The 131,828-nt window shown below is 34.7% G+C and overlaps 5 protein-coding genes, 1 long non-coding RNA gene and 1 pseudogene across 6 annotated transcripts; 2 read left to right on the top strand and 5 right to left on the bottom strand.

The window, feature by feature from the left end:
- Positions 1-6,266: 6,266 nt before the first annotated feature.
- LOC147556360 (uncharacterized) lies at positions 6,267-9,134 on the bottom strand. Its single transcript, XR_015235326.1, has 3 exons — positions 8,264-9,134; positions 6,776-6,824; positions 6,267-6,596 (listed from the first exon to the last, which is right to left on the bottom strand). It is a non-coding gene; the product is annotated as an uncharacterized LOC147556360 (long non-coding RNA).
- Positions 9,135-15,329: 6,195 nt separating this feature from the next.
- On the top strand, positions 15,330-15,683 carry LOC147556359 (glucan endo-1,3-beta-D-glucosidase-like). The gene has a single exon (XM_086658616.1). The coding sequence runs from the start codon at positions 15,330-15,332 to the stop codon at positions 15,681-15,683; it is 354 nt and encodes a 117-aa protein (XP_086514742.1).
- Positions 15,684-23,028: 7,345 nt separating this feature from the next.
- Positions 23,029-29,155, top strand: LOC147556358 (pentatricopeptide repeat-containing protein At3g05340 pseudogene; annotated as a pseudogene).
- A 25,946-nt stretch (positions 29,156-55,101) lies between these two features.
- LOC147556357 (uncharacterized) lies at positions 55,102-55,797 on the bottom strand. The gene has a single exon (XM_086664255.1). The coding sequence runs from the start codon at positions 55,590-55,592 to the stop codon at positions 55,389-55,391; it is 204 nt and encodes a 67-aa protein (XP_086520381.1). The 5' UTR covers positions 55,593-55,797; the 3' UTR covers positions 55,102-55,388.
- A 36,490-nt stretch (positions 55,798-92,287) lies between these two features.
- Positions 92,288-97,228, bottom strand: LOC147556356 (protein SMAX1-LIKE 5-like). The gene is made up of 3 exons (XM_086664239.1): positions 95,281-97,228; positions 94,515-94,779; positions 92,288-93,998 (listed from the first exon to the last, which is right to left on the bottom strand). Exons 1-3 carry the CDS (start codon positions 96,603-96,605, stop codon positions 92,433-92,435), a joined length of 3,156 nt encoding a protein of 1,051 aa, XP_086520365.1. The 5' UTR covers positions 96,606-97,228; the 3' UTR covers positions 92,288-92,432.
- Positions 97,229-97,833: 605 nt separating this feature from the next.
- On the bottom strand, positions 97,834-98,526 carry LOC147556355 (uncharacterized). Its single transcript, XM_086658615.1, has 2 exons — positions 98,457-98,526; positions 97,834-98,360 (listed from the first exon to the last, which is right to left on the bottom strand). Exons 1-2 carry the CDS (start codon positions 98,524-98,526, stop codon positions 97,834-97,836), a joined length of 597 nt encoding a protein of 198 aa, XP_086514741.1.
- Positions 98,527-129,791: 31,265 nt separating this feature from the next.
- On the bottom strand, positions 129,792-130,895 carry LOC147556354 (uncharacterized). The gene has a single exon (XM_086658614.1). The coding sequence runs from the start codon at positions 130,893-130,895 to the stop codon at positions 129,792-129,794; it is 1,104 nt and encodes a 367-aa protein (XP_086514740.1).
- Between the last annotated feature and the right edge of the window lie 933 nt (positions 130,896-131,828).

Raw genomic sequence — 131,828 nt, 5'->3', positions numbered from 1 at the left:
AAGTGAATGTTGAAATCTCTATTAATTCAATATTTTTTTCATAAAAAGGTTTTATAAAGTGAAATCGTGTTTGCTATATTTTCTGTATTCTACTAGCATTTTCTACATTCTATTAGCATCTGTTATGAATTTGTTACAATAGGTTAAAAAGCAAATACTATTTTGTTAGCATCTTATTGATTCTAATAACATTTTTTACATTCCATTAGCATCTGTTGAATGTATTTATTGCAGTAGGTTAAAATGCAAATACTATTTTTCTAGCATCCTATTGATTCTACTAGCATATTCTACATTCTATCAGTATCTGTTGAATGAATTTGTTACAGTAGGTTAACAAATACTTTTTAGTAATTAAAATGTATAAGGTGAAATTGTTTTTGTTACATTTTCAGTATTCTACTAGCATTTTATCGATTCTAGTGACATCTACTAGCATTTTCTACATTCGTATTCTACTCTGTCAATCTCATTGATCTCACATGTAGTTGCGGTAGGTGGTCAATAGATGGTATCCCTTGTCAACATGCCATGTTGTGCATCAAGAATTATGATGGTGATACGACAAGTTTTTTTTTATCATTTTCACCAAACAAGCGTTCGTCAACACTTATCAATGTTATGTCTACTCAATACCAAATTATGATGAGCCAATGGCGTACATCGATGAAACAAGAACACTACCTCCGTTAACAAAGAGAAATCCGGGAAGACCAAGGACAGTAAGAAGAAGGAGCTCAGGAAACATACCCAAAAAAAATGAGGGTTTGCGGTCGGTGTAAAAAACCGGCTTATCACAATAGTGCCTCATGCACGGCAGCTATATAATAACTAACTTAAATTTTGATTATGCAGGTTTACTTATTCTGCTAGAAACATAAATATTCTAATTATGTTTTTTATATGTTTAGAGAATTTGATCAATGTTACCAGATTATCGTATTTAAACAAGAGGATTTTTCTATTTCCTATTAAATTTTATCAATGGTTACGATATTATCGTAGTTATACTCATACGTATTTGGCTAGAGTAAGTTACAAAATGTCGAAAAACTGAAAAATGCTGGTAGTGTTGGAGAAATTTTGTCAACATCTTACTGGCATCTTTATACCCATTGGACCATGCTAGAAAAATTTGTTTGATGTTTCTAGCAATTTAGCAATTTCCAATACAATCAAAGCAGGTTGGTTTTAGCCTTTGTTATATTTTAATCAAAATGTCCAGATTTTTGATATATTTTTGTACGAACTATTTGTTTCCTTGATTATATATGTTATCAATGGATTCAGCATTAAGTGTTTGAGTTCATCATGCCTTTGCCCTACCACGTATTATAATTGTATAGTTTCAGTAGTGTCCAAGAAATTTGAGTAACATCTTTATCGTATCTATAAACCTGTTGAACGACATCCAAAATATAATATAATTGTGGTATTATAGAACATTGATAAATAATCCCATAACTGCTCAAGATGTTATTCAAACTTAAAACATAAACATGTTTGCTACGTTTTATCACATAGTCCGTTACAAAATACAAGTTAAAGTACTTAAACATTTTTTTCCGTATATCCTTCGATTCATTCAGCAACAACCAAGTTAGTTCACCCCTCTTCCTTTGCGCTAGTTTTGTCCAATCATCTTTGGGCATCTCGTTAGGAAAATGTTTATAGTTCGATTCAATATAAAGTTCTTCCATGTACAAAATCACATACAACCTACAGTCAGGCCTGTCAAAGTTCAAACAACAAACCAATTCAACATCTTTGGGTTGTAACCAGTTATGCGTTTCTATAAGAAACTAAAAAATGCTAGTCAAACAAGTTATTTTTCTTATAAAACCAGTTTTGAACAGTACCATTTCAAGCTTCAATGATAAACTTCAAAAATGCTAGACAAAAAAATGACATTGTTTTTACAATCCAATTTATTCTCTCATTTTTTTTTCCATATTACACCATGTAATGTTCTATGGTTGTCAAAAAATCAGGTTTGACAGGTAACCATTGTGGACGGTAGAAAATCACACAATTAATAGATCGTCGATTGGTGGGCCACCGACAACCTGGGCTTTAGACCTCGAGACGGACGAAGTTCCGGTTGGACCTGTAGACAGACAAAAACAAGTAAAACCGTGAAGTCTTGGGGACACCGGGATGGTGTCTTGCCAAGGGCACTCCGACGATCAAGTCAGCAAACTATAAAAGATAAGTATTTAAACGATAGAATGCTGAGGGTGTCACCGTGTTGTATCGTCGGAGGGTGGCTAGACTCGTAGAGTGGCCGGAGCTTCGACTCTACGGGATAGTTGGTCAGATTGATCTCCTGGAGCAGGTGGAGAGGTCGTCTCGAAGGGACTTTAGAAGGACTTCGAGGGTGATGGAGCTTGAAGATGTAATATCGTCGTCTAGAGTGATCCCCTAGAAGATTACCCTTCAAGTCTTCTGGAATTCGAAGGTCGATTATCGTCGTCTAAAGCACTGATCAGAAGATACTAAATGCGAGAGAGAGAGAGAGAGAGAGAGAAAGAAGAATGTTCTGTAGTTTTCTAGTCGGTCTCCGATGCCTTTGGAGTCTGAGTCTCTTTCTATTTATAGGCGACTGATGGACTCGTGGAGTCTGTCAGATCCGAGATAATTGGGGTCGAGGGTGACCTCAAACCCTAAGGGAGACTCGTTCTTGGCCGTCGATCTGTCGTCTGGAGTAACTCGATCGTACGATTACGCTGCCTCGACTTTAGACTCTTCGTAGTCTGAGATCGCCTAACGGTACTTAAGGCGACGTGGGGTTTTAGAGGGACTTCGTCAAATGAATACGTGGCGAGGTCTCCGGAGTTGAGGTTGACTAGGTAACCGGCAGGCTCGGTTGAGGGCAACCAAGGGGTGCTTGGAGTATTGTTACTTTTTACTGGTTTATTGTTTGTCTAGATGGACGCTCACATAGGCTTGGAGCCTTCAGGCTTCTAATGGGTCGAATTCCTAGTTGGAGAGTGTCCAACCAGTAGACGAGTGGGCTAGGCCCAAGTGACATTTACTCGATGTAGGTTGGGTCTAGGCGACATTTAGACGAAGTGGGCCTAGTACGATTTTTGGCCACTACAACCATTGATAAAGTTTTATAAGAAACTTAATAATGCTAGACAAAATATTAAGTTTTTATTGAAAGTAACTATATTCTAGATCTAACACTATGCTTGAAAGTCTACCATACAAAATCCTAAATTAGATAGAACCCTAAATTGTCGGTCTAAAATAAAAAATTTAAGCAGAAACCATTTCTTCAAAGAAATTACACAACAACAGAGACAGGTAACAATACAAATTTTTTGTTGTATGCAAAAAAGAAACATACTCTTCACTTTGAACTGATTTAGGGTTTTGAAATAACTTCCATTAAACTACTTCGAAACAACTAAACCCTAGAAATTTCTTATTAACTAATGAATTTCAGAAAAATAAATCATAGTTAAAGTTGTAAAAATCAAAACCTAATTCGTTTTATGTTATAGAAATCAATCTAAATCATAAACAAAGTTGAAGGAACAACAAAAATGATGAAAACTAAAATAACTTACTCTTTACTGTTGATGATGATGAACGAAACCAACAATGGATTCTCCCTGTCTCCTACTCGATGCTCTCTCTCTCTGTTAGGTTTATTTTGGGCGTGTTTAAGATAAGAGGTTCCCTCTCTCTCTCTCTTTGGTTTGATATTTGAGGAAAAGGCAACTTTTTTTTTGGTTATTTTTTTGAAACAGAAAAGGCTACTTTTTTTGTTATGCTAAACGAAAAAGGCAAATTTTTCCGGGGAAAGAAAGTTTGTTTTTGAAGAAATAAATGTAATGAATCTCTATATATTATGGTATCTTTTATTTTGGGTTGTTTTTTTTTTTAACTTAGGATAGGTTAGGCAATAAAAGAGAATAAGAGGATAGACATGTAATTTACTTTGAGTGGATTTATTTTCTATTTCAGATTATCTTTGGTCTCTAGACTCGTTGATCATGCGATTTTGGACTTAAATCTCATCCCCGTTTATCAACATAGTCCAAACCAACTTACAACCCTTGTCTAATAAAGATAAGTGGACTAAATAGTCTTAATGAAATTAAAAAAAGGGTTTTTTGAGCTTACTCCCTCAAAATTAATTGGTAATTGAGTTTACCCCCTTCTAATTGGTAATTGAGCTTACCCCCTCAAATTTAATTTTTTTGTCAAAATTGCTAAGGATATGTTTGGGATGTGATAATAAAATAATAAAGTAAATAATATATAAAAAAAAAACAATCTTTACTAATCATATTCCCAACTAAATCAAACAATAAAATGAGGTAGAATCTCTACTAGGAATCATATTGAAGAATAGTTGTTCTTGGTAGTCGCAATTATTTCACGTACGCCAAACATAACCTTTGTATTTTTGTCACTAATAATAAGTCTAAGGGGGTAAGCTCAATTACCAATTACTGAAGGGGTAAACTCAATTACCAATTAAGTTTGAGGGGGTAAGCTCAAAAAACCCTAAAAAAAAAGAACAAACGGAATCTCGGAGTTTGTGTGTAAAGTAGATTACCAAGGTTATGAGAGACACTCTGATGACAAGACAAAGATAGTGGCGAGGCTAGAAAATTTTATGAGTAGGGGCACTTTTTTGTTATGGTTGGTGAAAGAATTTCATAGTATACGATCAGGCTAGAATAAAAAAACAAATTTTCAACAAAATTTTATTTATAGTTTAGATATTCCATGGTAATTTTAATTTACAGCAAGTAATCTCTAATTTTCTCATCATTATGGTTTTGGAATATTTCCCCCAACTACATTCTCAAAAAATATTAAAATAAAAAATAAAAGAAGGGATGAAGAGATAGTGGTGAAGATTAAGAAAACGATGGTGGAGATGATGAAGAGCAAGTGATCGTAATGGAAAAAAAATAAAGATAAACTTTTCTTTCTACTAACACGTTTACTATAACAAACGTGTAAAAAAACAATCTAATCAAAATTAAGGGAGTTATCTATTATATTAAAACAGGTCAGTCGGTTATCCAAGGGATAAGTCTGACCGTCCATTTTATTTCAGAGATTTGGTTGGGAACATATCCGACGGATGATATAATTTTTTTTTATGTAAATAGACTATAAAAAGAAGGGTATCTATGTAAATCAACTAAAATTGGTTAGAGTAACTACTACCCATATATTTCTCTCCTTTTTTTTCTATTCAGTAGAAAAACGTGGGAGGATGAGAAATTAGTGGGGAGAAAATCTCTCTTCCACATTCTTGATCGGTTTTTTTATGAAAAACTTCCCAAAGTAACTACTTCGAAAAATATATAAATAGAACCCTTGCCAGACTGATATCTTTTAACTGTAAGAAAAAAAATAATCTCTCACATCTATTTTATAGTTCAGGCTTCAATGAAATATTATTTTTCTTTTTTAAATGTAATTTTCTTTTTTTAAATGTACAATGAAATGTTATTTTTCATTTTTAAATGTAATTCTCTTTTTTTTTAAATGTAAATAGCTTAATATTTGATTGCTCCTCTTGGTTGTTTAATGTATAATTATTGTTTTCTCTTAATGTAAACACGACGGCGCAGCCAAAAGGGATCTACCGCGTCCGTAGGACGCGGTGGGAACCTAATTTAGAAAATTCATCATCTCTACGGAGTCATTTTATTAAGTTCGTCACTTTGAGGTGGCCAAAATTGAATTAGTTCAATTAATAAGAACCAATTTTCAATAAGCAGTCATCTTAAACCAAACAATACTTTCAACTAACGTAAATAGTAGACATTCTAGGAAAGAAGTGTAAGTAGTGGAAGTTCAAGAAAAAAATGTGTTGTGTGTAGGTCGATCCCAAGAACTCAACAATGTAATCCAAGCGTTTCACCACTTGAGCTAGAGAAGAATTTTGTGTAAAAAGTGGAACTATAGATACATAATATAGTGGCAAGTGTAATTTAATACATACGAGTCACATTAGGGTCGTGGGGGCACGTGCCCCCGCGAACCCCTATGTGGACTCGCCCCTGTTTAAAGATATATAGAGTAAAGTTAAAGGGCTACGTCTTTCTGTCGAAAATCCGAACTCGATAATCTTTAAATGGAGAACTTCAAAATTTATCTAAAACTTTTTAGTTTCCTAAACTCTAATATAGAAGAGAAAATAGATATAATTGAAGAAGATGAAAGAGATTAAAGATTAAATAGATTGACTTCAAGAAGAATTTATTACCTCACTAGGTTATAGCCCGTGCTTCTGGTGCGGAACTATTTTGAATATATAATCAGATATGTATTTCAGAGGGAGTAACCATGTCAAAGGTGAGGACGACGATAACAATGCAGAGGAGGGTGGACCAGGGGATGGTGATGAAGCAACTGATGTCAAAGGTGAGGACGACCGATTAACAGACGGTAAAGACGCGACATTTGTCTCAAAGTCAAATGCTTTCCTCTTTCCATGGGGCGCGTCGCCTTCTTCTGCGCTAAAGTGTGGCTTGTTTGAAATATTTTTTTGTTCATTTGAAATCATTGTGGGCGTGCTAATTAATCAGTTGTCGGAGACGCCAAATGTAGCAATACCTCTACACCGAACATGAAGAGGGTTTGTAAGAAGAAGCATAGACATTTTTTTGGGAAAAAAAAGTAAGAAGAACACATCAACGGATTGTAGGTTGTTACATCATATAAATCTTTAAAAAGAAGAAATATTGACTAATTCAAAGCAAATAATGGTAAAAAAAGGTAGTAACGAAGAACTCACCGACTGTAGTTGAAATGAAACAACTAAGATTTCAAAGGTTGATCGAGACCTGTTTCAATGTAAGAATTAATAACTAGTAAACCAAAAGTTGCATGCTATATTAAGCTAAGACAAGTCTGTAAACCATTTCTCTATATATATGACATTGAAAGAATGTTGAAAATTATTTCTTTCTGTTGAGAGAACTATTATTATTTAGGGTTATTTCCCTAATAGCCCCCAACTTTGTGACCGGTTTCCTGCCTAGCCCCCCACTTTATCAAAAATACCCAGATGGCCCCCTCTTTGAGATTCTGTTATAACACCGTTAATTAGTCATCACCTCTCTCTCATCCAACTCATCGCCTCTCTCTGCCACCTCACCTTCTTGCCACATCATCATCTTCTCCGGCGAAGGTCGCCGGTCGGCGACCTTCAAACATTAAAAAAAAATTAATGGTGTGTTTGGTTGCAGGATTCCTAAGTAGGATTCCTATCAAAAGTGGGATTTGGTAGGAATCATGAATCCTTGGTCTGTTTGGCTACCAAGAATCCTAGGACTCTTGAATCCTAAGGATTCCTAATTCCAAAATTTGTATTGGACCAAAATCCCACCCTACCCCCTAGGATTTTGGATTAATAAACCTAAATTTCAAACTTAAAATCAACAAAAATTTATTTCCCTTCTACAAAATAATAAAAATCATTATTCTTTTAAAAAATCATTACTTTTTTCAAAAATTATTATTTTTTCCAAAAATCATTATTTTTTTTAAAAATCATTATTTTTTCCAAAAATCATTATTTTTCTAAAAAATCCATTATTTTTTTTTTAAAAAACCATTATTTTTTTTAAATCATTATTTTTTTCAAAAATCATTTTTTTTCAAAATCACATTTTTTTTCCAAAAATCATTTTTTTCCCAAAAATCATAATTTTTTCAAAAATCACTATTTTTGAAAAATAATTATTTTGTAGAAGGAATAATTTTTTTTGAAAAAAAAATGTTTTTAAAAAATAATGATTTTTGTAAAAAATAATGATTTTTGAAAAAATGATGATTTTGAAAAAAATAATAATTTGGGAAAAATAATGATTTAAAAAAAAATAATATTTTTAAAATAATTATTTTGTAGAAAGAAATTACTATTTTTGAAATTTTTTTGAAAAAAAATAGGTTTTATGAAATTTCAGTTACCGGAGAAAAATAGGTTTAATGAAATTTCAGTTACCTAGAGACAATATTTGGATGAGATTTTGTTTTTGGGATATTATTAATAAATTTGAAGGATATTATTTTAATTAAAATCTTATTTTATAAGAATCCAAGTATAATAGACAAACAAAACGGATTCATGAATCCTGCAACCAAACGCACCATAACTTCTTTTTTTCTCTCTCCTCTCCTCTCTCTCTCTAAAAAAAATAAAAAAAAGATTTCTTCTCTCTCTTTAAACAGGAACAGATCTCTCTGTAAACAAAAAAAAATCTTTCTCTCTCACTCTAACCTCTTTCTCCATCTCACTAGCTGAAAACGATCACTTTCGAAAGTGAATAATCCCCAATCTGTTTTTTATGGGATTATCCCCAATCTGGTTGGTCATTAAGCCAATAAACCGATTCTTTCTTAAATTAGTTGCTCTCGACTTGCAGGCCCCAAACGACACAGATAAGATCATCTTCTTCTTCATCTTCGATGGGTTCCAATCACTGGACATCTCGACTTGCTACCGCCAAACGAAAATACGCTTTGCATTCTTAAATTAATTGCTCTCGACTTGCTTGCTGCCGCCAAACGACAGAGATAAGATCATCTTCTTCTTCATCTCTTCATCTTCGATGGATTTCAATCGCTGGACATAAAAAAAAAATATCTCTCCTCTTCTTCCTCTCTCACACTTCCACTTTCATCACTGCCTAACCTCTCTTCCTTTGTATTGTCATTACCAGAGAAAGTTATAGTCTGAGAGAGATAAAGTAGTGAGAGAAAATACTCTCTCAATTTTTTTTATAGAGAGAATGTGTTTGTGAGACTATCCGCCATTAATGTTTCTCAAGAAACAAGCGTGATGAGCTCTTTGATTTTCACGGATTCTGTCTCGTAAACAGCCCAGCCAACACTTATCTTAACTCTAAATATCTCTTTGAATCAATCACCAAATCAAGAAGAACGATTAAATTTTAGTGGGAGAGAAGTGATTTTTAGAGAGAGAAAGTGATGGATCTTGATAAGATAACACTAGATATCTTCAGCAAACTTGAACACAAATGGTTCTCACATTTTGAAGGTAAGAAAACTAGAATTTTAAGCATAGATGGAGGTGGAAGCAAAGGATTCATTTCAGGATCATCATTAATTCATCTTGAAGATCAGATCCAATCTAGAACTGGAAATTCTAACTCACGAATCTCTTATTTCTTCGATTTAATCGTCGGTACTGGCATTGGTGCTATTTACGCTTCATTGTTAACTTCCAATGACGGTAATGGCCGTCCATTATTCTCTGCTAAAGACGTTGTCAGATTCCTAACTGAAAAACAACCGGAAATGACTGTCGGTGTTATGAATAACTCAACTGCTGCGGCCCTTACTCACGTTTTACAAAGAGATAGGATGATTTGTTTTTGTTTATAGAGAGAGATCTGTTCCTATTTATAAAGGGAGAGGAAATCTTTTTTATTTTTGTTGAGAGAGAGAGAAGAAAGAGAGGAAAAAAAGTTATTTTTTTTTAATGTTCGAAGGTTGCCGGCCGGAAAATTGGCCGACCGGCGACCTTTGCCGGAGAAGATGATGAGGTGGCGGGAAGATGAGGTGGCAGAGAGAGGCGATGAGTTGGATGAGAGAGAGGTCAAGATTAATTAACGGTGTTATAACGGAATCTCAAAAAGGGGGCCATCTGGGTATTTTTGATAAAATTTGGGGCTAGGCAGGAAAACGATCACAAAGTTGGGGGCTATTAGGAAAATAACCCTATTATTTAAGTCTACATTCACTACAAAGAGTATTATAAAACTTTAATTAAAATGAAGAGTAATATAGAATAAAAAACTTTTCTTCGAAATAAAAGAAAAAGAAAGGAAGAAGTAATTCTACAAGAGTATTATAGAACTTAGTCTTCAAATAAATAATGTGGAACGAATTAGAACATCAAGGTGGGCAAAAATTTCTTTGCAGTTCTTTTCAATGGGTATGCTTTTAGTTTCTTCTAAACTTTGATAGCCGACTCATATAATTTTTTTTATTTTTTACTTTGTCTAGAACATATTAAATTCAGTCCATGGATTTTAAATGCAACATTGGAGTAACTAATCGAGACATTACATTCAGGCCATGGACTTCAACGTTTATTAGTTTTTTTTTTATGAAATAAAGTTTATTAGTTAGTAAACATAAACGTCAATGAAGATACTTACAATAACAAATTCAATAGTTACTTTCTCTGGTAGCTTGTATTTTTTCACCAACATAAATACCAATCAAAAGAACAGTCTATAGTAAACATAAACGTCAAACAAACATGCACACACAATGACTACATGCTGGAAGTTGGAACATTATGTGACCAATCAACTTCTGGAACATTATGTCATCAAATAGAAGATGATGAACATCAGATCGGTAAATTAAACCCATAGATTAGAATATGATGGTAACAATCAAAGCAAAAGTTAAATCAGTCTCGAGGGAATGATTTTAACCCAAGATCCTCGAATTTTTCCTTCGGATCTTAAAATTCAAAGAACCACAAAGTAAAACACAAAAGATGTACTTGAAACTAAAGATGATTCATTTCACGATGGAATATAAGAATTTCATAACAAAAAAGATAGAACCAAAGTAGAATACTGCTTGTTTACATTCATAAAACATAATTATAAAAAATGATGCAGAGAAACACAAATCGATTCATAACAAAAAAGACATGGAAACTTTGGTGTTGTTATCTTTTTGAGGAAGTGCTTATGAAAGGTTAATACTTACTTCATAGATATTCTTAGTAGAGAATGTAGAAGGCTATTCTAAGATACATATATTATGTTCATTTTACTGAATATACTGAATGATACATATTATATACTATGAATCAATATCTTCGGAAATCAAACAAACATGCACATACAAGTGATTACCTGCACATGAAGATGAATTTGATCATTACAATGTCTTCGGAAATCAAACAAACATGCACATACAAGTGATTACCTGTTCGAAGTTGGAACATTATGTGACCAATCAAATATAATATCTTGAATGATACATATTATATACCATGAATCAGGATGAATATTTATTAATTTGATCACTATAAGTTTTTACTATATGTAAGATTAGGTTTGTGATACTGTTGAATATGACAAACAATGGCTAAATCTCAAAAACAGAAGTACTTGACCAACATTTCGATAAGTTCGAACCATAAATAATTTTCTTATACCGCGGAAGAAACAAAGAATACCACGACTCCGAGGGCTTATACGGAACAACACACTAATTGTGACACATAATCTAACTAAAGTAAAGCTAACCTAACTTTTAACGAAACAAAAAATCAACTTAAGGCTCATTTCTTTCTTCTTTTGAAGATAACGAAATATCTAAGACCTAATCCCGTAATAGGTAAATATTTCACACAAGTTATTGCACAAACATTTCATCATGTATTAAATGAAACTGAAGCAAAATTTACTCTACTTGCAAAAGAAAAACATAATTGAAAATTGATCGACTGAAATTAAAGAAAATTCAGAGATCATCAAACTGAAATATAAAAAATTACATAAGAATGATTCAGACAAACCAATATCGATTGAGAAGAAAAAGTATTAACCTTCCCGGCGTCGACTAAATCCCCAAACGAAGAAATTGTGAGAATTGATTGACTGAAACTGTCAGAGAACAAAAAACTGAAACACATGAATGATTCAAAGAACATAAGAATGATTCAGAGAACATACGAATGATTGAGAAGAAAAAACACCAACCTTGCCGCTGTAGAGTACCAAACGAATGAAAGAAAAAAAATTTCGGAAGCAAACTTGATCGTTTTAACGGAGTTTTAAAGTGGAGTGAAGTGAGAAGGCATGATATCCGTGAGGAGAGATGTGTCTCTCCAGTGTGAAAAGAAACGGTGAAAAGAGACTTCGCTACAGGCGTCCGGGTGAAGTGACTAAATCTAATGGTGGATAGGAATGCTGAAGTGGGACGGACGACTGGATTTATTCAGGAGTTTGTCCCAGTCAGCACCCATCAACCTGTTTTATTATATAGATTGTACATATAAGTGAGGACGGTATTGAAGCATACACCGTAATCATCATTAATGTCGTAGCTTAAATAAATTCAACTTTATTGAGTTTATTAAAAAATAGCTATTAAAATCTCATTTACTAAAAGAATATTAAACTTGACTTAATAAATCCACAAAGTATAATTGAGTTTGATGTATAAACAAACTTTCATATTACTTAACAAGACATGTAGTCATCTCGGACGACCCCTAAAATAGCATCAAATCTTCCAACTTTAACACACTATTTGTTTCGGATAATATATGTACCGCAATATTTTATAAGGCCGCAACCCTACCTACATAAACGAGATCGACAAAGGTCAAGCTTCATTTATAATGTAAAGGAGAGATAAAAACTAGCTTGTGAGCAAATCGAAGAGGTGGAATCTAGGGGTGATACTGAAAGACGTGACTTCAGGAGTGGATTTCAGAAGGAAAGACTTTGTTTACTTCCTACAAATTGCTTATGTAAGAACTAGTGGAAAGAAAAGAATTTAGAACAAAATAAGGAAGCATTGATAGACCGTTGAATGAGAATGCTTGAATTGGAATTGTCTTAGCGACTGAAGACCGCGAAGACCGAAAGATCGGTGAAAGCCGAACCAGGCCGGGCCACAAAAAATCGGACTAAAAAAATCCGGTTTATAATGGTTGGTCTTTTTTTGTTTGAATTGGTGTTTAGGTCCGCTTCGGTCCTTTTCCTAACAAGTCTGTGGGGCTCGAACCGGACCTCACTAAATGTCATGTATATTATCTATACAATGAATGGTAAAATATTAATGGACAATTAAGTGTTATATCTTATAATGAAATTGCTTTTATTCTCAATTTTGTTTCGATGCGCTATTGATTGAAAGAAAAATACGCGAAATTGTTGTCATTGTTAGATTATATTCATTTAATCTCTTGCTTATGGTATTAGCCTCAATATAACTTTTTGATTGTTATAATGCGTGAAATAAAGTTTAAATTAGGTTTAAACTGAAAAACCAGACCGAAAGACCGATTTTTAAATGGCCTGTCTATTTTATTTTGAACGGCCTTTTGGTCGAGGTTTTTACATATAAAAACCAGACCGTTATAATAGGTACCCGTTCAAGTATGTCAAAAAACCAGTCCACCCGGACCGGTTTCACCCGTAGTTGAATCCAACCAAGTCTTCCATAACTAAAAGGAACAACCACTCTTTTACCAAGTCTGCTGAAAAGTGAAAATAAGTTGGATTACGCAATAAAAAAACATTGATAAAAACAACAATTTAATAGACTAACTTCATAGACGAGAATGTCTTGTTAATAAATCAATACATTCTCATTGAGTTTAATGTTATAAATAAACTTTCATACTACTTAAATTAAATTTTTAAATAAAGATATTTTATATATTAAATAAAATTTATTACTTAAAGAAAAGTTTTTTAAAATAATTTAATAGACCAAAATGTTTATTAATAAACATAACTTAATTAATTAATAAATTTAAATGTAGTTCCGTTGAGTCTGACGGTATTGATAACCTAATTTCATTAACCAATACACAAAAACTTTAAGACTCAATGGAATCATATTTAATTTATTAGTTATTTTTTTTTTACAATAATTTATTGGTTAATTAAGTTAAGTTTATCAATAAACATTTTTGATCTATTTAAATTAGGAAGAGTTGATATCGAATTAACTCATGGAACTTTTACTGTTCTAGTGCCAATCAGGAATGCCTCTGATGCTACTCATAATAACTTCATGTTGTTATTTTCAAATATAGACATCTTATAATTTACTTCCTTCTGCCTTCTCAAACGTAGCTTCTTAAAAGTGATTTTAATAAATTTTTCTTTTAGTAATAAATTTTATTGAATATAGAAAATATATTTATTTAAAACTTTGCAGTATGAAAATATATTTATAACATTAAACCCAATGAGAATGTATATACAAACTATCAATATTACTTAAAGAAAGTTTGTAAATAAAATTTTTATATAACTTTGTTATAAACAAAAAAGTTTATTAAAAACAATTTAATAGACTAAAAAAAGTTTATTACTAAACTTAATTAATGAATAAATTAAAATGTAGTTCCATTGAAGGTATCGATAAACTAATTTCGTTATTTAATAAATGAAAACTTTCATCATTGATGGAAGATATAAAAATTATAAAATATATTTATTAAGAAAATTTTATTTATGTAATTTCTTAAATAAAACTTATTACAAAAATTTACTAAAATATAGTTAATTAAGATACTGATAATAATTCACATAGATGCCCACCACCCTTTAGAGTCCAGTTAAAAAAAATCCACATAGATAATAACTAACTTTTTCTTAATAATTTTTTTAAATAAAAACCAAATTACAAACTTCTTTTATAATAAGGTTTTTTTATTAGTTCTTTTAGGTTAGTTGAATTGTGATTTGGTATCGTTTAAAACAAAAACAAATAAGTATCCTCTAAGCCTTCGAAGTCGAATGTTACATTTACTTTTCCAAATAAATGGCAGTGGAATACTTTCAAACTTCTCATATGTTGAATCGAAACAATATATCTTTCAACAATTTTGGAAAAGAGAAAATGACTATTTAGGTTTACAAAATTATCTTAATAACTAAAAACACTTAGATATTTTCCTATTAAGTAAAAGTTACCAAAATATTATGGTTAGTGGTACATTGAGTTTGAAATAATACGAGAAATTACTAATCGGGTCATTTCTAATTCTTTTTGTTCCCAGAATACCCTCTTACTAAAATTAATTTTCTCTCCCAAAAAATCTCAAATCTTTTTTAGGTTTTTCTCATTGTTCTTCTTCATTGTTGCTGAATCAGTGTAGTTCTATGGCGAAATTTCTCTTAAACACCGGAGAGATGTGGGTGTTTTTCCGAGGGTTGTTGCCCCTCTCCGGTGATCTCCATGGTTTTCTATATTTGAGAACCAGAGCCGATGATTTCTCTTCCATTTTTAAACGAAACAACCCCTCCCCTCTCTCGCTTTCAACAAAAAATACTCTTTTTTTTTTCTCTCTCTCTCTCTCTTTCTCTATCTAAACTTGTCGATGCTGTTGTTCTTGTTGTTGTTGATGATGATGATGATAATAATAATCCTTCTTTCTTTCTCTCTTTCTTTTGTTATATCAATGAGGCTATGATGATCAAATCTGAAAACCTAATTAGGATTTTTAGACTTGAAGTGAAAGATCTCTTTCTATTATAAATCTATTATAAATCATGGCGAGGTATCTTGGATGGTAATTTGAAGATAGACACATCTCATTAGCAGCAATGGAGATTCTATCAACACAGACATGGTGGCATGTGACAGAAAATGAAATTTTTTATGAAAATGATTTCAGTAAAGAGAATAGAATAGTGGGTGTTTTATGGAATAACAAAAGAGATAGTGGACTTTGGTTTGCTCCAGCTGAATGGATGGAGTGCATATTAGGAATCCAAATGTTGCCATTACTGCCCATCACTAAAATCCTGTTTTCTGATCTTAACTTTGCTAGAGAATTGGTGAATTGGACGGTTCCGACATTGGCAAGAGAAGGAGTTGGAGAAGGGTGGAAAGAATTTCTTTATGCCATGAAAGATTGGAAGGATTATATGATAAAAATGGAGCTTTGGACAAGATAAGAAGCTTGAAAGGATTTGATAATGGAAATTCTATGACGAATTTGTTGTGGTGAGTTCATAGTAGAGGTTAGCAAGAAGATGGGCATGGATATGGTGATGCAGAAAGATGTTGCTGGTGATCTCGCCATTATTTTTTTTGTTTGTGATACTTGACAATGGTATGGTTATTTGAATGATATCTGGTTCTTACAGTTTTACTTTTAAGTTATTGAATAGAGTTTCAGTTCTTGAAACGTTGATACATATATAATTTCTGAAGTTACTAAATGAAAATATCGCAATGAACTTCTCTTTTTTCAGTTCTCAATCCTAGAATATATATGATATACTAGTCTTTATGCACTTAAAAGATTTAGTCTGTTGATCTTGTTCTTGTTAGAGTTATGGCTAGCTAGTTGGTTGCTTGATTGTTGAGAATGCCGAGTAGTTCATGATAGGTTCATAATCTTCGGCGGTGTACTCCTATCGGACTAAATGACTACTAGTTCATGATAAGTTCATAATATATTACTAGAAGGCACAACAAATATTACTAGAAAGTAGAAACAAATGCAATTGGAAACCGAGTTAGAAAGCTTCTCGCTTCTCAGGAGGCATAAGTACTGATTATACTGAGACCCACTTGATAATACTAAATGCTTTTGTATTTGTATGCGACATTATGAGCTCAAAACTCTTTCGAAATAAATTCAATTGGTTGTGTTGGAAAGATAGAATAGGTATAATCTTCTACCTTAGAGGTCAAGGGTTCGAGACACACGCTGAACAATTCAAAAAAAAGATAGACACATTTGTGGTAACCCTTTTCTTTCTTCATTTTGGCAACCATTGATGCAGCCATGCAAGGAGATAGAGAGAGAGAAACACTTGTATTGTCTGAATAAAGGCGAATTTGAGCTTCCATTTTTTACTTCTCAAATTTTAAAATCCAGTTAGGGCAAAAACTTAGTACGATTTGTTCCCTTTGTAAGCATAAATTCTCTGCCTTGATGATTCTTCTCAAGTTAACACTCCTAATTAACCTGAAATTGACTGCAGAAATAAGCATTTCTGGATTAGAAAAATCATTGGGTTTGTTTTCGGAGACTTCAAGCTAGCTTGATCTTTGGTGGTACTTGAAGCCTAACTCAATTTACCAACGCCACTGGCTTTGAGTTTGAAGATTGGACATGACAAGAGAAGCCGCCAAAACACAACGATACAGCTTAAAAGTAAAGGCAGTGGCTAAGTAAGGTTTATTCGCTTTTGGATGGGTAATTATTTTTCTTTCGAGATGGAAGTTTCTCGGTTATGACGAACGCTATATGGTTTTTTTTTGAAGGTACCACGAAGATTATGTATTATCTCTACCATTATGTAATCTTAAGTTATATCAAAGATCTATAGAACTTCTTAGTTTCCTCATTTCATCTCTCAATTACTATACAACATCAAGAGTTCCTCTCTCTCCACTAAAACTTATGCAAACACGTTTGCATAACAGATTGTCGCAAACACGTTTGTAACAGATTGTTGCAAACACGTTTGCAGAAAAACGTAAAGGAAAAAAAACGTCGTTTTTTCTGAGTTTTTTTTTTTGAAAAAAGGTATTGAAAGTGGATCTTGTTAGAAAGCTAATGAAAAGTCAATTCTAAATATATAATTTTGTAGAAATCCGACATCTCAAACAAAAGTTATATCGATTTAAAGTTTAAATAAAAATAAAAGAATTTAGTTACACAAAATGACAAAAAATGGTATTTTAGTACTTGCACACTTTTTGACCTAAATAATAATTTTCAAATGTTTTATGTTTTTTTTCACTTATTTTCAATATTATTTTGACCTATATAGAAATTACCCCTTTTGAAAAGATAACACCATCTGCTACAGCTGTGCAATAAATTGAAGAAGGTGTTTCTCCTACATTTCTCCATACTTTATCATCACCTAGAGTGTATACTAGGGTCGAGCTATGTTGTGTTGGTTTATGAAACATACTTCTTTTATTTGTATAAGTGACTGTAACAACTTTGTGTTAATTAGTCGAATGATTAAATCCAAAACAAATGACAAAGCTCTGGATGGAACCAATATTTTTAGGTAATGGTGGAAGAATAAGGTGTTCTTTTGTCATGGGACTATATATATACATAAATATAGGTCTTACGCTTGACTACAGGATCGTATGTATATCCACAAACTCAGGGGGGTCCAAGGGTGTGCGAGGGTGTGCGGCTGCACCCCCTTGATCAATAAATAGTAGCGGCTATTTAAAAACAATATATCTAATCATGTGAAAACCTAACATTAGCTAACGCCCTAACTTAGTGTTAGTGGTGTGGGTTATTAAGGTGGAGGTAGCTTGAGCTCAAGGGTTCAACTCCCTTAATAAACATTCACAGTATATCTTTTTTTTTTTTTTATGTTTCGAAATCACTCAATTCAACTACCTAAACCTTATAAGATTCAATTCAACTTTCTAAACTCTATAATGACAAGTTGATTATGCGAACATCTTAAAACATGATCTCTCGTAGAGGTCAATTGCGTTTGTAATCGTTGATTTATTAATATACTTAATGATTATAAGTATTGCTGATGTTAAAAAATGGCTTTCCGTTAATCAGTCAAGAAATAGGAACTTGATGCATGACAACGTCCGTTATGAAAAGGATATTCCCTCTGGTTGATTGAGATTCCTTCTTCTTCTCGCTCCCGCTCCTTAGCAACCTAGGGGGAAACCTGCAAAGGGTTCGAAAATCGCCCTGACGCTTAAGACAGTCAAATTGCTCTTTGCAGTAAAAGATTGAATATTGATTGAACCTTTTGGGGGATGTTATTATATTACTCAGGGTAAGTGATGGTGTCTTATGAAAGATGATGGGGGCCCTTTTATAGGCTGAATTGGACCGAGTGTGATAGACGGCGTAGATGAGGCAGTTTTGATCCACCGTTTAGGGAAGTTTCTCTTTTGGGTTTATCTCGTATCTAAGATAAATAGAAGTTCCTATGTTCAAGGACACTTCGTAGATATCCTGCCGAGGTGATAAATCTTCTAGGAGATGTTCTCTCTTTTGAGACTCTTGAAGTCTAAGCTTGCTTAAACACTTAAGATCTTTGACCAACTAAGATCTTTAGGAAGATATCAGAATTAAGTCGATAGGTGTGCGGCGCGCTTTTGCCTTCTCAGTTTAGGGCGTAAGACATCAGGCTTGCTTACGTGGACCCCCTTACTTCTTTATAGAATCTCATGACTGACCTGACTGTGTTGTGGGCAAAACAAGGGTGGAACCCCTTAGCTGATCCTGCCCGACCTCCCAGTTCTGGGCGTAGGTGGCAGAGCATTGAAGGTCCAGTAGTCCTGTTGCCTTAAGCCGGGTTGACCCGTTGGGCTTCTGGTCTATTCTTGAATTCTTGACGCCAGTCAACGTCTGGACATTTTGTGCATCATCAAGTATTTTTCTAGTTATTGTGTTTGAAAAAAAAATTATTTCGGTATATAATTTTGCACCCAGTACTTGAAAATTCTGGATCCGTCCGTGCACAAACTAAACCCTTGCATGAACTATCTAAGACCCAAGGTATTTCTCGGGTAAAAATTATCGGGGTTTCTCTCCACCATTCCTATTATCTGATTTGTCGACCAAAATTACAAACTTATGCCTTCTCCCATTTTTTAGTCCATGCGATTAACTCCTCTCGAGTTTGAAAAATATCTTCGGTCAAAAAATATTTATCGAGATCAACAAGCATTGGGCATCCATCATTTGAAGGTAGATTATCTTCTTTGACACGATACTCATCTTAAGTAGGCGGGTTTCAAAGATCAATATGAGAATATTAAGGTATGAAATTTGTCAAAAGGAGAAAAAGCATCAGAATTTAGAAAAACTATCTGAACAGACTTGTCAGTCTAACGCTTATAAGGGGGTTTCCCAATATCCACCCCTCTATATCAAGATCTCAGACGAAGAAGGTCCTGTTCGTCTAGTATTTCTAGACCAAGAGGTTCCCTCTTCGTCTTAGATCCAGATGAAGATTCGGCGAAGGGTTCGCCGGATCAAGAGAAAAAGGGAGGTAGAAAGGAAGGGAGAAGGAGAGAGATGGAAAATGGAAGATAGAGATAGAATGAAGGAGATAATGATGGACTTTGTGGAAGAAGTAAAAAAAAAATCATCGGGAAAAAGTGGTCGGTCGATGACTTTTTTTCCAGCGCCCACCTTGGGTAGACGAAGATGAGGTGGAGGAGATAAGAGGATGAGGTGGAGGAAACAGATGGATAAGAAATAAGTATGAGTTGGATAATTAATAGAAGAATTTTAATTATAGAAATGTCATAAGTCTAAAACTGGAAGAGTAGACAAATTTTGGTGGCCAAACAAAAAACCCATACATTTATGGGGGCCGAATAAGAAAACCAGACACCTATGGGGGCCAAATCTGCTAGTTGGTCATAAACTAGGGCAAAAATGAAATTATGCATTGGAGACAATTTTCTATCTCCAAAAATCCTAGGTTGCACTTAAAATTTTCAAACTGAGTCATTCATTAGAGATGATCTTAAACTAAAATCTGAAGTGAAAGTTTAAGACTTGAAAAACCCTTGAATTGGTAGAAGTTTTGGGGAACAATATATGATTTTGAAGCTTTCAAAATTGTTAGAGTGAAAAAAAAATTGTTTGCCCCAAATTCCGACAACCACTTCTCCTTTTTACGTTGGCAGGGGCAAATGACGGATTGCTACCACCAACGACCCTTTCTTTTGAGATTTTCCTGTACTCCTCTCTCCTACCACCGATTACCACCACCATCATCTCTCTCTATCTTATTCTCTCTCTCCTCTTCCCCTCTCTCTTCTAGTCTATGTCTAAACTGTTGTGGTTATACGAATGACCACTTTCGTCAAAACACCAATTTTGTTTGGGATCCTCCAAACCAAAATGCACTAGTTTGAGAGAATCCCCCAAACAGGGGTGGCCCAGACCCAAAGCAGCCGCTTTGGCTGCTTGGGGCCCCAAAGATCCAATTAATTAAAGGCACCCTTATAAAAACTGAAAACAAAAACCCAATTTAAACAAAAGCCGTTAAAACCTTTCTAAACCCTAAAAAATCGTGCATCAGTTTTGTTACTGGACCTTTTCGGAAGAAATTTAATAACAACTCAACTGTAGGGCCCACAACAAACAATAAAAAAATCTAGTTTAACATGGTATAACTTTCTATTTCTTACAACTTAAAATCTTTTTGAACCCTAATTCGTGTTCTTACTCTATCTGTAAAATTTTGCTTCTATTGCTATATACTTTTATGTACTCTCTTGTGCATTGTGGCAATCCAAAATCTCTAACAATTCTCTCTAAACTCAACCAACAAGCAACATTTTTCTCTTTTCCCCCTACATTTTTATGATTGTTTTATTTTATTTTTTTCACTTCATGAATTTATTATATTTGATGTCATGTGTCTTTAAAAAGAATAAATTTATATTATATTATTGAAGAATAAGTGTTGATTATATTACTTTTTTAAAATTAAATTTTAACAAACAAAAATTATATTAGGATCTCCTTTACTCCATAAAAGGTATGTTTTAAAATTTATTTACATAAATCTTTTTTCTTCGATGCAATAAATACGTATTATAGTCATAATGTAATATAGTTAGTTGGTAATTAGACGGGCTAGCTATGTTATCAATTGAACAAGATATGATGGAAGAGTTGAACTATAAACGCATTATTAGTAATTTTGCATCTAAAAATGACAAGAAGAATATTCTCAAAATATTTGGCTCATCTCTATATGTTTGTTGGATCTCCTTATATAGTATATAGTTTAGGTTTATGCTATTTAGTTATGTTTTTGATACTAATTTATTTGTTACGGCAAACATTTTCTTTTAGATATTGTAAAAAGGGCTTCAAAATTTTCTTTGCTTCAGACCTTCCAATTACTTGGGCCGACCCTAGGGGTGGGAATCGGACCGGACGGGCAGTCCGCGGACAACTACTCTCCCGGTTCGGACGGATCGGACACATGCTACCATTGACTGCTCGGACAATGGGACTAAACGGTCGGACTAAACGGAAATTACTTGGTGAAAAGCTCGTCCATGACCGTTTTTTTTGCCAGACTTGTCGGACATCGATCGGACGTGACCGTGTATAAAGCCCAAAACAGAACAAAAATTGATTAATGTATGAAAAATTCTTCTTCACTTTAAACTATAAGAATGAAGTCATGAAGATCCAAATCTGAAGTTGGATCTCTATTTGACAAAAACAAAAGATTACATATTGATATTGTTCCATATCCATAATTCCACACAAGAAAAGATAAAGTCCAACATCATCAAATAACAGCATTGAGTAGCAACATGGAGTAGCAGCAACAAGGAGAACACTGCAGCAACACATAGACAAGAAACCAAAGAAGAAGATAAAAAAAAAAACATCAGAACATAGGCAAGAAATCGAAAAGAAGATGAAAAAAAAAACAAAAATAAATCGAAGAAGAAGAGAAACAGAGGATACTTACAACGTGTTGAAGATTAGAGTTCGTGAAGATGAAGGTTATTTTCAGATACAGAGTAGACAAAAAAACAAAGAAATTTTTCACATTATCAAATAATCGAAAAAGATGGAAATGAAAATAATAATAAAAGAAAAGTAATAGACTAAGAAGAATAAAAAGATACAGAGATTCAAAGATAAACGGGATCGAAATCTCGAAGAGAGCAAGTTCGTGAAGATCTCCGATTAAGAGATTCGGTCGGTCAATTATAATGAGATGTTTAGGCTTTAGGAACTGAAGATCTTCGACTGATTAGACTTTAGGAACTGAAGAAGAAGAAGAACTGGGGAGGAAACAAAAAGAGGCAACAGAGAGAGGTTCGGTAGATTAGAATGGGTTGTATATGGTTAGAAGTTTAAATACATGTTTATATATGGTTACCCTTGGATTAATCTAACCGTTCATATTAAAACCTTAGTTAATCTAAGGAACAGAATTTATTCGGACTAACGGGCGGTCTTTCGGTCGGGCAGACGTGGGCAGACTGCCGGGTAAGGGTTGATGCCCGCCTCCGTCCACTTAACCCTTCCCCGACGGTCGAGTTTTGTTCGAGCCGGTTACCAGACGTTCACGGACCCTGGCGGACTCGGGCGTCCGTGGACGGATCTAGGCCACAGACCAAAATCCAACCCCTAGCCGGCCTTGCCCCAAATTTTAGAATATGTTCTGGTTTGGGGGATCCTAAGACAAATAGAGCTTCGGACGAAGGGATACTCCCTTTGGCCCAAAAAGGTAGAGATAAGAAGAAAGAGGGAGAGGGATAAGAGGGAAAGAGAGAGAAATGATGGTAATGGAAGGAAGTGGTGGGCTGCCGTGGAAGGAGAGGATGAAGAATAAGAAGATCGGAATCTTTTTGGATAGTCGTCTTTGCCAAGGTAAAGAGAAGTTGTTTGGGAGGTTAGAGAGAAACAAAAAGGAAACAGACGTTTTTTCCACCCAAACCCGTCCTAATCTGCCATAATAATTTGAAAACTCAACTTATAAGTTAGAATGCCGTTGGATCATCTCTTCTCTTAGTTGTTTAACGGTATCCAACTGTTTTTTCATGGATGAAGTAAAATGGGTAATAAACAGATTCGTCTCCTCCATTTTTTTTTTGGAAATTGACTACGATCAGGGACGGAACTAGGCTTTAGCAAAAAGGGCCATGGCCCCTCCCCACTTTTGAGAGTAGTTTAATGTTAAAGTGCAATGTATGTTGAAATTTCTCCATAATAGGTCCTTATTTTTGAAGAATACATGATAAGTCCCTAAAATCAATCTAGCATTCAAGTACCGAAACATACTCGAGGAAATTGGATACCACAATGAAATGTTTTATCGGATGCTAAACTTGTGCATAAAAATCTTATAAAATCTCAACTACTCATCAATTATTGCTATTAAATAGGAGTTTCAACCACTTATATTCGGTAAGTTATTTTTTCGTAAACACGATTTTATACTACGGCTCGTATATCATTGCATATTGCTTTAATTTTGTAATAATTTGATTAATGATCTAAAGAACGAATCTTTTAAACCGTCACTTTGACACTTTGCATGAAAATTTCTATTTTTTGCATATATCATCATCCTAAGAGTTCAGGATCACATTCGGTGCCCAGCGATAGAAAAATATGATTAGTGGTGCAATTATCATCTAAAAACATTATCTTACGTTCTTAGTGAAAATAACAAATGTGAAACAAATAAAATATCGCCTTAACTAGTGGAAAAAAAATCAAGTTCTCCTTGTATGTCGGCCCCACTTAAGTTCATATCCTAATTCCATTCCTGACTACGATCTATGAAAGTCATTACATTGTCATTACATTGATACATCAAAGATGTGATAAACACAAAGTTGCCAAATTCAAACTCTTACAAAGAACGGGCCTATGGCCCAACTAAACTATGGCCTAAAGCCCAACAATGTTATTTATACCTTATAACCCATTTTAGAGATAAGAGGTTTCCATATACCTTTCAAGTTTCAACCACGCAGATACAAGTCTCCTTCTTTCCTTAATGTGGAAGAGAAAGGAACTTTCGTCTTGGATCTTCCGTTCACGCCTCCATTATCAAGAACTCTGATTTTTTCGACCCCATGTTTCAATCTAATTCACGAAACATCCTTGTTGTATGGAATTCTCTGGTTTCAATGTATTCAAAATGCGGGGAACTATTTGAAGCTGCTAAAGTGTATGATAAAATGCCCATGAGAGATACAGTTTCTTGGAATTCATTGATATCTGGTTTCTTAAGAACCGGAGAAGTGAAAAAGGGATTTGAGCTCTTTAAGGAAATGCATGATTCGAGTTTTATTCAATTCGATCGGGCCACATTAACTACTATGTTATCTGTTTGTGATAAAATTGATATGCTTTATCTATGCAAGATGATTCACTCTTTAGTATTTCTTAATGGGCATGAAATAGAAATTTCAGTCAGAAATGCCTTGATAACATCTTATTTCAAATGTGGATGTTCAAATTCTGGAAAGAGGGTGTTTGATGAGATGTTTGAAAGAAATGTGTTAGAGTATAAAGATCGAGATGAATCGAGATCCGTAGATATCCGTATCAACCATCCAAGATATACGAAGATATTATTTATACTTATCCTAGATAGAGTCCTAGGAAAATAAGATACCCGAATCAATTGCATGAAGGCAACAAAGTTGAAGATACGAACTAAATAAATAACACAATGGTTTACGTGGTTCGGTCGGAGGATCACGACCTACATCCACGGAGAAAGCCATGAATGGCTGGATTATATTATCTCCACAATCGTGGGATTGATTGGTTACAGACTCGAAGACTCAATGCAACTCAATTCAATATAAAATACATAGAGGTCACTTCTATTTATAGAGTGATTCGGGTATCCAAGGGATATCCATGTGAAGAGGTACGTACCTCTTGATGATTGACTCGGATGAAGCCGAGGAAGATGAAGAGAGATTGATCCCTCGGTGGAACCGAGAGGGACAGCAGGACCTCTCGGGTGAAACCGAGAGGGTGATGATGAAGATAGTCGGGTGAGACCGAGAGAAGGTTAGAGAACTCGGTTGAATCCCGAGAGTTGATCCTAGTCTTCTCGGTTGGAACCAAAAGATGATGATAGCAAAGTGTTAATCGTGAGAGAGAGAGAGATAGGTAAATACCTTTTCTTTATTCACAATAACATGATATTACATTATGGATCTAATCCTTTATATAGGTTTACAAGAAGTGTTTAAGAAATATAAAACTATATCTAAGTATGTGTTTATCTAAACTACATCAATCTTGGTAGTAATAGGAATCCTAATCCTACTAGGATTACTATAATTAAGTGGACCTAATCCACTCGGTTTAGCCGAGTGGAGTGGACCTTCTAACACTCCCCCTCAAGTTAGAGCGGGAATGGAAGTAACACCTAACTTGCCAATAATGTTCTTGAACGGTTCTGCTCCAAGTGGTTTGGTGAAGATATCCGCTAACTGGTTGTCTGAAGTGATGAAGCGAGTGGCAATGACGTTGTCTTTAATCTTCTCACGAGCGATGTGGCAATCAATTTCAATATGTTTCGTACGTTCGTGGAATACGGGGTTATCAGCGATATAGAGTGCAGCCCGATTGTCACAGTAAACTGTCATCGGGTCTGTGTGATCAATTCCAAAATCAAGTAATAAATACTTGAGCCATTGTAGTTCACAAGTGAGAATGGCCAAAGCTCGATATTCTGCTTCTGCAAATGATTTTGCAACCGTTGGTTGTTTCTTTGATTTCCAAGAGAGTGGACTATCACCCATCATTGTAAAATATCCAGTAGTTGATCTACGGGTTGAAGGGAAACCTGCCCAATCTGAGTCACAGTATCCTGTGATATGAAGAGAGCTTTTTGCTGATAAGAAGACTCCTTTATCAAGGGTGCCTTTCAAGTATCGTAGAACGCGGTGAGCAGCGTCTAAGTGTACTTGACTAGGTGTCTGCATGAATTGACTAAGATTATATACTGCGAAGGTGATGTCTGGTCGTGTGACCGTTAGATATAGTAATCGGCCAATGAGTCGGCGGTAGACCGACGGATCCTTTAAAGGAATACCGTCGGTAGGACTAAGACGGAGCTTTTGATCCATAGGAAATTCAGAGGGACATGCCGTAGTTAAGCCAGAATCTTTTAGAATGTCAAGAGCATATTTCCGTTGACATAGGAAAATGCCTTGCGATGAGCGAGATACTTCGATACCGAGGAAGTACTGTAGACGACCTAAATCTTTTAGTGAAAAAGATTTGTTAAGAAATAATTTTAGCTTGGAAATAGCATTATCATTATTTCCAGTGATGATTATGTCGTCTACGTAGACGAGAACAAAGATTTGAGTGGAGTGCGAACGGAAAGTGAAGAGAGAATAGTCGCTTTTAGACTGTGAAAAACCTCGCTCAATAAGAACGGAGGAGAATTTTGAAAACCATTGACGGGAGGCCTGTTTAAGACCGTATAAGGATTTATGAAGACGACATACTTTAGACTCCCCCTGAGATGAAAACCCGGGAGGGAGTTTCATGTAGACTTCTTCATGGAGATCGCCCTGGAGAAAGGCGTTATTAACATCCAACTGGTGGAGAGACCCGCCTTTAACGGCGGCAATAGATAGGAGAACACGGACAGTAACGAGTTTTGCGACTGGGGCAAAAGTGTCGTTATAGTCGAGTCCCTCGATTTGGGTGTAACCTTTAGCTACTAGACGAGCTTTATAGCGTTCGATGGAACCATCGGAATTGAATTTAATTTTGTATACCCATTTGCAACCAATAGGTCGCTTGCCGGGTGGAAGATCAGTGATGGACCATGTCTTGTTTTCTTCCAAAGCGGAGATTTCTTTGGCCACAGCCTCCTTCCAATGAGACGATTTCATTGCTTGAGTGAAGGAGCTAGGCTCGGTAGTAGTCAATATAGAGGAGAGGAATTGTTGATGAGATGTGGAAAATGAATTGATGGAGAAGTAGTTTTCAAGTGGGTACTTGACGGAACTTGTGTTAGAACACACATAATCATTCAAGTGGGACGGTGGTCGGCGAGATCGTGTTGGACGGCCGGAAATCTCAACCATCTGGTCGGAATTAGCCTCGGGCGGTAGTGGGACCGTCGAGGGGACGTCGGGTACAGGACTGTCCATGGCTGCTGGAGACGCTCCTGATTGGGGAGTGTCACTAGCAGCTGCTGAAGGCACCTCGGGTGATGGTGCCGGTTGTAACGGGCCGGGAACAGAACCCGGTCCAGCAGGGGTGTCTGAAGGCACCCCTGAATCGGTAATCTGCCGAACAGCAGCTCCATCGGTAATCTGCTGGACGTCAGGAACAGAAGCTCCATCGGTGATGGTGCTGCTGTTTGATGCCGAAACAGTGGAGGTCTTGCCGGTCGATGGAAAATTGAAGGTGTCATCATCTTCGATGGAGAGGAATGGTTCCGGATCGGAGTGGTTCGGTGTAGCCGAAGAGTAGGAGGAAGACATTGGAAATTTGTTTTCAACGAACGTGACGTCTCTAGAGACAAAAATTCGTCGTGTGGAGATATCGTAAACACGATAACCTTTTTGTCCATTGGGATATCCAAGGAATATACCACTCGATCTTTATACTCTAACAAAATGTAATTACTTGGACAGCTGTTGTTTCGGGTCTCACCCAAAGTCAGTTTTTCGAAGAGAGTTTAAGGTTGTTCTTTGAGATGCGTAATGGACTTAAGGATCCTAATTCTTTGACGTACTCGAGTGTGTTAATGGCTTGTTCTGGTTTACGAGCGTCAAAAGAAGGTAGACAGATTCATGGGCTCGTAGTGGGGTTAGGACTTGAATCGGATACATGCATTGAAAGTGCACTGATGGACATGTACTCTAAATGTGGTTTTGTCGAAGAGGTCTGTCTTATATTTGATTCGGCTGAGGAACTCGATGAGATCTCAATGATCTCAATGACTGTAATTCTTGTGGGTTTTGCTCAAAATGGTTTAGAAGACGAAGCTACACAAATTTTTATGAAAATGATGAAAGCTGGAGTTGATATTGATCCAAATATGCTTTCGGCTGTTCTTGGTGTTTTTGGTACAGATACATCTTTATATCTCGGGAAGCAGATTCACGCTTTAGCTATAAAGAAAAGGTTTTTGTCCAATCTTTTTGTGAGCAATGGCCTTGTTAATATGTACTCGAAATGTGGTGACTTGAGGGACTCCATCAATGTATTCAATCAGATGTTATAAAGGAATTCAGTCTCTTGGAACTCTATGATTGCAGCTTTTGCACGTCACGGTTTAGGGTTTGAAGCACTTCAATTGTTTGAAAAGATGAGTTTAGAAGGTCTAAAACCAACCGATGTAACATTTTTATCATTACTTCATGCTTGTAGCCACATCGGGTCAATCCAAAAGGGCATGGAGTTCTGGGAATCTATATCTAAAATTGCACGGAATTAGTCCAAGAATGGAGCATTATGCATATGTGGTTGACATGCTGGGACGAGCAGGCTACTTGAACGAAGCTAAAAACTTCATCAAGGGCTTACCCTTGAAGCCCGGTGCTTTAGTTTGGCAAGCTCTGCTTGGTGCTTGTAGCGTTCATGGGGATTCAAATATTGGTAGTTATGCTGCAGATAATTTGCTTTAGCAGCACCAGAGAGCCCAACTCCATATATTTTGATGGCTAATAAAGAGAAAATGAAGGACATGGGTATGAAGGAAGGGCACAGGATTAAGTTGGATTGAAATTGACAGAAAAGTTATAGTTTTGTTGTCGATGACAGAACCCACAAACAAACAGAGTTAATCTATGAGATATTGGTTGAGTTGTTTAAACCAATGAAAGACGAAGGTTACATGCCAAACAAAAGGTCTTTGATCTATGATCTATATCAAGAAACCGAGTTTGAGTATTCAACAATTTGAATTCAGAAACAAAACCGTATTTCAACTTTCGGTGGAACATATTAGATAATAGAAACTAGAAAGAGATTGCACTTGTAGACACATGTAATTTGGACCGAAGAGAAAGAGAAAATCCAGAAACAACTTCAGAGTCACTAGTGTTCTAACTGTAGAATATCTCCATTGCAAATTTCGGTGAAAGAGAAAAGACGAATTTTTGGTAAGCATAAATGAAGTACGAAAGAAGTTCAAGTTCCAACTTCCAACTTCCATGGGTAAACCAAAAAAAGGTTTCCGATCCGTTGTCTTTATGGATTAAACAGGAATTGAGTGCCCAACCATTTGAATTTAGAATCAAATCTCGTTTCTGAGGGTTTGAATCTAGCTTACAATTTTCGTAAATTTGAAAGAATATGACAAGACGGAAGGTATGTGATAATTTATTTTTATTTTAAGTAGACTCACTTATGCTAAATTAAATAAAAGATGGCAATAAGCATTTGTGGATCGAAGTTTAATATTCATAGATGTGGGTAAGAACTAATGTACTTTCTATTAGAGACTTCGGGTTGGCTCTCATGAAGTTTGGCTGAGATTCAGCTATATCTTGAGCAATATATTTGTCAAATTGAATGTGTCTTCAGGATTCATATAACCGTTGTTGACAGGATCAATGTTGATTCCGTCGCTCCGTCAGACCACCTAACCGTACTCCATTAAAAGGTATACGAAAATAAAGTTTACTACAAATAAACGGTGGTATATGTTTGATTTTAAGTTAAACTCATACCTTACCAGCGAGATCGGTCGATAAAAGAAACTGATGTAAAAACAACACTTGGAACTGTCAAATGGGCATTAGAGCTAAACTTTCAAGATGGATTATTGTAGGCGATTTGAAAAGTATTTCTTTTCTTGGCGAAAACTTTTCGGTAAATTGCATATCTTTGGGACAAAAAGAGTCGCAAGCGTTCTAGGGTTCAGGAATAGCGAAAGATTTTACAACTATATGTCCAAATGACCATCACCTTTATGCAGACCATATGGTTGATTCGTGAGAGCCTTTGCCTGTTGTCTAATATTAGTGCATCATTTTTCTTATTCCCAGTATTACAATTACCAGTAAAAATCGGTCCGGAATCTGATGTAATACTAGTAGTACTTGTAATGAGCTATTATAAATTTTGCATAGATACATCTTGAATCTCAGGATTTGATTTATTGAATTGTTTTCCATAGGGCCAAATTCTTGGACAGATATAGGTGTCTTGTTAACTCACTCACTTTGATGTATGAAAGAGAATTAGAAATTGAATCAAGAAGGGGTAACTGGGCCTTCAACAAAAAAAAAAAAAAAAAAAAAGAAGGGGTAACTGGGCTGTACAAGTCATTTTGTCCATGTTCATATCATCTTAATGTTGTTTCCCTGGTTCTCTTTTAAGAGAACAGTTCTTAATCTTTCTGTTTAACAAAACAGAGTACACCCAATTTTAATTATCTTTCTATCTGATAAATCAGAGAAAGAGTTATCTTCTAACAATTAAGATAACAACAGTGATTATAAAAAGAAAAATCAAATTTAAAATATTCGAGTCGAGGATACCTCTGTCCTTAAGACAATTTACACCCTGTATATCAGTACCAACAGTAATGGTGTATGTCTCCCAGGATAAAACAGATTACTTATCAAAGTAAAGATGGTACCTCTCGGTTATGATAGTCTGACGAACTTTGTAAGTAATATGTAAGTAATATGAACTTCTGAACAACAATCCTCAAACTCTAATGCTTGAAAATGAATGCTCAGAAATGCTAAAAAAAATTAATGATTTGTTTACTGAATTCTCATGGTATTTATAGGGGTATTGACACCACTTCGTATGGGTGCCTATAGATGAATGGATGCTTCCCAACTTTGACCGTTGGTTTTCGGGTGCCATGTTGACCGTCAGATCTTAACAACTCTATTAAGATCTCGCGCATTGAACGCCCACCGTTAGATCATCTACTGATCTATCTTAAGAGCGCTAAATATCCTGATGGTCAGATCAAATCTATGATCGTAAAATCCAAGGCTCCACTCGCGACGATGCAAAGTGCGTGCGGGCGCCCCTAAAGCGCCCTAAACGCCCATTCGCCAAGCATCCCATCATCCCAACCAATCTATTATTAGTAACATAAAGAAAAGTCTATGTAAGGAAGTAGAACTTTCCTTATTTTTCCAATACGGTACTAATAATAAAACTACACATTGTAGTTATACCTATATTTTTCCCAAGTAAACCAATGATAACTCATTCATATGAAATCGGATTTTGACAAATTTTATGTCTAAATTCAAGAGCTTGAGGAGGCAAATCCAATGGTCCATCCTGATCTTGCTTTGGACAACGTCTGGTTGCCCAAATTGACAAAAAACGGATCCGGTTTCTATACTTAATTGATAGAGTTTGGGCAAATGGATATTAGGTTAAGCTTAACCTCAGTCATCATATAATCAAAATGTAGTAGTTAAAGACATACTACTTGCCTTGGGCATTAGAATATTATTAGAGGTAGTAATTAGAAATGAGTTGTGACTTTAAACAGTCCCATCTTCATCATCTTTATAGCTTTATTTAGCCTTGGAATTGAAGAATTTAAAGGAAGAATCTTCGCGGAGTTTGTGAAGAAAAGCCATAGATAAATATTTTCGGACATAATTCATTAAATAAATTTAATAGTTTAAAACCATTTTAACACTTCCCCTGAAGTGTTCGATGGCGCAACCTTTTTTTTTCCACGGGCGGGTCTATAGGTGCACCGCCTTTTCGCTTTAGGCGACAAATTGAGTCATTGATTGCAGTAGTCAATGAAAACTCACTACTCTCTAGCCTCCCCCGCTCCCTGAATAGGACAGTCTGAGAACGCAAAATAACTCCCAAATTGGTCCAATCAGAGAGCTGTTAAACTAGATAGTTTGGAAGGTCTCGGACTGGACAGTCCGGGGCCTTGCTTATCCCCTTGGACTTCAGTCCGAGCCTCTTGGTCGTAGCAGTTCAGAAGCTTCCGAATTTTTCCAAATCCAAGAAACGTCAGTATTACTTACCAATTACTCTTAAACCACCCAGAATCAACCCAAAATAGGTGATAATGTTTTTGAACGGTTTTAAAACTTCAAAAACATTTCGAACACTAGATTAAATAACAAAATCATAAAAAATAGAGTTTTCCAAACCAATCTTTAAAAAGAGATGCAGGTCTTGTGAAAACTTTCTTCTGTCTCTTTCATGAAAGAATGAACTTATCAAAAAATACGAAATAAAATCATAAGATTTGGAAGAAAATTCGAAATAAAAATAAAATTAGAAATCAAAGAGTGCTCGGAGCGCTTACAGACAAAATGAGTGAAAAAATAGAACGCCTAAAGAACGGCAGACCTTGAGTAGAGAAATGGGGCGAAAAAGTAGAACGTCTAAAGAATCGCAGACCTAGGCTAGAGTAGAGAAGCGGGGGGCCGCACCCTTCGACCACACCTTACACTGGACATGTACGTATAATATAGTTCAGTACAGTAATGGTCCCTGCAGCTTTGCATGTGCTTCTCTGCCCTGGACCCCTCTATGGACAAAGTACATTAATTCCCTCCGTTTATAAATTGTGCACTTTTTTCCCATTCCTCTATTAGATAAGATCAATATTACTTTCAACAAAAAAAAAAGATAAGATCAATATTTTATTCACTTATTGATTAATGCGTAGGTGTGAAGACAACAGTAAAACCATCTGGACATGAGAATGTTAGAATGGTAATCCACTTAATGATAAAATCATAGACAAAAAAAATATTTGTTTATTTGCAACTCGATTTGATTAAATAAGTAATGAAGTTTAAAAATAAAATTTAGAAATTAGAGAAGCATTAGCCTCAATTGTGAACACTAAACACAATAAGCTTATGAGTTATTTTTACACAATAATATTTGTTGTTTGTTATGGTGAGTAGGAAAGAAGTTTATGAACATTAGATTGGGAGAACTGTTAGGACTAAAAAGTCGCGGAAGCTATCGAACCTACCCAGAAATTGATCCGATTATGAAGATTAATCGAAAAGCTAAGCCAAAATCAAATATGCGAACAGAATTTAACGAGGTTCGGCCTAAAGCCTACGTCCTCGGGCGAACAAGAAATCTTTATTGAAGGATAGATGAAGACGACTCACACAACCCGCAAGTTCGTCCCAAGATGGTACCGTATAGAAATTAACCTTCTATACTAAATCTTCGACGACCGAGAAATTAAACACCGCTCAAAACTATGAACAAAATCTCTCTCACTTGCTCTCTATCTAACTCTCTCTAGAAAGAGTTGTTGTTGAGTTGTTTGTTGGTTGATATTTAGTGGTGGAACTCAACCCCTATTTATATATATTATAAGCCAGGCAATTTAGAAACTTTAATTGAATTTAAACCGCCACAATCCTCAAAACCGCCTATAGCAAACAAGCCTCAAACCGCCTATAGCCATAAGCCTCAAACCGCCTCAAGCCTCAAACCGCCTCAAGCCTCAAACCGCCTCAAGCCTCAAACCGCCTCTTACATTTCTCCACCTCGTACACAATTTGATATACTTCAAATTTTGGACGAACACCAGGATACTCCTTGTAAGATATATCTGCTTCTTTTAGCTTCATCCGACTGTACCATATGACCATGGCTGCCTACGTACCCTTTTACAGGATCAAGCCTACCGTAGTTCTACCAACCCTTCACATAAAGTTTACCTTGTCGCCATTACGCCCTTTCGGGCAACTTAACACGAGCCGATTTGTAGCAATTCCAGACAATGCTGAAACTTGCTACATGTCACCACTTTAGTCAACATGTCCGCGGGATTCTCATCCGTGTGTACCTGATTCTTCGCCAAATGGATTGCACTTTGACTATCACACCATACATCTACGCACTCCTGCTTAATCCCTAGATCATCCAGAAGACCCCACAACCACAATGCTTCCTTCACACCCTCGGCCATAGCCATATAATCGGTCTCCGTAGTAGATAACGCAACTGTTGATTGTAACATCGATCGCCAACTAACTGGAGCACCATGTACCCTAAATACATAACCAGTAGTAGATCGTCTTCTATCTAGATCGCCAGCATAATCTGAGTCAACATACCCGCTTACCTGACATGTGTCTCCACCAAAGCACAAACCCGTATCAACAGTACCTTTTAAGTACCTCAAGACCCACTTCACAGCTTCCCAATGTGTCTTCCCCGGGTTTGCCATAAACCTACTAACCACACTGACTGCTTGTGAAATATCCGGACGAGTACACACCATAGCGTACATCAAACTGCCAACTGCACTAGCATACGGTACACGATCCATATGATCCTTCTCCACCGTAGTAGTGGGAGATTGTTTTCCCGAGAGCCTGAAGTGTGGTGCCAAAGGTGTTGACACCGCCTTCGCATTCTGCATCCCGAATCGAGAAACTACTCGTTCGATGTAACCTTTCTGATTCAAGTACAGTTTCTTACTTGACCGCTCTCTCTTAATCTCCATTCCCAGTATTTTCTTTGCAGCGCCCATGTCTTTCATCTCAAACTCTTGACTGAGTTGAGATTTCAACTTATTTATCTCCACCATGCTTCGAGAAGCAATAAGCATGTCATCCACATACAAAAGGAGATAAATAAAGTCACCTTCACGAAGCTTTTTGATGTATACACAACAATCATAGTCACTTCTGCGAAAACCATGCTTTAGCATGAAAAAATCAAATCGTTTGTACCATTGGCGAGGGGATTGTTTCAATCCGTAAAGAGATTTCCTCAAACGACATACTTGATTTTCTTTGCCCTCAACCTTGTATCCCTCAGGTTGAGCCATATAAATTTCTTCTTCCAAATCACCGTGCAAGAAGGCGGTTTTAACATCGAGTTGTTCCAGCTCAAGATCACTATGAGCAACAATACTCAATAGCACCCGAATAGAAGTATGTTTCACGACTGGTGAGAAAATCTCATTGTAGTCGACCCCTTCTTTCTGTGCATAACCCTTGGCCACTAGTCTTGCCTTATACCTTGTACCCTTGATCTGGGAAGAATCCTCTTTCTTCTTGTACACCCATTTACAACCAATAACAGACTTACCTTCGGGCAATGGGACAACCTCCCATGTCTGGTTCTTGTGAAGAGACTCCATCTCTTCTTCCATAGCAACCAACCAACTCTCTCTTTCCGCCGCGGTAATAGCTTGTTTGAAGGTGACCGGCTCGTCGTCTTCCACCGAGAGTGCATATTCAACCACATTTGCCTGCCCGTAATGCCTAAGAGGTTTGTCTGACCCTAACCTCTGTACCGGCTTATATAACCGTTTCGGCCTAGTGTGTACCGAAACATCCTGCTGCTGTTGTTGTAAAACTTGTGTACCTTCCCCTTGAACCTCCTCATGATCGGGTTCATCAATTTCCTCATCCTGAGTATCATCCTGATGCTCCACCTGATCATGATTCCTAGAAACCCGTTGGTCTTCGGCTTCTACTTCCACTACTTGAGCTTTAGTAGACCCAACATCACCACAACTAGGCACCGTAGCTTTCGCCATAGCTACAATAGATGACTCATCAAACACCACATCTCTGTTGATTACAAACTTCTTGTCTTCCGTACACCATAGCCGATAACCCTTGACTCATGTAGCATATCCTAAGAAAATTGCCTTCTTTGCTCTATTGTCAAGTTTGTTACCTTTAACATGGTAATAGGCCGTACAACCGAAAACCTTAAGTCTCCCGTAATCTGCATGTTCACCTGACCACACCTCGTAAGGTATGCCGCCATCTAAAGAAGAATGTGGAGACCTGTTCACAATATAACAAGCTGTAGCAACAGATTCTGCCCACCATTCTACGCCTAATCCCGAATTGGAGCGCATACATCTAGCCTTCTCAAGTAGTGTACGGTTCAATCTCTCTGCGACTCCATTCTGTTGAGGTGTGTTTACTACTGTCCAGTGCCTCACAATGCCTTCCTGATTACAAAACTCCTTGAATGCCCCATCCGTGTACTCGGTCCCATTATCCGACCTTAACGTCTTCAGCTTTCGACCAGTTTTGTTCTCAACCATTGCTTTCCACACCAGGAATGTGTTGAATACCTCATTCTTATGCTTCAGAAAATAAAGCCAGACAAATCTCGAATGATCATCAACGAATGTAACAAAATACCTGGAACCACCCTTGGAAGGTAACTTTGCCGGTCCCCAGACATCGGTATGTACGTAGTCTAATACCTCTTTGCTCCTGTGCTTGCTTGTAGAGAACGTCACCCTGTGTGCCTTCCCGAACACACAATGCTCACAAAACTCCATGCAAGGCTTCTTCATGTCCTTCAACAAGCCTTTCCCGCACATCAAAGATAGACCCTTTTCTGACATATGCCCAAGGCGCATATGCCAAAGCCTCGTACTAGCCGTTGGATCTCTTCCACTGATTCCTACTGCTACATCTCCCGTAATTGTTGTCCTCAAGAGTTTGTATAAATTACCGTAACGAGTACCTCTCATTACCACCAAAGAACCCTTAACGACTTTTATGGAGCCATTCTCTATAATTATCTTACAGCCGTTCCGCTCCAACACACCAAGGGAAATTAGATTTTTCCGCAAATCGGGTATGTGTCTTACGTCCGTCAATGTTCTCACCACTCCATCGTGCATCTTGATCCGTATTGTTCCGAGTCCCACAGTTTTACATATACTATCATCACCCAGTATAACTGTACCACCATCTATACTCCTATAGGTAGTAAACCACTCCCTATTTGGGCACATATGGTGTGACGCCCCTGAATCAAGCATCCACTTATAGAAGATCTTCTCAGACACCTCTGTCACCGAGAAACATTCGTCCGCCTCTTCTGACACATATCCCGCCTCTTGCATCTCTTGTTTCTCCTTGTAGCCTTCGTTCTTTTGCTTCAACTTTCTCTTTGGACAAGCCGCTTTAAAGTGGCCAAGCTCACCACAACTAAAGCACGTTTTCTTGAAAGAGCCTCTAGATTTGGATCTAGATTTCCCGCCCTTTCCCTTTCCCCTTTCATTACTCCTCCCCCTCGTTACAAACAACCCTTGTGCTTGTTCTTTGTCTACTCCACCTGACGCCATACTGTTAGTAGCAACCTTACGAAGGTCATCCGCTAATAACGAATTTCTCGTCTCTTCCATGCTTAGACTATCACCAACAAGCATCAAAGTTTGAACAAGGTTCTCATAGGATTTAGGCAATGAAAGTAACAATATGAGGGCTTGGTCCTCATCCTCAACCTTAACATCAATATCCTTCAAATCTGAGATAATCCTGTCAAACCTATTCACATATTCCTGAATAGAAGAACCCTCTTCCATTCTACATGTGAATAATTTGGATTTTAAGTAGACCCGATTCGTTAAAGTTTTCGTCATGAAACTGCTTTCTAGCTTTAACCACACACCCGCCGCCGTTGTTTCTCCGTCTACTAGGAACGCCACGTCCCTCTCAAGACACAACATAATGGTAGCCCGTGCTTCGAGATCTAACTCCTCCCAATCCTCATCTGACATATCTCCTGGTTTCTTTCCCGTCAACGTCTTGTGTAATTTCTGCGAGATTAACAGATTCTTCATCTGCATCCGCCAATAAGAAAAATCGTTTTTCCCATTGAACTTTTCTATCTCATATTTCCCTGCTTTGACCGTACCACTTCTCGATCCCATCTTCTCTTCGTTCAATCTCAACAAGGCTCTGATACCAATTGTTATAACTAAAAAGTCGCGGAAGCTATCGAACCTACCCAGAAATTGATCCGATTATGAAGATTAATCGAAAAGCTAAGCCAAAATCAAATATGCGAACAAAATTTAACGAGGTTCGGCCTAAAGCCTACGTCCTCGGGCGAACAAGAAATCTTTATTGAAGGATAGATGAAGACGACTCACACAACCCGCAAGTTCGTCCCAAGATGGTACCGTATAGAAATTAACCTTCTATACTAAATCTTCGACGACCGAGAAATTAAACACCGCTCAAAACTATGAACAAAATCTCTCTCACTTGCTCTCTATCTAACTCTCTCTAGAAAGAGTTGTTGTTGAGTTGTTTGTTGGTTGATATTTAGTGGTGGAACTCAACCCCTATTTATATATATTATAAGCCAGGCAATTTAGAAACTTTAATTGAATTTAAACCGCCACAATCCTCAAAACCGCCTATAGCAAACAAGCCTCAAACCGCCTATAGCCATAAGCCTCAAACCGCCTCAAGCCTCAAACCGCCTCAAGTCTCAAGCCTCAAACCGCCTCTTACAAGAACAAATATAACTAAGTACATGATTACATATAATTTAATACTCTTAATTTTGTGAGTGAGGTTGTAGTCTATTTGTTATGCAACCCTTGAATCCTCGTAAGCTCGGGACTTGGATACTTGGTCGCATCCTTTACGATCTTGTATTATTCGGTATAATTTATGGATATATATATATAAAGTATTGCAAGTAGTTGTCATAGCCTTTAAAGGTCATATGTTATGACCTCCATGGCTTTTTGTTAAAATGTAAACCAGATTAACTAGAAAGAAGTATTGTTACACTGAGTGATGTGAGAAGATTGAAGGAACCAAGTTCCATGTCTGTTGTGGCCTCCATGGTTTGCTTTGTCATGGATGTAATGTGTTATATATAATTGGACATGTCATGATGACTTGGATATGTCTCTAGCGTCGTCTCTCTAACCAAGGAAGGGCTCAAGGGAAGAGCTAAGTTGGATCCACCTCTTCGGTTGCCTCGAAGCAGTGTAGAGTTCAATATGTCGAGTTGACTTCTGGAGATGTACCCTACTATGTTTCAAGATGCGAGAAGGGGCTAAGAGCAGCGGGATCCACCTCTTCGCTTCTCTCTGGAACAGTGCAAAGATCAAAGGTGCTTAAGAGACTCGTGCTGACTTCCCAACGATCCTCTGGTTAGAGGTGAATTCATGTAGTAGAACTCTGCTAAATCAATCCTACTGATGGCGCATTGTGGTTTTATTCCTGCGCGCCTCGCCCTCACATACAATCTAGGTCAATCTCTTAACTTCTTGACTGATCAAAGTTGTTCAATATTTACCTTATCAGTATATAATTACTTTCTTAAATAAATTAATGAACCAAAATTCCAAACGTTAATTAGGATGGATCTCCCTAACACATGGTAAAATGAAGTGAAAAAAATTGACGTAAAATACTTCGCCATAACTGAAAAATAATATTTTGAAAAAAAAAAAAATGTTATACTGAAAAATAATAGTTGTAAAGTTGAAACACAATCCTCTTATTCTGTATGAGCTGTAGAGGATATGGATATCAAGAAGATCTTAATCGAAAATGACAGACCAAGGCTGAATTTTGTTCTTTTATCAAAATTTGATATTTAATATTACTTAGTGGGACCAAAATAGACAGGACACATATTTGGATATGATCCTTTTTGATGAGTCATTGTTATGTTCTAGTTATTGAAGCCTACCTTGTCCACACAAAAGGAGAAAAAGTTGCAAATTATTTTTGTTGGACCTCATTATAATTCTTCAATAAACAGTGGGGAAACCTTATCTTTTCAAGTTTATATTAAAACTATTGTCATGTGGGACTATGTTGGTTGATGACTCACTTTCCAGTTTTTTGGAGTATTGAATAGGAAACATTAGTTAAGATTATGCCTAGGAGCATAAATGTACTTTTTGATCTTAACATGGGATCCACTTCCCTTTTGTTCCAATTGAAACTTGCCATCAAAAAGTATAAAGTAGAAATTTACATGATTGAAAAGAACATCACTACGTAGAGAAATTGTTTAGATAGAGTGTTGTAAGGGGAACTCTAATGTGAGCCACTTGCGACTCCCAAATTCAAATTTGAGAGTTTCAACTCAGCCTTATCGAGGTCCAACTTGGGAGTCCATGTTGGGGACTTCCAGCCCTCAAATACCCAGTTGGAAGTTCTCAACTAGCCACTATATATAGAAAGGTTATATCTCACATTGTTTAGACCAGAGTATTGTAAGGGCAACTCTAATGTGAGCCGGCTGCGACTCTCAAATTCAAATTTGAGAGTTCCAACTCAGCCCTATCGAGGTCCAACCTGGGAGTCCGTGTTGGGACTTCCAACCCCCAAATATATCTGTTGGGAGTTCCCAACAACTAGTTGAGAACTCCCAACTAGGTATTTGGAGTGGATCCCCACCTATTTAATTTTTTTATTTAAAAAATAATAATTAAATCCTTATATTTTGAAATGAATTTTTCTAAATGTAATTTTTTAAATAGAATTTCATTGATTGAAAAACCAAATACATAACTCCTCCGAAAAAATTTAACTGAAATACAGGAAAAACAAGTAAATTAACGATAAAAGATCCATCAGTCGTTGCAATCTTTGGTATTCCACAAGTTCGCTATATGATCTTCCCTTAATTGTGTATGAACTTCTCTGCTTCATATCGACCAAGACGAGCAAATATTTCTTCCGCAATATCTCCCACAGGAAACATTTGTCCTAGAATACTTTCATCAAAACTGGTAGTTGTATTAGGTCATTCGTTTTCGATTATCATGTTATGCATTAATATGTCTTCATGATATTACCTAGTGTTTCTACATCCCAAAGACGTGTCGATCCTCGAACAATAGCAAAACGAGCTTGCAATACACCAAAGGCTCGTTCAACATCTTTTCTTACCGACTCTTGAAGTTTCGCAACATATTGTTCTTGCAAAGTAAAAGGAGATTATTGTATGGTTTTAACAAAACAACTCAATGGAGGATGTTTCCCACCAACGAGATAATAACCCATATTATGTTAATTACCATTAATCTCAAAATTAACTGTTGGAGCCCTACCTGTCATGATTGCAACGAACATTGGAGAATGTTATAACACGTTGATGTCATTCAATGATCTACGTAAGCCAAAAAATGCATGCCAAATCCATAGACCAGACAATGCAACGACTTCGAGTATGACTATTGAACTATGGGAATGGCCAGTAAACTGTCTGTGCCATGAGGACGTGCAATTTTTCCACTCCCAATGCATGCAATCTATACTTACGAGGATTCCAGGAAATCCTTATTTTCACCAGTGTTAAATATCAAATTCATTTGTAGGCCTTAAGTAATGCGGGCCAAACACATAATAGGGATTAAAGGCAACAACCATATTGAGGATATGTAGAAATAAATCACAACATGCAATATCGATTTCGGAATGTATCAGCATCATAAAGTGGGATCTCGACAAAATAGTCACGTATTAGTCGTTCATGACCAGCTTGTCTGTTAGGATCTATCGTTCGATGACCCGAAACAGAAACAAAATGTCAGGTACGCGATTGTTGATCCTGAAACTCTGCTACATACACTTTATATAAACTTTCATCATCTTCCCTATCCTACAACTCGCCTTGAATGATCATATTTACTAACTCGTAAGTATCATTCAATGAATGTAGAGAAAAGATGCACAAAATGTTGAAAGAAGATGTAGAGAATATAAAAGAAGATGTAGAAAACTAAATGGATGAGTAGTTGTATTTATAGATGAACAAAAAGTAAAAAAATCGAATCTCAAACTCCCCCAAAATTTTAGTAAAATTTGAAATTCAAACGCCCCCCAAAATTTTCGTAAAATTTGAAATTCAACCCCCCTCCAAAATATTGGTAGAATTTGAAATTCAAAACTTTAATTTTTAGAGCCAATAAATTCATGGTTGAAAGTTGAAATACAAATCCCACACAAGTACACCACACATGTACATAATTTGGAGGGGAGCCCCTGTTGGGAACCCGACATTGAAGTTGAAAAAATTCAAGGGCTCCCGAAATTCAGGGGTTCCCAAACTTGGGAGCCCGAGCCTTTATATTGGAGTTTCCTTAAGGAAGATCTATAGCCGAGTTATAGTTCATCCTAGTTAGTAAAAATTTTCGTATATGGTTTTGGTGTTTAATAAGTCAAGGTTTTGTTATTATCAGGGAGTTGGAGTAACTTATAGGGATACCTAGCGTTAAGGTTAGGGAAAAGTATGTAGGGTCAAAGATTTTGTCTGTTATTGGATCTAGGTCATGGACTAACATCTGACCCAGTTGATTTCAGACAGTATTTAACCACCGTCTCAATATAATGTAAAATACATGTTTAGCCAAACGTTCAATCAAAATAATTTACAAGTTTGAATTTCGATGGTGGTTAACTACCAAACGTGAAATATCCCTAACTTATATAAACTAATATTAATATCAATTTCCGGATTGTTTTTAGGAGCAATGTGAATCTCTAGGATTTTTTTTCAAAACATTCCTTCTAGCCTTTTACTTATACCACCAACTCTTTAGAAACCTTTTAGTAGAAATCAAAATTCTTTGGTCTCTTTGGCTCCCAAAAATCCTAGGACTCTAAAATTCAAAAGATTCTTAAGTCCAAAATTTGTATTGGATCAAAATCCCACCCTACCCCCTAAGACTATAGGATTTTGAATTACTAAGCCCAAATGTCAAACCTAAAATCAACAAAAAAATATTTCTTTACAAAGATATTTTTTTTTCCGAATTATTTTTTTTGCACGAAATTTATTTTCTCGAAAATAGCTATTTTCAGAAATCGCTTTTTTTAAAAAAAAAAAACTGTTTTTTCAAGAAAGTCGTTTTTCTCAGAACCATTTTTTCCCTGAAAACCATTTTTTAACAAAATCGTTGTTTTTAAACTGTTTTTCTTTTTCATTTATTTTCAAAAACATTTTTTCAGAAAAGGTTTTCTTAAAAAAAAAATGAATTTTGTAGAAAAACTGTCTGCGTGAAAAAATGGTTTTCGTGAAGAATACACTTTTCGTGAAAAAAGGTTCCGAGAAAGCAAAAGTTATGGAGAAAAAAAAACAATTTTCGTGAAAAAAACGGTTTCCGAGAAAATAATAATATTCATAAAAAAAAATTTTGTGTGAAAACACATTTATTGGCTTGAAAATCGATTTTCGAAAAAAAAACGGTTAAAAATAATAATTTTAAAGATGTGTTTTGAAAAAGAATTCAAATAATTATAAATCATAGAATTCTTATTCGTTACCAAACAAACCAAAGAAAATCATTTGGACTCATGAATCCACTAGATTCCTTCATCCAAACAAACCATTAAGTCGAAGTGAGTGTTATTTGTTTGTTAGGTCGCGTTTGGTTTAGCTTAAAAGCAGCTGAAAAGCAACTTTTCAATTATTTTTAAGTGCTTTTAAAATTTAGTCGCGTTTGGCAAAAAAAGTACAGCTTTTTAAAAATTACAAAAGCACTTTTTAACTAAAAAGCAGAAGCCACAAAATTAGCTTTCTCGGGAAGCTGGGACGAAGTCAAAACCTATAAACTATTATAGATTTGAATACCTAAACAAAAATCTATTTCTTATATAATAATTATTAATTTGTAGTATTATATAACGTATATATATATAGATCATAAATTATAAATTATATATATATAGTTTGGTCGATCTGGTTTAGACAGTTTTTAAAAATCGAAGTCAAACCAAACCAAGATCAGTTGATCGTATTTTCAGCCTAGTCGAGTCGAATATTGTTTGTTGAGTCCAAAAGTCATTTGATTTGGTTCGACTGCATTCAGTCTGGTCGGTTAGAATATACTGGGGCGTGTTTGAGGGGGTGTGACCGGTGCGGTCGCATAAGGCCCCCTCAAACTATTGAAATTTCTTAAAGACGGAGGGGCCCCTAAATCTCGACTCAGGTCTAATAACTAGCCAATGTAAAATAATTCAAAATAGAAAATTAGCTTATTTGGTAAACATCTTTCAAAACAACGAGGATGTCACAAGTTCGATTCTCTCCCTTGTCAATTTTTTGTTTATTTTCTCACTCAATCCATTATTATCCCGAACTATTAGTAGTAACAACTATTAATTATAGATAATTGTACTAATTTTAGGTAAGTTTGTATGCTTAAAGGCTTCTTGTGAAGTGCAATTCTTCTTGTTTAATTTTTTTTGATCAAATAAATTTAGTTTGATGTGTGATTCTTGCTCCGGGGAAAAAAATACTGTACAAAACTTAGATTTATTTGAGACACGAAAAAATCTCTTACTTACTTTATTTTAGATTTTTGTTAAACACAATACATTTAGAAAAGAATTGAGCTTTTACGTAATCGAAGAAAGGGCCTGCAAATTTTTTTCACCACCGGACCCCGAATTCTCGGCCACACCACTAGAATATATATTATGAAAAACTTATAGGGTTATAATAGGCAAATAGAGGAAATGATCTACTTTAGATTTTCAGTTAAGATTGGATCTAAAATTCTTTTTGGATTTAAAATCCATGACTCCTATTAATGCATATAATTATCTTTTGAAATGTCAAACCACAGTCCAGGGTAGTTTTTAGGTGAACGTAAGATAATGTCTCTCTAAGAGTTTTTAGGTGAACCTAAGATAATGTATCTATAAGTGGATTGGGGCTTTTACAGACATTCATAGACAAAATGTCTCGTAGACATTTCAAGACATTTCGGGTGATTTATTATAGACAAAATGTCTTCATACACATTTTCAAGAAGTTGAGTTTGTAGACAAAATGTCTTTATAGACATTTCAAGACATTCGATCCATAGACAAATGTCCTAGGGACATTTCAAGATCTCGAGTCAATTGACAAAATGTGTAATCCATAATTTAGGGGTGAGCAAAAATCGAATCAATTGGCCGAACCAAACCAAGTCGAACCGCACCGATCGATTTTTGGGCCGAACCGATTACCGTTCGACTCGGTTCAGCCGAAAAACCGAACAACCCAAAATCGGTCTGGTTTGGCCTCGACTTGAGTTTCTAGAAACCGCCCAAACCGAACCAACCGAACAAAAAGGAAATAATAATTTTGTACAGTTAGAAAGTGTTAAACTAAAAATGAAAAAATAAAATAAAAAACCCTAATCTAAGTCTTCCATACTATTATCCCATACTATTATCCCATACTATTATCCTCCTTTCTAGTTGTTGTCGTCGCCTTTATCAACCACCTATTCAATTTGATTGAAAGGTTTTAAAGGTAAGTCTTCACTGATTTTCTATTTACCACAACCCATTCTTAGTTGGTAACTTAAAATTATAAATTTTGTATTCACACTTATACTTTTTTTTTTGTAATGGTGAAAAAGTACGATGAATTTTTAATTTTCATTCTCGGCATATGTAATGGCGGAAAAGTATGATGGGTTTTTAATTTTTATTTCGGCATATGCAATGAAATGAATTACATTAGTTTACAATTTTCTCTAAATTGTGTTCGGCTAAACCGATCAATCGAACTCAACCGAGTCGAGCCAAACCGAATTGAACCACGTCGGCCGGTCGAATGATCGGCTCGACTTCGGCCGACAATTTAGTCAAACCGTCACTTATTGGTTCGGCTTCGGCTCGAGCCAAAACCGAAAAAAAACCGACCGATGCTCACCCCTAATCCATATTATATTTGTACTAATAAAAAATATATTTTTTGACTTTCGTAGACATCTGTGAATATCTGCATACATTGATGGACATTTGGTGGATATTTATTATTTTAATATTATTATTTTTGTTTAATCACATGAAATAATATATTTGTACTAACATTTCAAAAATATATTTTTCGACTTTCGTAGACATCTGTAATATTTGTGGACATTGATGGACATTGATTGATTTGACATTGGCCTGACCATAAATGATCGGTAATCGAGCGTTGTTCACCCTTATTTAAAACTATTTTTTCTCCTCTTATCTCCATTCATATTTTATGTTCATCTTCTTCCTTCCGTATTTTTGGTTTAAATTTTTAAGGTTATTTCCCTAATGGCCCCTACTTTGTGACCAGCTTCCCGCCTGGCCCCCCACTTTACGAGAAATACCCATATGGCCCCCTTCCGTTATAACACCGTTACTCTCTCTCTTCCATTTCTTTTCACTCTCCTCCAACATGTTTTCTCTCTCTGCCACCTCGTTAAAACCAGTCACATCATCGTCTTCACCGACATGGTCGCCGGCCGGCCAAATTTCCGGCCGGCGACCTTCAAACTTTTTTTTCTCTCTATTCTTTCTCTCTCTCTAAAAAAAAAAAAAAATTTTTTATTCTCTCCTCTCTCTCTCTAAACTCCGATGAAGGGGGTTTCCCTTCGCCTGTCTGTTCGTGATGAACAGACCTAGCTCCGGTGAAGGGGGTTTCTGTTCGTGATGAACAAACCCGGGTTTGTTCATCACGGGCAGACCCAGATCTGGGTTTGTTCATCACGAACAGACCCTAATCTGGTATGTTCGTGATGAACAGACCTAGCTCCGGCGAAGGGAAACCCCCTTCGCCGAAGTTTAGAGAGAGAGAGGAGAGAATTTAAAAAAAAAAATTAGAGAGAGAGAAAAAAAAAAAGTTTGAAGGTCGCCGGCCGGCGACCATGTCGGTGAAGACAATGATGTGGCTGGTTTTAACGAGATGGCAGAGAGAGAAAACATGCTGGAGGAGAGAGAAAAGAAATGGAAGTGAGAGAGTAACGGTGTTATAACGGAAGGGGGTCATATGGATATTTCTCGTAAAGTGGGGGCCAGGCGGGAAGCTGGTCACAAAGTAGGGGCCATTAGGGAAATAACCTTAAAAATTTAAACCAAAAATACGAAAGGAAGAAGATGAACAGAAAATATGAATGGAGATAAGAGGAGAAAAAATAGTTTTAAATAAGGGTGAACAACGCTCGATTGCCGATCATTTATGGTCAGGCCAATGTCAAATCAATCAATGACGGTTTGACTAATTCATTGGCTGAAATAAAGCCGATAAAGTCGTCAACCGACTTTGTTCGGCTCGGTCCGATTGAACTCCGACATTAGATTGGTGGGTCCGGGCGAACTTAATTTACCACATCAAATTTGAGAGAAAAAAACGAACTCAAGAAGAAGCACAAAAGTTAAATTTTGAAGTCAAAATCTATAAACTATTATAGATTTGAATACCTAAACAAAAATCTATTTCTTATATAATAATTATTAATTTGTAGTATTATATAATGTATATATATATAGATCATAAATTATAAATTATATATATATAGTTTGGTCGATTTGGTTTAGACGGTTTTTAAAAACTGAAGTCAAACCAAATCAAGTTCAGTTGATCGTATTTTCAGCCTAGTCGAGTTGAATGTTGTTTGTTGAGTCCAAAAGTCATTTGATTTGGTTCGACTGCATTCAGTCTGGTCGGTTAGAATATACTGGACGTGTTTGAGGGGGTTTGACCGGTGCGGTCGCATAAGGCCCCCTCAAACTATTGAAATTTCTTAAAGACGGAGGGGCCCCTAAATCTCGACTCAGGTCTAATAACTAGACAATGTAAAATAATTCAAAATAGAAAGTTGCTTAGTTGGTAAACATCTTTCAAAACAAAGAGGAGGTCACATGTTCGATTTTCTCCCTTGTCAATTTTTTGTTTATTTCCACTCAATTCATTATTATCCCGAACTATTAGTAGTAACAACTATTAATTATAGATAATTGTACTAATTTTAGGTAAGTTTGTATGCTTAAAAGCTTCTTGTGAAGGGTAATTCTTCTTGTTTAATTTTTTTGATCAAATAAATTTAGTTTGATGTGTGATTCTTGCTCCGGGAAAAAAAATACACAACTTAGATTTAATTGAGATACGAAAAAAATCCCTAACTTACTTTATTTTAGATTTTTGTTAAACACAATAAATTTAGAAAATAATTGAGTTTTTACGTAATCGAAGAGAGGGCCTGCAAATTTTTTTCCCACCGGACCCCGAATTCTCGGCCACAGCACTGGAATATAGATTATGAAAAACGTATAGGGTTATAATAGGCAAATAGAGGAAATGATCTACTTTAGATTTTCAGTTAAGATTGGATCTAAAATTCTTTTTGGATTTTATTTTGGACTTAGAATCCATGACTCCTATTTATGCATATAATTATCTTTTGAAATGTCAAACAACAGTCCAGAGTAGTTTTTAGTTGAACCTAAGATAATGTCTCTCTAAGAGTTTTAGGTGAACCTAAGATAATGTCTCTCTGAATGGATTGGGACTTTTACAGACATTCATAGAAAAAATGTCTCGTAGACATTTCAAGACATTTCGGGTGATTTATTATAGACAAAATGTCTTCATAGTCATTTTCAAGACATTGAGTTTGTATACAAAATGTCTTTATAGACATATCAAGACATTTGATCCATAGACAAATGTCCTGGGGACATTTCAAGATCTTAAATCAATTGACAAAATGTGTAATGCATATTGTATTTGTACTAATCAAAAATATATTTTTCGACTTTCGTAGACATCTGTGAATATCTGCATACATTGATGGACATTTGGTGGATATTTATGATTTTAATATTATTATTTTTGTTTAATCACATAAAATAATATATTTGTACCAACATTTCAAAAATTTATTTTTCGACTTTTGTAGACATCTGTAATATTGTGGACATTGATGGACATTTGGTTGACATTTATTATTTTAATATTATTTTATTGTTTAATCACATTAAATAATATATTTGTACTAACATTTCGAAAATATATTTTTCGACTTTCGTAGACATCTGTGGATATTTGTGGACATTGATGGACATTTTGGTAGACATTTATTATTTTAATATTATTATTATTATTGTTTAATCACATGAAATATATTTTTGTACTAACATTTCAAAAATATATTTTTCGACTTTCGTAAACATTTGTGAATATTTGTTGACATTGATGGACATTTGGTAGACATTTATTATTTTAATATTATTATTATTTTTTAATCACATTAAATAATGTATTTGTACCAACATTTCAAAAACATATTTTTGCGACTTTCTTAGACATCTATAAATATTTGTGGACATTGATGGACATTTTGGTAGACATTTATTATTTTAACATTATTGTTATTGTTTAATCAAATGAAATAATATATTTTTATGAACATTTCAAAAATATATTTTTCGACTTTCGTAGACATCTGTAAATATTTGTGGACATTGCTGGACATTTGGTGGTCATTTATTATTTTAATATTATTATTATTGTTTAATCACATGAAATAATATATTTGTTTGAACATTTAAAAAAATATATTTTTTGACTTTCTTAGACATCTGTAAATATTTGTGGACATTGATTGTCATTTATTATTTTAATATTATTATTGTTGTTTAATCACACGATGGACTCTAAATGTCTCTTGTTTTTATAAAGACATTTTAGGCTCCAAATTTATCCCAAATCCTTCACAAAATCCACGAAACTATGAAGTCTACCAAAGTCCGCGGACATTTTGTCTATAATTGAATGTTACATACATTGGGGGATTTGTAAATATCTAGATTTTAATGCCTCGGACATTTCAGGATTTTCAAATGTCCGGATTTGAATGCATCAGACATTACAGGATTTTCAAATGTCCGGATTTGAATGCGTCAAACATTTCAGGATTCTCAAATGTCTAGATTTGAATGGCCCTCACTACAAATGTCTCATTCCACTACCCCCTAAGAAACAAAACCGTGTCGTTAGTCATGAGGGGTTGTTGATTAAGAATTTGACCAAGACATCTAAATCAAGGGCAATTAATTGGATATGTCTTCATTAGATATGATTAATAAGGATTTGACTATCTCGACTATTGCTTAAGAATGATTACAAACAAGATGTCAAATTTGACCATCCCTTCCTTCATTTAACGATTTCACGTCAGTGTCATCTGTTCCGTTCTCACCCCCACCTAATTGTATCCTCTTTTGAATTTTGGGATAACCTTTTGGTGTGTGGAACTTTTTTTTTTGTTGAAACAGTGTGTGGAACTTTTGATAATCCTTCCGACCTAATTGGGACCAATATTCTCGTCATTGTCCCATGATTTTAAAATTTTCAGTCACAAAAAAGCATCATAGTCTTCAAGACATTCCCTCTGATTTGCAGATTTAGGGGCAAGAGGAATCTAGAATTCTCACATGGGTGCGAGTAAAGGCCCCCGACCAAATTGTTATAGGCCCCTGGACTAAGCTCAAATTGTACAGATTCCATATGCAGGGACGGATCTACAGTCAGGCCATGGCCCCCTCGGCTGGCTACAATTCCATTTAAGTATTGTTGAATCGTATAAATAAATTCGCAAGTCAAATAATACAAATATGTGGCACGGTTGAGATGGTAGTGATGAGAGTTTTTTTTTTGAGGTAGTGATGAGAGTTGTGAGTTGTAAAGACGCGAGTTCGAATCTTGTTAGGGCCAGAATTTTTATTTTCATAAGTTTTTAACTCTATGAATATCAAGAAATGTGGTGTGGTTTAATATCGGGCCCGTGATTTTGAGTCCTGGTTTCGTCCCTGACCATATGTAATCTAGGGGCCTACAACATTTTCGCCGGAGACCTTTAGCCCCTCCCTTTTCCCATTTGGAAATTAGCTAAAGGGTCATAGTGATAGTAGAAAATGAGTGTTTGAGTCAAAAATATTTTATACAATAAGCAAAACCACATGATCTTTTAGAATAACTAAAATGTGTCATAATGAACCCAAATGCTATGGAAGATCGAAGTCAAGATTTTGATTTTCACCTGGTGCATATTCGATTTTTTTTTTTTTTTTTTTTTTTTTTGAAATTTTATTTCAAGGACAATCAATGAAGAACTCGATTAAGATTATTTAATAAGATAGAGAAAAGAAGATGAAGTTTTGCCAATGAGTTGCAAACCGAGTTTGCGTTCTGTAAATCGAGTTTGCAAAATCACAAGACCAAATTTGCATTTTGCAAATTGAGTTTGTAATTTGCATCCTACAATCCAAGTTTACAATAATGGCAGAAAAACGAACAAAAATGTCATTCTTTCCGAGTTTCTTTTAAAGAGTATTGAAAGTAAAGAAGGGCCGGTAATTATAAGGCCCAAAATGGGAAAGTTAAAGAGAATCAGGCCCAATACTAAATAATAATGAGGAAAAAACCCAGTAGGTAAAAATACAATTTTACCCTCTAAAATGAAATTTTCCGCCCAAATCACTGTCAAAAAAAATTTTGAACATTTCTGAACAATTATTGGTTTGCTCTCGACAATTTTATAAATTTCTGAACAAATCTTAGTTTGTCTCAACAATTTGTAAATTTGTGAACAAATTCGTTTTTGCTTAGACATTGTTTTGCCAAAATATTTCGCATTTTTTTCTTTTGCATTTTACATAGACAAATTAACACAAACATTTTGGCTACAACATTTTTCAATTTGTCTTGTAAAAAAATAAATGGTTACCGCATTTTTTGTTTTGCTTTCGACATAAATATAAAGACTAAAGCATTTTTTTATTTGACTTTTACAAAAATTAAAATGTTATGCATATTATCCTTTGTATTTAACAAATCCGTTAACGAACAAATAATATTTTGACTAATACATTATATATGTTGTTAAGAACATAATTATATATGACGCCAACATTTTATAATAAGTCGGGACATTATTATAGATATTGTCAACATTTTATAACAACACAATGATATATGTTGTCAACATATAAGGGTAAAAATGGAATTATGAAAAAAATATGTTGTATTGTTAACAACATAATTACATATCTTGTGAACATTTTGAAAAATGTTCAAAAAATGGGTTTTTTTGACATTATTATTTTTGAGTGGGTTTTTTTCTTATTAGGGTCTAGATTTTTGGGTTTTTCACTCATTTTTTTTTTTTTTTTTTTTGAAACAACCACTTAGCATGTTATTAGAGCAATGGAGATGTTGACCCCTCTCTCTTTTTTCTTTTTAATTTTTGACCCTCCAGCCTTTATTAATTTTATATGTTAATACTGAACATATTTAAGATTTATTTTTTAAGTCAAACTGTCTGTTTAGTAAATCTTAAAACTTTTCTTTCAACAAAAAAAATAAAAAATAAATCTTGAAAGTGCATAACCCTTGCTATTATACCTAATTATATATATATATATATATATATATATATATATATATATATTATATATAACGCAATGGTGTTTTTCTGGGTGGACCGTAGATTTATGTATGAGATATTCAGGTCCGTCAGATTATCATAACAAATTTTGTAATTAGATATAACATCAAAGCTTACGGGCTATACCCTAGTGTATATATATATATGAAGAAAAAAAATATATATCTCTGGGTTTGTTTAGTTGAATGGAAATATTTATGTTTATCTGTAAGTGAGACTAAACCTCAAATTTTATCGTGTTCAATAAAAAGAAAGAAAATACTGTTGTTCTTTCTCTTTCCATGTTTTTTTTTCTACAGGCCCAATAGTATTTAATTCATGATTTGACGATTAAACTATGCTACCATCCTTTGATTTATTTGGAAAGTTAGATGTGAGGCATGTGACCAATGTTTTCAGCAACAAACATTAACGCCTTCCTACGTGATTAATCAAATCATAGTCTTCTCAGACTTTAATGACATTAGTAGACTCAAACGTGTAAGATATTAGGTGGTCACCGCCTACTAATACGTATGTAAGAATTAATATTGATGCTTCATTTATAGATATCACTGAACCTGCAGGATTAGTTGTATCATTCATAATCATAGAAATCAATTTATAAATGCAAAGACTTTTACCATCACTGTCATGAATGCTAGCTGAAGAAAGCAAAATTATATTTACTCTCTTGGGAATCAGGTGGGTGTAACCTGGAGATCAACTTCCTACATATGGAAAGTGATAATATTGTGATCATCAATCTTCTCAACCACCTGAGCAAAACGATAGACTGGCAATCTAAGGTCTATGCAACATCGATCAAGAAACTTCTCCCGAAGTTAAGAGGGATCATTTTCTCTCATATTCCTCACAAAGGAAATGAATTTGCAGATATTCTGCTTAAATGGGCAAAGATCATATTAGTAATTCTATTTGGATTGTTATTCCCTCTATAATAGTCACAAATATTGTAATAACTCTTTTATATATTAATGTACGACACTTTCAACAAAAAAAAGAATCATGACTTAGCTCATGAATCGTTAACGTGTTCTTCATTTATCTAAGTGAGATCTAAAATGTTCTTCATTTATCTAAGTGAGATCTAAAATGTTTCAACAAAAAAAAAGTGAGATCTAAAAGAAAATACAAAACAAATAAACTTTTGATATGAATTAACGTAAACCAATTAAAAATCGAATAAGGTTCTAGATTGTACTTTGCAACGAAAAAGAAGTATACCATTAGATATCATGTGAAAAGACCAACATAACTAGATTACTATATTGCTATAATAGTTAACCTGCATATGATCATCTTCATTTATTACAACACGAAGGTATAATTTGTGTCCGGCGGAAACAGACATTTCTATAATCTTAATTCTTGAAGTTAAGTTTGGAATGTGTAATCTTAGCAATTAAAGATAAATTTAGGAAATCTAATCTCAATCTTTGAAGATAAATTTGAGAGATATAATGACAACATTTAGAGATAAATTCGAGTAGCGCAATCTTAGCCATGGAAGAATAAACTATATTCTAAGAAAGATATTCACCTCCTTTATGATATGAATTTTATATTTCTCACATATTAGACATGCATAAAAATATTGAATAACCAAAATATGTAACTTACACCAGCATTGACCCATAACAACTAGCACAACCCAATTAATTACACTCTGATTGGAACCATAACTCTTGCCCCAAAACTCTAAAGGATCATGGCATCAAATCATCTTATTGGTACCCAATCTACACTATTACCTTTTTTTTTTTGTTGAAGATCTACACTATTACCTAGTACATAAGACCTATAACAACTAGCACAACCCAATTAATTAATAATTACCCTTTGATTGGAATGGTAGCTCTTGCCTTAAAGGATCATGGCATATTCTCTCCATTCTGTCAAATGGCATATTCTCTCCATTCTGTCAAAAAAACATTAGTTCTTTTTTGGCTAACCTAACTAGGACGGTCACTAGAGGTGGCTCTCCTTACCATTGAAAAAAAGTATCACTAAAATTAATCCATTTATATTGAACTTTTAGGTCTTTGTTACAAGTTTGTTTAGGTTTTTCCTTTTAAAGTGGCAATGAGAATCATCTCACCAAATTTGAACCTACATAAAGTACCTAATCATGTGGTAATACTATCTTTTGTCATGTGCCATTGCACAAAAGATCAGATACTATGCGTCTATGTCCGAGATACATTGTGGCTGAATCTTTACAGGAATACGTTTCTAGTATAAATCTACGGAGAGAAAAATTCCAACTAGAATTTGGCCGAGATATGACCGTCAGCATGATATCATTTCGTTGCACAAATTTGATGTAAGTTAATGTACCAACCATCATCTACTTTTAATCATTTTATTATGAAACTATAAAGTTTTTGGGTTATATGAATCATGGGAACCAAAAATTAACTTAAAACTTTCCTAGGGTTTAGGGCAAGCAATTGATAATTAACTAAACTAATGAGTAAATAAATTAAGTAATGAAACTTAAGAAAATATTAGTATAAATGATCTTAGGATCTTTGGATTCATGAATATAGTCATCAAAAGTAACTTATTATGAACTTTTTACCAATAAAAAATTGTTTTCCATGACACAAATTTCAGAGATTCTTCAAAATCTCTTTCTTTCAGTTTCAAGAAAACTGAAAAATGTGTAAGAACAGAATATCCATGAGATTCCCCTTCTGTTTCATAATTAAATATCACTAAAATCAGTTCAGAATTCAGAAGAAAAAATCAAAACACAGACACATAAATTAGCTCAAAATAATTAAGTAATTCATCCAAATTCATCTTAAAAGTACTGAAATTCATCAAATTTTTCTCAAATTTCATATCCATTCTAACATTTCAGTTCATCCATGAAAAAAAAAGAAAGGAAAATCAAAGACAACAGATCTGTCTAAATTCATTCAAAATTTGATCCAAGGACAAAATGAAACTACAATAATGAAGGTTCATCTCCATTAACAAACTAAGATCAAGCTCAATAACTACTAATCTAACAATTAATCTCATTCAATTTCTTGAAATCAAGAACAAGGTACAACCTCCATTAATGAAACACTCTTCCCCTCAAAAAAGAAAAGAACAACAAAATCTAAGAAATTAAGCTAAACCCAGATTAGAAATTTATTATATTAACAAAGATGAACCTTCAAATCTGCAATTTTTGTTGAAGATCTTTCATGGGTAGACAACTAATCGCCTTGAACACTTTGTACAATAAAATTTTCTTTTAGTTTTAAAACAGAGTGTTAAATAACAGAGTTTCCATTGAGTTTCAACATCCATTGATTCAACTTTTCCTCCACAATAAGGACACACTCCTGGTGCTTGTTGTTTACCTAATATCTTCTCCTTTGAATCACACAAGAACACAAGACACATCTCTAACTTTCTCTCTCTCTCTACAAATCTCTAATTTTCCCTCTCTCTCTCTCTAAAACCTCTGTGAAATTAGGATCTGGGATTTGTTGGTGTTGATGGGTTTTCACTAAATTTAACAATAGATGGAGATTTGGGGGTTGAGTGAGAGAAGCAGAATGACTTATCTGAGAAGGGGTGGGTTTGGATTCAACTTTAGATTGGGCCTTGAGGTGATTATTTATAGAGAGAGAGTATTTTTATTTTGACCATTTTAACCTTATGCTAAATACCGACGAGAAAACAGATTGATGACGCACGAGTGGAGAAATGAAAACCGGCTGTACAAATTGGTCACGCATTCTTCCCCCCTTGGGCAAGCAAAGGCGGCACCAACAAATTCTATTGGTTGCGGCAATCAAAATGTTGTTGGCTACCACCACCATGGTTAACTCATTACTAGGAGCTAAGTAAGTGGGTTTCACATTTTCATCTACATCACCATAATGTGAAAAATAACCCTAATTTAGTTTCTATTAATAATGTGATTTGAATTGGATTGAATGCAAATTTTATCATTAACTCTTTTAGATCTACAACTTTTTTTTTTCGGTATATGAAATCTAATGATCATAGTTGATTTGGTAGAGTTTAAACTTTAATCATTTGTAAAGTCTCTGAAATAACTGACATGTTTCTTAAGGTACAAGATACCTCTTTCCTGCTGCTGCTGATGTATTTAATGGTAGAGTAACTAACTACATGACAATATTTATGGACTTAGGATGACGTTAAATGATTTTCTCCTCAAACAAGGCATTCCATTTACATTCTTAGGTAATAAACATGTTAATTCAACTTTGGCCCTTGACTTGTGGCGTACTGTAAATTTAGCCCATGTGTTTGTTTACCGTTTCAATTGAACTCTAAATTCATGGCTTCATTGGTAAAACCTAACAATCAACTTTTTCTTTCATTCTACCCCTATTTAGAAGTCTTTTTCTTTCTTCTTCTCTCTCTTTACTTTTTGTTCTCGACAAAAAATAATTTCTTTTTCAATCGTTCATTCCTCTTACCAACACCTACATCAACCACGACCAAACTCTCCCCCCCCCCTTTTTTATCTCTCTTCTTCATTTTTCTATCTCTTTTTCATCCCACTTACTCTTTCTAGGAAAAGAGAGATAGAGAGGTGGGATGGGGGAGTGATAGCAAGAAAAAGTCTAGTTGTAGTTTTTGTGAGAAAAAAATAGTATAGAAAATAATATGTTTCCAAGGTTGTTGGTAATAGATGACCGATCGTTAGGGGCAACTTTGTCCAACAAACAAGAAATAAAGAGAACAAAGAAGGAAATACTTTCGAAATAATAAAAAATAAAAGAAAAACTTGACTGTTAAATATTGACTAACAGAATGTCTTGGGGGCCAAATTAGATAGTTGAACAAATATGAAAGCCAAATCGTTAGTCGGTCACAAAATGGTGGACAAATTAAAATTAGACCGAATAATTACTTACAGTGTAAGTTATAAATTGTTTGTGCTCCCAATAGATAAGAGCCTCACTAGTTTTCCCATTTTTAATGTTTTTCCTTTTAAGGATAAAAAGAATTAATGTCTTTGATATGTCTTTTTTTTTTGTTGAACTAATTTACATATGTCTTAAGTTACATGATAAGAAATCCTCTATTTATAACTTCCAAACATTAGGATTACTATAATCTGTGAGGCAGGTTAAAACATTAATTTCTTAAAGGTAGAAAATAGTTAGGACTAACATAATCTCTTTGTCAGAGAAAACTTTTATGGTGTACTTGGATGCAGGATTCTTAAGTACGTAGGATTATTGAATCCTAAAGATTCTTCAGTCCAAGATTTGCATTATACCAAGATCCCCTACCCGTAAGATTTGCTAAGATTTAGGTAATTAAGTCTAAATTTCAATATTAAAAAAAATATTTCTTCAAAACCACTTTTTTTTTCGAAAATTCATTTTCTCATGAAAACATTTTTTAAGAAACTTTGTTTTTTTTCGAAAAATCGTTTTTCCTAGAAACTGTTTTTAAGAAAAAAAAATTGTTTCCAAATTTGTGTTTTTTACGAAAACTATTGCTTTTTTTTTTTGTCAAAAATCATTTTTTTCAGAACCGCCCCCCTTTTTTTCCCTCAAATAATCGTTTTTGCCCGAAAACACTTTTTTTTAAATAAGTCTTTCAACATATCTTGATTATATAATTTGTTGTCATGAAGTTTGTTCTTTGATATAACCTTCAAATTTTTTGTTTCTTTTCGAAGTTAAAGTACGGTCGAAAACTTTTGAATATTTCATCTTCGGTGCAGTATGATTAACATAATAATCTTTAAAAGTTATTAACGTTTTTGCCTTTTTGCCGCAACATTCTCAGAGTGGTTCCTATTAGTATATGTTTGCATGTCGTATCCATGATAAAAAATGACGAGGTTAGCTATCGTTAATGTTGTAATTTATAAGCATATCGGATATTAAACTTGTTATTTGCTTTTTCTTTTTGCTCTTATATCTGTTGCTAATTCAAAATTTGTCGATTCGTACTGATAGCTTTAGAAATTAGTGAAGTAGATTGAAAGTCTGAAGTAGATTAGTGAAAGTGATTCAAATCTACTACTTGATAATTATACTTTTCAAACGAGATTCTTAAGATGAAATAACGTTGATTTTGGTCTTTCAATCTTGTAGGTGTTGTATTACTTTATATAGAGAGCACAATCCATATTTTTGAGCTCTACAAAAATTTCTAAAATTATTTATATTTCTAGAAATTGATTTTTAATAAAAGACCCTCAATTTTTTTCGTCAATATCTTATTAGTAATTACATCTTTACTTTGTGAAAACTGCTACATTTATAGATGTGCGATTTTATGATTTGGTTTTGTAGTAGAGATGCTCTTATTTTAGTTACTGGTTTATACGATGATGTTCCTACTTAAAGTTTCTAATCATTGTAAACTTAAAGTACAAAACATCGAAGTTCTCTCAATACCATAACAAAAATTTATATTAGTTATAAATGATTATTTCATGAGCCGCTATATGTTGTTATATCTTCATTGCTAATGTGAAATTTATGATGTATTATTTTATGTTTATGTTATAGTCATATTCATACCCAAGTACCATTGTGCAAGAACAATGGAATATAGTCTATCATTATATACATACTGCATTAAAACACGTAAAGTTCTCAAAGAACATGTCGTGTAGCAGGCATGGACGACAAGTATTATACAAAATAGAAGGATTTTGTGTTGACTGGGAAAAATGCCGTGATAAATCATGGTCGTTCATTTACATCAGCTCTAACTCTAGCCTTTAGATTTTATCACTCTCTCATTAAATTTGTTCGTTGCGGCTATTGAAGTCAAGAAATTTCTTTCTATAGTCATTCGAGGTGTTGAGACTGCTACGTTGAATCTCGTTATGCTCCTCACGATCTAGGGGTGAAACCTACAAGGAACTCGGATATCTCTCCGATGTTCAAGAGAATCAGATTATCTTTGCAGTTAAAATATTGAGTAAACTTGAGTTTTAAGAGTTGTGACTTACTCGTTGTATGTCTGCTTTGAGATGATTTGATTACCTTTCATAGGCTTCCTTGAACGACTGTGGATAGGAGGTGTTTATAAGTCAAGAAAGACACTACCTATTTTTAGGACTGAGTGCATTGAAATATTTTAGTGCCTGCGAAGGAGGGTTTATTTTGCTTCATTGTCGGGTTATCGCGTGGGCTAGGGGCTTACAGTTTTTGTGGGTTGTTGGGTTATCGCTTGGGCTTACGAACTTTTGAGGTTGCCAAGTTATCGCTTGGGCTATCTTGGCTTGCAATTTTGGCGGTTGACGGGTTATTGCTTGGACTAGAGTTTACGAATTTTAGAGTTGCCGGGTTATCGCTTGGGCTGTTTGGACTTACAAATTTTTGAAGGTGCTTGAATAATTGGGAACACTTTATTACTAAACGACCATGGCTTTTTTCTTGGGCGCCTGCCTTGGCATGGTTTAATATGCCACCTATTTATTTATCAGGGCTTACGTTCTTTAGTTTTACTTGTTGCCTAGTCATTACTTGGGCTACCAGGGCTTATGATTTTTTGAGGACTTAGTTTGACCTGCAGGACTTCGTTGTCTGACTGAGCAGGGCTTACAACGATAAATTATTTTGTGACTTCTGGCGATTTTGTAATTGTTTTCTAATGCAGGGGTTTCATAAATAACTAATTTTATTCATAAAACTAAAATACATCAAAATACTTGGAAGTAAATAAAAATTCTAAAAACTCAAGGCCTAAGACTTATATGTTAAAGTAGGATATAGATATACTAGCTACTTTTTTTTAAAAGACATTAATCGAATTTAAATTGTATACTTACCTTAAGATCCTGCTATGCTTAATATTCCTCCATGCTTACCGGGTTTGCGGGATTTTATTCCATGACGTCGGGGAGATTTGCCTCTTCGGGGTTTTCATTTGGGTTCTTGAACTTTTGGGTGGAGATTACACAACAATCTCGTGCTAAGCTTTGGTTTCCCCCTGACGATACTGATGTCAAAATTTGTGAATCTGGTATCAGTCAGAATGATGAGATCGTGATGCTGGATCCAACTACGATCAGTCCTGCTCTCGCTCTTGCTCCTCAGAACCTGGGGGAAAAACCTGCAAGGAGTTCCGGAAACCTCTTCGACGCTCTTGCAGTTAAAAGAAGTGAGAATTGAGTGAACTGTGGAGTTCGTACCTTATTCAAGGTGAATTGATGACCTTTTATAGGCTGTTTTGGCCGACTGTTGGTAAGTGACGTGATTGAGATGGTTGAGATCCACCGTGTTAGATTGAAACTACTATTTCGTAGTTAGAAGATGTTAAGATTTCCCATTGAGGTTATCCTGTATCTTTTATATTCAAGAGTTCCCTTATTCATGGATACTTGGTAGATATGTTTCCGAGTTTATAGATTCTTTAGGAGATGTTCCCTCCTTGAAAGACTTTTGAAGCCCAAGTTAGTTAAATACTTAAGCCTCACTGACTCGAATCTTTGATTAAATTCAAGACTAAGTCGATATGATCAGGCAGGCTTCTACACCCCCCCTCCCTAATGTTTCGGGATTGAGGTATCCACCCTGAGAACGTGGATCCCCTAGTCCTCTCGTAAATCCTAGGGCATACGTAAATGTATTTGAATCAGGGCAGGGCTTAAGGGGCCTAGGTATTCTTGCTTGATATATTTGTCCGACTTTCATTTCCTTTCCAAATCCTTCATGTGGTTCCTGAGGTGACTCAATGCTCAGTTTTGTGCCTATTTTCTTTGTGAAACGCGCACCATGCATTTATGTCCCTTGGTTTGAAAATGTTTTTGTCGGGATTTAGTTTTGGCTAATGAACTTTATTCTTTTGTATTATAATTTCTAATATCTACCCATCTTCTTGGTAAGTGGTGTGTAGAGTTTGTATTTTGACCAGACTCTTTTGTATCAGTCTTTCTCACAGTCACGCCGATCTTCTTCTTTCTTCCTTCTTCTTCGCGGTTCCCTTTCTGTTGGGGGCTTACCAATTCCTTTCATATTTTTATATCTCTCTTTTATTTCACCAGAGATGGGACTCTTTCGATAAGTCCCTTCAAAGTGGAAGGCTAGTCTTTAGCTATTTCCCTGATTATGATGTCCTGTCAGAGTCCCTTTTTCAGGGTTATACGAATGACGTCAGAATTCTGGTGAGGTATTTAGACCATCTCATTTCGAAACCTCTGCCAGTAGCTTTGCAACGATTTTGCCTTTCCTTGAACGATATTGTACAGGTTTTCTCCCGTCTTATCCATTATTCGACTGCCTTAGAAGGCGGTGCAAAAAGTCGTAGTAACCTCGTCGAACGAACGGATAATGCCAGCTTCGAGAGTGTTATACTATCATCTTGTCGGTCTTTTTAGGACTGTCGGGAAAACCAAACACTAAATCGATTTATCTGTGATACTTAAGCTCATGCGCGAGATATAACCTCGGATGAACATGCTCGGATCTCCCGAGCCGTTATAACTAAGTGAGGACACTTCAAATTTTTGGTATTTGCGCCTCGAGTATCTCAGAGCTTAACAGAGACAGGGCTATTTCTGCCTTTGTCGGCGTATTTTTCTTTTCACACCTCCTGGTGAGTTCGACTAACTAATGTATGACGAGATCGCGTATCAAGAAATCGTCGTGGTCTCCTGCTGTTGCGAGACGTGGTATGACTTCCACTTCTTTGGTTTTGGTCATGGGAGCGATTTCTCCTTGAGGGGCCTTTAAGTTTTGGATTGGGGAGTGCATCTTTTTTCCTTCTTTCCTCGCTTTGTCTCAGCAACAACTCTATAGCTTCCAAACTGTCGTTGTTGTCAGGGTAGGCGCGAATGCATTAGCCATGGCTGACAATAAATTATGCGTCAAGGCCATGCCTTGTTGTATTTGAGCCAAGGTAAGGCTTAGGCGCCTAGGACGATTGTACAAATCCCCCAGTCCTGTACTTGAGTAGCAAACCTCCTTCAGATTCAATCTCTCTGTTGACTTGATCATATGGGTTGACCCGTTGGACTTTTGATCTTTCTTGGGGTTTGGGGCTTTTGCTTTCCATAAGTACCATAATACACAAATACGTAATGTGATTGCTTAACAGGGGAAGAGAATCACAAGGTAATCACATTACGTATTTGAGTAGTATGCTACTTATGGAAAGCTCGGAACAAATTGGTTTTTGGAGAACAGCCCCGTGAAAGTTGATAAATCATAAATGCTGCAATGGAGTTAAATGATGAGTTTGTAGGTAATAGCTCACCAGGAGAAAGGACAAGCTGGACTCCTCTTCGTCTTGACAAGTTAAAAATCAAGTTCAACGTTGGGTATAAAGATGGAAAAACAGACATAACAACAAATTGCAGGAACTCCAAAGACGAATTCGTAATAATTTTAATTCATTTAACATCGACACTAGAAGTAGAGGTAAAGGTAGCGCTACCTATGTATGAAAATTGGAACCGATTTGCCTCAACACAGGTGCATTATAGAAGGGAATTCAAAAAACATTGTGAAAACCTGCTCGGGCTCTGAAGATGATATCCTATGGAGGATTTGATCAACGATCATTGACATAATGACTAGTACGAGAAATCTAATTGAGTGTTACTTCTCTTTCGTCCACGAAATGCATCACACATTTATTAGCTCATTCACATCTTCGGAACAATCTTGATACACCAAGTGAAATAGTGGTAATTCCTTAATGCATATAAGTCAGTTGTAGACCAATAAGTCCAACCTTTCTTTGGTTAATTTTGATTAATATAATTAGCTAGGCAGTGTTATTAATAATAGATTTATGGTGGATGACCACCACCAATTGTAACTCCCACCACCATAGGTTTTCCACCATTACTTTGTATTCAAGCTCCATTATTGTGTGCCTATTGGATGTGTAACTCATCTAGCTAAATGCCTATATAAAGAGGTTACTTGCTAATGAATATGATGGACCAAACTAGTGTACCAATGTACCTAATATACCTCTTGGTCTATATTTCCATTATCTTTCTTCTTCCTTCCTTTATTTTTCACAACACGTTATCAGCATGAATTGCTCTATGATCGAAGGGAAGAAGAAGTTATCCATCTCCTTGATCAAAATATAAACAAACAAAATGTTGGTAAGTTTGTTCAATTGTAATTGGTAACTTACAAGGTATTTGGATTTTTCTTTGTTGTCATTCGAACTTTCTTATTATTCTTATTTATCTCTAACCATTGATTTTGTGTTTTTTGAGACATAATAAACTATATCAAAATGATATAAGAACTAAATAGATGATAATGATGAAAGGGTTACAAACATGAATATCAATGCAATCTATTCAATGGTAAGGTCAAGGTAAGTTATTCCTCCAAATTAAATTGGTATTACTCTCATAACTAATGAAAGGGTTACAAACATGAATATCATCTTAAGGATGATGGATTATCTCATATTTACCCATCAAATTTTGGTGACAATCAAATGTAATCATCTTTATGTATATGAGATTACCAAACCTGAAGTTTGGTGTATATATTTCTTCAAATCTAGACAATTCTAAAATGATTATTAGAGTAAAAAAAAAATCTCAACGGATGAAAAGATAATATCCCTTATGAGTTGGTAAATTGTCACGAAAAAGGGTAAACCCTTGAGAAAACAAATTTATATGCACATTCCTGAAGAATGACAAATGTTAATTTTTCAGTTGTGAAATTATTTTACATTGATTATGAAAGGATTATAATTAGACGGTGATAAGAAAAATCCTACACCGACTTCAGATTGGAAATAGAGTGACAAAATTGAGAATCTCATTTTACTATACCAACATATAGTTTGATTAAATTTGACAAAGCTATTCATCGTGGAATGTAACTAATTTTTGTGAAACTCATCATATATTAAGTCGAAATCCAGAATATCTATTCAGGTGATGATGATATTTTCTTACGTGTCTGTAGACAGTGATGAGTTGTAAATTCCTGACAAATAAAATTGTTTGATTATCATATTTCATATTACACCTGAAGTTGTAATAACCAAAGAGAAAGTGATGATGGATTTAATAAATAAAATAAAATAAATTCACATGAAGATGATATATCTCACATGTAATTAATCACACCCGAAGTTGTGATATTATAACAAATTGCTCACACCTAAAGCTGTGATCAGATAGTAATTTTTGTCTAACGGAAAATATGATATGAAAAAAAAAAAATCAAATTTGCCTAAAGCAATTGATTTTTCCTTCGTCTTTGTCACATCCTTGAAGTATGTGCTCATAAATAAGACGGAAATCTATCGACATTAGGGGGAGGAAGTCCTATATTTAATGTCGTAAAATACTTCAAAATGATCGAGTTTCTCTCATTTGGAATCAATATACGGAAAACTTGCTACCTCGAGATATTAATATTTTTCAGAGCTTAATATGCTTATATCCAGATAAAGGTAATGGAAAATGATCAGAGTTGATCAAAGTGACATATACTCTTTGACACTGAAGGAATAAGTTTTCCTCCTGAAGAGGCTATCAAATTAGAACTGAATGTGATTCATATTCCTAATAAAATCCCCTGAAGAGGATATGTGTAAAAAGAGACATCGACCTTTTACAAAGGCACATATACGAGATCACTTAACTATGTATGTTATGAAAATTTGAAAAATCAAATAAATTATTTCAGACGATGTATTTCTGAATATAGTAGCTACTGGGAGCATATTGATCCGGAATTACTCTAAGTAATATTGGTCAACTTTTGACGAGATACTTCATTACTTGTGGATTTTCTTACAAAATAATTAAGTCTTCAGACATGAAGTTGAAACACCAATTAAGAATTACCCCGAAGGTAATAAAGTAGACATGTGTAAGAAATGTCCTTTAGTCTATAAAGGATTTGACGTCCACTTATAAAATTTCAATATGAATTACAAATCTCCGAATTATATTATGAAGTATTTATAAATCCCATTGTGACTCCTGAAGAGTTTATCAAAGTTTGATAGTAGAATATTGAAAAAGATTATTCGAGTAAAGAAAATCTTGAAAATGAACATATTCTGAAATACTAAAAGGCTATAAGCTTCAAAGCAACTCATATTGTCTTAACTTCTCATATGTCATAGAAATTCAGGTCCTGAAGTACCTAATATATAGTATAGATAATACATTACGTGTGTTGTAATGTTGTTTTGAAAAACAACCATCATTCATATATAAAATGTCAATCGCGTTGTACTCTTTTTCCTTCGTCAAGGTTTTGTCCCATTGGGTTTTCCTTGTCAAGGTTTTAATGAGGCAACTATGCGTACATGAAAATTATTTTAATTTTCTTAAAGTTGTAGTCTTTTTTCCTTCGTTCAGGTTTTGTCTCATTGGATTTTCCTGACAAGGTTTTGGCGAGACAACCAGTCATTGAATGATGAGTTTAACACCTCTTATGCGCGTCAAGTGGATTGCACATTGAAATGTGATTAGTACACGATTTCACAAAATATTATAATTATCTAATCGATATATATGATACACAGATATGAATCACTAGAAAGTGAGTTCAACTGAAATCCCTGAAGGATTTAACAAACTTCAATCTAAGTGTGCATAAACTCTGAAGCATTATATGAATGCAACTTGAAATGTCAAATGATACTTATTATATTTTTGTGTATATATACCAAAAGGAAGCTGACAATAGAAAGTTGAACAACACCCTCAACCTTCATGAGGGGAAGCAAGTTTGTGAAGACATTGTATACTGCATTTTCAAACTGTACTCTTTTTCCTTCGTTAAGATTTTTTTCCCCACGGGGTTTTTCTTAACATGGTTTTAATGAGGCAGATTATGTGTACACAAAAGATGCACATGAACAAAGAATTTGTACTCTTTTTCCTTCACTATGGTTTTGTCTCATTGGGTTTTCCTAGTAAGGTTTTAATGAGACAATTTCTGATGTGGTGAACATCCAGGGGGAGTGTTATAAATATTAGATTTATGGTGGATGACCACCACCAATTGTAACTCCCACCACCATAGGTTTTCCACCATTACTTTGTATTCAAGCTCCATTATTGTGTGCCTATTGGATGTGTAACTCATCTAGCTAAATGCCTATATAAAGAGGTTACTTGCTAATGAAGAAGATGGATCAAACCAATGTATCATAGTACTCAATGTACCAATGTATCAATGTATCAATGTATCATAGTATCAATATATCAAAGTAGAGAAATCATCTACAAACATATGAATGCAATTCTAGTTATACTTGTCCCTATATCTTTTGTCTATATTTCTATTGTTTTTCTTCTTCCCTCATTTATTTTTCACAACAGGCAGAACTTATTTCATCAAAAAAAAATTTAAACCTTTTGTGTACAAGAACTCAATAAATATAAATTCAACCTCTAACTCAAAATTATTTACCACATAAGAAAGAAAAAAGTTTATTTTCGTAAAACGTCTCATATTTAAGGTATTTTTTTGCCTTAAACCTAATTCTGCAGTTCTCAAATCAAATGTAATCCATGTATGAGTAGTTTTATATAGTTTTTGTTTTTCTATTTGATTTCACTTTTGTACAAATCTATTTTCCAATACATGAGGAGTAATATAGTGGGATAATATTCGATACATCTTCCTCAGATTGATCACTGTTGGAACACGCGATTAGAAAATAAATCGAAAATGGAATCTATGTTAGTTATAAACAAATACTATACTCTCGCCAGCCAAAATAGAATTTTAGATACGTACCAATCAGATGTTGATGGGAATGTGATTAGGTGCAATTTAGATTATTAACATTCAATCTTAATTTAATTATTTTTGAGATTATAAGAAAATTTAAGACTACTAAAATATAATATTTATTTTGTGTAATTAATATCTGCATGTACATTTTACATGTGTTTATATTACTTAAATGACTCAGTCATGAAAGTAAAACAAGATTAAATTAAACAGCCGACGTGAAATAATAAATGGTTATATTTAATCAATCTTACAAATATCTTATTGGCAAATAAATATTACTCCATATTTTTAGTCAAAATTAATTTCTCACATTCACAAAATTGACTTCTAAGTATTTTGCTTTTTTAGGGAGGATAAGTGCTAATTGACTTTAAAGTGGTCAGGGTCTATTAGAAAATGACATTAGACAAATAAGAGTGAGATAATTTGTGTAACAGTTGTGACAAGTTGCTGTTTTTGGCGTCTGTTTTGAACTAATTGTATAGGTTGGTCCCAAAATTAGCAAATGGTCCAAATATTAGATCCTTCGTTGGAAGTATATCCATGCCAGACTAAAAATAAATTGCAGATCTTAATTTTGGTTTTTTTTCTAGACCAAAAATGTCGAACTAACAATCAATTTGTTTAAATATCTAAAGGACTGTTTTCTCTATTTTCTCTCCTTTATATCTCTTAAATACTTTGCCCGTTTCTGTCTACCTCTCTCCTTTTTCTTGGTTCATTTGTCACTCTTTCTTCGTCTCTCTAAAATGAGGAAAAAAATATAGTGAATACTTTTTCGCGATGTCGAAAAGTGATTTTCTAGTGCCCAAAAGAAAACAACCTTTGTAACTCTTAATTGATTGATCATTTTCCTTCCTAATGTAATGGAGACTTCGGAGTGGAGGTGAAGGCCAACAAAGGGGAGCGGGCGGGGGAGGTCGGGATTGCAGTGAGTACAATCCAACACTCAGACCAATTTAGGCAAAATACGAAAACAAACTAAAAACACAAATTAACATTAGAGTATGTAAAGTACATTCGTAAATATCTTACTCATTTTCAGATGTGCAATGAGTTTTTGTTAATTGTCATTTTTTTTTCATTTTGGGCAGTGAAAAATGTTTTGATGGAGAAAGTATAAATGTGAAAGAGAAAATAATCCGAAATAATCGAGTTTGAAGGGAAAAAATTAGAGAGGAAAATTAGAAATTGGAGAGAGAAAGTAGAAATTAGAAAGACAAGGTAGAAATTTGAGGGAAAGAACATTTCAATTGGGAGAAATAGGCTAACAACTGGTAGCTCAGTTGACAATTCATATATTCCCGAACATGGAGGTCTCAGGTTCGGAGGTGAAATCAAAGGTTTATTGAACGCGAGTTATTAAAGATATAAATAATGTATTTATATGGGCTTTAGGCTAGTAGCTTAGTTGCACTTTAGGCCTATTTATTTGAACGTTTAAATTCGGCAGTTAGCGTGTTTATCACATCTTATTGATGTATCAGTGTCTTTGTAATGACTGTCATAGTAATTTCCAAACAATAAAAAATGGAAAATCTTTTGATATTTTTTCACTAACAAAAAATGTAATTTTGTTAACAAATACAATTTGTTGTTGAAATTATCTTTTTTGTTTGAACCAAAATGTGTTTTTCATCTACTTAAGTATGTTTTTCTGTAAACAACCAAAAAATGTTATGTTACATTTTCAACCAAGCAACCGATAAACTTCAAGCTGAAAAATATAAATTCTGTTGGGCAGTAAAATGAGTATTTTCATCTGCCAAACATATATTGATCACTGAAAGTTATATAAAACATACACAATAATGAGAATAAGTTGGAACATAATGTGCTTTACTATATCAATAATAAAAAAAATTCATTTGCATTTCAATGGTCCCCAACTATGGATTTTAATTTCAACGGTGCCCACCCATGAACTCCCCAATGACAGTCTTCAATAGGCCAAACTGAAGTGACACGCTTTATAAACCATTCTTCACAAACTTGAAATCGTGAAATGTGTTTATACTTTATTGACGAAGGACGAACACGAATGCCTTCGCACCCCCAGAGAATAGCTGACCAACATGAGTGGAAATTTTATCGCGACCTTCAAATTTGAGAGTCGTCTTCGGTACCGAGTTTGATGATTCCGTGGAATAATCTATGAGCACTATTGTAACTGACACTATAAAAATGAATTATTAAGATAACATAAAACATTATGATGAGTACAAAATGAAACATGTTTATCATACGTTTGTTAAGAAGTGTAATCTGTTTGTAATCTGACATCAATAGTTATCAAAAAATCTAAACAGAGACGGAATACGATGATGGAGAACAAAATGTGTTTTGTTATATACAAAATGTGTATTGTTCCATACAAAATATGTTGTGTATCATAAATATGTTACGCTTCAAAATCTGTTAGTATCTCTGACATCAAAAAAAATCTTAACAGAAACGGAAAGATTGAATAAGATGATGGAAAGATTGAGAAAAAGAATTGGACATGAAGATGAAGATTAATAGAAATTTTAATGAAAAAACGTTACGCTTTATGTGAGAAACAAACAAAACTCCTATATGATAATGAATTTTGGATTGAAAAGATAATGATGGTGAATAAGAAGAAGAAAAACATAACAAGATTTTGTGAAGTTACCTGAAAACAGAAAAGAAAAAAAATGATGAAAACCGTGATTGTATACCTTTGAAAATTATAGATTGAGAAAATAGGGATCTCGGCTAAAGATCTTTTGTTGAAAACCGTGATGATGCGAAGAAGATGAAGATGATGAATGAAGAAGATGAATGAAGAAGATGAAGGTGATAAAGATGATGAACGAGATTTTCTTTCCTTTTAGTTTAGGGTTTTTATTTTGAGAAAAAATATTTTAGAGAGAGAAGATGAACTGCTCGGTTAGAAGAAAAGAGAGAAAAAAAATGAAATTTTTTTCTTTGGGATTGGTTTTGAAAAAGTGGTTGAATCTCTAATAAAGGAAGGTTATAAAGGGTATTAGGTAAAAAATGTATATTATAGGGATTTGTGTTTTGTATAGAAATGAGAACATTTAGACTAGATTTTCATTATAACTATTATTTTGGCTTAAAAACTTATATTAATATTATGGTGGACTAAATGTGGATTTAGGTGTTGTTTTTTGGACTATAAGTCCAAAAATTATTTAAAATCATTAGATCTTTAGCATAATTCACCTAATCTGGTGGCTCTTGTTACTATTATAAAGACTAGGGTATATCCCTTGTCCTAGGGCACAAACATTTGTATCAATCAAATGTGACGAAATTTTTTAACCCAGTGCTTCTAGAGTCGCCCCATATTATTGTTCTAGACGCCTCTCCCCAAACATGTCACCCGACTTTCAATATTTATTATAGCTATATTTTGGATACCCTAATTTTTTGGTATTATTTACATTTGTTTCTTTTTTCTTAAATTAGTTATTATTTTATGGGAGGATGGGTTTTAAGTCCAAAATCGAATGGTCAATGGGTCTAGAGCCCAAAGATAATTTGAAATGGAAAATAAATCTACTTAGAGTAAATTACATGTCTAACCTTTGATTTTTTTTATTATTACCTAACTTATCCTAAGTTGAAAAAAAAACCCAAATTAAGATTCACTAAATAATTTCCTCAAAAAAGAAATTTCCTTCCACAACAAAAGTTTCCTTTTCCATTTATCTTAATGACTAAACTTTTAGTTATACTTTTTTTATACAGATTTGGTTAACATAATATAGTTTCAGGAGAATTGTCAGAATCACAGAATGAATAAGATGCTAAAGAAATATAAGTATTGCAGGAGAATCAATGAATGCTACAGAAACATAATTTAAGACATGTGCAGGAGAATCAGTGAAATGCTAGAGAAATATTAAAATTTTAGTTAACATAATATAATTTCAGACAAATTTTGTTAGAATCAATAAGATGCTAGAGAATATAATTATTGCAGGAGAATCAAAGAAATTCTAGAGGAAACAAATGGTCCTTCTTCTTAAATAATTTTTTTTAGAATGTTGTTAGAATCAATAAGATGCAAGAAAAATGCAATCCTAATATCAGAAAAATTTATATTTGTAAGTATATTATTGAATTTTTAAAATAAATAAAATGCTTGAAATTTTTTGAGAATTTTGTTATATATAATAATGTTGTTAGAATCAATAAGATGCTAGCGAAATAACAAAATGACTATTAACCTACTTCTAACATACTCATAACAGATACTAATAGAATCAAGAAAATACTAGTAAAATACTGAAAATGTAGCAAAAACAAATTCAGTTTATATATTTTTTATGAGAACAAGATTAGAGTGATAGAGATTTCAAAATTCACTGTGTACGAAAAAGTGTTACATTTTAAGTTTGTTGTTATAATAAAATAATTTTTTAACAAGATTCTAAGTTTAATCGACATGTATGCAATTTTCTTAATGATTTCCAAGGAAAAATATGCTTTAGAGATGGAAATATCGAGATAGAGATAAAAAGCCAATTACAAATTCACAATTTCTTCAAGTTTGAAGAACATAAAGTTAGAGGGAGTGAGAGGAACTCTTTTTAGGTAAATCACGAATGTTTTGGTAGGTTACTTTAGACAAATATAAGTTTTAGAAATAAATATTGACAATAAATATCCACCATAAATATTTCTCTTAAAATTTATGGAAAGAATAAATGAAAGGGTAAGAACGGGAGGTAATAAATGGCCTGATGCATGAGGCCCACTAAATAGTAAATTTTTGGACTTATTTTCCATTTTCTGTTTATTTTGGTTTTATATTATTTATTAATTTAGGAGTGAATATATGACTAATTAACCCCTCTATTTTTGGACCTTAAACTGAAATATCATTATTTTATTGAGAAATAGAGATTTTAATTTCTTTTTTTTAATCCTTGAAAGTTCTTTTGTTTCTTTTCTTTTTTTCTTAAATTAGCTAATTTTTTAAGGACACGGTTATTTGAAGGACTATATTTTAAATTTTGGGAAGGGTTTCTACACAATATTCTTTATTAAAAAATGATGTTTGTCCCAATCAGCGCTTTCCCTTGTGTTTTATTATATAGATTTTGCTTCTCTTTTGTAATGGTTTTTCTTCAAATATCAATTTTAAAATTTAATATAAAAGGATGTATATTTATCAATATTCTCTCTGATATTCTTTTTAATAGATATAAGTTATAATATCTATTTCTGTTTTTTAAGCTATAACCACATTAACATTGGCTATTTGGTTGTTTATTGACAACTTAGGTTTTGGGAGGGTTTTGGGTTGTAATCTTATTAGGGACGACCTGATCTCACTAAAACAAACACAACTCTTGGAGAAGAACGAAAAGTTTCCATTTGAGGAAAGTTCCATTGTCACAATCAAAGTGGACTCTTTGAGTGTGAAGTGTCATAAAAACAACATTTCTTTGTTTTCTTTCAAAATAACTTTGTGAAGATTAGAAACAAATCTATGAGAACTTTCGTGGAAATACACATCACGTGACAAAGGAGTCTGATAATCGTACTTCTCTATAAACACAGCCTACATGAGTACAACTAGAAACCATTTTTGGCTAAGTTTTATAGGGCTGAGTGTGACAATTGAGATAACAATGCTCAAGGTGGTCCATATGAAATCTGGTTTATATTTTGTGACAATTGAGATAATAATGCTCAAGGTGGTCCATATGAAATCCACTTTATTCTTATCGTTACCATTTTTTTTTTTCGTACCGACTGATATTGAATCATTACATGACATGTATACATCACGAATATATTACATCGTAATCGGATAAATTTTATAAGAACTATCATAAACACATCTTAGTCGTAATATTCGTATAATGCCCCATTAAGCCTATTCGATGGGTGTTTGAAAGTTTATTTATTTCTACCTCTATCTTATTCATAACCTAGTTGATTTATTCATAGATTTTCACTTCTACATGATGTAGAGGAATTGACCGATAAACACATAGAAGAAATTGATGTGGCTAAATATAAAGGTGATAGACTGAAATGGGAACAATTGAAGCTACGGGTGTCGGAATTGGACAAAATTGTGAGGGTTGGTGCGAAACAACGTTCCGCACATTCGTTGCCGCTTACGCCACATTTGACCCACTTTTGGAGGTCAACTTCGTCGTTTAGGCCCTCAAACCGGACTTTTAGTAGGTTTTTTTTTACTATTTTTAGTAAATGTTCCTCAGTTTAGGTAGTTTCCTATTTTCTTTAGATTCAAGTATCTCATTTTTCTAAAGTTCTTATTTCGAATTTGATTAGGTTTAGAAAACCCTAAGATTTTAGAAAGGGGATCTAGTAGTTTAATTGATTCATTACGATTTATCAATAGAATTAAGTATTTAGGTGCCAACAACCAGTAGCCTAGTTGGTCAGTGCATCTACTCCGCAATACGGAGGTCCTAGGTTCGATCCCATGGCAGTGCTAATCCAAGAATATTGAACTTGGGTATAAATAAATTAATATCTATGAGCTTTAGGCCATCTGTTTCGTCGAGTTTTAGGCCATTAGTTTCGTTGGGCTTTAGACCAGTAGTAATTTGGCAGTTATCGTGCTTATCACATTGTATCGATGTATTCAATGCCTTTGCAATGACCATTGTAGTCAATGTTACAACAATTGAACGTTAATAAAAACATCAATTGCTTCCACTGTAATGTTGTTCTACAATCTACAATGATGTATCTTTCACCATCACTCGCATTTTAGTAGTGATGGCAGATATTTTTTAACACGTCAAGCGGCCTCTTCGTAATACATTTGTTTCAGAGGACCATTTTTTCTGCAAGACAAGAAGGAATATCTTAAGTCTAATATTCTTTTGAAGGAATATTCTTTGGCTTTGGCTTCTGAAGCTATTATATTTGTTCTACCTTTGTCATTCTTATGCTTACTAAGCCCTTTTACACATGAGGTAGGCGCCAAGTGAGAACTTTCAGTTTTTTCCTAGTTGATTGTATCTTTTTCCTAAACACACTGAGATATTAGCTCATTCAAGCTATAATTTTCCTTTTTAGTATTATATGAGACTAGGGTATAGCCCGTGCCCTACGTGCACGAAATTTTTTATATTTATATTATACAAAATGATCAAATATTTTGATCTTATACAAATATTGAAGTAATAGAAATATATTTAGTTTGAAGGGAGAAAAGAGGAAATGAGTTAGAGAGTTTTGAACTGTTATATTGAGTCGTTTGAAGGAAGAAAGGAGGAAAAGAGTTAGAGAGTTTTGAGGGAAGGGGTAGTTATTTTGACTGTTTAAAATGAAAGGTCATGATTTACAAATGAAAATTGGATGACCGAGATTTATAAACCAAAGTTATGACATGGCATCAAAACCTATGTCATTTGTTATATAGATGTTGAATGTGTTATACTGAGCAGGAAGAGATAAGATGACAAAATGAAAAAAGGATGTCTTCCGGCAATTCAAGTCTTAGTTCCATGAGTTTGGTCACCAGGTTAGACATATTCATAATGGACTCCCTTATGTTCCACTTACCTTTATACTGCATGGTGACAAGCTTGCATAATACAGTGTTTGTCTTCATTTTTTCGCTCGCAACGAAGTCGTCAGAAAGTTGCCTGAGGAACTCCTTAGCACTCGCCATAGTTAAGCCACTGCTTATCGCGTCCAAAATTGAGTTATGCATGTTCATTAGACTCATTTTGTCATACCTCCCATTTTTCCATAACACCTATCTACTCAGGAATAATTCAGCTGGACAAAGGCGTTGGACGATCGATCCTAAGAGCAACATCGAAATCTATACAGCCTAACAGAATCATCACGTGCTTCTTCTATCCACTTCTTAAATTTAGTGTCGTTTTGCAGTGGAATGTTCATGTTAGTAGTACAATTGATACTAAACAACAAAAGACTGTAAGACACATATGCTCAAACCAGAGTTCAATAAAATTATGCACAAGACATAATAACAATTAACCAAAAATTGTATTTTGTGGCGCATTTGGTAGCTCTCTACTGTAGCATTACTACCTAGTCTTTGAATATTAACATAAAGGGAGATGCTAGAGTTACTTAGAGGATGACTTAGAAGATGACATAATGACGTGGAATTGACTAAAAGACAAGATTTTTTTTCGAAGTTTGACTACGGTAAGGACCGCTTTTGTTTCCAAATGAGGAAACATTTCATCCTCTCTAAGTCACTCTATCATTTCCCTATTACATAAAAATAGTTAAGTGCAATGTCTTTCTTTGAAACGACACAACACTCCAGTAGCACCTAAGAATATACATATCCATGCTATAAGGATTACCTTAAGGCTATCCCATTACTTCATCGGAGTGGTCTAACAATGGGTGGATCACTCCACATGAGTTGGACGTGCTTATCTACATTAACTATGTCATCTTACCTAACAAAGAATACTTTGGTGATATATTAGTTCAAATAGTTAATATAATAAACTTCAAATCTTTATGCAAATAATAGAAAAGTATTGCCTAAATTATAATTCATAGCCGGACTTTAAGCCAAACAAAATCGCGCACCTCAACTAGAAAACTATTTCTCTCAACAAAAAAAAAGAAAAACTAATAAACTATTGCCTAAATTGTTATTCATATCAATTTTATAAGGATTCAAAAAAAAAATCAATTTTATAAGCACCCACAAAATTAACACGGATGCGCCAGGCATATAATAGTGGTTAGGAAGACTTGGAAACTTGTGTAGGTGCCTCTAGACGTCTCTATGTTTCCTTATTTCTGTGGTGCCTACAGAATTAGGTCATTAATTACTAAATGATGGCCTTTAAACGAAAAGTGACGTCTTTACCTATTCCTTGATGGTCCATCTTTGAAATCAATAAATCAAGGGAATGTTTGGACGCACTCACCAATTTTGTTATATACACTCACATCAAAGGTATTTGTTGGTCAAGTCAAAAGGAGATGTGAGTGCATATAACAAAAATGGTGAGTGTGTTTAACATTTCCCATAAATCAAATATACAAAGATCTTTGAATGGGTCATATTGGAAAAGTACAAGTTATGAAGGATCATCCAAAAGTTAATGAAAGATTGAAGAGAAATAATTTAATTTTGGTTATCTATTCATATTTGAAATCTTAGAAATTCTGTCTCTATCCAAATCTCTTTATTACTATATCCTTTCTCTCCCAAATACTGTGGAGGTGTCGTTTGACAAACAAAAGTATAAGAACTTTTACTTTTCACTAGAAGAACTTTTGCTTAAAATAAAATAAAATAACAAAAGTGTATTTGGCAAAATAGTTGTTTATTAAGTAAAAAAGTCAAAAGTTAGTTTGACAACATAATTTGTTTTTCTATTCTTTTTTTCTTTACTCATAGAGGTTTTTAAGTTCAATTATACGATTTCATGATGACTATTATGACAAAGGTGGTGGTGGTAGTTGCGGTGGATGTAGTGGCCATGGTGATAGAAGTGGTAGTGGTGTGAAACTTTGGAGAAATGGTGATGAAGATGGTTAAGATGTGGTGGTGATGGGGATACAATGGTGGTGGTGGTGGTGGAAATATGACGGTGGTGGTGTTAATCTGGTGGTAGTGGTGGAGGTATGGTGGAAGTACGGTGGTGGAAATATGATGATGGAGGTATGATGGTGGAAATATGGTGGTGGTATGATGGTGGTGGGGGTATAGTATTGATGCTTGAGGTGTGGCGGTGGAGATGAAAGTATGGTGGTGGTGGATGAGGTATAATGATGGTGTTTGAGGTGTTGTGGTTGTTATAGTGTGGTGGTGGTGGTGGAAGTGCGGTGGTTGTGGTGGTGGTGGAGGTGTGGTGGTGGAGACGTGGTGATGGTTGTTGTGGTGGTGGAGGCTTCGTGATTGTGGTGGTGTAGGTGAAGTGTATACGTTTAACTTAAAGTAACTTTACTTTGTAGTTATGATCGCATAAATAAGTCCAAGGATCATTCTCAATCAGAAAGTACAGACAAACTCATCATTTAGTAGATCAATATCTTAGGTCAAAAATTAAAACAATAATAAAATCAGGGCCAAAAGCTTTCTCAGTCCTACATTTCTTACTTTTAGTAACTTCTGTTTCATCTAAACCATTTTCAATTACTGGATTAGAAGAAGGCGTATCAGTAGGCTTTTCAACGTGAAAAGGTATGCTAGCAGGTGTCTCATCATGCAAAAACATATGATCAACAAATTGTTTTAAAGGAAACACATGCTAAAAAAACTCAACATCTCTAGATTTCATCGTGGTATTATCTGTGAAAAGGTTCAAACCTTTGAATTATATAACACACTCGAGTGTAACGAGTGGAGATGAAGGAGGTGATGTTCTCGGTTGATGACCGAGAGGGAGAGTGTCTCGGTTATAGCCGAGAGCTATATGACAACTCTTGGTGAAGACCGAGAGTGGTGATGCTCGGGTATAACCGAGAGTGAAGGAGACTCTGTCTCGGTTGTGATAGCCGAGAGACCGAGAGAGGAAGATGATGGTCTCGGATAGACAACCGAGAAGATGAAGATCTTCAGGTGAAGGCCGAGAAGAAGGATGGTTGATAGTGATGAGAGATAACAGCTTAGGTAAATACCTTGGTTTTATTATTCACTTACAACTTGTACATTACATTATGAATGAACCTCTTTATATAGGTTTACATGAAGAAGAGTTTAAGGTTATCAAAACTTATCTAAACTAATCCTAATACCTAAGGAATCCTAGTTGTAGTAGGATTCCTATTTGGACCAAGTCCACTCGGTTTGGCCGAGTGGAGTGGACCTTCCAACACTCCCCCTCAAGTTAGAGCGGGAATGGAAGTAACGCCTAACTTGCCAATAATGTTCTTGAACGGTTCTGCCCCAAGTGGCTTTGTGAAGATATCCGTTAACTGATTTTCTGTACTGGTGAAGCGTGTGGCAATGACGTTGTCTTTAATCTTTTCACGAACGATGTGGCAATCTATCTCAATGTGTTTTGTACGTTCGTGGAAGACGGGATTATCAGCAATGTGGAGAGCGGCCCGATTGTCACAGTAAACTGTCATCGGGTCAGAGTGATTGATTCCAAAATCAAGTAGTAAATACTTGAGCCATTGTAATTCGCATGTGAGGATGGCTAAAGCTCGATATTCTGCTTCTGCCGAAGATTTTGCAACTGTGGGTTGCTTCTTTGATTTCCAGGAGAGAGGGCTGGATCCCAACATTGTGAAATACCCAGTAGTAGATCTACGGGTTGAAGGACAGCCAGCCCAATCCGAATCACAGTATCCTGTAATATGGAGAGAGCTGTCTGCGGATAAGAAGACTCCTTTATCAAGAGTACCCTTCAAGTATCGTAGAACGCGATGAGCTGCGTCTAAGTGTACTTGGCTAGGTGTTTGCATGAACTGACTGCGGTAAACTGACGGATCTGGTAAAGGTGTACCGTCGGTGGGACTGAGACGTAATTTTTGTTCCATGGGAAACTCAGAAGGACGTGCAGCGGTGAGTCCAGAATCTTTTAAAATATCAAGAGCATATTTCCTTTGACATAGAAATATGCCTTGTGATGAGCGAGATACTTCGATACCAAGGAAGTATTGTAGGCGGCCCAGATCCTTTAGTGAAAAGGCTTTATTTAGAAATATTTTTAACTGGGAAATAGCATGATCATTATTTCCCGTGATAATTATGTCGTCTACGTAGACGAGGACATAGATTTGAGTGGAGTGAGATCTAAAAGTAAAAAGAGAATAGTCACTTTTAGACTGAGAAAAGCCACGTTCGATGAGAACGGAGGAAAATTTTGAAAACCATTGTCGAGAGGCCTGTTTGAGACCATAGAGAGATTTATGGAGACGACATACTTTAGACTCCCCCTGAGATGAAAAACCGGGGGGTAATTTCATGTAGACTTCTTCATGAAGGTCGCCTTGAAGAAAGGCGTTATTGACATCCAATTGATGGAGAGTCCACCCTTTAATGGCGGCAAGAGAGAGAAGGACACGAACAGTTACTAATTTAGCAACTGGAGCAAAAGTGTCATTATAGTCTAATCCCTCGATTTGGGTATAGCCTTTGGCTACTAGGCGGGCTTTATATCGCTCTATAGATCCATCGGATTTGAATTTAATTTTATACACCCATTTGCAACCGATGGGCTTTTTGCCGGGTGGTAAAACAGTGATTGTCCAGGTTTTATTTTCTTCCAAGGCTGAAATTTCCTTGGCCATGGCCTCCTTCCAATGAGGGGACTTCATTGCTTGAGTGAAGGAGGTTGGTTCGGTAGATGATAAAACCGAAGAGAGAAATTGTTGATGAGAGTTTGAAAACGAGTTAATGGAAAAATAGTTTTCAAGAGGATATTTAACAATGTTAGTATTTGAACACACATAGTCATCTAGATGACTAGGCGGGCGGCGAGCCCGAACCGGTCGGCCGGAATCGGCAACGACGGAGTCGGAGATCCGGACGTCGGATGGAGGAATCGGCAATGAAGAATCACTGCTCGGTGGTGTAGATAAACTTTCTGGAGGCACACCAGTACCCGGGTCCTCATTAGAAATTACTGGAGGCACCCCTGATGGGTTAGACGGTCCACTGTTAGGTGGACCTGAAGTCGGGTCAGCAGGGGTGTCTGAAGGCACCCCTGTCGCCGAATGCAGACTCCCGGGGACAGGAACAGCAGATTCATCAGTGAATCTGCTGCTGTCCGCCGGTGGAATGGAACGAATTTTATCGTTTGTCGGAAAGACAAACGTGTCGTCGTCGTCGATAGTGATGAAGGGTTCCGGACGCGAGAGAGAGGGTTGTTCCATCGGTGTGGATGACATCGGGAATCGGTTTTCAATAAAGGTCACATCACGTGAGGTATAAATACGTCGGGTGGAGATATCATAGATTCGATAACCCTTTTGTCCGTTCGGATAACCAAGGAAGATGCCGGCGGAAGAACGAGCATCCATCTTAGTTTTGACCAAAGGAATTCGGGCATAACAAAGACATCCGAATACACGTAAGTGTGAAAGATTTGGAGGAGAACCCATGAGGATTTCATGAGGTGATTTTCCATCAAGAATAGGTGTAGGTAACTTGTTAATGAGATAGACGGCGGTTAGAACGCATTCTCCCCAAAAAGAGAGAGGGAGATGAGCTTGAAGACGTAAAGAACGTGCAACTTCAAGAATGTGACGGTGTTTGCGCTCAACAACACCGTTTTGTTGAGGTGTATAGGTACAACTACGTTGGTGGGAAATTCCCTTTTCAAGAAACCAACGTTGTAGAGAAGTATTCATAAACTCGGATCCGTTGTCCGTTCGAATTGTTTTAATGTTACAATTGAATTGTGTGTGAACGTAATTAGAGAAATTCATAATTAACGTATTTGAGTCCGATTTGGAATTCATGAGAAATATCCAAGTACAACGTGAGAAGTCGTCAACAAGGGTTAGAAAATAACGACACCCGGAGGTGGAGGGGACCGGAAAGGGACCCCATAAATCCATATGTACTATGTCAAATATACTTGAAGAAGTAGTAGTACTATTAGGAAAAGGTAAGCGACTTTGTTTAGAAAGGGGACATAATTCGCACGGTACTTTATTTGATAAAAAATTAAACTTCATACATGGAAGTCTAGAATTAAAATATTGAAAACGTGAAAAAGATGGGTGGCCAAGACGGCAATGCCATAAAACAAAAGACTCATGACTAGAATTATCTCGAACTAAATTCGAAACTGAAAGGATGGGACGCTCCGTGCGAAGGAAATAAAGGTCATCATGAAGACTACCAAGCCCAATCTCCGTCTTCGTTTTTCGGTCCTGAAAAAGACACAAATCATGGTCAAATAGGACGGTACAACGAAGGAATTTAGAAATCTGAGAGACAGATATGAGATTAAATTGAAAAGAAGGGATGTGAAGAACATCCTTTAAATAAAATCTATTCGTAAAATAGATGGTACCAATATGATCAACCTTGACTCGGGAGTCATCTGGTAATCGGACATATAAATCCGGTGGTGCAAGGGAATAAGAAGAGAATCTTGAAAGATTGGAACAAATATGTTTAGCGGCTCCTGAATCAATAACCCATGGAGGATGAGAAGAAGAAGAGTACTTACCTGTGAGATTGATGAGTGGATCCTTGTTGGTGCCGTTAGAGTGGTCGGTTGGTTGCCTATTGCGGTCCAATAATGCTAAAATACCTTGATATTGCTCATGAGTAAAAGATGACGCTGCAGGCACCCCCGAACCATTATGGTTCATAGCCGAACCGTTAGTGTCCATAACCGAGGCAGTCACGGGATCTTGGCGTGAACGGTTCCTTCCACGTTGACCGTAGTTGGGTGGATACCCATGTAATTTGTAGCACGAGGAAACATCATGTCCATGAATTTTGCAATTTTCGCAAAAGGGTCGAGGACGTTTAGTACGTTGTCTATCGGAACCGTTGAATCGGTTATGTGAGTAATCGTTGGAACCAACCGCTAGGGCAGCAGTGTTAGAGTCAACATTCATGGGAGTAATGAGATTTTGTTGAACCTCTTCTTGCTTGATAAGTGAATGTATGCGAAGAATTGAAGGGAATGGTTCAATTAACAAGATTTGACTCCGAATTGATGAGAACCGGTCATTAAGACCTTGAAGAAATTCCATAGCTCTATCTTGGTTGGTTCTTTCAACCAAAGAGCGACCATGACCACATATACAAGGCTCGGTGATTAGCAAGGAATTGAGTTCATCTTGAAGAGCCTTGAGATGTGTAAAATACATAGAAACGTCTAAATTCTCTTGTTTGAGACAAGAAATAGCTCTCTTTAATTGAAAGATTTTAGGAGCATTGGTTTGATGAAATCTATCAAAGAGATTCTTCCATATATCGGATGCCGTCTCATCATATAAGATAGATGATCGAAGAGGTGGGTCTACCGAATTAATAAGCCAACTAGAAACGAGATCGTTACATCGTCCCCATTGTTCTAATTCATTAGGATCGGTGGGTTTATCGATGCTTCCATCTACGAAACCTAGTTTGCCCTTTGCCCTTAAAGCTTTTGACATTCCTCGAGACCATGAGGAGTAATTATCACCGGTTAGAAGTGGTGTAATAAGAATAGTAGTAGGAGAATCCGAATGGTGAACATCAAACGGCCCACTATTGAGATTAGTGTGAATTTGAGAAGTTTCCGAAGTTTCGGGAGTAGTCATGATTCAAAAAAAAAAATTTGAAGGCTCTGATACCATGTGAAAAGGTTCAAACCTTTGAATTATATAACACACTCGAGTGTAACGAGTGGAGATGAAGGAGGTGATGTTCTCGGTTGATGACCGAGAGGGAGAGTGTCTCGGTTATAGCCGAGAGCTATATGACAACTCTTGGTGAAGACCGAGAGTGGTGATGCTCGGGTATAACCGAGAGTGAAGGAGACTCTGTCTCGGTTGTGATAGCCGAGAGACCGAGAGAGGAAGATGATGGTCTCGGATAGACAACCGAGAAGATGAAGATCTTCAGGTGAAGGCCGAGAAGAAGGATGGTTGATAGTGATGAGAGATAACAGCTTAGGTAAATACCTTGGTTTTATTATTCACTTACAACTTGTACATTACATTATGAATGAACCTCTTTATATAGGTTTACATGAAGAAGAGTTTAAGGTTATCAAAACTTATCTAAACTAATCCTAATACCTAAGGAATCCTAGTTGTAGTAGGATTCCTATTTGGACCAAGTCCACTCGGTTTGGCCGAGTGGAGTGGACCTTCCAACATTATCATCTAACAACATAAATCTATATACAACGCTATTTTGAGCATAACCAACGAAAACAGAATCAACAATCATCATGCAAAAACATATGATCAACAAATTGTTTTAAAGGAAACACATGCTAAAAAAAAACTCAACATCACTAGATTTCATCGTGGTATTATCATCTAACAACATAAATCTATATACAACGCTATTTTGAGCATAACCAACGAAAACAGAATCAACAATTTTTGATCCAACAGTCACTTTCCTTAAGTCATGTAATCACACTTCCGTTAGAGACTTCTACACTCTCAAGAATTTCAAGTTAGGCGTGAAACCTTTCCGCAATTCATAGGGTGTTTTATTTAATCCCTTATGAGGTACTCTATTCACATAATGCGGATAAAATTGCCTCTCCCTCTAAGTACTCTGGTAATCCTGAACTTAAAAGCATGACATTTATCATGTTGTTAAGTATTCTATTCTTTCTTTCAGCTACGCCATTATGTTGTGACGGATAGAGAAACTAAGTTAATGAATTATTCAATGTGTAAGGTCATACTCACTACCCCTATCCGATTTAAACTTTGTAATTTTCTGACTAGTTGGTTTTCTACTTCAACCTTGTATTTTAGAAACGTTTCTTCTGCTTCATCCTTAGATTTAAGGAGGGTAATTTTTGTTTACTAAAATAATCATATATGAGTGTTATGTAGTACCTTATACCTCCCTTACTAGCTAAGTTCTTGAAGTAAGTTAAGTCTGAATGAACCAATTCGAACAACTCAGTCGTTCTAGTTGTGACAATCCAAAAGATAGTTTAACGTGTTTAACTTCTACACAAACAAGACATCTAGTATGATCATCATGATCATGTACATTGATAAGTCAGTTAGCTTTAAGTTTCTTAAAAGAAGCAAAATTAACACGTTCTTAATTACCATGTATACGTACTTTAGAAGATTCATCGATATAAACAGAACTAAAAGAAATATTATTAAAGTCTAAATCGAAGTTCACTACAAAGAGCCTTCCTCTCTGGTACTCCTTCCCGAAAAAGGTATCATTCTTAGTAATTACAATTATATCATATTTAAAAACTTATTTTAATCTTGCTTTGCTGACAAGGGATCCTGAGATAAGATTTCTCTTACAAAAAGTATACTCAAACCGCCCCTGGGACTCCCACTTGAACCGCATGTGAGAGAAACAAGGGTTTCGATCTCCTCTCACATGTTCAGTCACGTGAGAGAGAAATCCTTGTTTCTCTCACATGTAGTTGAACTGGGAGTCTCAAGAGGCGGGTTGTGTAGCCTGTTATTTTTCCAAATGAGGAAACATGTCATCCTCTAAGTACCAAATTCTAAGTCACTGTATCATTTCCCTATCTTTTCTCCTAAGGGTGGACACGTAAAGAAAGTTGTTGAGAGATAAAGTTTTTCCTAAGGTGAATTTAAGAAGGACCTTGTCCTTGTCTTTACCCATTATTCCAGATTTTCGTGAAGTTCTCCATGAAGACATTGCCTCCATGAGACACTTCTAGGAAACTAAGGAACAACTCCCTGTTTGAGCACATGTGCCTCAGAAGCCCCTGTATCCAACACCCTTTCATTCTTGCATTCTACCAGACTTGCCTCCACCACCACAACGGCAATAACCTCTTCAGTTTCAGCAACATTGGCCAGATTTTCATGTTTTGCATTCTGGTCATTTCTTTGGATACATTGATATGCTTAATTTGAGTCTGGGTTTTCGAGAGGAGACATATCATTCTTCTTGTATTTCTTTTCTAGGGTATCCTAGATATCCTTTGTAGATTTATCGCGTTTGTGTTGTTTGTGTGACACTCTCCCTTGGGCACTCACTTGGTAATAGCAGAGAACACAAATATTCTTATAAAGGCCTTCATAAAATTGACTTTTAGATGTGGGATTAAAGAGCTCAAGCTTTTAACCCATTTACCCAACAAACATAGATATTATTTTTGAATATGCATGAAGTCTTTGGATCTCTTAATTTCCATCGTAAAGGACGTTACACCAATTTGAAGTTATATCTTTTAGCATCTTGGTATTGTGGAGATGGTTTACATGATGCCGACGTTATTTTCCTTAAACATTTTTATGTTGGGATCAATGTTGGAAAGATAGCACCATAACAAAAGACAACATTCTTCCTTTGTTAAACATCTATTGTTTTAGTTTTTCCTGTTACTCAGGAAAATATCATATAGTTGCCTTCTGGCTAATTCGAGCATTATACTTCTCATTTTCATGTTATCTTTTCCCTGGTCGTAATAAACTATTAGATTTTCTAAATAGAATAATAAAAGAATGGATCGCTAAAAGAAACAATTTTTTATTATTTTATCTCTTATCACTAGTTTGTGACCGTTTTATAAAGTGACTAGGGTATAGCCCGTGCCCGTAGCACGGAAATTTCTATATTATGTTATACAATTATCTAATATTTTGGTCTTATACACATATTGAAGTAATAAAAATATATTAAAAATAATAACAGAAATTATATTTAGTTGTTTGTAGGGAGAAAAGAGGAAAGAGAAAAATGAGAGTTTATAGGGATTGAGTAGTTATTCTCACTTTTCCACCTTTATTCTTTAAAAACCCGTTAAAAAGAAGGGTCGTGATTTACAGAAAAGAATTGGACGACCTAGATTTATAAACCAAAGTTATGACATGGCACCAAAACCTATGTCATTTGTTATATAGATATTTGCACTCATATTTCTTTTGCTATGTAGACAAAATATTTTGAAACTATAATTCAGATTGTATTTGATATGCAAAACAGAAAAAAAAAAAAATCATAATCACAAGAATAAGACAAAGTACATATTTTGAATTTGGTACCCAAAATTGATTAATCTCTTGAACCTTTATTTTTAGTCAAACATATATATGAGAGCTCTTTGATGTCTTTATTCTTCTTTAGTTCCTTCCATTAAAGAAAGAAAATACCTATATTTACTTTGATTTATAGAAAGTAATCCTAGCTATTCAATAGCCACTTTCCCTCTAAAATGGTTAAAAATCTATAATACAATTCATTTTTTTGTTGTTATTCTATTGTTTGGTGGAAAGTATGAAAGCAAACGTATCTTAATTAGAATATTTAATCAACCATTAGTGAAGTGAAGTCCTCAAGGGCTGTGTCACTCATGAATTACCCTACTTCAATAGTGGCCCTATATTTCTTTCCCACTAACAAAATGTTAAATTGAGCAAATCACTATTTTATTTGTTCTATGGTAATAAGTTCAATCATGTACTCATGATTCTTATTAATTATGCAACAAAGATTAAGTAGATATACTTACTTAATAAGAAAGAAAGAGAAATGTCTATCACAACTAAATTATGGTCTTTGACACATAAACAAAACAAAGATAAAAGTAGGAAATAAACAAATACACATCTCTTTATCATGTTTATTTACTTAAGCTTATTTTTGTGAAATATGATTGGAAAAATGATTCACACTATTCCATAATATAGATCATGTGGATATTTTTCAATCAATAGTATAAAAATCAAAAGATGTTTGTCCAATTAGTTGTACATCGATTCCGTAATCCGAATTTCGCATATTTAATTTACAGTTGTTCTGAAATACATTATTTATTGATTTGTATTAAAGGACGTAAACAACGTAAAAATATGGATGACATTTCATGCTCCATAATATATGTTTAAAGATCTATAGTAACTATAGGACTCATTTAGTTTATGACGTAATTTCATGTTATATATACACGATTTATATTCCCCTTCACCCTTGTCATATTCTTCTTATTGAGTATTTTTTTTTTTTTTTGATGAAGGTTTCTTCTTATTGAGTAAGTATACCACATTAATACACATGTATATTCAAATATGTAGTATATATTCTATTGTCATACAGTTCCATTTTTTAGTGAGTCCTTTTAATTCTATTGTCTCATCTTACATATATAAAAATAGTGTAATTGGAATTTTATATGAGAAATAGACCCCACATCCGCCGTTGGATTCAATTATTTCTCACCTTTTGATGAAGTTCCGGGGGCAGAGTAATCATCACTTGTCTTTTTTCTTTTCTTTAAAGAGAGACAAACTCAGTAGAACCTTATCATTTCTTTTTTATTCTTCTCTTTTAGGTCATAAGTGACTCATAATACATATCAAGAGTCTGTAGTCAAAAGATGAGAGGTATAGGGTGGTCATGGTGGGGTGGAAAAGATAAACATTAAAAGTGATTGAAAATTAAAAAAATTAAAATTTCTTTTATACTATTGTGTTCCATGTCACAATAAACCCCTAAAGAAAATACTAAACCCTTGTAGCAACTAGTTTAGGGAAGATTCACTTTCTTGAAAGCCATGTTGTTTCTTTCTCGCGACATACTCGACCAAAAAAGGGTAAAGGGACTGAATGCAAGCCATCAAGTTCATCGGATTTGTTACTTTTCAAACTCTCAAAAACTAAATAACATGCAAGAGTTGAAATGAGAAACCAAGTCAAGAAAGAACGATGAGAAGTATTTTCATATAGTTTTGGTGATCAGTTTCTCTGGACCCTAGGCCAAGACGTTTGAAATGTTCACCAATGTGTGGGTTCTTGGACATTGGTTTAAAACATCAGAAATGTCTGCTCTGGGTTATTGGTTCAGAAATTTCAAATGTCCATCAATATCAGATAGATGCGGAATCAGAATTCTTAATGAGTGAGGACTAGATTAAATTTACAGGAAATCAGTCATCCATCTAAAAAGCATGTATATTTGCAAAACAATTTTGAAACACACAAGTAACTGTAATTAGAATAATAAAATTATAAATGAGGTGATTTGAACTCTAGTGACTAGGGTTCAAACAAGTCTAAAGAACCAATAATCCACCACCATATTCTTGCCCAAGTCTTGGATTATTACCTACACAAAACATGACCTAAGACATGGGGGAGTTACAAATCCAAAATGGGAAGAGTATTGGAACACTTATCACTAGGATGTTTAGCAAATACTGAACCACTACGCCATATCATCCTTGTTGTTTTTTTATAATGTAATAGTAATACAGATAAAACTTTATTTAGAAGTAATGATGTCACAAATCTAATCCCGGCGATAACCGGGTTTAGCCTACTAGTAGGTCTGCTAGTGATGTGAGAGGCATCCGTTTGAGATATGAATTTACAGATATTCGGAGATATTTTAGTTTTATTGACATTTAAAGACATTTTAATGCATTTTTAGAGTAAATTTGGAAAGAAAATGTGCACGAAAATACAAAAGATTTTGAAGAGAAAAAATTCGTGATAACAATAAGGGTTAATTCTATTTTGACCCCTAAAGAAGACAATTCACCAAAATGACCTCTTAAAGATTACCAACTTCTAATATGACCACTTTTTGAACTTTTCCGTTTGTTGATTTTCAGTCAACTTTAGTAATTGACTAACTCTTTCCTTTTTTACCTCACCTTTCAAAAATTATGTCATCCTTATCCCTTCTTTCTCCTCGTCAGCGACGACTAACACCTCGTCGGCGACCCATCACCAGAAGAAAATAATTTTTTTGTTCTTCTTTCTTCTCCACCGGAAAGCCACTGCCGTCTCTTTCTACTTCTTCCTCATCTTCTATCTCTCTCTTCCTCTCTCCTTCCTTCTCTTTTTTTACTTCTAAGGTAGGAGGTTATCCTTCGCTGAAATCCTCGCAAATCTAAGACGAATCTTGAATATGAGAGGTAGACCCAGATGAATTGTTTGTCTTGGTTTAGATGCCTTACGAAATGGTCGTTTGGATGCAAGAAAGCTAGGCAAACAATTTGCTTGTGTTTACCTCCAAAATCCCAGATTAGTCTGCGGATTGGGAGGATTCCGGCTAAGTGGAAATCGCCTTTGCTAGAATTAGAAAGTAAAGAGAGAATGAAGGAGAGATAAATAGGTGGGAGGAAGATAGAGAGATAAATAACAGAGGATGATGAAGAAGAAATGTTGATTGGTCACGGTGGTGACAGATTTTCGGTAATGGTGATGGTGGTGGTATAGAAGGGAAAGAATAAGAAGAATTTTTTTTTTCAAGTGATTGGGTCGTCGACCCGATGTCGGCCGTCATCGGCGATCCTTCTTCAATGATGGAGGAAAAAAAAAAAGACCGGATAGACTCATCGTGGATCGAACCATGTCCAAGAATGTGCAGTTTCTCCTTTTGGATACATCGTTTTATTTAAGGTGCTCCAGGTCGAGTAAGTTGAGACATTATTCCACAAACTCTTGAGATGGTCATCAAATTATTGACTCAAACATTCACCACAAAAATCTGATCTAATAACTTTTATTTTCTTGCCAAGTTGATTCTCTACTTTGTTCTCAGATATTCACCAAACCAACTCCTGATGCGATTTTTCTCTGACTAGGGCAGCATGTACAACCATTAATCATCATTACCATGGATAAATAATGAGAATTGCAACTCAGATCGTGCATGAGGAGTCAGTTGACAAATCATAGACAAAAAGAACAAAACTTGGGCTCGCAATGATAAAAAGGGATGCTCCGAATGTTCGTATGGCAATCTTAGGTCCGGAAGAAGATATTTAATGGAGCTACCGAACTACCATAACAAATAGTAAATACCTAGCGTCAAGGTTTAATTCTATCCATTTTACAATATATTTTTTTTTTTTAATTGTCTACGTCCCTCCAACCCTTGACCTCTAAAGTGGAAACCTAAACCTCTTAGCAATCCAACCAAGGATGGTTGGCAATTTTACTATGTATCCTCGTTCATGTAATATCTCATCTCATAAGGCCAACGCTTCGGGGAAATCAAAATATTTTTCGGGGTGGAAAGACTTTGTCAAAAACTGGTCAACTTTAGTTTTTGACCAGTATATTTTCTAATTGTTATGAGGAAAAAAAATTTGTTGACCATTTCTTCTCCATTCCGGCAAGGGTCGCTGGTAAAACTGTAAGAGAGAGTGTGAGATAGAGAGAGAGAAAGAGAGAGTGTGAGATTGAGAGAGACAAACTATAAGAGAGAGAGAAAGAGAAGAGGAGGATAAAACGAAAAGAAAAAAATGGTGGTGGTGGTGGTGGCTGGAGTTGAAGATGATGAAGAAGAAGAGGAAGAAGATATGTTTTATTTCCTCTTAAAATTTGTTTCCTAGAAAAATTTCCAAAATTTTACATCTTTCTTTTAATATTTTCTACCTCAAAAAAATATTTTAATTTTCCAGCCTCTCATAATTTTGTAGTTGAGACCTCTAATGGTTTATTGTGTTGTAGGTGGGTTCATGTGATATCCCCATGAATATTGTAAACATGCTCACAACAGAGTCCACTTAGTGAAGTAATAGCTTATTTGTCCAAAAAAAAAGAGTTAATTCCTATTTGGCCCCCTACTTTGTGACCAGCTTCCTTTATGACCCCTATTTTCTGTAAATTCAAATATGACCCCCTTTTTTGATGTAGATGTCCTAAGTGAAGGAGTTGAAGGAGATGTCCTTCGACCAAGGTGACAATGCGAACAATTTGTCGGATAGGACAATTGATGTGGAAGATCATCAAGTCCGATTGATTTAGGGATCGTAGAGTTGTAGCTAGAGACCAACTACGATCGTCGAATTACGAAGTAATTCGCGGCTAACTTCGATCGGATCCTACAACGGGGTACACATAAGAGTGACAAATTGATCTAGGATATGACTAGTGGGAGTGAGATATAATCATGGGAGTGTCCCATAAACATATCTCATAGGCCTAAAAAGGAATTAGGCAAAGATAGTACAAAAAGGCCAAAAACAGGGTTTTTGGGCCTAGACCGGTTCGGGTACTTCTAGGACTCAGATTGGGCTGAATTTTGGAGGGTTAGTTGCTGATATAATAAACATTATATCTGCCAATTTTCGTGGTGTTTGGGCACCTCCTCCTTAGGGAATTGAGAAAATACCAATAGTTGCTATTTTCGACTATTTCCCTAAATCTTATTCTAAAGGGTGTTTTAGGAAACCTAAAAGGAGGTGGATTCTTATTAGGGTTCTATATAAACACTCTTAGGGCAGAGAATAAGGTGTGGAATTTCTCTCTAAGCTTTCTTACTCTACCACATCAAGTAGAGAGGAGAAAGTGAGCTAATTCCCATTAACTATCTATCTAGTCAAGAAGAAAGGAGTTCTTCTTTTCAACCACCATTGGTGTGCTAGCTATACAACAAGGTGGGAGATCAAATTGTTTGCTCGTGTCCCAAGTAGAGGAGCTATACTTGAAGCTCTTGATCTTCTCATAAGCAATTGGAAAGGTTCGAGAGAAAAGCGATTAAGGTAATCTACTATCTCCATTAGATTAATTACTAGTTTTGCATGTGATTCTGGGAATACTAGTGTAGACATTAGATGTCATATTTCCGCTATAAACACTAGTAGAAGGGTGTAAATCCCTACACTAAGTACCCTTCCTATAAAATCTTTTCAAAATAAAATAAAAAAGAAAACTTAAATTCCACCTCACTTCCCTCTTCACCACACATATCTCTCCACGTCACCTCTCTCTCTCCATCTCACCTCTCTCTCTCTCTCCAACTCACCTCTCTCTGCTCCGACTAAGCCTGTCAATGGATATCCGAATATTCGACATCCGATCCGCATCCGTATTCGAATTTTAAAAAAATATCTGAAATTTCGGATTCGGATACGGATTCGGATATTTCTTATCGGATATCTGCTTATCGGATATCGGATACGGATACACTCATATTCGATCCGATAAATATCCGTATCCGATAAAAATATTAAAAAATTAATAAAAATTTAAATTTATTCATAATAATATATAAAATGTATGGTTGAGATTTATTATTTGGATCTAATGGTTAAAAATTTAAAGAAAAAATTTGACATTTTGTTATAGTTTCGGATATCGGATATTATCCGATATCCGTTAATATTATCGGATTCGGATATTGATTTCTAATATCCGTCGGATAATTATCGGATTCGGATATTCGGATAGCTTATCGGATTCGGATACGGATATGCCTATATCCGATCCGATAAGCTACCGTTTACAGGCCTAGCTCCGACGAAGGTCGTCGACCGGAAAATTTTCTGGCGGGCGACCTCCAAAAAAAAACTCTCATCTATCTCTCTCTAGAAACTCCGGTGAAGGGGTTTCCCCTTCGCCGGAGCAAGGTCTGTTCACGAACTGATCTGGTTTGTTCGTGAACAGACCACGAAGGTCTGTCCTGGAACAGACGACGAAGGTCTGTTTGTGAATAGACCTTGCTCCGGCCCGGAGTTTCTAGAAAGAGAGATGAGAGTTTTTTTTTTTGAAGGTTGCCGACCGAAAATTTTTGCCGCCAGCGACCTTCGGAGAAGAGAGAGGTGAGTTGGAGAGAGAGAGAGAGGTGAGTTGGATAGAGAGGTGTGGTGGAGAGAGAGAGAGGTGACGTGGAGAGATATGTGTGGCGGAGAGGGAAGTGAGGTGGAATTCAAGTTTTCTTTTTTATTTTATTTTCAAAAAATATTTATAGGAAGGATAGTTAGGACATTTACATCAAAAAAATGGGTCATATTTGAATTTACAAAAAATAAAGGGTCATAAAGGAAGCTGGTCACAAAGTAGGGGGCCAAATAGGAATTAACTCAAAAAAGAAAGTAGTTTTTCAAAAAGATCCATAATTACAAGTCTATAATACTAAAGTTAAGATAGAAAAAAGATTACACAAAGGGTCATTTTGGTCATTTTCACTTTCTTTTCCTTTTTTACATAACTCCTTAAACTTTCAAATCTTCATCTCAACTTGAATTTTTGTGGGAAGATTTGAATCCATATACCCAACCTTTATATTACTATCCTTTTTACCCCCAAAACAAAGCCAAACATTTCCCCATTTCCCTCCATTTTTGACCGTTAGTAAGGTTTTTTGAAAAATGTCTTTTAGCCATTTTTCGAACAAGCTTTCAAGAAAAGAACCAGAACCAAAAACTATTTCCTCTATAACCTCCCGATCTATTCTAAAAACCCCTTTCCTTTCATTTCCAAATACCTCCCCGTATACCCCTTCGATTTTCGACGAGAAATTCGCAGTCATCTCGCGGAAAACGGCTGAATCTTGATCCAGCACGAACTTGTGTTCAATAGATTCCAAAAACCCATCAAGGGTTTTGTTATCAAGCACTGTGTCTTGAGTTAAATCACTAGGAACTGGAGTAAATTCAGTGGTTCTCTCTTCTTCTTCATCATCTTCCTCCTCTGCTAAGAGATTTAGATCAAGGGTGTTTGAGCTTGATTGCCTTGAAAATACCTTTTCGGTTATTACTCCAGCCTCATCTTCTTCTCCATCACTTGTTCTTGAATTCTTCTTCTTGTTTGGAATATCTGATTCAGCTTTTCTTTTTCGATTCAATTCAATTTGTCCTAAATTAAGACTTGTTTGATCTTCAACCAGTAATTTCATGGTGATGGTATTGGTCTTCTCATCTTCCCCTGCAGAAGTACTTGTAAAAATCACAAATGTAGCACCACCCAAACTGACTTCACTCCCATTTTGATCTTCAAATTTGCTACTTCTGTATCCATCAGAGAGAAATTTAACAAACTTGGAATCTGATAAATGGATCTCTTCGATCAAAATGATGCATTTTTCGTGGGATTTCAATGTTTCCATGATGATTCTGCAACTTGGGTTGGCTTCATTTTCCCTTCTCATGTTCATGTGGATAAGGTGATGACTAGACCTTGAAAATGTAGCGGAAATTGCGTTCGCCAACCGTCTTTTCCCAACAAAATCTGTCCCTTGAATCAATACCCACTTTCCATTTGTCTTGGTTTCTCTTGGACTGAGTAAAGCTTCAGCAATTAAAGGAGCCATTTCAGATTGCCAAGGAAGATTTTCTCTCAGTAACTTACATAAATCTTGTTGATCTACTTCTGTTTCCTTTTGATCCAACAAGAAGGCTGAATTACCAAGAGCAAGTGTGATTTTCACTTCCTTACTCTCCATGATCTTAAGTGAATCTAGTCTTGGCTCAGATGTATTTTGTTTTGGTGTTCCATGAGAACCAAAACCGAAGTCGATCGAACCGAATTGAGCACCAAAGGTGGAATTTTGGGTTTGTTTTGATGTAGATTCTGTGAAGGAGATTGAATTTGTGTCTGGGTAAGTTTTGTTTTGGTTCAAATTTGTACCAGGGCTAGTCCACCAAGGATGAGATGAAGCAGACTTGTAATTCTTGTTGGTTAAGCTTTGGTTGTTGAATAGAGAACCTGAATGGGTTGAATTATGCTTTGGATGATGTAAACTGTGACACAATCTGTTCCATTTTCTTCTAAGTTCCACCAAATCATCCTGCAATTTGAAAATATGAATTTGTAAGTAGTCTTGTCTATTATATTCATAAAGAATAAAAGAAATCAATTGGCAATTCGCTCAGATATGCTCTAAATGTTATTTACTTTATCACGACTTCTTTTTGTCTATGTGAACTATCCTCATATGCAAAGTTCGTAGGTGTCTTTTGTCGAGTGGCGAGAAACATGTAGGCCATGAAGACCTATCATGTGTGAACAAATTGACAATGAGTGGAGAGGACCTAGACATTATATTTTTAGTTGCTATATAGCCCTTCTCCCATGTCAGACTATTCTCACACGCTCCTAAGTTTGTGGCTAGCCGACTCAGAACTAATTGACAATGAGTGGAGAGGACTTAGACATTATATTCTTAGTTGCTAGATAGTCATTCTCTCATGTGAGACTATTCTCAGACAACTTAAACTCGGTATGAATGAAGTAAGCGGATATGAACTATTTTTACATCTCTCTAAAATTTGTGTTGTCATACTTAAAGACAAATTTTAGTTACCTTGTGATGGGAATCAACTTGCTGAGGTTTCAACCAATAAGGCAAGTGACTTGACCCCTTGTCCATTTCTTTGACATTACAAGACAACAAAGATGAAGAATTCTTCTTCTGGTTTGACTTGAAAAAAGAAGCATCTCTTTCAAAATTTGAGGTACATTCAGGACAACACTGAAGCTTATCTTGAACTTCCATGGCAGCAGCAAAAGGCTTAGCTTCAAGCATCTGAGGTGGGTTTTGTGTGACATCCATCCTTGAATTAATTCCACTGCAAATTCAGAAACTCAAAAGATTCAGACAAATTTAAGATTGGGTTTACAAATAAATGAAGGTTGGTCCACTCTAAATTTAAAACACATTAAATTCAAACCATTAAAGTAAGTAAAATCATTACAAAAATCATAAATATTTTTCTATTTTAAGTTAATAATAAATAAAACTCTTAAACTAAATAAGGGTAATCTTTAACTTAACAAAGAAAACAAGTAAGAAAAGGACAGTGCTGTTTATCTACCACACTACCAAACTTGCTTTTTGTAAAGTTTGGTCCTATCAATATCAAAACCATGAAAAATTTGAAACACAAATAAAACAAAGCCTTAAAGAAAGAACTAAAAATAGAGACTAGTATTTTGTTTGTTCCCATGAAAAATATACTACTAGTATGTCATTAGATACTCTCATATGTATTTTTCTTTTTAGAAAGAGAAAGTTGGGTTTAGACTTTAGAGAGAGAGAGAGAGAGAGAGATAGATGGTATTGAGCTCACCTTGTACCATGGAGAGTTAAACCAAGACCACCTGAAGGAATAGAAACAGCTTGAAGAGCCCATTGAATCTCAAGAGGAGGTTGTTTCATTTGACATCTCATAAAAGTTTGATAATTAGAAGTACCCATTAACCAAACTTTACTATTAGAACTACTAAAATCTGATAATAATCTACCAATCTCAACAACTAAATGATGAATAGGATTATAACCAGAGATTTGATTATCTTTAACTGAAAACAAACCACCATTTTCATTTTCATTTTCAACTACCCATTTTAAATCTCCTACATATATTATTGCTCCTCCTCCTGATGCAATGAAAGAACCAACTTTACTTCTCAAATCTGAAATCTTAATCTCAACTTCATCTTTTTTCATAAACCTTAATGAAACTGAAGATAACTGAAATTTTATGAAATGGGTTGATCTTAATTCATCAGGAACTTCACCTCTCTCTAACCTATCCATTATATCTGAAACTAAACCTTCTGTTGTTGATAAACTATCCCCAACAAGAACTGTGTTCTTCCTCTTACTACTTTTTCTCAAAAGAACATCCAAAACCAACCTCAAATCTTGCTCTCTTTCACTAGATAAGATATGGGTAGTACTTAAATGCTTCTTTTGAGTTGAAAAAAGAAGTGGGTTTTGCTCAGAAGAGCAATTCAAGAAATGGGTTTGCCAAAAACTATTGTGATTGATGAAATCTCTATGATGGGTAGTATTAGTAGTAGTAGAAGTAGTTTCACTAGTAGGAAGATTTGGATTATGAGATAACATATTATAGTGAAAAACAGAAGAAGGTGAAGATGAAAAATCTTCTAGATTGTTCTTAACAGAAGTACTAGAAAAACCAGCTTCTCTCATAACCCTACTAACACTAGGATCATCTAAGATAGAGATAATAAGTTGTTCTAATTCAACTTTAATGGCTAAAAGAGGTTGTTGATGTTGTTGTTGTTGTTGTTCAATACAACCTCTTCTTTGATGAGCTTGAGCTCTTTTAAGAGCAGCAATAAGGGCATTAGAAAGAGAAGGTTGAGAATGAAGAAGAGGAGTAGGTGAAGTTGGAAGTCTATTTAGGGCAACATTAAAACAAAGTTCAAGAGCTCTACATTGAAGTGGATGAGAAGATGAATGTGGGTGAGATTTTAAACAAGCTCTTCTTAAAATACTTGTTCTTGAACTTAGTAAAGTTGCAGCAACATGAAGAGGTGTTATTTGAGCATGACCTCTTCTTCTTGCTAAATTTAATGAATGTTTGAGGACTGAAGCAGCCTCTGATGTGAGGGTCTGCTGTAATGTGAAGACTCCTGTACGCATTACTTATCCCAATTACCCACCCCCTAAAACCCCCCCTCTTTGATGATAAACCTCTCACTAGCTAGACTCTTTCTTCTTTCTCTCTCTACTTTCTCTATCTCTCTCTCAAACACCCCCAGTACCCTCTCTCTCTCTCCTAGCTGCTTCTTCTTCTAGCTACTTGAGTTTTTTTCTCTTACTCAAAGATGGGTTCTCTTAGTTTAACAGAAAACAAAAATACCCACTTCTTGGATTGCTTGAAATGATGAGATATAAAAAGAAAACCTAGAGAGAGAGAGAGAGAGAAAAAAAAAACTTTGAAGAGATGGGTAGTGAGTGTAGTGGTTTCTCCTCTTTATCTTTGTTGCTTGCTTGGTGTTTTGGTTTCTTTAGTAATAAAGAGTAGTAGTAATAGTAGGCTGTTAAGATCAATTGCTTTTTGATTTCTACTTTCATGAGTTTCTCTCTCTAAAACTGAACCATCCTTTATTGAAAAAACAGTCACAAGTGGTACGGTTACTTCAAAAGGTTGAAGGCTCTAAATGGATTATACAGATTAATGATGAACAAATTTCAGGTTAACAAAAGCTGCCAAGATGATTTCCCATTTTACACTGCTTTCAAAACCCATGTCTTTACTAACCTGGCAAGAGTTTTTTTTCTTTTATAAATTCTCAATTTTAGTCCCTACTATCACTAACTCATTTGGTGAGGATTTAGGTGTAAAAGGGCGCCCAACAACAATTATGCTCGGCGCCCGCACCCCAACCCGACGCCTGATTGTTAAGATTACAAAAGGAGTTTTAATCCCTTTTTCTTAGAGTTCGTAGCAAGTTTGTGAGTTTTACTATCAAAGTTTTCTATGTCTAAACAAGAAAGAGTTAGAATCAAAAGAAGTGGCACGAACTGCGTCCTAGACTATATTGAGAATAGGAAAAAATAGAAATTTGATGCAAAATTTGAAATATTTTCTGGTCTAATGGAGGAGACCACTACCTCACTCAAGCTAATGCTTAAAGTTGATAAAAACTCTGATCCTTTATTCCAATATTCGTGTTATTTATACAAGAAATTGGAAACGGAAGGAAACAAACAATTGTTAAACTTTAGTAACTACTCTTAATTTTAGGGAAACACTTCGACTCAAACTTCTAACTTATTTGAACTTAAAAATCATAACAGAATTAAAAACTACCTTAAGACTTAGTCAAATTAACAAATAATGCTCGCGACAACTCCCCCTCTCTTACTATGCTCTTGCCGTCAAGAGCAAAAAATCTGGAAATTGTTGACTGAAGTCTTCAAAAACTTCCCATATGCCATCGACAGGTGAATAGCCCTTCAAATGCACTAACACCTTAATCTTTCTTACATTAGTTGTGTCATCTAGTATGGCGAAAGGAGTTAGCAATCTTGGACCTTCAGGAGGTAGTTGAGTACTAACAACAATTTTGTCACTAACATGCCTTTCATGGAGAGACACATGAAATATGGGATGAACTTTAGCTTCAGGTGGCAACTCTAATTTATACGCTACAACACCCACACGTTGGACTACTTTAAATGGTCCATAATAGTTAGCTGATAGCTTATGTATTCGAAGACTTATCGAATGTTGTCGATAATCCTGGAGTTTTAAGTAAACCATGTCACCAATTGCAAATTCCCTTTCTTTATGCTTCCCATCGTAGATCTTCTTCATGCGGTTCTGCGCCACAGCGATCTTCTCCTTTACTTCATGAATTATACCATCTTTTTCAATGAGATGTTCCTCTTCTGCATTTGTATTCTATGTAAAGTTATTTGTCTTCACCATGCGAGTGAGAGGAGCAACAATCTTTCCAAAATTCTTAATGAATTTCATATAATAACCACAATGACCAAGAAAACCCCTCATAGCCTTTGGAGTTTTTGGCTTTGGACAATTCATTACAACTTCCATTTTATCCGGATATATAACCACACCTCGGTTAGTAATAACATAACCAAGGTACTTAACTTCCCTTTGGCTGAAATGACATTTCTCAAGCTTTACATGAACAAGTCTTAAAATTTTGGTTCTACGGATGCCAACATAAGGCTTGTTACTGGATTAGACCTTCTTTGGATTATCCATGCACGCTCACAATCATCTTCAAACGAGGTATCTGTTAATATCGGGATTGGAGTGTCTAATACATCTACTATAAATCCGATAGCCTTTTTCAGATACCTTTCCCAATCAATAAAGTTATTTTCATTTGATTTTTCCTTCTCAAGAATTGACCGTGGGTTGAAGACTCCTTTTGTCATAATTAAACCTCAGAAAGAAATGTAAAGTAAATTTAAAACTTGTTATCATAGCAAAATTCTAATTTGCAACATTATTCAAGAAAAAAGTTCCTGTTTGAATAATTAATATGATACTAAGACCCCGTTTCTTTGAATTTAAGTGACTAGGGCCCTTCTTTTAACCTCGTTGTCCTTGGTGACTAAACTCTTTATTGGTCATACTATATGACTCTTGGTTGATGAGTCACACTTTAACAACTTAGACTCATCCTTTGCCCCGATATCCAAAACTCTTTTGTTGACTCGTTGAGAGTAAACATTTAGACATGTAGACCTCTGTCATAGGTTTATATTGTCCAACGGTAAAATATGGCACCCTGCGGAGGCAGACCTACCATCAACGAACAAGGGCGCAAATGTGTCTTAGTCTGGGTAGGCTTTACTAAAAGTTCTTTTAGGGACTTATACGTTTTTATCATGCATGCACAACTGTGACCTCTAACATAACCATCCACGACATAAAACGTAAATAAATAAGTAAATGCGCGCGAGAAGGTAAATCAAGCACATAAGGATCCTGGTATGGCCCCTAACCTAAAAGATCTAATCTTGTTTGGTTTCTTCTCTTTTCGCCTAGATCTTCATCCTCGAACCTCCATTGGTTTCTCCCACTTGAATCGGGATCTCATCCTTCGGTACTTCAATGGACACTTTTGACCCTAAACTCTAATTACAAGACTCAACGATTCGCAGATCGTATAAAACTTGAAATTAATTACATTGGGGACACATTTGTGCTTAGAAACAATAATGAAAGACAATCTTCAAAGACCATACTAGTTTCCACATTCACATCCATACATACACAATAATATGACATTCATATTATAATAAAGCATGCATTCTTAGTTTTAGATTCGTCTGTAAGGGTGGAATCTAGGTTCACTACAATCTAGCTAGCTTTTCGGGAGAAAAAAATTGACATCTATATGCCAAACTGACCTTAAGTCTATTTTCGTAAAATTCGGACTGATGACACGTTTCGGTTTTATCCTTAATGATTTCTAAAATCAATTTTACGAAAAACTTCGTTTGGTTCTTTAGAAGGCCCAGGTCAATTTCGAAAAAATTATCTACGTGGAACCGGGAGAAAAATCGAGAAAAAGACGAAAAAAATCCCACTCGAGTCGACGCCCGAAAATCTCAGTTTGTTATCCGAGTCCAAACTCGGAATGACCCGGGACAAGGTATGGTCAAGGTCTGAAACATTCTCGGCCTAGACCCATTACTTAGAGTATAAGACGCCTTGAGACTTCCCAGATGCGCCTGGTCCTTGACCGGTCCATCTCGGTCTCCAAGTCCGAGACATCTTAGGGCGTTCCAGACGCGTCTGGAATGGGAGCGTCCTTGCGTGTCTCGGATTTCTAGTTCGAGAAGCGCTCGGCTTTCCCAGTCGCGTACTAGACAAACAAGAAGCTTTTCAGACCAGATATACATTTTTTTCTTTCTCTTCCACCTACTGGACTTTTATGATTCAAAACCAAAAATCAGAAGTTGAAAACCTCTTTAAAAAATATGTTAAATATTTAATCTTCTCCTTCGAAAACTATTTTTAAAAAACCGAAATTTAAAGCTTTAACTTATTGAAACTCTTTCAAAATCTATTTGATTAAGCATAAATCCAATTCAAACGAATCAAATTGATGTCTGAAAATCTATTCAGACTTATCTATCTAACTAAACAAGCCCGAGTTTAATTCGTATAGCCAAAGTTAGCTCGTGCAAGAGGCTCTGACGCCACTGTTGGGTTAGGTGTCACCTATTGTTCTAAGTGGAAACTTAGACGTCTAATACGTCTAATACTAGTTTCAGGATCACATGCAAGACTAAAGATGAACTAAAATGGGATATAAGATTATCTTAATCGCTTTCCCTCAAACTAAATTCAATGCCTTTTTTGCGAAGATAAGAGCTTTAAACTGAAGCTCATCTACTTGAGACACCCGAGCAAGTTGACTTGATCTCCCTTCTTTAATGCCAGCTAGGACCTTAATAGAAAGAAGGTTAGTAACAAGAACTCTTCTTTCTTGACTAGATAGATAAGTTGGGAGTTTTTTTTCTCTAAAATCTACTTTCTACTTGATGTTTTAGAGATAGATTTTCTTTTAAGAAAATTCTACACCTTTTCTATTCTAATATGAGCCCTTATATAGAGAATCCTAAAGTAAGAATCATATTCCAATTAGGATTCAAACTCTACAACATAGACAAGCTTTAGCTACACCCTTTTTTCTACAGATTACTAGTGTCATAACCATGAGTCACTATTTTTTACGGATATTTTTAGGGTGCAGCAAATGCTGACCAACAACTACAAACTTTGTGTGCACTTGCTACACATGGGGCCGTGTAAAGTGAGTCTGACACAACAATTTTTCAAAAATTGAAAAGTGTCTTTTGGCTACGGTTTATTAGCCGTAGCAATCGATTGGCATTTGCTACGAAAATTCCATAGTTAATAGAGCAAAAATAGTATTTGATATAGATCAACTTAGGCAGAAAAAATTGCCCCAAAAATTTGGGAATTGCGCCAAAAATTTACGGTTATTGTTGTAAAAATAGACCGGTATTTGGGTTGCCTTCTATGAAATATGTTAAGATTTGGGGTGCCTAAATCATCCCAAAAATTTTGTTCTATTTTGGAAGTAGCACTTGACCAGTTAGAAAGGGCATCGAGAGATAGAGAGAGGGAGTTCGACCATAAGGGTTTCCAGCAAGAGAAAAAAGGATTTCCGAAGAGACAAAGTTAGAGCAGGAGGAGATAAAGTCGGGCTAATTGGAATTGATCTAATCCGTCCTTTTGCCTAGTTCCCTCTTGTCAACTCTCTTCGATCAAGTCATCACTCTTTGGTGTAACCCGTTGTAGAATCCGGTCGATATTAGCCGCGAATCACCAACGTGATCCAACGATCGTAGTTCGCTTCTAGCTAAGCATTACGACCCCTAATTCGATCGGACTAGATGATCTTCTAGATAAAGTCATTATAATCTATTCGACAATTTGAGCGTATTGTCATCTTGGTCGAAGGACACTCCTTCAGAAGAACATCTCCTTCAGACCGAATCCTTTAGAAACTTCATCTTTTAGGCGATGTTTGGCGCGAGGGAATCATGTGGGAATGGAATGTGATTCCTGTGAATTATACTCCCGTTTATTGTTTGGCTTGCGGGATTGGAGGGAGAATCATATTCCCGAAGGAATATGATTCCCCCTAAATGGGGTAATAACAAACCAAAAGAGGATAGTGGGTTTGTAATTCCCATTCCCGGGAATGATTTGTTTTAATATTTGTGGACAAAATTATCCTTAATAAAATATGAGAATGACTAATATTAAAATAGTCATTCACATAATATCACAACTAAAAATATTTAAAACCAAGGGTATTAGCCACCTTCATAGCATCTCTCTCACTCGCTTGAACGTTACCCTCTCTAGTTTTTTTTTCTCTTGTTTTTTGTTAATTCCAATGGATTTCATAACGTTTAAAAAGTAAAAAAAAAAAAAAAAAAATTAGCCGACACCTTTATTTACTTTAAATAAATTATTGAATAGTACTTAAATTGGTTTAACCGGTTACTAGTTCATATCTACAAATTTGAATAGATAATACTGATTAAAATATATAACAAAGTTAACGTATAATTTATGTAGTTTAAGTAAAAGGATATAACAAGATTTTTACAAAAATTCACAATCCTACTCCTATACGAACCAACACGAAGTTAGGAATCTATCGGGAATCGAATTCCTATTACTGGTCAAACAAAACATCAAACTAAAATAATCTGATCTCAGGAATCGCGTTACGGGGATGTGATTCCCAGGTATCACATTCCATTCCTGTGTGCCAAACATGGCCTTAAAGTTCGGTAAACAATGAGAAATTTGATGAAAAGTTCTATAGGCACACAATTTTATTGCTATTGGCGGGTTTCTTAACATACAAGGGGACAGTCGTGGCAATAACATCGGGTGCCTTTAGCATTTGCTAAATTTCTCCACCCCAATTCATCTTTCTCCTCCCCAATTTCTCGTGCATCTTGCAATTAGGGCTTCAATAATACTTTTCTTTCTCTAAACCCTATCCTACCTCGAAGAGGAAAATTAAGTAATTCAATCTAGTATTGCTACCAAGTTTCCTCTCCATATCAAAGTCCAAGTACCAATTCTTCTCAGATATGATCGACCACTAAATTAGTTACGGTATTTGTCTGATTTTTCGATGAAGAAAGAGTCTACGGGGACTACCTATACCCCGTACTTAAGATGAAAACCGATAAGAATGTTGGAAGCCGAAGAACTTTCTATCAGCTTTGAATAGCGTAGTCATTTTCTGTCCCAAGAAGGAGAATTTCTATAAATCTTGCAGGAAAAAAATGCGTTGAATCAAGTTATTTTAACCAACAACAGCAACCTACAATTTTATTTCCTAGTGGATTCAAGCGGTCGGAGATCAAAATTGTGTTTAGATGATTTGATCCTATCTGAGATAATTCTAATCTTTCATCTTCGTTCATTAGATGTTTCCCATAGGGGAGAAGGAGAAACCAAGTGAGAGTAGAAGACTCATTCAACAATGAGGAGACATAGTTAGGAGAAAGAGTAGAAGATTAGGTCAACACTCGGACGAGAGAGAGCGTAACTTTGTGAGGGGGTGAGAAAATGGTTTTCACATGTGGTAAAATATTGGGGTATTTCCCAAATAGCCCCCAACTATGTGACCAGCTTCCTGCCTAGCCCCTACTTTATCAAAAATATTCAGATGGTCCCTTTTTTAGTTACCGTTATAACTCCGTTAACTAGTCATCACCTCTCTCTGCCACCTCATCGTCTTCACCGGCGAAGGTCGCCGGCCGGCAACCTTCAAACATAAATTTTTTTTCCTCTCTCCTCTCTCTCTAAATTTTTTTTTTCTTCTCTCCTCTCTCTCTCTCTCTCTAAACAGATATAGACAGAGGAGGTCTGGTTCGCAGACCTTCAATAGTTTGTTCGGCAGACCTTTGAAGGTCTGTTCGTCTGTCGAATACCTAGATCGATTCGAACCAGACCTCTTCTCTCTAGATCTGTTTAGAGAGAGAGGATAGAGGGAAAAAAAATAATTTTTTTTAGAGAGAGAGGAATTTTTTTTATGTTTGAAGGTTGCTGGCCGAAAAATTGGTCGACCCGCGACCTTCGTCGGTGAAGACGATGAGGTGGCGAGAAGATGAGGTGGTAGAGAGAGGCGATGAGATGGAAGAGAGAGAGGTGATGACTAGTTAACGAAGTTATAACAGTAACTGAAAAAGGGGGTCATCGGGGTATTTTTGATAAAGTAGGGGCTAGACAGGAAGTTGGTCACAAAGTTGGGGGCTATTTGAGAAACAACCCTAAAAAGACGTCTTTTACACTTTTTTCGCATCTTCTTAGCTCAATCAAAGTTGGGGCTAGACAAGAAGTTGGTCACAAAGTTGGGGGCTAGATAGTTTTCTTCCTCTCTTTCTCTCCTTAATCGTTTGATTCGTTCTGGCTATGGTGGTGATTGGGCGGGATAGGGTAAGAGGAGAAAGAAGCGAATTTGGGAGAATCTGAATATGTCGTCTCATCGAAGTGAAGTCGGATACCACAGAAGTTAGATTTGAACCTAAGATCGATCCATTTAGGGATGTGGAGCAAAGGAGAAGAGAGAATTAATAGTTTTATTTTTTACTTAGTACAATAAATGTTATGTTTCTTTGTTGGTCTTTAGGGCCTCTTTTGTTGGTCTTTAGGACCCTTTTGTTTTTCGTTTTCTATTCAGGTCCAAGTGCTTTGATCTAAGACCACTATTGGGAGTTTCTTCATCAACTTACAACTCTCTCTACCGATGTACCGGACTCAGAGGCGCAAACTGGAGATTTGTAAGCCGACGGTTCACGGCAAGAAGAGAAGAAAGTGAAAGAAGCATCAGTTAAAAAAAACTACCCTTAGATAGTTAGCGGCGACTGCACCAGAAGTAACCCATCAGTTAGATCAGGCAGCTTTAGAGGCACCCCAAGTGGGCATAACTTGTCTTGTTTGTCCAGTTTTGGTTGTGTCTTTGTTATTTTAAACTTTATGATGTAATTCTCATTAGCCTTTTGGCCTTTCAATGAAGTTTGATTTCCAAAAATAGAATAAGCAGAAAATCGATTTCCAAAAGAAAATCTATTTTCTTACTTCATTTTCACATGTATCATTATGAAACCAATCGACGAAGCCAAGGCTTTAATGATGGAAACATGTAAGTTTCGAACGAAATGCAGAATTACACGTATGGAAAAATCGGAACATCAAATAAAATACTGAAAGGCTTCTAACCCCAATCATCATTCTCCATAAATTGTTGTGTATTAATGGAGAGACACAAGCATTATTTATAGGAGTGTTAAGGACCCTTCGGTTAATTTATAACTACTCGCACATTCATTTCCATCAAAGAATGCGTACAATAAGTTGGTTAACATAACCAACAATTTCTCAAATTTTGATTCCCAACACAATGGAGACACCATCACTAATGTAGCCACTTTCTTTTTTTGATGAAAGAATAATGTAGCCACTTACTGAATTCAAATCAGTACCTGGTCAAAACCAACTTAATAAGGAAAATAGGAATGCGAGTCACCCTTAGTCTCCAAGAAAGGGACATGTCCATCATCCATTTGCCAACTTTCACATGAAAAGGAGGATAGTTGAATGTAATTTAAGTTTCCAAAGAGGGTCCCAAAGAAATGAGAAAACTCGTGTTGAGCCAAAATATTGGTCAGCTTTGACTAGTCAGTCAACAGATTGATCTGGGTGGATAGTGCCAAATCCCTAAATGCTTACGAGTGATCCCTTGATAACCAACATGGAGGTAAACAGAAAAGAGTTCTGCTACGTGACCCAACTCTAACCAAAGAAATTGTTATGAGGTCGGCACGAGTATCTTTGGACCGAGTAAGCTATGCCTTAAACCTTGCTTTGACTAGAGTGGTGGAGTAGGGATGTTACATTGCTATTATCAAGCTGGTGTCCTAACACCACAACATCTCTGTGTGATTGACCACTGCTATGCAAACCTGTATAAGCATCGAAGGTTCGTCCAAAAAAGTAACCAACCTTTAATATCTCTTGATCGATTCCTAATCTACACAGTACATTGACTTGAGCGTCGTAGTGTCTTTACAATAAGGAGAAACAATTACATTGGAGGTTACAAGGTTAATTTCCTAAAAATATATGAGAAGTCCCCTCTTCCTCTTGGGTGTGGCGAGAAATCTTCACTCTTAGATAGAATAACAATTAAGTTCACTCTTTCCCAACTGAGTTTCTCTCTGTGGTCGGCTTAACTGAGTACTTGGTATTTGTAGATTACAATAAATGAGTAAATATACGTTGCTAATAGAAATTCACTCTATGATATATTGAGACTATCGCAAGTTGCTTCGAAGTCTTGACTCCGCTGCAGCTGATCAGTACTTATGACCCAAAAACTCGATGGGTTCGGCCCAATAACACTATTTATATTATAGAACCAGATACATTTATTTGCCCTTAGTGGGATTAGAGGTATGCAAAACAGGGAAATTTGTGCCTCACATATGACATTTTTGGTGATTAACCCTTCCATGAACATAATAAGATAATGGACACACACACACATTTTATTCATAGAATTGACAGCATTTTATTCTTCAAGTACACAAAAAGTAGATCCCTGTCTTCCCCCAGTTACATTATTGGTTCTTTGTCCCATAGCCTTCTCTCTTATTCTTCCCTTCCACTTTCCTATTTATTACGTAGTATAAAGTTTTTTCTTGTAAATAAAGATTATTATAAACTTTTATGATAAAGAAACATCAGTGAAAAGAATTCTTCTCCTTGCAAGAGAACATAAGTGGATTTATTAGCCAAAAAATATCAAGTTGGATTCATTTCATAAATATGATTTACTACAAATCATGAGTTTTTGATATATTTGGAAATTAGAAATACGCAGACTCTTAGATTCGAATAATTTGTAAGTTTAAAGTTTGTACTGAAACAAAATCCAAGCTTGCTTGGTGGTATTTTATATAGTTATATCCCATACCAAAAGGGAAATGATAGAGTGACTTAGAATTTGGTACTTAGAGGATGACATATTGACATGATTCCTCATTTGGAAATAAAAGCGGTCTCCACCGTAATCAAATTTTGAAAAAACCTTGTCTTTTAGTGGATTCTTCGTCATTTTGTCATCCTCTTAGTAACTCTAGCATCTCCCATACCAAAATCCACTAATATATTTATTCTTATATTTCACAATTACATTTATGTCTAGTTTGTAGAAAACGACATTTTCACTCCTATTTGGCCAACATGATATTTTTACTTTTATGTCAAAATAACATTTTTGTCCCTTAAATTGTCCAGCATGACATTTTTAACTATATATCATTAATGTGGTTCTCATACCCTATTATAATACAAAATGACAGTTTTACCCGTTGTCTTGGAGAAACAATCTTTTATATTCATGAATTGACAATTTTATCATTCCGTTACCCAAATGACATTGTTACCCTAATGTAGTACTAAAATGTTTTTTTAATCCTTATATTGGCAGTGCCATTTTTAACTTTCTGTATCACCAAATCACCATTTCATCTTTAAATTGTTAAAATTACATTGTTAACTTGTAACAGAAAAACTTTTTGTGATTACAAAATGAATTTTTGACTTATGTTGTGAAAGTCATATTTTTATCTCCAATACCAAAGTGACATTTTTTACCTTGACGTTGTCGAAATGGTCTTAAACATAAATGTTGTCAAAATTACATTTTTACCTTTTATACTTAAACTATGATATTTTAACAATTATGTTGTCAAAGTGATGGTTTTACCATTTAATACAAAATGACATTTTTTTTACTTATTATACAGTAAAGTTTATATTTTTGTCATCATTCTATCCAAATGACATTTTTACGCGTTATACGGAAAGATGATATTCTTACCATTATGTTGTCAAAATGACATTTTTTGCCCTTATATAAGACAAATGACATTTTTACTAGTTTGTCGGGATTTTAGTTTTTCTCTTTATATTATTTCACCCTCATATAGTACTAAAATTAAATTTTAGTTTTGTATTTCTTTACTAACAACATACATCATTACTCTTTTTTATAACCGACATGTATTTTTTATGTTTAGGTTTGGAAAATGACAATTTTGTCTTTAGGTATTCACAATAACATTTCTAATCTTCTATATTCATGAATGGTCATTTTGGCAGCACAAGAGTAAAAATATCATTTTGAGCGGCTCAATAATGTACAGTAAAAATATCATTTTATTACCATAAGAGAGTGAATTTTTTTTTGAATTGTTCAGCGTGTCTCGAACCCTTGACCTCTAGAATGGAAGACTATACTTCTTACCACTCCAACCAAGGATTGTTGACAAGAGAGTGAAAATGTTACTTTCACAATATAAAAGTAAAAAAAATTACTTTGGTACTATAGAAGGACAAAAATATCATTATGACTAGACCAGACCGAAAAAAAAGTCATTTATATTGATTAATGGTAAAAAGATCATTTTGATAACATTACAAGACAAAGATAAAACTTTCATTTTTGCAACAAAAAAAATAAATATTTTGATACTGACGATATAAAGAATCTCATTTCTTCCAACATAAAAGTAAAAATCTCATTTTAAAACTGTAATTTAGACAACATAAAAGAAAAAATATCATCTTTGTAAGAGATGGGGTAAAATTGTCAACTTTAGACATAAGAATAAAAATATAATTTTGGCAACATAAGAATAAGCATTTGACAACCTAAAGTAAAAAATGTCATTTTCACAATTTAAGGATAAAAATGTCATGCTTACGATATAAGGGATAAAATTTGTCCATCATCACTTGGCGTAGTGGTTGGACACTCACTTTGCATCTCGGAGATCCCAAATTCGATTCTCATGAAAATAGAATCCATTTATTAAACTTGAATATAGATGACCTAAGGTCTATAAATGGGCCTATAGAATTATCTTAATGGTCTTTTATATGGCTCTTAGGCCATGTTTGTCGTGCGAGAATAGCGTGGGAGTGGAATGTGATTCTCGGGAATCACATTCCACATCATTGTTTGGCTCGCGAGAATGGTGTGGGTCCGAGAATGTGATTCCCACAAAAAGGGGTAATAGTAAACCCAATGGGAGGTGGGTTTGTGATTCCCATTCCCCGGAATCACATATATTAATATTTATTGACAAATATATCCTTAACAAAATATTGAATTACCAAGTTTATTTTTTTTGTAGGATCTGGTATTAATAAGTACTATTTATGTTTATGAACAAAATTTAATTTTAGATAAATATCTATTTAGGTTTACAAACAAAACTTTATTTTAGATAAATTTTTATTAAGACATTTATTTATTATCTTTGAATTCTAACCCTTTGATGTATCGTGTTATTATTTCATATCTACAAATTTGAAAAAATAATGCTGATTTTAATATATAACAAAGTTGATGTGTATATTTTATGCAAAAAAAATAATTGATATGTATTTTATGTAGTTTAAGTAAGGTTAAAGTGAACTTTAAAAATATTTACATTCCTATTTTTATACGAACAAAACACCTAATTAGGAATATGTCAGGAATCAAATTCTCATTCTTGGTCAAACCAAACATCAAACTACAGTAATCTGATTCCCAGGGATCACGTTACGGGAATGTGATTCCTGGGAATCACATTCATTCTCGCGCGCCAAACATGGCCTTAGAGTCCAAGATGTCTTTGCGATGGTATTTATTGAACTTATTCTGATCCATGATGTAATATATTCATGATGTGCCATGCCAAGTAATGATGTAATGACTCTTGAGTCCATATAAAATGTTATTTCTGCAAGTTTAGATTTTGCTTTGGTCGCCGAATAGGTCAAAAATGTTTGAAAGAAAGAACAAAAACTCTTAAGATATTTACTGATTACCAAATAGACAAAGATTTTTTTTTAAAAGAAATTATGAGTTTTGGAGTATAATTATGAATCCCTCGAATAATGAACGGATTCGTAATTTCGTCATCGATACAAATCAAACGATTAAATTGAAGCTATTAAATAGTCGTTAGTGAGACGCAAAAACTAACTATACGATAACAGTACAACTAAGGGCGGGGATAGTGGGTGCATGGGGACATTTGAAATGTCCCCCAATATTGGAGGACATTAATAATAATAATAATAACAATAATAATAATAATAATAATAATAATAATAATAATAATAATAATAATAATAATAATAATAATAATAATAATAATAATAATAATAATAATAATAAATGTGAATCGATTTCCATTGATATCCACAATTGTGGATAAGCATCCACTAATGTCCAACAAGACATTTTTGAAATATCAATAAACATATATTATTTCATATAATAATATATATTATATATAAAAAATATCCACTATGTTTCCATAATTTTCAACCAATTATATTCTAAAATATCTAGATATATTATTTCATATAATATAAATAATCACCAATTTCCTATGGTGAGTAAGCAGAGATTACTCTCTGGACAGACGGTTGGAAAACTAGAATCCCAATGTTGGGTAAAATCAAGTATAACGGTTCATAATACCAATGAAATTGTGGATGATATCCATTCAGATCTTTGGTAACCCTCTAGGGTAAACACACTGGTGGGAGTAGATACATGTTAACCTTGACAGAAGATTTTTCACGAAAGTATGGGTATAGATACTGAAATACAAAGATGAGACATTCGATCATGACATGAAATTTTGCGGTAACGAGTTAAATAGATTTTGTGAAGATTAAGGGATAATGAGACATCATGCGATCAGAAAGACACAATAACATAATAGTGTGGCAGATGGAATGAACAGAAAGATATTGGAATTGTTTGTTGTATGCTTTCAAAAGCAGGGTTGTCTGAAGTGTTCTGAGCAAGTAGTTAACAGGATCGGGGTGAATATTTCTTCGAGTAAGAGTGTAAAACTCCAAACGAGGTTTGGTCAGGTTCTCATGCAAAGTATGAAAACTTGAGAATTTCTTTTTATCAAGCTTATGCATATGTTGATGAGGGTAAACAAGAATCGAGGGCTAAGAAAAGTATATTTCTTGGATATGAGCCTGGGGTAAAGGGACACCGGTTATGGAATGCAGAAGAGAAATGAAAGAAGTTTTTGGCAAGCAGAGATGTTACTTTTGACGAGTTACCTATAGTGATTCTAAAGAAAAAAGTAATCGATGCAGACACTCATGAGAAGGTTGATAAGCTAGTGGGACAAAAAGAAGTTTGAGATAGACACTACAAAAGAGGTCAGACCTATGTTAGATGAGCAGGACGAGAAAGATGAACAAGAAGAGGTTTATTACAATCTTGCGCGAAACAGATAATGGAGATAGATTAGGCCACCTGAGAGGTATGGAATGGCTAATATGGTTGCATTTGCACTAAGTGTGAGAGAAAGCATTGATTGGGGTAAACCATGCACCTATGAAGAAGCTATAAGGACTATATGTAAAGGCAACCGTCTTTTCCATTAATGAAGAAATTGAATCTCTTTATAAAAATCGGGTTTGGAAATTAGCCGAGAAGCCTAAGTATCAAAGGGTTGTTTGGAGCAAAGGGGTTTGCAAGAAGAATGAGGGAATCCTTGGAGTGGAGGGTGCATGATGCAAAACACGTTGGTGGCAAATGGGTTTACACAAAGAGAAGGGATAAACTTCAATGAGGCATTTTCTCTTGTGGTTAGACATAGCTCAATTAGACTATTATTTCCTATGATTTCTTTGTATGATTTAGAATTAGAACAACTTGATGTTAAGATTGCATTCTTACATGGTGAGTTGGAAGAAGAAATTCATATGCATCAACCAAAGGGGTTTGAAGTTTTGGAAAATGAAGAGCATGTGTGTTTGTTGAAGAAATCCTTGCATGGATTAAACAATTTCCTATGTAATGGTATAAAGGTTTTGATACCTTTATAGTAAAAACGGTTATGATAAAGGCAAATATGATAGTTGTGTTTACCACACAAAAGTATCAGATGGTTCTTATGTGTACTTACTCTTGTATCTGGATGACATGCTGATAGCTTCCAAGGATTTTTCTGAACAGGTTAAATGATCGGTTAAAGGGTGAATTTGAGATGAAAGACTAGGGTGCCTCAAGGAAGATTTAGGGAATAGAGATACAGAGAGATAAATCTGCTAAAAAATTATTGTTGTCTAAGAAAACGTACATCGAGAACGTGTTGCAATGATTCAGAATGCAAGAAGCAAAGACCTATCAGTATTCCATTGATAGCACATTTTAAGCTTTTGGGTGAATTGTCACCATAAATTCAAAAACAGAGTATATGTCTTGAGTGCCTTATGCAAGTGCGGTTGGTAGCATTGTGTATGCTACGGTTTGCACGGGGTCGGATATTTCGCATGTCGTGTTGTCAGCAAATACATGGGCAGACTTGGGAGAAGTCATTGGCAGGTTGTGAAATGGATGTTTCGTTATCTCAGTGGTATTGTAGATATAGGTCTTGTTTATCACAGAAGTGGTGAAACTTCTGGATTGGTAGTAGGATATGTGGATTCTGATTTTTCGAGAGATCTTGATAGGAAGAGATCATTGACATGTTATACATTCACTATTTCTGAAAGTGCGATAAGTTTGAGAGTAGTACTACAGTCAGTAGTGTTTTGTCTACAATAAAAGCAGAATACATGGAGAAACATGGGCAGTGAAGGAGGCAATATGGCTTAGTGATTCAGTTGGTGATTTGGGTTTGAAGCAGGAGGTGGCGGAGGTCTACTGTGACAACCAGAGTGCGATTCATTTTACCAGAAATCAAATCTATCATGTGAGAACTAAACACGTTAACGTTATGTATCACTTTATCAAGGATGTGATCGAAGAGGGAAAGATCCCAGTGAAGAAGATATCCACAGAAGAGAATCTAACGAATATGTTAACCAAGTCAGTGACAACTTTCAAATTTAAACACTGCTTAGACTTGATTGGGATCTACAGATGTCGAGGGCTCTTTGGAAGGCAAGCCCTGGCGGGGTTGGTGCGACTATGGCAAAAGGCATTGGTCGTAGCGTATTCAAGTCAAGGTGGAGCAATGTTGAAACTTTGGACCCCTTTAGTAGGGCGGATCTCAAAATCAGGGATGACCTTGTTGTGTGCAAGGCATGTCTTCTATTTAAGGACAACATTAAGGTTAGAGGTATTCATGTTAGTGGAAATCATCGCATCGTTGGTCTTTGTGGAGTAGGTCTCCCCAACCGAACCACGCAAGTCTCTTTCTGTTATATGCGATTGTTTGATCGATTGTTTACTTTCTTTGGTTACTTGATTTCATCGCAACAAAATTCTTAAAAGCGGTCTATTCAAATTTTACAGTACAACTAGTACATGTAAAGAACTCCCATTTTACACGAAAGATGACCTTATTAAAGTTTTAAGAGATGAAGATGATTTTCCAAAGGTCTTTGGTATAGAAAGAGCATTATAAGGTTCATTTAATAAATAACTCTAAAATATAAGGACTTGATAAAAACATAAAAAAACAAATTTAATACTTTGTTCATTTTGGTAGTTTTGTCTAACATAAACAACTACCTTTAATATCGATCACTACCATCAACATCACCATTAACATAAATACATAAGTTCAATATCATTATTGTCTTAGTAACAAATTCTTAATGGTGGCACAAGATCTCATGAATGAAGAACCACCATTAATGAAGAAAGAAGGAACGAATATAAAGAAAGAAAAGTCTTTCAACTTAAACGAAAACATCGACTGAAACGAAGATATCGACTTAAACGAAGACCTCGATTTAAATGAAGATATATATAATGAAGATAATATGTCACAAATAAAAAAAATTATTCATTTGTCTTTGTCTATGATGGAACAAATATTTTAGGGTTTAGGTTGTTTTTTTTTCTAACCCGTAAAGAAGTTTTAAATGGACTGAGTGAAAAAGATTAAAAAAAAATCGATCGAAGCGAATGAAATTAATTTATTTTTTCAACTAAAGCGGATGAAATTAATCAACAGTTAATAAGATGAGAAATTATAACCAAAATAAATTGTGATCTTGGAAACGAAATTGCAGATATTTTTCGGTCCAATAAATGAAATTGCAGAGATTTTATAAAGGTTCCAATCGAAATTAACCAAAAGAAATCAATCAGGCAAGAAGATGAGGAATCAAACTCTAACCCTTCTTTGTTCGTATTTTTCGTTGCAAAATTGACAGTTACTAATGGAGTTGAAACTCTTTAGTAAAGATTGAAGAGTTTTTCATAGAATTTTTAAGGTGAATGATACATTTGGGAGTTGACTTTTAATAAAACTTAAAGATGTAGTAAATACTTGTCAACTTGATATATATGATATCGGAGGACAAGGTTATGGTAACAGTTCTAACATGAAGGGAAAACAGAAAGGTGTAAAAAGAAGATTGTTAAATGAAAATCCAATAGCTCTTTATACACCATGTGGTTGTCCTAGTCTTAACATTGCTCTGTGTGATATGACAAAGTCTTGTTAAAAACAATACATTTTTCAGTCATAAAACGTATATACACATTATTTTCGTCATCACTTCAAAGATGGTCCTCAAAGGTCATTTATCAGTTACAGTGAAACAATTGTCAGATACTCGTTGCAAAAGTCTTGTTGAAGTTAAAACGATTTGATACCAAGCTTTAAAAATAAGAAATGTGTTGGTTAGGTTATATTAAAGATCCTATGAAGATGAGTGGTGTATTTGGTTTGATTTGTGCAGATGTAGTATCTGTCATTAGCAAATTTCTTCAAAGTGAAGATATGCAAATTGATGTTATAACTCAGAGAAACTGGCTAGATTTTTTACGATTATGGAGAAAACGGGTTTGTTTTAGTCATTTTATCTACTAAAGAGATTCATAGGCCTTGGTTATCGAGCATGCAGTCCCACAAAAGCATGTCATTCATAGAAAATAACAATTTGATGAGGATACCAATGTCAGAAATGAGTTAACTCGGACAGAGGAAGAATCTTCAAAGTTAACTATTTCTTATATATTGTTGATAAATGTCTTATTTCACTTGAAAACTAGGTTTGAGTAGTTTCAAGAATATGACGAAAAATTTGGATTTCTGTTTGATTTGAAAAGATTCACTACTGCAGATAAAGAAAGCTTAAAAGATTATCGTATCAAACTCGAAGTTATTTGGAGCATGACATGCAATTTGATATAATTGTTTCAGGAACTCAAAGTCTTAAATGTGACTTTATTAAGTGGCACAAGTAAAGCGATTGTAGTGCTTACTTTTATTAGTTTTAATATTAGAGAATTAAATTTTTCACATGCTTGGATTTCTTACAAGATTTTACTAACTATACCAGTTACATTAGCCTCTTCAAAGGGAAAATTTTCTGAACTAAAAAGTTGATCAAATCTTACCTCTACTCCACCATGTTAACATAGAGATTGAACGTGTTAGTTATGTTATCAATTAAACAAGATATGACAGAAGAGTTAGACTATAAATGCTTAATTAATAATTTTGGATCTGAACAAGTACTTCTAAAACTTAATAAATGATAGAAAAATCTCTATATTTGAAAACAAGCTTGAATTTTCAATAAATTCATCATCAAAAAGTTAGAATAGAAAAAATGGTGTTTCTTGAAAGATAGTTGTTTTCTAGAGTTTTCAACAATTGCTAGCATAAGTGGTAAACTACATGGAAGGGTTATTTTCGTATAATATTTTTGTCTTAATATATACTTGATAAATATTTCAGTTGTAAATATGATACACAATTGTCACTCGGTAGTTGTTATCTATTAGAATTAACTAGGTTTTCGCCGCTTCGTAGGACGCGACAAATCCCTCTTGGCTAACGCCGTAAAATTCATACATCAAATTCCAAATTAATAGAGCAAGTTGCAGAGAAGAGGAGAAAGAAATAAAGCCATATTTAATGGAGAGAAATATGTGTGCGGGTAAGGGAAAGTGATTTATGTAGTTTAGATTGTAACTGATTTTCTCCCCACTAATTTATCTTCCTCCCACAATATTCTCCCATAATTGTTGGGTATCTAGTAAATGCCAACAATAGCCTTGTAGTTAATTTGTTAGAGGCTGGCATATCTGATAATATCTAATACAAATGAGGGTATAAAAGTCTAATGGTAGTTTCAAGAAGTTAGAACTTAATAGTTGACACTAATACCCTTCTATTTTGAATTGATTTACACGAACATCATTTTATATCGGTCGTAGGATGTGATCTCTATCAAACTCCCAAAATAATGAACGATCAGACTTATACCTCACCTAACCGACTGAGCTGTTTTAATATATAGGATTGTTAGTTCAGAAATTCTATTCATCCCTCCATTTTGGTCCCTCCCCCATCCCACCGCTGATGTGGCGACATATCACTAGAGTATATTTTCTAACCACTCTCTCTCCAATTGCCTCACACTCAAGTGATATGTCGCTACATCGGCGGAGGGCTGGGGGAGGGACCAAAATGGAGGGATGAATAGAATTTCTCTAGTTAGTTTTTAATTACATTTTGTAGTTTCTAATGTACTGAGTCATTTTTTACATTCATGACCTGAAAGGTGCGGATAACGCTTCAAATAAGAATCCTTAAGCGCCTAGTTCGTATAAAATATTCAATTATCGGAAGTGTTTACTTTGACGACTTCTTCGAGAAAAGACGGAAAATAAAACTATAATCTCTTAGTAATTGCAATAGTACTTGGAAAAATATGAGATTTATTAAAAAAAAAACGAAGAGATTATTTTGCTTTAAAGATATCTTCAAATCATTCAAAGATAAAGGAAATGGGTTAATTTCTAGATGGTGAAAAAGATGTAACTCTTAAGACCATGAAAAGATTGTTTAATTAAAATGGAGCCAACTGTGTTCCTTCTTAAGAAGAAAGGTATCTCTTTATTTTCATAGAAAGACATATCATGGATTCATCATTTTTATTAAAACGGTCAAAACACAATTTGCTAACATCACACAAAGCAAAATTTCAAAAAAGCTAAAAACATAACAAAGCTATTGATTGGAACATCCATCATCTTTGGTTAAAGCCACAAAAGTCTTGTAATCAATTTGGAAGTTTCTTTTAAGACAAAAAGAGTTCATTAACTGCAATAGCATTTGTTTTTGTGATAGGGGGGCTAAAATTTTAAATTATTTGCTTTTTATATTAAACTTAGTACTTGGTGATTTGGTCATAATCCTCATATAACTCATCTTATCATTGTAGTAGGAGATAAATTGTTTAAGTGAGCTACTGAATTGGGAATTGCCTGCTTAGTTGAATATGGAAAAGAAAGGAGGAACTACCCAAAAATAATATAACGGAACCTAATATGAAGTCAGTCGAAGTAAAAAAAATCGAAAACTCAACCAGAAAATGAGATAAGAATGCTTAGAATTTGGTTTGGGGTATAAAAATGTCACATTTGAAAGACCAAAAGAATCATAAATTAATGTGTTAATGTCTAGCGTATTATGAATCAATGTCTGATGTACAATATCATATGACTCGACATATTTTCAAAGATTATGATGTACAACGATATTTTTGTTCAACATAATGGCATTTACGGTCTATAAAACAACTTTGACTCACAAACTTTAAATTTTGACAAACAGAAAGTAGAAAACGTCAATTATATTTGTGTTAGTGAATTTATGGATTGTACAATGTAAAATGCATTGTTAGATGCATTATGTGGTGTATAATGGAATATACGTTACATACAACGAGGTTTATGTATGAAACAAAGCAGACGACTTTTGTTAAATCAAAAGTACATAGACATATGTCTTTTTTTACTTCTTTAAACCTAAATATTTTTAGACCTACCGCTATTTAATTTCGTACCTGAGACATGATCCTTAGAAATCTCGATTTTTTAGACTTTATATCAACTTCTATTTAAATAATTTTTTATTCTTAAGTTATCATTTACTAAGTAGTTTTGACTGACCGATCTCTTAGATAAATGGCCACAGTTACATGAATACTATATGAGATATTGTATGACATAATTTACGCGAGATTTTTCTCTCTATCTGAATTCTTGACTGTTCAGCGTCTAAAGTTGATACTATTGTGTCACATTAGTTGTCGAGAGTCTCGGTCTTTAGTCTAAATGGTCTACAAGATGAAAAATAGTAAAAATATATAAATAAGGAGCAAAGAAAAGAAAAATCTAGAGAAGGAAAAAAAAGAAAAGAAATATAAGAAACGGAAATGAATATAGGTGACTCACTTTGAGGGGACGGGTGACCCACAACAAGAAAAGAAATATAACCGAACCTAATATGAAGTCAGTCGAAGTAAAAAGAATCGAGAATCAACCAAAAAATGGGGTAATTTCACAAAAAAAAACTAAAAAAATGAGGTAAGAATGTTTAGAATTTGGTTTGGGGTATAAGAATGTCACACTTGAAGGTCCAAAAGAATCATAAATTAATGTGTCAATGTCTGACGTATATGAATCAATGTCTGATGTGCAACATCAGATGACTCAACATATTTTCAAAAATTATGATTCAACATATTTTCAAAGATTATGATGTACAACGATATTTTTGTTCAACATAATGGCATTTACTGTCTATAAAACAACTTTGACTCACAAACTTTAAATTTTGACAAACAAAAAGTAGAAAACGTCAATCATATTTGTGTTAGTGAATTTATGGATTGTGTACAATGTAAAATGCATTGCTAGATGCATTATGTGATATATAATGAGATATGCGTTACATACAACGAGGTTTATGTATGAAACAAAGCAGACGACATAGACATGTCTTTTTTTACTTCTTTAAACCTAAATATTTTAGACCTACCACTATTTAATTTCGTACCTCAGACATGATCCTTATTAATCCGGATTCTTTAGACTTTATATCAACTTCTGTTTAAATAACTTTTTATTCTTAAGTTATCATTTACTAAGTAGTTTTGACTGACCGATCTCTCACATAAATGATCATAGCTACATGAATATTATATGAGATATTGTATGACATAATTTACACGAGATTTTTCTCTCTATTTGAATTCTCGACTGTTCAGCGTCTAAAGTTGATACTGTTGTGCCACAGTAGTTGTCGAGAGTCTCCGTCTTTAGTCTACATGGTTTACAAGATGAAAAATAATAAAAAATATACACATAAGGAGCAAAGAAAAGAAAAATCTAAAAAAGGTAAAAAAAGAAAAGAAAAATAAGAAATGGAGATGAATATAGGTGACTCACATTGAGGGGACGGGTGACCCACAACAAGAAAATAGTGGGACAGATTTGGTCAGTGTCTCACATTTGACCCAAAAGTACATGGAGGTCTCTTGAGAGAGAGAGAGAGGGAGGGAGGGGGGGGGGGGGGGGTTAAAAGATAAAACAAAGCGTGCAACTTTATACAATAAATGTGTCCCGACATCTTATGATATGCCCTTCAATCTCCCCCTTCCCCAACTCTCTCTCTCTCTCTCCTTTTTCTCTTTTTCTCTTTTTAACTTTCTCTCTCTCTACACTTTTCTTTTGATCAGACATTCTTTCTTGACACTCTCGAAATTAGAGACATCAAATAAGAGAAGAAAAGATTTTAATTTCAAAAAAAGAAGCCCTCAAAATTAGCAACGGTTCTCACGGGAGAAAATGACAAAAATTCCAAACACACCCTTCCAAATATCTTTTTACTGGTAAACCAAATTATTTCAAAAGCTGTTTTTTTGTCTTTCCACTTTTTCTTACACTACAAATTATTTATTTTTCACTTTTCTCATCTCAAACGAGAAGGTAGTGGATTGAGGTTTTAGTAACAATTTAACTATTTTCGTACAAAATAGATATTTAATGGTGTAAGTGTATGTTTCAAGACAAAGGGGGAAGTATACAAACAAAAATGCTAAAAGACATTTCAAAAGAATGAGTTTATAGAAAAAAATGTTAATAGGGTATTTTTCGAGACATTTCACAATTTTTTTTATTAAACCATAATTTCATTCATAAGTGATAACGTTCACAAAATTACATGGTACGTAGATAATTCTTATTCATCTGAGAGCTACATGAGAATTACATAAGTAGCGTTCACAGAACTTTCGAATCTAAAGTGCCTCGTGAAGGGAAAAGAATTGACAAGAAACAGATTCAAACAAAAGACCTTAAAGGTCGAAAAAAGAGATCCTGAAAATCGAGAATGAAAAGACCCTAAAGATCGACAAGATTGAAAATACTTATTTACATCCCTTCACACGCGTCAGTGTTGATTGCTCTTATTTACAATAGAACCACTGCCGCCATCACCGAAAAACCACTAGCATCACTGAAATACCGCCGCCAGAGGAGACTATCGTCACTGAATCTGAATATCATCAAGCAAAATCAGATAGATGAGATATCTTGAATCTCTTGCCGAAATCCTCTTGAAATTTGATCTTCCATCTAGAATCACTAAAATCAATTGATGGATTTCTATTTTCTTTATAGGTTTTCCAAATAGTCCCCAACTTTTTGACCAGATTCCTGCCTAGCCCCCTACTTTATTAAAAATACCCAGATAACCCCCTTTTTGAGTTACCGTTAACTAGTCATCACTCTCTCAACTCTAATTTTTTTTTTTAGGTTTAAATTTCGCCGGCTGAAAAATTTGTCGGACGGCGACCTTCGCCGGTAAAGATGATGAGGTGGCGAGAATAGGAGGTGGCAGAGAGAGGAGACGAGATGGAGGAGAGACAGTGATGACTAGTTAACGGTAACTCAAAAGGGGGTCATCTAGGTATTTTTGATAAAGTAGGGGGCTAGGAAGGAAGCTGGTCACAAAGTTGGAGGTTATTTGGGAAATAACCCTTTCTGTATAAACACGATTCGTCTTGCGAATATTTTAATAAATCTCAAAGTTGGAGAATTGAACCAGAAATCCCATGAGAAGAAACCTCACTTCTCCATGTTAACTAACTTTCTGATCTTAAAACCTGAGTACGCCGGTGAAATTGCTTCCATCAAACACTCTCTCTCTTTCTATCTAACTTCTTTCTTCTTTTTGTGTGTATTGTTAATTTAAGATTCTAGAGAGAGAAAATAGGGAAGAATAGATACAAAGATTTCCTTGAGGGATGAAGATTGGGGAGTGAAGTTCCCTAGAAACTTATATGGAGAGATAACAAACTTATAGTAGAAAGGAAAAAAAAAATGTTTCACAGCGAAGGGAGGACCCTTCGCCGGAGGAAAAACGAAGATCTACTCTGAAGGTTTTCTCTAGAAAATGGTTTGATAGAGAGAAAGGTTGAGATGGATGAATCTTGATATTAAAATGTTAATACATGTTTTTATATCTCTTTACAATATTTTTAGAGTACAAAATAGAGAAATATTAAGCGTATAAAAGAGACACGATAGTTTTGCCCTATAATTTGTGACCAGGTTATTTTTTTTTATCTCATTTTTTGAAACTGTCAATTACTAGTTGATTTTTTTTGTTTCCCTCATTACCTTTTCTCCTAAAAATGAATTCTCATCTGCCCCTTTTCTCTTCTCTGATGTATGAGAAATGGTCGTCGGTGACAGGTCAACCGCCAACGACTTTCATGAGTTTTCTTCTTCTCCTTAACCTAAATCATTACTCCAACAAACGGATTCAGATAGTCAAATAAACAACTCAAGCTCCCACTTCTACCATGTAGAATTATTTATGTCACAGTTACTAGTTTTTCTATCGAGAAAAAGTAAAAGTATTTAGAGTTTTGGTGTTCTTCATTTTGATATTAGTAGCGACCCAAAAAAACGAGGGCTTTTGATGTTCTTCATTGCGAAAATTTAACACTTTGATGTTCTTCTTTAGATATTTATGCTGGTTTTGATTTTGGATATACTTGTATTTGTAAACAGCGTTTGCAAATTTTATAAATCCTTGCGAACTTTTGCAAATCCAATTTGGAGCTGCAAACATAATGTATTAGATTTATAAATTCAGTTTGCATTTGTGGATCGAGTCTGCTAAATTTACATATGGAAAACTAGTTTGCAAAATTTGCTAACTAATTTGTCAAATTATAGAGAACAATTACTCAAAAAGATAGTTTAGTCTTTATAAATATTTTGAGCTAAATAATAATTATGCGATATTTATTATATTTTTTTCTTTTTACCTATTTTAAATATTATTTGATTCAAATAGCTGAAACTTTATAAATTTACTATGACTAGGGTATATCCCGTGCCCTAGGGCACTTGAGAAAGAGATTTTAGTTAGTTATTATTTTATTGAGAGAGAGAGAGAGACTTTTATTAGTTATTATTTTTTTGTATTATTTTTTTGTTTATTTTCTCTTAAATTAGTTATTATTTTATTGAGAGAGAGAGAGATTTCAATTTTTTTTTTAACTCTTGAAATTCATTTTCTTTCTTTTTTTCTTAAATTAGTTATTTTATTTCTAAGAAGGAAACGATTTTAGTTTTTTAAATAGGTAACTTTATTTCTACGAAGGACTATATTTTAAATTTTGAGAAGGGCTTCTAGACAATATCCCTTATTAAAAAAGGATGTTTGTCTCAGTCATCGTTTTCCCTTCTGTTTTATTATATTGATTTAAGACTAGTCTCTACCACTCAAAGGATTTACGATTATTTATAAAGTCTTGTTGTGGTTGATAAAGAGAGAGAGTTTTTTTTTATTTGGAGACTTGTACCTTTACAAAATATTCTAAAATAAGCCCAAAATTGCTAAACTGTTTCTCACGAAAGTATTTTTGTTTTGATCCCTTGGCAACTTACTTTAGATCTCTAAACTGATCTCCAAAAGATATATTTGAAAATGACTAATTGGAGCTTTAGAGGGCATATACATCTGCCTTTAAATGGCATTTCAAGGGTCTGAATCTCATATAATCTACCTCTATTTTATTGTCAATTAAATTTAATAAATTCTGAATTTGCACTTTCCTGGATAAAATCTGAAATATCCGTTTCTCAGAGCGGGTGTCCAATCACTACAACAAAAAAATGATTGGACACAAGCCACAATTCTATTATATAATTAAGTGATAGAGTAAAATGTAAAGGAAAATACAAATGTGGAGAGAGAAAACAGAGAGAGGGAGAGAGCATTAGTTGCAGAAATGTAAGACTAATAAGAGGGTGACGGAAGTAGTACACAAGAAAAGCAAAGAATTAACTAAAGAAAGAAAGGAAAAGTAGAAGATGAGTAAAAAAAGAAAAAGCTATGAACTTTAAACATCTTTTCTTTCTTTTTTAGTGATCTATTCTTCTTTTTCTTCTCCATTATCGACCCTTTGCATGCATAACGATGACACACCATCATCATTGCTGCCACTAGTTTTCTTCTCCGATCCCCATGTAATCAAATCCCCCTTCTCTTTTTCTCCTTTTCTTTCTTTATATATAATATTCTTTCTCTCTCCTATTTCTCTCTCTCCCTAAAGCTCTCTAGTCTTCATCTCCGGGTTGGCTAATACTAGTAATAGAGTTCTTTCTTTGGGTTAATTTCAATTTAGCTACCCATTTGTGACTACTTTGAAAATTTGACCTTCCACATTAGTCCAGCGTTTGGATTTGACCACCGAAATTACAATTTACAACTATGTTAGTCAAACAAAATAGTCAATATTTTTTCTTTTTTTTACTTTTTATTTCAAAAATAATTGTATCTCTCTAGCTTTTCCTCAGAAACCAATCGTTGGCCTATTGGCGATTACTTAGCCTTTCAAATTGTAACAATATTGATCTGACTTTAGTCTCGGAGTGTCTTTGAAGGTGTCTCTTAATCTCGTCACCGACGGTACAAAGAGATAACAAAAAATCTAATTTTTATAGAGCCCCCCCGCCCAACCAAACAGTTCAATACTTTATGTTCAAGTTCATAAAACACAATGCTTCCCACTGATTAACCTTAATTAAACTTTTTTTCTTAATCATGTCAAGTTAAATTTTGGTAATTTAACTCCACACTAATTATGAATAAGGCTTGTATATTATATTTTTGGTATTATATTATTTTGTTTTGGAAAATAATGTACATGTCTCTCTAAATGTAGAACCAAATTCAAATATGACTGTTCCTACAAAGTTTATCCACAACCTACCTAATCAAATTACCTTCCTCAGCTAAAAGTATTTGAATTCTAAACAACTGGAAACTAAACCTCAATTTTACATCCTAAGATTTTATTTGATAGTTGTTATTTCATAGAAGTAACGTTTTTTTAAAAAATATACCAATTTTAATTAACGTGCAGTGTGAGCACATTTTTTCAATTTTATTGGAAAAAAAATGTAGTTAAAATATTTTTTCTAGAATATTTCTTCATTTTTTTTTCCTAAAAATTGCTGAAGTTGTATTCTTAAAATTAAATATGTTTTCAAATATTTTAAGACAAATAGATTTCATATACTATATTAATTTATGCAAATGTTAGTAACATGCAAGCACATTGCACAAGGCTCCATACAACCAATAGCATTTGCAGTTAAATTTTTCAATGATATGATTATTTATATATTGGATACGTGAGAAAGATAGGTTTTAAGTGGATCAGTTCCTTTTTTTTTTGTTGAACTAAAGTGGATCAGATCCTTGAAAATAAAATTTGGTTTTGGTTATTTTATGGTTAATTCCTCAATGCCCGTAGAACATGATCAATTCGTTTAGTTGGTCCTTGGTTATTTTATCCAGGTTCTCATTTTCCGTTAGTGTTTTTTTTTTTTTTTTTTTGTTGAAAGGGTTAGTGTTAGTTTTCTAGTTAGGTTGTTGTTTTAACTTTTATATATGGGAAATGATAGAGTGACTTAGAAATTGGTACTTAAAAAGTGACATATTTCCTCGTTTAGAAACAAAAGAGGTCCCCATCGTAGTCAAACTTTGAAAAAACCTCGTCTTTTAGTGATTCTACATCAGCTGGGCATTAAAATGCCCAAAAAACTGGACACTCTAGCATCTCCCTATATATATATTACCTTACCTTCCATTAGATGACACATTCATCTTCTTCCTCTGATTACTTTTAATTTCTACTCTAATTTTACTTTTAAACTCAATCAGAAACATTATTGTCTGAATGGAAAATTCTTTTAAGCCATTTTGTACAAATAAATTATTTGTCTTAAATTATTTTGTTGTTGTAATACTTGTAAATATTTTATGTGAGAACTACTTATGGCCAAGAATATAAATTTATTTCCTCTGTATTTATTCTTTATTAGGTTGTACATAGTATCAGAATGTAAATGAGCATAATAATTAACTATAAATTTCCACTTTGAATTACATAAGATTTTCTTTTATATTTTGATAAATGTAAATGAGCATAATAATTAACAACATATTTGGTGATTCATAGTACTTACGACAAAATTCTACTAAGTGAATTATACATTTTCACAAAGGAAAAAAAAAACTAGTTCTAATAAACACATACCGAATAATAACTTTTGAGTGTGAGGTCCAAAAATAGGGGGAATAATTATCATATTGTTGTGAAAAACTAAGTAAAGAAGAGAGATTAGAGATGAGAGAAAACTAAAGACTAAGAACACCATATTTGTACCTTAAGATTGTAGTATAATATTCTACTATTTTGTTGTGTCAATTACATTGGATTAGAACCCTTTTTATAGGCTCTACAAAGTAAGGACATTCATGGGCATTTACACAAGGAGTTACATGCATACACATGAATGTGCCTTTAAGTTGTAGGTTACATATGACCTCATTAGTGTAGATGTTACACATGATAGTAGTGGAAGACAAAATATTACAATACTCCCCCTTGGATTCCACAACATAAGAAATTGTCTCATTAAAACCTTACCAGGAAAACCCTATGGGAAAAACCATGGTGAAGGAAAAAGAGTACAATGTTCTTCAATATCTTCGATTATTTTAGAAGTAGATACTGCCTCATTAAAACCTTGCCAAGGAAAACCCTATGGGATAAAATCGAAGCGAAGGAAAAAGAGTACAGTTCGAAGATTTACAATGTAAGATACATTTTCACTTTGTCACTTTCTTTCTTAGTTCACTCCCCCTCATAGATACTCCCCCTCATAGACGTTCAGACGGTTGAGATTGTGCAAGGTCACTTAGCCGACGCATTCCGATGTTATAGACTAATTTCTTGAATGTTGAAGTTGGTAAAGCTTTAGTAAATAAATCTGCAAGATTATCACTTGAACGTATTTGCTTAATTTCTATGTCACCGTTTCTTTGCAACTCATGAGTGTAGAAAAATTTAGGAGATATGTGCTTCGTCCTGTCACCTTTGATATATCCCCCTTTAAGTTGTGCAATACAAGCTGCATTATCTTCATACAATACTGTTGGAGTATCCTTGATTGAGGAAAGTACACATGTTTCCCGAATATGCTGGATAATAGACCTTAACCATACACACTCACGGCTTGTCTCGTGAATAGCAATTAATTCAGAATGATTGGAAGAAGTAGCTATTATAGTTTGTTTTACCAATCTCCAAGATATTGCAGTATTACCACTAGTAAATAGATACCCTGTCTGTGACCGTGCACTGTGAGGATCAGAGAGGTATCCGGCATCTGCATAGCCACATAATTGTGATTTTATTCCTTTCGAGTAAAACAAGCCCATATCGGTAGTTCCTCGCAAATACCGTAGTATATGCTTGACACCATTCCAGTGTCTTTTGGTAGGTGCAGAGTTGTACCTTGCTAATAAATTTACAGCAAATGCTATATCTGGTCGGGTACAAGTTGCTAAATACATAAGAGCACCAATTGCACTTAAATATGGTACTTCAACACCAAAAATATCTTCATCATCTTCCCGAGGACGGAATGAATCTTTCTTTTCATCAAGTGAGCGAACAATCATAGGACTACTTAAAGGATGAGCTGTGTCCATATAAAAGCGTTTTAAGACTTTTTTTGTATACATCGATTGATGGATAAATATTCCATTTTGCAAATGTTCGATCTGTAAACCAAGACAAAATTTAGTTTTGCCAAGATCTTTCATCTCAAACTCTTTCTTCAAATATTCAGCCGTCTTAGTGAGCTCTTCTGGAGTCCCAACAAGATTTAAATCATCTACATAGACTGCAATAATGGCAAATCCATTTTCTGATTTCTTAATGAATACACATGGACAAATTGCATTATTAATATATCCTTCTTTCAAAAGGTATTCGCTAAGGCGATTATACCACATTCGTCCTGATTGTTTCAATCCATATAACGATCTTTGTAACTTGATCGAATACATGTTTGACGATCCTAACTTAGATGTTTTAGGCAAGTTATATCCATCAGGAATTTTCATGTAGATGTCACTATCAAGTGAGCCATACAAATAGGCAGTGACTACATCCATTAGACGTGTTTCAAGACATTCCGATGCTGCTAGACTTATCAAATATCGGAATGTTATTGCGTCCATTACAGGAGAATAAGTCTATTGGAAGTCTATACCCGGTCTTTGAGAAAAACCTTGAGCAACCAAACGTGCTTTATACCTGACAATTTCATCTGTCTCATTTCTTTTGCGCACAAATACCCATTTGTATCCTACAGGTTTTATATTTTCTGGTGTTGGAACTACAGGTCCAAATACCTCTCTCTTCGCTAAAGAATTTAGCTCAGTTTGAATAGCATCCTTCCACATTGGCCAATCTTTTCTTTGTCAACATTCTTCAATATTTTATGGTTCATGATCGTCATTATTTGCTATTACATCCAGAGCTATTGCAAAAGCAAATTTATTGTCAGGAATGATTTTGGTTCTTTCCCAACATTCTCCTGTACTAATATAATTAGTTGATAATTCTTTCACACTAGTTTCTTGTGCCTCTTCTGGGGCAGTGAGTTCCATATTGGTGGATTGATTGATCGTTTCAGGTACATGTGTGCTCCGTGCCTCTTCTGGAGTACTATTTATTTTTTCATGTTTCTTTCTTTTTCGTGGAATGGTATCTTTTGCACCAACAGGCCTGCCACGCTTTAACCGTGTTTTAGATACATTTGTATCTTTAAGTTGATCTTTAGGAATATCAATCCGTGCTGGTGTATTAGCAGCTGGTATATGTGACTTTGTTACTTTCACTGAATCTGTGAAAACATCTGGTAATTGGTTTACAATCTTTTGTAAGTGAATGATACTTTGAACTTCAAGTTCACACTGGCTAGTGCGAGGATCTAGATGAGATAAAGAGGATGTACTCCAAGAAATTTCACGTTTTGCCTCATTTGGTGGCTTATCTCCCCCTAACGGTGGAAATTTCTCTTCATCAAAATGACAGTCGGCATATCGTGCAGTAAATACATCACCCGTAAGTGGCTCTAGATACCTTATTATTGAAGGTGAATCAAAACCAATATAAATACCAAGACGCCTTTGAGGACCCATCTTTGTTCGTTGTGGGGGTGAAATTGGCACATATACAGCACAACCAAACACTTTAAGATGTGATATATTTGGTTGTTGTCCAAATACAAGTTGTATTGGAGAGTATTGATGATAAGCAGATGGTCTAATACGAATTAGAGCTGCAGCATGTAATATAGCATGTCCCCATGCCGAACTAGGTAATTTAGCTCTTAACAACAATGGTCGAGCTATAAGCTGTAAGCGTTTAATAAAAGATTCAGCTAATCCATTTTGAGTATGGGTATGAGCTACTGGATGCTCAACAGTAATCCCAATTGACATGCAATAATCATCAAATGCCTTTGATGTAAATTCTCCTGCATTATCGAGACGAATTGTCTTTATTTGGTAGTCAGGGAATTGTGCCCTTAACCTTATTATTTGAGCAAGAAGTCTAGCAAACGCAACAGTGCGAGTTGATAATAGACAGACATGTGACCATCGTGTTGAAGCATCTATTAAGACCATGAAATATCGAAATGGCCCACAAGGTGGATGGATAGGTCCACATATGTCTCCCTGAATCCGTTGTAAAAAACTAGGTGACTCGATGCTTATTTTTGATTGAGATGGTCGAACAATCAATTTTCCTTGCGAACAAGATGTACATGGATAATTGTTGGGTTGAAAAATCTTCTGGTTTTTCAACGGATGTCCATGTGAATTTTCTATTATTCGACGCATCATTATAGAACCCGGATGACCAAGTCTATCATGCCAAATTGCAAGAGTCATTGAATTGAACTTCTGGTTCATCAAATAATTAGACTCTATAGTTCTTATACTTGTATAGTATAAACCCGAAGCAAAAGCTGGAAGCTTTTCTAGTATCAGCTTTTTGTTTGAGACTATTGAAGTAATACAAAGATATTCTTTCATTTTGTCACAAGTTGTCTCAATATGATATCCATTATGACGAATATCTATAAAGCTTAATAGATTTCGTGCAGATTTAGTAGAATATAAAGCATTTGGGATATCAATTTTAGTACCATTTGGTAGTATAACAACGGCTTTGCCAGAGCCTTCTATCAGGTTTGTGGGTCCTGAAATTGTGATGACATTAGCCTTGACTAATTTTAGTTGGAAGAAAAATTTCTTGTTCCGCAGAATAGTATTTGTCGTTCCACAGTCGATAAGACATTCATCCCCACAATTTGTTTTGAAATCTTTAGTAAACTCCATGCTAATAAGAAACTAAAAGAAAAATATAGAAATGTTTTAATATTTTATAATAAAAGGAACATAACAAAAACACAATTGTTGAGAAAGCAAATGACCAAAGCAAATGACCAAAGCAAATGACCAAAACAAAACATAGTCTAAGAAAAAAAATTCTTCCTAAAAGCATATTAAACTAGAATTTTAGTATAGATTCTAGTTAACATTTCCATTGTTAAGTAAAACATCAAATTCTTTGCTGCTTGGATCTGCAAAAAAATCTGAAACATCCAGATGAGTTGGATCCATGGATACTTCAAATTCTTTACCACTTTGATCTATGAAGTAGTCAGAAATATCTAAGGGAGTTTTGTTCATCGGTACTTCAAATTCTGCCAAATTGGCTTCTATTTCTTTACCTTTCCCCTTCATGGAATTTTGGTAAAGATTAACCAAGTGTTTCGCAGTACGACAAACACGTGACCAATGCCCCTTCATACCACATCGGTGACAATTATATTCACGATGATTAGATGTTTGTACACCTTTTCCTTTGTCATTTTTGTATTTGGCATTATTCAACATCTCGTGGTTTGATGCTAATTTTTGTTCACTTGAATGCCTAATAGGGCCACCACGTTGTCGATTATTATATCGACCTCGACCTCGACCACGCCCATTACCATGTCTGCGTTCACGGTTCATTGATGCAACAACATTCACTTCAGGGAATGGTGCAGTCCCAGTGGGATGAGCATTATGATTTTTCATTAACAGCTCGTTATTTTGTTCAGCAACAAGAAGACAAGAAATTAATTCAGAGTACTTTGTAAACCTACGCTCTCGATATTGCTGCTGCAGGAGCATATTCGATGCGTGGAAAGTTGAATATGTTCTCTCTAGCATGTCTTCTTCAGTTATATTCTCTCCACATAATTGTAGGCGAGATTTAATTTTATACAATGCTGAATTATATTCACTTACTGTCTTAAAATCCTGTAAACGCAGGTGCATCCAATCGTAACGAGCTTTTGGGAGTATGACAGTCTTTTGGTGGTCATATCTTTCTTTCAGATTCGTCCATAAAACATATGGATCTTTTACCGTTAGGTATTCAGTTTTCAGACCTTCATGAAGGTGATGACGAAGGAAAATCATTGCTTTTGCCCGATCTTGTGGGGATGCTTCATTTGCAGCCATAATGGTATTTCCAAGATTCATCGCATCAAGATGAATTTCAGCATCTAGAATCCATGTCAAGAAATTTTTTCCCGTAATATCAAGAGCAAGAAATTGCAATTTTGTAAGATTATCCGACATGATCTAAACAATACAAACAAACAAGTTAGATAAATATGTCTAAGAAAAATACTTGCTTATTTTCTTCCTATTTTTTTTTTTTTTTTTTTTTTTTTTTAAAAAAATCTTCATCATTGCATAGATATCAATATGTTCATAATACTATTAATAATCACTATAGATGGACATGGTTGATACTAGCAATTTTAATCATGCATACATAGGAAAAAAAAACTAATATGAACAACATTAGAAAAAAAAATTGTTTGTTAGAGTTTATCTATAATATTAGATGAAGACTATTTCAATCCTATCATGAAAAAGATATATGCTACAAATGCTAATATGAATAGTTATGTCTAACAAAATTACTACCTTCATATTTAATTACTTTTCCTAAAGATGCATGCAAGTGAAGGAAAAAAAAATTATTCCTATGTATACTATAAGGATTAAAACTATTTGGAAGTATACTCTCTATGATTCTCTTCTTAAAAAAAATAGAGCTTCGTGCTGATAACGTGTTGTGAAAAACTAAGTAAAGAAGAGAGATTAGAGATGAGAGAAAACTAAAGACTAAGAACACCATATTTGTACCTTAAGATTGTAGTATAATATTCTACTATTTTGTTGTGTCAATTACATTGGATTAGAACCCTTTTTATAGGCTCTACAAAGTAAGGACATTCATGGGCATTTACACAAGGAGTTACATGCATACACATGAATGTGCCTTTAAGTTGTAGGTTACATATGACCTCATTAGTGTAGATGTTACACATGATAGTAGTGGAAGACAAAATATTACAATACATATATCTACTTCTAAATCAAGAAACACTATAAAACCAAAATAAAACATGAAACGGAAAATAAGTCCAAAAGTGTACTTTTTGGTGGGCCCCATGCTTCAAGTCATTTATTTTCTCCTATTATTGCTCTTTTATAAATATA

The sequence above is a fragment of the Eschscholzia californica genome, unplaced genomic scaffold (assembly GCF_041429995.1).
Source record: "Eschscholzia californica isolate CP2 unplaced genomic scaffold, dmEscCali1.0.p SCAF_2, whole genome shotgun sequence".
Lineage (NCBI taxonomy): Eukaryota > Viridiplantae > Streptophyta > Magnoliopsida > Ranunculales > Papaveraceae > Eschscholzia > Eschscholzia californica.
This window is presented reverse-complemented; position numbering and strand designations above follow the sequence as displayed.

Coding starts and splice junctions, on each gene's coding strand:
- LOC147556359 (XM_086658616.1), top strand. CDS start 15,330: ATGGAGATTCTATCAACACAGACATGGTGGCATGTGACAGAAAATGAA.
- LOC147556357 (XM_086664255.1), bottom strand. CDS start 55,592: ATGTGTCTTGTGTTCTTGTGTGATTCAAAGGAGAAGATATTAGGTAAA.
- LOC147556356 (XM_086664239.1), bottom strand. CDS start 96,605: ATGCGTACAGGAGTCTTCACATTACAGCAGACCCTCACATCAGAGGCT. Junction 94,780..95,280: donor TTAACTCTCCATGGTACAAG/GTGAGCTCAATA, acceptor CTGAATTTGCAG/TGGAATTAATTCAAGGATGG. Junction 93,999..94,514: donor AAGTTGATTCCCATCACAAG/GTAACTAAAATT, acceptor TTCAAATTGCAG/GATGATTTGGTGGAACTTAG.
- LOC147556355 (XM_086658615.1), bottom strand. CDS start 98,526: ATGGAAGTTGTAATGAATTGTCCAAAGCCAAAAACTCCAAAGGCTATG. Junction 98,361..98,456: donor GGGTTTTCTTGGTCATTGTG/GTTATTATATGA, acceptor ATACAAATGCAG/AAGAGGAACATCTCATTGAA.
- LOC147556354 (XM_086658614.1), bottom strand. CDS start 130,895: ATGTCGGATAATCTTACAAAATTGCAATTTCTTGCTCTTGATATTACG.